At 39.2% G+C, this 144179-nt stretch overlaps 6 protein-coding genes and 2 long non-coding RNA genes across 13 annotated transcripts in view; all 8 read right to left on the reverse strand.

Moving 5' to 3' along the window:
• LOC311300506 overlaps positions 1-1496 on the reverse strand; it is a 5984-nt gene extending 4488 nt beyond the window's left edge. Inside the window, exon 1 of one of the 2 annotated variants that reach the window (XR_014629337.1) lies at positions 1462-1496. This is a non-coding gene — a long non-coding RNA (uncharacterized lncRNA). The other variant, XR_014629338.1, reaches the window with a different exon arrangement.
• A 12115-nt stretch (positions 1497-13611) lies between these two features.
• On the reverse strand, positions 13612-16406 carry LOC311300688 (GTPase IMAP family member 2-like). The gene is made up of 5 exons (XM_084425131.1): positions 16306-16406; positions 15720-15756; positions 15398-15465; positions 14140-14802; positions 13612-14060 (listed from the first exon to the last, which is right to left on the reverse strand). Exons 3-5 carry the CDS (start codon positions 15414-15416, stop codon positions 13747-13749), a joined length of 996 nt encoding a protein of 331 aa, XP_084281257.1. The 5' UTR covers positions 15417-15465; positions 15720-15756; positions 16306-16406; the 3' UTR covers positions 13612-13746.
• A 7458-nt stretch (positions 16407-23864) lies between these two features.
• LOC311301324 (complement factor D-like) lies at positions 23865-41338 on the reverse strand. 5 transcript variants are annotated; one of them, XR_014629431.1, is made up of 7 exons: positions 32157-38202; positions 30515-30609; positions 26725-26784; positions 26504-26608; positions 26271-26348; positions 25683-26191; positions 23865-25575 (listed from the first exon to the last, which is right to left on the reverse strand). XR_014629431.1 is itself a non-coding variant. In XM_084426330.1 (5 exons), exons 1-4 carry the CDS (start codon positions 41259-41261, stop codon positions 30531-30533), a joined length of 321 nt encoding a protein of 106 aa, XP_084282456.1. In that variant the 5' UTR covers positions 41262-41338; the 3' UTR covers positions 26725-26784; positions 30515-30530. The 5 variants fall into 5 exon arrangements, 3 of the variants coding, with proteins under 3 accessions (XP_084282456.1, XP_084282457.1, XP_084282458.1); XR_014629432.1 differs by having other exon boundaries at positions 23867-26191; XM_084426330.1 differs by lacking the exons at positions 23865-25575; positions 25683-26191; positions 26271-26348; positions 26504-26608; positions 32157-38202 and adding exons at positions 31976-32008; positions 40947-41091; positions 41198-41338.
• A 2148-nt stretch (positions 41339-43486) lies between these two features.
• Positions 43487-45873, reverse strand: LOC311300834 (GTPase IMAP family member 2-like). The gene is made up of 4 exons (XM_084425443.1): positions 45806-45873; positions 45295-45355; positions 44535-45188; positions 43487-44453 (listed from the first exon to the last, which is right to left on the reverse strand). The coding sequence occupies exons 2-4, from the start codon at positions 45314-45316 to the stop codon at positions 44158-44160; spliced, it is 972 nt and encodes a 323-aa protein (XP_084281569.1). The 5' UTR covers positions 45317-45355; positions 45806-45873; the 3' UTR covers positions 43487-44157.
• A 1838-nt stretch (positions 45874-47711) lies between these two features.
• LOC311301241 lies at positions 47712-49453 on the reverse strand. Its single transcript, XR_014629422.1, has 4 exons — positions 49354-49453; positions 49002-49061; positions 48827-48916; positions 47712-48747 (listed from the first exon to the last, which is right to left on the reverse strand). It is a non-coding gene; the product is annotated as an uncharacterized lncRNA (long non-coding RNA).
• A 3436-nt stretch (positions 49454-52889) lies between these two features.
• On the reverse strand, positions 52890-61792 carry ntan1 (N-terminal asparagine amidase). The gene is made up of 10 exons (XM_084425136.1): positions 61596-61792; positions 60932-61034; positions 60757-60822; positions 60561-60669; positions 60346-60419; positions 60226-60279; positions 56540-56593; positions 55789-55886; positions 53761-53874; positions 52890-53053 (listed from the first exon to the last, which is right to left on the reverse strand). The coding sequence occupies exons 1-10, from the start codon at positions 61674-61676 to the stop codon at positions 52892-52894; spliced, it is 915 nt and encodes a 304-aa protein (XP_084281262.1). The 5' UTR covers positions 61677-61792; the 3' UTR covers positions 52890-52891.
• A 2734-nt stretch (positions 61793-64526) lies between these two features.
• txnrd3 (thioredoxin reductase 3) lies at positions 64527-82064 on the reverse strand. The gene is made up of 16 exons (XM_084425555.1): positions 81759-82064; positions 80424-80484; positions 78189-78298; positions 76062-76169; positions 75033-75105; positions 74805-74924; positions 74121-74263; positions 73565-73680; positions 71462-71687; positions 71222-71314; positions 69776-69852; positions 68627-68783; positions 68012-68119; positions 67838-67933; positions 66728-66862; positions 64527-65650 (listed from the first exon to the last, which is right to left on the reverse strand). The coding sequence occupies exons 1-16, from the start codon at positions 81873-81875 to the stop codon at positions 65588-65590; spliced, it is 1803 nt and encodes a 600-aa protein (XP_084281681.1). The 5' UTR covers positions 81876-82064; the 3' UTR covers positions 64527-65587.
• Positions 82065-112609: 30545 nt separating this feature from the next.
• LOC311301149 (NACHT, LRR and PYD domains-containing protein 3) overlaps positions 112610-144179 on the reverse strand; it is a 37217-nt gene continuing 5647 nt past the window's right edge. The window contains exons 5-14 of the mRNA XM_084426057.1: positions 142546-144179; positions 142026-142199; positions 141035-141199; positions 126525-126698; positions 122849-123022; positions 121754-121918; positions 118807-118980; positions 118199-118372; positions 117393-117566; positions 112610-113605 (exon numbers count right to left, since the gene is read on the reverse strand). The exon at positions 142546-144179 is cut by the window's right edge and continues 194 nt beyond it. Coding sequence (XP_084282183.1) covers positions 113575-113605; positions 117393-117566; positions 118199-118372; positions 118807-118980; positions 121754-121918; positions 122849-123022; positions 126525-126698; positions 141035-141199; positions 142026-142199; positions 142546-144179 — 3039 coding nt within the window. The 3' untranslated portion in view covers positions 112610-113574. The remainder of the gene's footprint in view (positions 113606-117392; positions 117567-118198; positions 118373-118806; positions 118981-121753; positions 121919-122848; positions 123023-126524; positions 126699-141034; positions 141200-142025; positions 142200-142545) is intronic.

The following is a 144179-nucleotide window of genomic DNA, read 5'->3' on the forward strand; positions in this document are numbered from 1 at the left end:
TATCATTTTTGAATTGTTTGTCATAAATAAACATCTCAGGAAATGTTATGGGGTTTCAAATCTAAATATGACTTGCTGTTATGAAAAAAGACATCAATTTCATACATGTACAGTGTAGAGACACCAGGACTTAAATCATGTTTATCAGGCATTTTGGGAGACACGAGTGAATAGGGAAAGAAATTATACATCAATATTCCTATTAGATATTATGAAAATTCTTCCAATTACTACTCTCATTATTAGGCTTCTCTTTTCATTATGTTGCCCCAAATACACATTAATATGCAACTTAGATATAAAATGTATTTATAGATACATTGTATAAATGGGAAAACCCACTTATGACCATTTGACACACACATATTGCATAAAGAAAAATGGTATATCAAATCATTTGGTTATATCTTTTACAAAATAGTTGAGAATTATCTTTATACAAAGTTTGGTAAATAAAATCCTGAAACCTAAAAATTGATTGGTGATTTAAAAACAAACATTGGTTTTACCTGTTATGAAATCATTTTTTCCAATACCATAATTCTTTATATTTGAAAGCTGATAACCGATATATTGGCTGATAAATCTAAATCCAAATTTTTTATCGAATTTTTGAGAGTCTGCTTACAATTTTATGTATCCTATATGACAGACTTGCGCTGCACATGTTGCACTGGACTGTATTTTCCTTTTTTAAGTGATTCCATCATATTTCAAGCAATTCAAAATCATCATGGCGAACAGTGCGCATCTGAAGACTTTACAAAAAACTTATGCTCTAAAGTACAATGTAATAAAACGAAATTTTTTTAATTTAACAAAACTTTTTTTTTCTGAGTCTCAAGAGGATATCTGATGTAGGGTTTTTCGTTTGTGTTTTATATAGCCCAATGAACATTAGGAGGTGCTGTAAACATGTGTTTCTTTGACTGGTTTTCACTGAAGAGAAACACTCCGAAACTAATGTAAGTAACGTCAACTCTAGAAACTGTGGATCAGCGCCTCGAGACGGGAAATCTTCAGATCGGTTCAGTCCAAACTGGTGAACTATAGTTCGACCAGTTCACTAAAAAGAATCGGTTAAAAAGAACAATTCGTTCACGAACTGGATAACCCTGTATTAAAAACGAAAGTATAGGCTAAACCAGTGATGTTCGTCAAAGGCGTTTTTAACTTTTTTTCCCCCGTGAAATTAGAGTTCCGTGTCTTTATTAAAATCAACATATTAATAATTTAACTCTGAATCACCCACAATTAATTGGAATTTTATTTTTTTATACTTGCCAGTCCGACCAGCAGATTATCAGCCTCGATTCCCTATGCAGGAAAACCCCCGTTACATTCGACTCCAAACTCGCATCAAGAGAATAACGTTCATTGTACATTCACAATAAAGCAGTTATTTATGTGCTTTGAACAATTTTAACAGATATTTCATAGACTGCTACGAGCATGACTTACCCACAGGCGCACTTTTCTTCAACTCTGAATGTGGGGAGATCCCCTATTGGGAGGTCCCTAATCTCTATTCCACTCGCTAAATACCATGACTCGCCCCATAGATGGCGCTGTCCCCATTTACACAATAATTTAACATATTGACACATTAGCCTAAAGTTGGCCATAAAATGTCGCATGCTTGGTCTGGAAAAATCCAGATGCTTTCTCAGATCTCAGAAATACGGTTACAAATAAATACAGACTGATTTTTTTTTTTTGCTTTCTGTGTCTGGTTAATTGACTAATTTGTATTTTTATTGAACTTCAACAAACAAAGTCAACGTACAGTCACAATATATGCAAATAGAAAAAACATACTGCCAAGAACCAAAAACAAAGGTTGTGTTTTACTCTACTTACATTTATGTAAATGGAATTTGGCAAAAATGTAATTTATAATATAGTATTCTTTCCAGTTAATTGACTAAATACTCAAAGACTTCTCCTCTTGGTGACGTCATACTTCATATAAACTATTTTAAACATCACTTTGCTCATTGATTTATAAGTATTATGCAGGATAAGACTATTAATAATGAAGTGAAGGCAAACAGGTTGAAACTGATGAAAAATGTAAAAGGTTACATACATTTCAGTGCTTTCAAAACTACAGGTTTTCAGCACTTTTGTTTTTACTTTACCTTTATCCAAAAGGTTTATGTATAATTGGAAGTCATTTATAAAATGTAAGAAATCTGGTTCATTAAGAGCCCAAATTGTTGATGGTTAATTTTCCTAATAAAATAATTGCATAAAAAAAGTGATGCACACATTTCTATCATATGCCCTAAATTTCAATGTTAACATAGAGATCTATACTTCCAAAATAATCTTAAATACAATGCAATTACAATTATTTATTTTCACAGTCAACAAAATTCACATGTTTGTAATATTCATCTTAAATATATGGAATTTAATAAATATCCTCTTGGGATGATATCAGAGTCCTGATCTTCCACCTCCTCTTGATCTCCACGGGACACGTTATGACAAACGGTGACCGCGGACTTGTCCAGTGCAGTGCAAGGCTTCAGGAGAGCGCTGGATGCCACCCAAACGATTCAGAGAACAGGGGATGAAGAGGAATGATAGTTGAGTCAAGCCGGACCAGGAAGGAACAGGGTCAGAACCACTTCACAGATGCAGATCCAACAGGACAGAAAGTGGATCAGCTCAGAAAGACGCTGGAGAGTTTCATGCAGGCACAGCGAACCAGAGTCTCATCAGGAAAACGAAGGCGGAGCAATGAAGAAGGGGATCAAGAGATGGCATCATGTGGTTAAGCAAGGAGTTGTTCCACTACAGTGGATTGGCTGGCATGGCCCAAAGATTTGACCTCTTCAAGAGGATGACGACATCAAGCACTATTTGACAACCTTTGCGTGGATTGCTCAAGCCTGTAGAAGGCCAGCTGAGGACTGAGCGTTGCATCTACAGTATAGTGCCAATGCTGACAGGCAAGGCAAGAGCAGCTTATCTGGCCATGACACTTGATTATGCCAGAATGAAGGAAGCCATCTTGGTGAAGTCTGAGATTAATGCGGAGACCTACAGGTGGCGCTTTAGGGCAAAAGCCCTACGACAAGAGGAGACTCCCAAAGAGCTGCAGGCAAGACTGAAAGACCTTTATGATAAATGGATAACACCCAGTGGACCAACGGTGATTAACCCCCGAAATCAGAACCTGGATTTATGAGCACAACCCCTCCTCTTCGAGACGAGCACAGTCAGGGCGGCGCCTACAAATGCCTCATTCATTCATTTATTTCCCATATTCATATAGTGAGCCAAGCATACGCTACACTTACCTCATCAGCCATCATAACGACATCGACAGAACCGGTCAAAAGTTTGGAAACATTACAGGTTTTTTAAAAATGTTTTTAAAATAAGTATATTCTGCTCATCAAGGCTGCATTTATTTGATCAAAAATACAGTAAAAACAGTATTATTGTGAAATATTATTTATTAATATTTATTACCATTTAAAATATCTGTTTTCTATGTGAATATATAGTAAAATCTAATTTATTGCTGAATTTTCAGCATCATTACTCCAGTCTTCAGTGTCACATGATCCTTCAGAAATCAGTCTAATATGATGATTTGATGATCAAGAAACATTCATGATTATCATCAGTGTTGAAAACAGTTGTGCTGCTGCTTCAGGTTTTTGTAGAAATTGTTTTTTGTTGTTGTTTCAGGATTCTTTGATTAAAAGAAAAGAACAGCATTTATTTAATGTGCCTTTTCTGAATATGATATTATTCACATAATATTAACATTATTTAGTTTAGAAAGTAATTTATAAAATGAGAGCCCACTTCTTTTTATGTATTTTTTCACCAATAAAGTCATCTTCATTTATATAGCGCTTTTAATAAAGTAGATTGTTAAAACCAAATAATTGCATAATTTATTATTCTTTATTTTCCAAAAAGTGATTTTGAAAATAAAAAAGCACACCAAATACACACATTTCTACCATAGACCCCAGTATTATATATATCTATATCCTTCCAAAATAATCTTAAATACAATGAGGAATCAAACGCTAAATAATCTTTTCCAATCTGCAAAATACAAGTATATATGAAATAGCTTAAATATTTCCAAAACCTGCTTAACTGGATCAATCACATATAGTATTTGTAGGACATTTCTTTAATATTGTTTTTGATACATTTGATTGGCAATGTATTTATCTCTCTGTTCTCACTAGCTGTTTTTTTGCCCTTATTTCTGTTTTTCAGTTCAAATCTACTGTACAATATGTCCAGTGTCAAACTCTTACTCACAGATTTCAAGAAGATACACATAATGCCTAGTTAGTTTTAAAAGTAATGCATTACTTTACTAGTTACTTGGAAAAAGTAGTCTGATTACGTAACTCGCCTTACTTGTAATGTGTTATCCCTGCACATTCTCAAATATAAAAAACATAAAAAATACTATTCATAGCCTGTTTGCACTTTTATATCTCTACCAGCTTTTACCAGATCAACTGTCAAACTTGCGTATTCAGTTGCTCATGATGTACGATGTATGAAGCGATGACATTTGTACACTGCAAATAAAACTTAAGTTCTGTTCCAGCCTTAAAGGTGCATTGCGCAACTTTTCATGTTAAAAATACCCGTTTTCTAACCCATACATGCTTAAACAATTGCCTGATGGGCTGACTGAGCCCTTCTCTGATCACTGCGATTGCCTCTATAATCCTGTACAGTAAAATAAATAAGAGGGATTCGGGTCGGAATCTGAGACTGGGCGTGACGTCATGCGCGTTCACGGCACGCTCATATGTCTGGCAGGTTTGTGTATGCGCCGACGCCGCCATTCTCCGTAGAAAATGGATTCTAAGAGACCGGCTTGTAGTTCATTTCAAACACCAACGCAAACTCCACGTAAGATAAAAAAAAAAAAAGAACTTTTGTCTAGTGCAACCAAAAGGTCCAAATTGGAGTCAGACAGGCGTCGGGGTAAGACGAGAGTAAACATAGGGAAGGCTTTCAACAAATGGAGAGATCTCCGGTCTGCTCTAGGGCTCAAACGGGATCCTCAGTTGGCTTTTTTCTTGATAAAAAGGTAAGATATATCCCATTCTCTAATGTCTGATACGGCCAATAATGACAATAAAAAAATGACGATCCATAAAATGTGTAATGCTTTAGCGTAAGCTAGATAAATGTACAATCGGAATAGGTTTTACTAACTTACCATTGTCAGTGATCAGGTTCAGAATGATTGTGATATAAAATGCTGATATATAAGTTAGATACTTAGACACAAATTTTGAGCAAATTACTGCTTAATTACGATGTATTGCTATTGGAATATGCTACTTAGCTGATCAATAAAACAGGCTAAACCCCCGCAAATCTTCGGCGGATTAGCCTGTTTGGCTTTTATGGTAACGTCATAGTGCCACTTGATTGTTTATTACCTTGAGACATTTGGGTGTACTTTGTTGACCGACTGTGTATGGTATGGTATCATGATTACAATTTTGAGCTTTTACAAAGTTATAACTTATATTGTTCATGAACGTGTTTCCATAATAATAGTCATAAGTGGATACAGTAAACACATAACACAGTTCAACATGGAGATAGATGGGAATAAAAAACGAAGTTTTCTACTACCCCCATTTTTTCCCTCACACATAAGTGTGTTATTTACTCAATTGCCTTTCCTTTCACATATTTTAAATTACTTGCAGATTTAAAACTTTATTACCTCTGAAGACATTATGATTGTAAACAAAAGATTTGTGCGGCTGATGCTCCTTGGGTTATGACCAGCTCGTGCTCGTGCAAGCGTGCGTGTGCGTGTGGTCCGTGAGCGTGCACACCTCTGGTTGCAGTTTCGCTTGCCGCCAGAGGGGGCGTAGTTCTGCGAAAACTCAGACTCTCGCGCAATGCACCTTTAAATTTTCAACTTGGCTATATAAGTCATTTCACGTTTAATTATATTAAACTGACAAAAAAGTGGCTAATTGAATCTTGTAACTTAAAAGTTGAAATTGTTATTTTTGAGTTAAAGTAATGTAAAAGCATACGTTGCCATGACTTTTTCATAAATCAGTTTTGCAAGTATAAACCCTACAATAACACCGCAGATTATTCCCTCCACATTTGGAGCTCCAACAACTGCTGGTTGTCCTTTCGGTGTCTTCTCTACTTTGATTTCATTTCTCACTGTAAAAGAAAATGCACTAATAATTCAGTGCTTTAGTACTTGTGAGAGCAGCTGTAGGTTTTGTGGAAATATTAATCTGCAAACTGCCATGTCTCATCTCCAAGAGCTCGAGTTCACAAAGTTGTTCTTGACTTTTAGCAACCAGTTGCTGATCTTGTGGAATGAAGATTCTCATCTAATTAATATTATTCCATAATGGTGTCTAATCAAATAAATTACACAGAAGATTTGTATTGAAAATACATTTATATGAAAAAATTAGAAGGGAAGGTGAATTTCATAACAACTGCTCAGATAAATATAACATTGCAAATTATGTTTTCATTAGTTTTTTGTTTCTTAGCTCTGGGTCCACCGAGAAAAACAAAACAAATACTGCAGTCATTATAAGTTTTTCATGAGTTTACATTTTTTGAGTCTAAAACACCTGGCTTACATTATGAAACAAATAATATTTAGTATCAACAGACATAAAAGAGAAAGAAAACACATTTGAAGATCAAGTCCTGTTTTCTCATTTAAGCTTCAAGTGAACCTGCACTGAACAACAGCTTATTCAACAGCAGAATACACTTAAACTGTTTTAAAAATTATCAAACAATAAGCAAAATTATAATATTCTATCAGCCTACCTTGCCTTGGTAGTTGGTTGTTCTTCTTTAACCTTACTTACGTATAAAAAATACTTTCATTTATACAGTTTATGGTGTTATTTAGGAACTTTGAACAGTACTTTACCCAGGTAAATTAATGTTTAATAATTGGCCATAAAGGCTCATGTGAGCGCTGGTGTTATCTGGTGAGATCTGGTAGTTGGTCACGTTTAAAAAAAAATCCAGATACTTTCTCAAATCTCAGCTATTCAGTTGCAAATACATAATTTAAAAAAAGAAGAAAAAAACAACCTTTAATACATAAAGATTGCAAAATTTGTGATCTGGATACTTGACATTAAATAGACATTGTCACAATTTATAAGGAATGAGGATCCAAAAGCAGAAGTTCACAGGCTTTAACAGTCTTTAATGAAAAATAAGGGAAACAAGGCAGTCTGTCGTTGAAGCACACAGAGCTGGAGTAAAACAAACAGTCAAAAACTTCTGTCTCGAGGAAGACTCTTATCTGGTCACTCGAAGAGCTGGAGAACACAGGCTAGTCGGTATCTCAGCCAGGGAACGCAGAGAAACTTTATGCAGTGGAGGCAGGGCTCTGAGAACACTTTGATGCAGGCTGTACTGAACAGACAAGACACAGACACAGACGCACCGGACAGACAGGACAAGGTGAGTTCTTCCAAATATCTTGCAGACAAGAAGAGTTACAGCTCAAACGCATGACAGGGAACAATAATCCGACAAGTGACTGCTTGAACCAACACTAGATAAAGGGAGAGCATTAGGGAGAAAGTGAAAACAGCGCTGATTGCGATGACTAACAGGTGCGGGTAGAGAGAGAGAGAGAGTGAGTGGTTTAGAAGAACATATGGAGAGATGCGCGTGTGAGTGTGTGAGTGTGTGAGAGAAAGGATAGAGAAAGGGAGAAGGTAACCTGACTCATGACAGTACCCCCTCACTCAAGGAGCGCCACCAGGCGCTCCCGAGGAAGGGGCCTGGCGAGACCGGTAGAAGTCAATCAACGAGCGATCCAGAACGTCCCGGGTCGGAATCCACCGCCTCTCCTCAGGACCGTACCCCTCCCAGTCCACCAAAAACTGGTGGCCACGCCCCCGAGGAGCTTACGGACTCTGTAAATAGAGGTCTCCTCATCAATAGGAGGAGGAGGAGGGGAGGGACGGGTGGGCGCACGAATTTTACATTTACATTTACATTTATTCATTTAGCTGACGCTTTTATCGAAAGCGACTTACAATTGCTATTTATGTCAGAGGTCACACGCCTCTGGAGCAACTAGGGGTTAAGTGTCTTGCTCAGGGACACATTGGTGTCTCACAGTGGATTCGAACCCGGGTCTCTCACACCAAAGGCATGTGTCTTATCCATTGCGCCACACCACCCCACAATTACGGATTTAATGCAGGATGACAGGCTGCAACAAAACGACGAACGTCGCGTTCTCGAGTGGGCCACCAAAATCTCTGACGGATAGTCGCTAGTGTTCCTCTTACCCCGGGATGTGCAACTAATTTGGAAGAATGACCCCAACGAAGAACCGTCGAACGAGCGGTAACGGGAACGAATAATGTTCCTTCAGGTGAACGGGGAGGTCTAATGGTGTGCATGAGTGCTCGTTTAACAGCTTGCTCCACTCCCCAGACAGCGGCCCCGACCACACAGTGCTGAGGTAAGACTCTCTCATCGGTCGAGGCACCTTCTGAGGAGTCGAACTGCAGAGAAAGAGTGTCGGGCTTGAGGTTCTTGGAACCGGGTCTAAACGAAATAGAGAAATCAAAGCGATCAAAAAACAAGGTCCAGCGGGCCTGACGGGCGTTAAGACGTGTCGCAGAGCGGATGTACTCTAAATTGCGATGATCCGTCCAGACAATAAATGGTACACTGGCTCCTTCAAGCCAGTGTCGCCACTCACCAAGTGCTAGACGGATCGCCAAAAGTTCTCGGTTACCAACATCATAATTGCGTTCTGCGGGCGAAAGGCGATGAGAGTAGAACGCGCACGGATGGACCTTGTCGTCCTGGGAAGAGCGTTGCGACAAGATAACTCCTATCCCAATCTCGGAGGCATCGACCTCAACAATGAACTGACACGCAGGATCAGGAGTAATCAGTATGGGCGCGGAGGTAAAGAGTCTCTTAAGACGGTCAGAAGCACCCTGCGCAGCCTCTGTCCAAGCGAATCTGATCTTGGACGAGGTGAGGGTAGTCAGAGGAGCGGCAACTTGGCTAAAGTTTCGGCGCCAATAAAAATTAGCAAATCCTAAAAACAGCTGAAGCGCGACTCTGGAATCTGGAACCGGCCAATCAAGAACAGCTCGAACCTTGTCGGGGTCCATGCTGATCCCCTCCGCTGAAACTACCGAACCGAGAAACGTAACCGACTGAGCGTGAAAGACGCATTTCTCAGCTTTAACGAATAGACCATTTTCTAGCAATCGCTGCAGGACACAGCGAACGTGCTGAATATGTACCTGGAGGGATGGTGAGAAAATGAAAATGTCATCTAAGTAAACGAACACAAAAACGTTTAGCATGTCTCTTAAGACATCATTAACTAAGGCTTGAAAAACCGCGGGAGCGTTGACCAGGCCGAAAGGTAAAACCCGGTATTCAAAGAGGCCGACGGGGGTGTTGAACGCGGTCTTCCACTCGTCTCCTTCCTTGATGCGCACTAAATGGTAGGCGTTGCGCAAGTCTAACTTAGTAAATATCTTTGCGCCCTGTAGGATCTCGAAGGCCAATGACATTAGAGGCAAAGGGTAACGGTTCTTGACCGTTATGTCGTTCAGCCCACGATAGTCGATACAGGGACGCAAAGAGCCATCTTTCTTCTTAACAAAGAAAAACCCTGCGCCAGCAGGAGACGAGGATGGAACAATAATGCCCGCGTCGAGAGACTCAGTAAGATACTTCTCTAGAGCCACACGCTTGGGCACCGAAAGGGAGTATAATCTGCCGCGAGGAGGTATAGAGTCAGGGAGAAGTTCAATACTACAGTCGTAGGGCCGGTGAGGCGGTAGAGAAACGGCCCGAGAACGGATGAAAACCGCCCGCAGATCATGGTACTCCTCCGGGATTCCAGACAAATCATCAGGTTCCTCCTGATACGCAGAAACAGAAGACACGGTAGAGAGAGCAGACACAAGACAATTAACATGACAAGATAAATTCCATGTATGAATAGACCCCTTGACCCAGTCAATTTGAGGATTATGTTGAATAAGACAGGGATGCCCTAAAACAATAGGGGTACCGGGAGACTGAAAAAGAAAAAAAGAAATAGTCTCTTGGTGATTGCCGGAGACCGTGAGACTCACCAGGCTGGTGACGCGGCAAACTGAAGAGAGTTCTCTGCCGTCCAGGGCAAAAACGGTGGTAGCCTTAGTTAAGTTGACCAAAGGAATCTTGTGTTCACAGGCCCAACTCTCGTCGATAAAATTGCCCTCAGCACCAGAGTTGATGAGAGCAGGACCAGTTGCTGAGGAGCCCGCCCAGCGAAGAAAAGCAGAGATCGTGGTGCGAGATCTGGGTGGGGAGGAAATGACGGATGCGCTCACCAGTACTCCTCCGTCTACTGGCGAGCTCTGGCTTTTAACATGCAGGAAGAAACAAAGTGGCCAGCCGCACAGCAGTATAGACAAAGACGATTTAGAATCCGCCGTTGTCGTTCCTCTGAAGAGATGTGCACAGTTCCAACCTGCATGGGCTCAGCCTCAGACTGGTTGCGAACGGGAGATGCAGCAGTTGAGAGGGTATCAAATGGCTTGGGGTAGGAAGAACGAACACATCGTCTCTGCTCGAAACACTTATCCAAGCGAATGGCCAGTTCGATGAGTTGATCCAACTGAGTCGGTGACCCCTGCGCGTAAATCTCCTCCTTAAGGTCTAAGTTCAGCCCCTCCAGAAAGCGAGCGATAAGTGCAGGCTCGTTCCACTCACTTGAAGTCGCCAAGGTCCGGAACTCTATTGCGAAATCGGCCACAGACCTTCAGCCCTGACGCAGAACTGCAAGAAGCCGTGAAGCCTCGCAGCCGAAGACTGATCTGTCAAAGACCTTAATCATTTCGTCCTTGAAGAGCCCGAAAGAGCGACAGCATTCAGATCGAGCCTCCCAAACCGAAGTCCCCCACTCGCGTACACGTTCCGAGAGAAGTGACAGAACATAAGCAATGCGAGCCCGATCCTCCGCATACGTCTGGGGCTGAAGAGAAAAGACAACCTCACATTGGATGAGAAAAGCTCTGCACTCAGCGGGCTCACCAGCGTAACAGGATGGATTGTTGATTCGTGGCTCTGGGGGCAGTTGTCGTGCGGGAGACCTTGATGGATCCTGGTGAAGGTGAAGTAGTGGGGCAGATAAATCTGTAACCTGATCAGCCAGGCTCCGAACAGCTTGATGGGCAGCTGCCAGCTCCTCCTCATGCCTGCCAAGCATCGCTCCCTGGATCTCAACCGCCGATCGGACAGGCATCTCCTCTGCTGGATCCATAATTTGGTCAGATTATTCTGTCACAATTTATAAGGAATGAGGATCCAAAAGCAGAAGTTCACAGGCTTTAACAGTCTTTAATGAAAAATAAGGGAAACAAGGCAGTCTGTCGTTGAAGCACACAGAGCTGGAGTAAAACAAACAGTCAAAAACTTCTGTCTCGAGGAAGACTCTTATCTGGTCACTCGAAGAGCTGGAGAACACAGGCTAGTCGGTATCTCAGCCAGGGAACGCAAAGAAACTTTATGCAGTGGAGGCAGGGCTCTGAGAACACTTTGATGCAGGCTGTACTGAACAGACAAGGCAGGTTGACACAGACGCACCGGACAGACAGGACAAGGTGAGTTCTTCCAAATATCTTGCAGACAAGAAGAGTTACAGTTCAAACGCATGACAGGGAACAATAAAGGGAATGGGAAAAGTCATTAATTGGAAGTCATTTATAAATGTAAGAATAAATAGCCCATCTTTTTCTATGTATACGTTTCCTAATAAAATAAATTATTGCATAATGTACTGTTCCTTACTTTCCAAAAAGTGATTTTGAAAATAAAAAAGCACATCAAATACACACATTTCTGTCACACACCCCAGTTTTCTGTTAATATAGGTATCTATACTTCCAAAATAATCTTAAATACCTTGATGAAATGCAACACTTTACAATAAGGTTTTATTAGTTGACATAAACTTATAATGAACTGTACAGCATTTATTCATCTTTGTTAATGTTAATTTCAACATTTACTAATACATGATTAAAATTAAAGGTTGCATTTGTTAACATTAGTTAATGCACTGTGAAGTAACATGAACACACAATGAACAGCTGTATTTTTATTCACTAGCATTAACAAAGATTAATAAATACTGTAACAAATGTATTGCTCATTGTTAGTTCATGTTAGGTAAAACATTAATGTCATTAACTAATGTTAACCAATGAAACCTTATTGTAAAGTGTTACGAATGATACAAATGCTAAATTATATATTTTTTCAGTCAACAAAATTGTCAAAAGATGATGTCACTTCCTGGAGAATGACTGGAAGATATGGAAACCTTTATTATAAAACAAAGTTTTAATTTAATTTCAATTTTGGTGATTCCGTCTGTATATGTTCAGCCTGATCTCATGAAAACGCGTCTCTATAGCACACATTGTGTTTAACGTGCAATTACGCGAAAATTTGTTTATACGTGCATATGATAGGCACGTTATTGCGTGTAATAATACACAGACGCACCCCACAACCTTTAAAGGCCTTTTCAACCTTAATCCTACCCAAACGTAGGCTATAACACGCACGTACCCCACACCACTACTAAACCTACCCATGTGCACCTAAAAACTCATTTTCATGTTTAAATTGCACGATAAACACAATGCGTGCTATAGAGGCGCTGGAGACGCATTTAATGTTGGTATGTTTGAGTTAACAGAGGGCAAAGCTAATACATAAAAAAAAAAAAAAAACTATTAAAGGGCTAATTAAACTATTCTCACTATTAAAGGGCTAATTCACCCAAAAATTAAAATTCTGTCAGTAGCCTAATTACTCACCCTCATCATGTTGTTCCAACCCCGTAAGACTTTCGTTCATCTTCAGAACACAAATTAAGATATTTTTGAGGAAATTCTTACTTCTTCATAGGCTTCTATGTGATCGATATCTGCCATCCCAGAAAAGTTAGTAAAGACATCGTTAAAATAGTCCAAGTGACTACAGTGGCTCAACCTTAAGTTTATCAAGCAACGAGAATACTTTTTGTGCAAAAAACCAAAACAAAAAAAAACCACTTTTATAATCCACTATTCATTTTCTTCTGTGTTTCTCTGACTGAGTTCAAGAGAGCGTGAGAGCGAGAACTGAGAAGTCTAGTTTAGACTTAATAACCTATACATAAAATCCTAAACAACAAAAATATTTTAATCCAAATAACTTTTATTTACATGGTATTTACATCGTGCTTACAGTTACATGAGAAACACATAAACATGCTGATCAAAAAACAATTGCTCAAGGAAATCCATCAACAACGGCACAGAATCTAGCAAACACCTGCTTTTTAGCTTCTTCAGATGCACATCTTTACTATAAAGCTGTCTAAATGTGTTGATGAATACTGGTATTTAGTAGGCTAATGCAAGAACATTAAATGATAAATCCCAAGAAATTATAAATCCTACTTTACCTGTATTCACCCTACTGACCTAGTAATGCAGTGTTTCATTCAGGAGTGTAAATTAGTGTAGTAAATGTCTTTATGTATGTGTGTATATATATATATATATATATATATATATATATATATATATATACTATTATACACTCCTTATTCAGATGCTTATAATGTAGGGATGAATTCATGTTGATTGGGACATTTCCCAGTTATCTCAAAGCCAAAATGTGTCCCAATCAACCTGATTTCACCCTACTATCTGTTGGTTTCTTTAAAGAGCGTGAATAAATGTGAGTGTAAATGCACTTGGTGATACTCGCAAGTAAAATCCCTACAACGACACCAGAGACTAATCCAGCGACAGATCCAAAAACTCCATATTCAGCTCCAGCAACTGCACCAATAAGAGCTCCAAATACACCCATCAATATCAGTACAAAAATCATTGCAACCTGTTTGAATTCCGTGTACATTTTCGGTATGTCTTCCAAAGGTTTGTCAGCCTCTGTGGTTTCATTCTTCTCCACAGAATCTCCTTTGTCTTTATTCACTGTAAAAGAAAATAACACTAATAGATAAAGGGCTTCAGTGACTGAGAGCAGATGTAGGTTTTGTGGAGTAATACTCACAGTCAGGAGGATTTATTTGCAAACTTCCACGTCTGTGTCTGAGCTCACTCTCATCAGAAGTCTTGTGTTGAATCAGTTTGACTATGAAGAAATCACTACGGTTCTCCTCCACCAGGTCGTCTATCTTCTTTAAAAGTTCCTGGATCTGAGCGGGAGATTCCCAAGCGCGCTTCTGAAGAACATAGGATCGTCCTCCACACTTGTCCAGGATCTTCTCTGCGCTGCGAATGTGTTCTTTGATTTGTGGATCTTCCACTCCTTCATCACAAGCAAACAGCAGGATCGTGTGTTTCCAGACGTGCTCTGACAGCAACTCCATGTGAGTCTGTGCTGCTGTAATCTCATGTGGAGAAGGTTCTTCAGAGAGAGTTTTCACCGGTATGACCAGAAGAAGAGCGTGAGGTCCTGGAGGACAGAGAGACACGCTTCTCTCAACTTCTTCTTTTATGTTCTCTGGCGTTTGTTGTTTTGAGGATCTGTCCCATCCTGGAGCTTCAACAACAGTGATCCTCCGTCCAGCTTGATCTCGCTGATGTAACAAACACTGACCAACTTTCACTCTTGTCAGATTCTCACAGCTCAGGACTGTTTTTACCACTTTATTCTTATCATCTTCATTTCCTAGGATCACAAGTCTGAGCTCTGACTGTACAGAGGAATAACCTATGGAATAAAGTCAAAAGACAAATTGTTATTCCTAATAGTTTTTTTTTAAGTCCCCCTGTGGTGAAAATCCAGCTTTTAATGTTGTTTATGTGTCTATGTGGTGTTTTTAATATGCTTTAAGACAAACCATGTGTAAATTCATAAGTCAAAAATCAGAAAAAAGATCCGCACACGAATATAAGCCAAAAAGCTCACATGATTTTATAGTCCAGAGGCCACAAATAAGGTGAAAAAATGCAGAAAAGTGCGCAAAACGTTTTTGGGTTCAACCCTTCATCAGGCACCTTGCAAACTACCTTGTAACCAATCAGATGAACGTGTGATCGTCAACGAGTGGATCTCTGAGCTGAGTGAGTGAGTGGAGGCGGGGCTCATTTGCAAATTCATAGAACCGTGTATAATAAATGAGGCAAGGGTGTAGAGTTACATTCAAGATATTTTAAGGTATGAAGAATTTTTTTTCCAGGAAAAAACTTTTAAATATGCAATTTTTGTGATCAAAGATGAGAAGAATGATCAAATTATTGACTACAGGGGGACATAAAAATATTTCTTTGATGGAAAAACACTTAGAGAGAGAGGATTCACTCACCCTGAAATGATGCTGCCATGATCACAGTTTAGGAGCTCAAAGATGATTTTGCAACATGCTCTTCTGCGCTGTAAAAATGATTGTTGGTAAAACTTGAAAAAGTAACTCAAAAGTAAGTAAGCATTACATTTTTGAGTTAATTGAAACTAAAAAATAACAACAAGAAAGAAATTAGTCAAACTCAAAATATTATGCTATCTGAACAACATAGTGAATTTAAGTTGATTTGAGAAAAGAAAAAAAGGTTGAGATATTATTTTTTTGCAGTGAAAAGTATTAAAAATAGGCAGTTGGTTGTACTGAATTTTCATTTAATACTCACTATTTTGTCCAGCAGCTTTAAAACCATCGAACAAGGCCTATAATCACAGACAGATCACAGGCATAAATGTCCAAGTATGGGGAACATTCTTGTGCAGAATAATTCAAATTTGCATAGTATGAAGTGAAGGTATATTTTTGATTGTTTATTAGCACTGGGTTCACCTAAATTACATTGCTGTCATTATTACCATTTTAAAAAGCTTTTTAGCACTTAACACTTAGCATTGCTCTATTACATTGCCAAATCCCTTTCACACATGAAATATATGAACAATATTTTCTCGAAAAATATTTTTCAAACATATATTGTAAGGGGATTTCCAATATAAAGACAAAGACAGAAAGCACATAGCGATACGTTTTTAAACACACAAAAACAAGTTCAACCATTTTAAAGTAGGCCTAGCCTATTGTATCTGCCATCTCCGGTGTCAGAATCAAGTGAACCTACGCTGAACAAAAGCTTATGCAACAACAGTATACAATTAAAAGCTTCATTTTTAATTAGTAAAAGCAATCACAGTAAACATGAAATCAAAAATATATCAAAATAATGCTTAAAATATTATGAGCTATAAACCTACCTTGCAGTGCTAGTTGTTTTTTCTTCATTACTTCCGCATGTAAAACAGGTTAGGCTACTCGATCAGTTTCACTTTCAGTATTTATGAGGGCATCCAGTCACAGACTTGCACTGTATGTCACTTTGAAGCATCTGTCAAATGCACAGATCAGGGGTGTTTCCTTCGAGCAGGCAGTGTCTCAGTGCGAAAATAATCGATGTTACAAAAATAAAACAGGGCAAATATTACAAAATGTGACATTAAAAAGTGTGAAAGTCACTCGTTTTTCTAAAGTAACACATTCCAACAGCGACACCAAGTGAAGTTACACTGTTACAGCCTCCTCTCAACTCTCAATTTGGGTTTCTCTCATTTCTAAAAAAATGTTTCTCTCATTTCTTATTTGTGCATCCTCGCTTCCTTTCCTCGCGTCGAAGGCTGCAACTTTGCAGTGGCGGCTGCTGGTGCTAAAAAAACAAACTGAATTATTAATGCAGGACGGAATGTAGGCTAATTGTTAAATTTTACAGTGATAACTGCTTAGCTAAAAATGGAAAATTAAGTATTTAAAGCATGCAATAAGGTAGGGTTAGGCAATAGCCAATTGCCAAAGAAATCAGAATTTTTATAATCTCAGTATTTAATTTTTTTAATTTTAATTAAAAAAAAAAAATTATCTGTAGGCCTATTTAATACATTTTTTTATTTCATATCCTGACCAACATCGTCCTACAAACAATGTTCATATTGAAGGCTATGAAAACAAACATAGTGAATACCTTGCAGTCTATCTAAGCAGTCTATCCAAAAAAGGGGTCAAATCGCATTACATTCTAACACTGCAACATTACAAACCAAAAACAAAATAATGCTTTTTAAAGAAGTAGTTAAATTTACTAATCTGTCTGACAGCAGGGCTGCGTTCAGCCCCGACAAAACGTTGCACAACATTTTTTAAACAGAAACGGTGATGCGTTGAACACACTGTTCTTCTGATGACGCAAGAGTTGCAACTATGGCAGCTGAGAAGGCCATTCTTTGTTTAGAATTTTCGGATCCTTGTGAAGTCGGTATAAATATGTGTTTAATACTACAAAATATGCCCGATGTCACAGTTACTGCACTTGCCGCCCAGAACAAAAGAGAACATCCCAATCGAGTGAAGGGATTGCTGAAACTGAAATGGAAGCACACTTCTTACCTAATTCAGACTAAAACACATCTATTTAGCCTCACATACTGACTTTATTTGTAGTTCATACTGTTTTAATACCCTGTATTTTCTTTCTCATTTTTAGAAAAAGCACTTAATTACCATTGTTTATTTCTATACCAAATGTCATACACTTGCAATGAAGCTAAAAATATAAACAACTACATCATTATGTTGATGTTGACTATATTTTTACAATAAAACTTTAGACAAACATGTCTTCTAATATCCTCAGGTGTTGCGTATACCGAGCTGCATCAAACACATTTGTAAATTACTTTCCTTGAACCCATTGTGCGAGTTCACTTTAATACCACGTGCTTTATATACATGTTCCTGCTGATTGGACTGCAGTTCTGACACACCCACCAAACAAGAGAAAACAGCTGTGTCCCAAAGTTGAAGGATGCATTCTTCGAAGGACGCAGACTTCAAGGATGCAGCCTATGCATCCTCTGAAGGACGCACCATGTAGCCTTCCTAGGATTTCCTAATTGTGCAACCAGGTGTTCCCGATCACCGCTCCTGGCGCCAAGCAACGGTGCGAGAGGACAGCTGCTATCCTGATCATTCATTTTGATAACTGAGTAAACAGCTATGGAGCCAGAATTGGCTATTGTCATTTTTATGTTTAATATTTTACTGGAGGTCATGGTGTGCCCCGGCCCTGCCGGATCATGTATTTTCGGTAAAACCCAATTTAATATAAAAAGTCCAGTATTTCTCGCGCTCGTCATCTGCAGCTGTCACGGTTGCCAGGCGACAAGAACAATCCTTCCTAGGCTAGACCGGTCCGAGCGCTTCAGATGCGCCCTTTGATATGGGACGCTGCTGTAGTTAGCAACAATTTGTTAATATTGTGACAATAAGCCTACATTTTGTTACTTTAATTTTCGGAACTGCATATTTCGTTAAGTATTCACTTACAAATGTGAAGTAGGCTAACCTGAAGTACTTTTTTCCCTCACATCACAATATGATTACATTACACTACACAAAAGTATATAATGTAACAACCAGATATTACTGTATATTGAAAATATACAGAAGTAAAATGCAACATAGCCTACGCAGTAATGCAGTAGTAGCCTAATATAAATGCAGTAGTTATTGAATCAGCCCTGCAAACCTGTTGGTAGACAACTTAGTGGATAGTGGAAATATGCACTTTAACACTCTGGAGACCATCCCAGATGATGTCCCACCAGCAGGAGGCCTTACCAGGGGCAGCCCATCCCGGTCCAACAGCTCAGCTCAATAGAGTCTACATCATTTTTTTCTTATTTTATGTATTGTAAAATTAAATGTTTATGTTGATTTTGATATGTTTAACGTATTTTGTAAATAGTTGGAAAAAGTACTTTAATGTAGCCTAAAGAACAAATGATTTTCATTTACCAATTTTATTTGAAAAAATAAAAAGGTATAGAATTTGTTTCATGCAGAAAGTATTACTGTCATTACAAAAATAAACAATGTCCAGAACAATTCATTCTCAACTCAACTCAACTCAACTTTATTTATAAAGCACTTTCAACACCACAAGTGGAACCAAAGTGCTGTACAGAAGATATAAAAAGAGAACATAAAAACAATGCAAACAAATGACACACAACTTACAAAGCATTATCAAATGCTAAAGAAAACAAATTCAGTAGTGTTCTCTTTTATTTACACAATTAAAGTTGCATAAAAATAAATCTACATAATTTTTCTTTTAAAAAATAAAAGTGAATAAAGTTAAACAAGAATATGTAGAAAATATATATATTTTTCAATCATTCTCTCAAGAAGAGAAAACAGCCTGTCCATCCTCTTCCTTCTTTACTGTGCTCTCCTCGCCTCTGCCTCCCTCTGTAGTTGCATTTCTTCTCTGATCAAGTCCAAAAACTCGTCCTGTCTCGCCGCCTTTGTGCTGCTGCTGCCCCTGGCTCCTCCTCACCGTGGGCACCCACTACTGAACTCGGCCCTGGTGTGTCCTCAGGGATTGAGGCGATGAGGACAGGGGGGTTGGTGCAATGCCTCTGTCCTAACATCTCATCCATGAGGACAAACCAGGGCCAAGTTGCAGCAGTGGGTTTCCCACTCACACCCTCTCCTGTCCCAGGACACTTGCAATCCTAAAGGCAGAGCAAATGAACCATGGCTTGTTAATAACAACAACAGGACAATACATTTCAGCAAATATGTGTGTATTACTTTTCTTTATATATATATATATATATATATAGACCCATTTTTTCCTGAATTGTTCTTCTGGTACTTAACACAGAGGAGCAATCTTAAGTGCATTGTTAACACTGCAAAATATGACACATCAAGACATGCATACAAAATACTTAAGAAATCATATTTCTGTATACTAAAATTTGGTTAAAACCACATAGCTTGCATGACAGCACTACAAAAACACATAAAAGTGAAACCCCATTGCCTTATCTACTGCTTTTCTTATTGTTTTGGGCTTTATTGGGTGAGTGATATTTATTATAATACACAAGTGCAAATATTACAAATAGGTCGTTAAACTAATAACGTTATTACCACAAGTTTTGCCTAAAACTACCTGATAAATGAAGCCACGCAATGGTGACGAAGGAGTTAAGAAGAAGTTTATAAGAAATTTTAACTCTGGTTTCGCTAGCTATTTGAGTAAATGAAAACATAATACTTACATTTAAATGTGAATTTGCTCTCCACCACCGATCTCTAGTCTCGGCCGCCTTTAAAAATAAATAAATAAATGCTGTTGTCAACGGCGCGCAATGACTTATGGGGTAGAATAGGCCGCTAAGTGTCCATTTATGTATCCTTCTTTTCACGGGGAAACGAAGGGTGCATTTGGCGTCGCTTTTGAATCAGGGAAGCCTTCGTCGCGGCGCGATGACGCAACCGGCCTTCGAATACGGCCTTCGAAGGATGGAGAATTGAATTGGGACAGCCTTCATCGAGCCGCGGTGACGCAATCGGCCTTCAAATGCGACCTTCCAAGGATGCAGCCTTTGAATTGGGACGTCCTTCGTCGCGCCGCGGTGACGCAATCGGCCTTCAAATACGGCCATCCGGCCTTCAAATACGGCCTTCGAAGGACGCAGCCTTCACTTTGGGACACAGCTAACGGATCTCAAACCCCGTTGCACACCGGTGCACGCCGTTTCCAGGAAACATGACGTTCAACCCAGAAACCGTAGCAAAACGTAGCGCACCGTTTTGAACTTGAACATGCCCCAGGTCTCTCAGGTGCACGCCCCCCCCGCTCACGGTTCGGCCCCTCTATCTCCGCTGCCCACTTTTCTGAGAAGGGTCTGGCTGCAGACCTGACCAGACACCAGCGCTTCCTCTGCAAGTGACGTCACTTGCAATCGACGCATAGTGTGGTTTGTGTCGGATTGAGAACAGCTCTCAATGTCGTTCAAAAATCGTTTCTGTAAGTAGCTTATATACATATAAATAAATATATATCGTTGCTGTCTGGCGGAAACCTCGTATGTCCAAAGTTTGTCAATTTCATATTTTTTCACAAATCGATGCTATTGGTCAGTCCCCACGTGGTTCTGTTATTTTCACAAATTATTAACCAATCTAAAGTGTTGAAAATAGCTAGAGAGCAAATCTCTTAACTCCATTGGATACTTCAACTGTCTGAGAATCCTCATAACTCCACCTCTTCTTCACTCCGCAGCATTTTGTCTCCTCAGGATTGAAAGTCGCAGCGATTAAGAAATCCTCGTCGAGAAACACGTAAAGCAAGCCTTAAAGCAGCACTCAGTAGCTTCGGGATTTCTACGCTGTATTCTCGCTTTTTGCTCGCAGGTTTCTCTCTAGAGCTCCCCCACAGCTTCGGAATAGATATTTGACAACACTGTTGTAAAAACTCGTTGGCTATTCTCAGACACCAGAGGCTAGTAGATCAACGACATCAAAGCAGATGGGACATTCTTTAAAACGTCTTCTTCCTTCGGGTTTGGACAGCCTGAGGGAGCGCAATAATGACAGCATTTTAGCAGATTTCTTTTGGCCGTAAAGCAGTTGTTTACATCGCGAGACCTGATATCACGCTATACTTCCTGACGCGGCGGCCGGCGGCCCACCGGCTCAAAGTTGCAAGTGCGTATTTTCCGCTCACGGGCACCAGGGGGGTGCGAAACGACCACCATTCAACCCGAAATAAGTAATATAACCATTCCAATGACTCCGAAGCTGTTCAGTTAAGGTAAAAAAGTTACTTAGTTCACCTTTAATGGTTGTTCATGAGGAAAAATCCTCCAGCTCCTGCACATTCTTTGCTTTTCCAGCATCTTCTGCATATTTGACTCCTTACTAGCAGTGACTATGATTGTGAGATCCATCTTGTCACACTGAAGACAACTGATGGACTCATACACAACTATTACAAACCCTGCAAACATTTAGTGATGCTCAAGAAGGAAGCAACCATTAGGAGCCAGGGGGTGTACATTTTTGAACTGGATCATTGGTGTAAATTGCTCTTATTTTATTTAAAAATTAATTAATTAATTTAGTCCTGCCATTTAGAGGCTAAATAAGATATTAGCATGTAAAACAAAATAAGATAATCAAAATAAATAAAAATGAAAAAATCGTCATCTTGCTCAAAAGTTTACTCCTGGCTCTTAATGCATCGTGTTATATTCTTGAGCATTACCTTGCAGAATCTGAAAGATGTACGATAGGTAAACGTATGACTGTAACTATACATTGGAATCATTTTGTAAGGTTTAACATATTAATTTAAGAGCTCAGTGTTGAGACCTTTCACTGGAATTTGATTGACATGCGATCTGACCAATCATAATGCAGACACCTGCCGACAAACAAACCAAACCAGATAGTAGATTAAAGTCATTGGACTTGAACTTGAAAAATGGTGTGTATTGAATTCTTTTTGCAGTTCTGATGTTCATTCATGTTTAATTCGTGCTATAACTAGAAGATATTATCAGTTCATGTGCTGCTTGAGTTGAGGCCTATATTAAAGCACCACAAAACGGTGTGTATTGGTTTAATTTCATAAAAATTACAAAATTTTAAAGCTGAGACTTTATTTCATACCAGAAGTAGCCTTGTCTTGTCTGTTGGCGCATTGTCAGTGTCCTCTTTGCTCCGCAATATATATTTCACTGTGTGAGAACATGTGGAGTGAGAGCGGAATGGCTTGTCGGACGTAGCGACAGTAAGAGGGGCGGGTCTCTGTGAAAGGTCAATTTAAAACCATTTAAATCTTTGTGGACTCGGCCGGACTCGACTCGGATGTTAAGGACTCGGACTCAAGTGCGACTCGGCCCTCTTTGGACTCGGACTTGGACTCGGACTCGATTGTTAAGGACTTGGACTCAACTCGGACTCGACAATGATGGAATCGGACCCAACACTAACTGTAATACACACTGACTGAGACACACACTGAGCTTCAGTGAGAGCGGCGGATCTGCGCTTGCTCATCTTCACCTGCAACATTCAACACATCTCAGTTAATAATGCGCAGATGTTTACACATATCTGACTGCAAGTATTATAAATACATGCAAAAAACAGTATGTTTTAACTAAAAACATTATAGAAGACAAACATACAGTTACAGATCAAATCAGATAACACAGGCTTTTTATATTTATTAAAACCTTTTTCCCAACATCAAGGATCTAGAAATGTATATGAATGTATAGAGGAATTTTATTTTTAGTCCCTATAACTGGTCACCATTGACAACATGAAGTGCAACAGTAAATACGAGTAAAGATGATAGAGTGTGCAAAAGACAAAGGTGTGCAGTCACTAATTTTGTTAGCGCATATTACTTTAGAAATAACACGGAATATAATTTTTTACTGTCAAAATTCACCGAGTCAGACTGCAGTGCAGTCTATATAAAATAAAACAAAGAAAGGCTATTAACATATCAAAACACTCCTGAAACTTTATTTCATCCTTCTGTATTTTTATATGTGCAGTCATGACTTATGAGATTTAGAAACATCATTTAAAAGAGTTTAAGATGCAGTTTAGTCTGTCATAAGGCAGGAGGCTGCTGCAACTGCTCACATATAGTAAAAACCAGTTAATTATGTGTAAACTGTTACAGTAAAAGTTTAACTCACCCACGAATGTCCAGAGATTTCGCGCCACTAGCAGTTTCTGCCTCGCGTGTTTCCGGGACACAGCGCTTGTATTTCCGGTGGCCACTAGAGGCGCTGTGCGGCCCAAAACTGAACCTCACTACAAAGCACTTTAACCTATTCATAGTACAATATTTAAATAGTTTACATTTAATAAATGCATAAAGGACGAATGCACAAACAAAAGGGAATCAACAGAAGAGAATGTAATAATGACAGTGAATCTAATGGATTTAGTTCCATGCATGAACTCTTTAGATTGTAGCAATTAGATCCAGAAATTACATTGTTTATGACACGTGTCTGATGAATGATTTACCATCAAACTGCAATAAAATACCATTAGCCTAAATGTCAATATATTTCCCAAAACCTTATCTGTATCTGCTAGTTTATACTTGGTATCCTATAGGCTACATGAAATCCTAAACAAGCAAAAATGATTTTAGTCCTGTAAACAGGCCTAATGTATTTACATTTATTTACAGTATTTTGCATCATAACACATGAGAAACATATTTAAACAAACATGTTATTTAAAAAACACATGAAATGAGTAATATACTTCACAGACAATTTGAAAACAACATACAAGGAAAACGTAAATTAAAAGTTCATTAAAAAATACATGTTTATAGGCCTACACAAAGCCAGTGTTGGAGAAAGTTACTTTTAAGAGTAACCCAACATACTGATATAATACTTCAGTGTAACTTCATCTCGTCTGGGCTGGGCTTCCTTGCTTGAAAAAGTAACTCAGATATTTTGTTTTGTATTTAAAAGTAATGCATTACTTTACTAGTCGTAACGCATTACCCTGAACACTGCACAATGCACATTCTCAAATAGAGTTTCACTTAAAAACTAGAGCTGTCAATCGATAAAAAATAACAACTAATTAAATCACACATTTTTCTGGAATTAAATTGCAATTAAAAACAGTTTTTAATTGAACAATTAACATAGAAACAACTTAGTATAGAAAGAAGACAGTATATTTTCAATCTGTTGTAATGGCATCTTTTTATGAATGAAGGTCAGTGTCACTGATACTAACACTGCTGATCATCTCAGTGACAGATATTTCTAAACATTAATGACAGATATTCAGCATTTCAGTATAGCCTACTTTAAAGCTAAAGTTACTTTTCTAACTTTAGTTAGTGTGTAATGTTGCTGTTTGAGCATAAACAACATCTACAAAGTTACAACACTCAAAGTTCAAAGCAAAGGGAGATATTTGCTTTTACAGAAATCGCTTTTTAAGGACTACAACAAACGGCTGGTAGAGACTACACCACATTCCTCCCGGGTTACTGACATCACCACAAACCCTAACCCCTAACCCCGCCTCCAACTAAAGGTGTCAAGTAATGAAGTACAAATATTTTGTTACCTTTCTTAAGTAGACATTTTGGTTATCTATACTTTACTGGAGTAATTATTTTTCAGTGTGTAAACATATACCATTCCGACACCCTAATGGTTTGTACGCGATCCATCGCACCTGCACATATAATGCTTATAGGCAACTAGTCATCATATTTTCTGCTCCATGAAACACGTTCATGCTCAGTAGGACACATATATGGTTCTTTAATGTATTTGCATTGTACTGAAATGCGTTCATTTCCAATGGGCATATATGCGGCTGAAACATAGCCTAGTGCATCCCAAATTTTTCAACATTAACATTTTAATATAACATTATAGTCATTCTGGCACAACATTTGAGGTCGGGAGTTCGGTCTGGACTTGATCTGTTGTGAAGCAACTGTGCTCGAACCAGAGCTGTTCGGACCAATCAAATTGTCAGGGCGGGCTTTATACGATGATGGACAGATGATCAACAGTAACATAATCACCAAAGAGCGCTCAGGTTGAATTTGTTTACAACAAAGATGGCTGGAGAATTGAGATGTGTAGATTCCACCATCGCGTCTGTTATAGAAGATATCGACAGCGCATTGATTTGAAAAGAGGAACAGAGAACCCAGATCAAGGCATTTGTTGATCGGAAAGATGAATGAAGAACATACGTCACTTACTCCGTTGCTCTGATTGGTTGTAGGTCTATCCAATTGAGTGCAGAGGCATTTTCTTTCCTGGTTAGGTTGAAACTGACCCCATAATCACAGCCCAGTGGAGCAGATCAGACTCACACTCTGTCTAGAATCTGAATATGACGACGTCAGGCTATTTTATTGTGTCAACTGATTGAAAAAGAGATTCGTCAGGCTAAAGACTTCCCACCAGCTCTGAACAGTCCAGGTGAAGGTCTGTGAAAGTGATTTTGTGACTCTTTGGGATGGCAACACAAGGCACTGTTCACTTAAAGAACGCAAGTTGCTGGATGGCACGCAGGTCTGAAGTAATGTTGTCATGACTTATAGATTGAACAATTTAGCAAGTATAAACCCTACAACAGCACCGCAGACTAATCCCAGGCAAGATCCTAAAACTCCAGCTTGAGCTCCAGCAACTGAACCAATAAGTGCTCCAACTATCATAAATATCAGTAATAATCTGTGGGGATCGATGCTGTTGTCATTTCTCACTGTAAAAGAAAATAACACCATTAATCAGTGCTTCAGTAATTGTGAGAGCAGCTTTAGGTTTAGTGGAGAAATACTCACTGTTAGGAGGAATTAACCCATAACTTCCACGTCTCCGCCTGACCGTACGTACTTCCCTTGTCACAATCTCCTCTTCATCTTGTGGAATGAAGAAATCACCATGATTCTCATCTTATTAATATTATTCCATTATAGTGTCAAATAATTTTTTTTATAAAAAAACATTCACAGAAAATGTTGCAGTATTGCATGAAGGTGTAGCGCACCCATGATCACAGTGCAAACATACTCACTGTCAGGAGGATTTCTCTGAAAAAATCTTAGAGCACGTCTAAGATGTGATCTTCCTTGTTCCTGTTCCTGTTCATCTTCTTCCTTTTTCTCGATCTGTTTATCATCTTGTGGAATGAAGAAATCACCATTATTCTCATCTTATTTATATTGTTCCATAATGGTGTCTAATCATATTATTTTATTGTATAAATAAATAAATCACACAGACGCATTGACCTACCTTTAGAGGGTGTATTACCCATGATCTCAGTGTGTGAAGCTGTCTTTGCTCTTCATGAAACTGATAATAAGAAAACACACAGTCGGTTCTACAGGTTTCACTGAATACACACAGATATTTTATCTTGGCTTATCATAAAAGACGTAACACTATTTTGTAGCACTTATTATGCTAATTTATAGTATGATTGATTAGTTTGTTAGCTCTGGGTTCACCGAGAACAGAAACACTGCAGTCATTTTTTCCACCTTATAAACATTGCTAAGCTACGTAACATGCAGTCAGTTTCTGATGCAGAAAAGTTAGTTCATGCATTCATGACCTCGAGACTAGATTACTGTAATGCTTTATTAGCTGGTTGTCCTGCATCCTCAATAAACAAGCTACAGTTAGTGCAAAATGCAGCCGCTAGAGTTCTTACTAGATCAAGAAAATATGATCATATAACACCAATTCTATCGTCTCTACACTGGTTACCTATAAAGTTCCGTATCAATTACAAAGTATTACTAATGACCTATAAAGCCCTAAATGGTTTAGCTCGCCGCCCGTGAAGAGACGACTCGACGCCCATGAAGAGACGACTCGACGCTGGCGATATGTTTATGCCCTAAATCAATACATGATTAACTAACTGTATTTCTCTATGTACATTTCTGAAATGCACTTTCTGTAAAGCTGCTTTGAAACAATATGTATTGTGAAAAGCGCTATACAAATAAATTTGAATTGAATTGAATTGAATTATAAGTTTACCATGTTAAAGGAACACGCCGACTTTTTGGGACATTAGCTTATTCACCGTATCCCTCAGAGTAAGATAAGTCCATACATACCTTTTTCATCTCTGTGCGTGTTTTAAGTCTGTTTGACACACCCACCGCTAGCCTAGCTTAGCACAAAGACTGGATGTAAATGGCTACAGCTAGCATGCTAATCCCAATAAGTGACAAAATAACGCCAACATTTTCCTATTTACATGTTGTGATTTGTATAGTCACAGTGTGTACAAATAACAAGGTCATATGAGACAGAAATTTTTTAAACATTTAAATACTGGGAACTATTTTCTCAGAAGGCGAAGCACTGCTACTTGGGCGGAGTGATTAGCGCAGCACTCGAGAAGCGCCGTTCCGTCAACAAAACCAACGTGACTAACTAGCTAGTAGCGAACGTGATTCGTGATCATGGCTGACTTTGAGGAATTGTCAGAGGATTTTTATTTGGTATCAAACCAAGATCCAGAAACATATTAGCCTGGGTTTCCCCATGCTGCCTTGAGCGCAGCGCGATTTTATTCACGCTGCTAGGCAGTCTGGATACCATGGATCAGATTTTCCCCTCAGCTAGGGAACCAATCACAGAACGGGGAGGGAGCAGCAAGACGATGACGACATCTATGCGACACACCGAAGCAGTTTGTTTATATCTATGGCTCCAACATGACAGACGTAAAAATATATGCATATTTTTAGGAACACATCTACAAAAATATGCCTGTATTTCAAGTTGATAAAATAATTTAAAATCCACATCAGTTTATTATTTACCACGCCCTCCCAGGATCTATAACGTTACCTAGGCTACTTTCACTTTTAAAAATTCATCATAACTGCGCGCGCGCGATCTGCTTGCAGTCGTCGAGATGGATGCTGAGGAGTTGAAGAAAAGAATAGCTAGTGGAGATTGTAAAGTTGTCGACAATACGTCATCAAAAATCAAGTCCAGTGTGTGGGAGAAATTAGGAGTTATCTGAAGAAAATATTGTGAAAGGCTTTGCTGCAAACATTTTCGTGTTGGATAGCCGCAAATGTGGAACTTCATCCCTGAGGAAGCACGCAGAAACTGTGGTAACAAAGCAGTTCTATCGAACAGTATTTTTCATATTTAACACTGTTAAGTATGTGTGGTGTGCAGGGCGTGTTTGAGCCCAGAATTGTCAGATGTAGGCTAGACGAAATAGCGTGGCAGATATAGTGTTGTAGCCACGTCTGTTATTAGGCTACTCAGTTTTGTGGTAACGTTATCCATGTTCTTCCTGTACCGGCCTTTTGATAGCTTCGGCTGAAGTTGTCCTTGTGTTAATTGTCATGTAATAACTTCTGTATGACCTGGCAATAAACATTTTTGTAAGTGTGTCTATAATGTCATAGTCTAAACTGATTTTATTTCGGGTGCGGGTCGGGTGTCGGTTCTATTTTAAGCGGGTCGGGTGCAGATTTTAATTAGTGCTGCTGTTGGGAAACTGGTCGGGTGCTGTTTTAAGCACTGCGGGTACGGGCGGGTGCGGATTTACAAAATCGGACCCGTGCAGGACTCTGGTGTACACAAAAATCTCTGACCCATCGTCGTCTTCTTCGTTGAATATCTGTCACTCTACATACGTCATCTGGTATAATTGAAACGATTGGCTATGAGCTACGTACAGGCGCATTTGATAGACATTTGTAGCGCCCAATAAACGGCTCTGGGCATTCGTAAACCACGCCTCAAATACGAGAAAATGAACATGTAGTTCCCAGACCACGTCTCAAAGAGAAAGTGGTCTGACGTTAGCCAGGCTAGAAACATATAGTTTTGAGCCAGAATACACAGACGAGGAGTTACAAACTTTGGAAGCTGATAGACAAGATGCCGAACAGACTGAGGTCGAGGGGAGAATCAGAACGGGAGTAGCCTACTATTTCACAAACAAGGTCACTGTTTCTCAAAAATGAAAACTGCCCATACCCCCTCCAATTCATTAGCAAGTTGAACGCTTCAGTCCTGTAAGTTACCTTTAGCGCCGCTTATTTGTTACTGGGGCGATAGAGCGCGTTTGTGACAACACAATACTAACATTACAGGGGATACATGGAGCCCGGGAACAACTGTAATAGTAGTGAGCACCCTATTCATGTAATAGTGTCACGAAGGTTACATTACATCTAACGTTAACGTTAGCTAATGGCACTGTAATAGTAGGCTAGTCATCTAAAAACATAACGGAACACTTTACCGCAGCCGCAGGTGATCCACTTTGTCCTGTCTTTACTATCGATGGGATGGCCGTAACGTTATCCTTCAGCACACGTTTCATGCTCTGTGTGGCAAATTCCATTTTTTCAAAATAGTCGTCCTCAGTGAAATGTTCTTAGCAAACGCGATAGTCCTTGATGATGTCTACAGGTGTGTTTGGATCTATATCCAGAGCAAGTAGCCATTCATCAAGTCAGCTGTTTATTGTCGCAGCTCTTTACAATACAGCGAACACCCATGATTGTAAACTTTGCATTTACTATCTAGTAATTGCTGACTCTATTACTCCAACTCTGAGCGAACTCTCTACTCCTCACCACGGCGCTTCTAGGGTGCTGCGCTAATCACTCCGCCCAAGTAGCAGTGCTTCGCCTTCTGAGAAAATAGTTCCCAGTATTTAAACGTTTAAAAAATGGCTGTCTCATATGACCTTGTTATTTGTACACACTGTGACTATACAAATCACAACATGTAAATAGGAAAATGTTGGCGTTATTTTGTTACTTATTGGGATTAGTATGCTAGCTGTAGCCATTTACATCCAGTCTTTGTGCTAAGCTAGGCTAGCGGTGGGTGTGTCAAACAGACTTAAAACACGCACGGAGATGAAAAAGGTATGTATGGACTTATCTTACTCTGAGGGATACGGTGAATAAGCTAATGTCCCAAAAAGTCGAAGTGTTCCTTTAAGGAAATTTTTCCTTTTCTTCTGTATTAAAACACTTTCATTAATGCCGTTTATGGTGTTTGTGAAGTTTGAACAATACTTTACCCTGGTAAATTAATCCTTATGACTGTCTTGTTGGGGCGGTGTGTTCAAATGTGTGGCTCGTGTAATGCTGCACAATAGATGGAAATAGATCCATCCTACATAAAACACAAGATAACACACAAAGGAATTATGATCAGGCCTCATAATAAAAGTCGTAATAACTCAACATGAAATAGCAGAAATAACCCATGATCAGTGTGCAAACTGAACACAGAAGTCTGTGAATGGGCTTGTGCGGATCAGCTCTAACGTCACCCGAGTCAATCATACAAACCCATGATATTCTCTGATTTAGAAGATATCCTGATCATCATATTACAATTATTATAATTCTCAGTGTTAAACATGCTAGCATATCACACTGAAGTAGGCTTTAAATGAACATTTATTTAAAATAAAAGTTTTTCTTTGACAAAATTACATTTCCTTAAAGCCTAAACACTGGCTTTACTCCCTTCAGACTTAAATGATCACGGTTTCATTACATCATTATTGGAAAACACTCTTATCAGAATCATTTCTGTTAAGCTTGTGTATATTTTTAGTTAAAGCTGTTCATTTATAAAGCAATATCCTCCTGGGACACAGAAATAGACTTTTTTTTTGTGAATTTCTCTGACATCATTCATATCACATCATATAAAGAGCACATTCAGAGATTGCAAATGTTTGGAATTTTCACAGTGAAAACTGCCTGTCCTTTAAAAATAAATGACATTAATTTAGAGATCAAGTTTCACACTCATTATGGAAATCTGATAATATTTTTGTAATTATCATTTTTGAATTGTTTGTCATAAATATGTCAAATTTTTGACATTTCTCAGGAAATGTTATGGGGTTTCAAATCTAAATATGACTTGCTGTTATGAAAAAAGACATCAATTTCATACATGTACAGTGTAGAGACATCAGGACTTAAATCATGTTTATCAGGCATTTGGAGACACGAGTGAATAGGGAAAGAAATTATACATCGATATTCCTATAAAATATTAGATATTATGAAAATTCTTCCAATTACTACTCTCATTATTAGGCTTCTCTTTTCATAATGTTGCCCCAAATACACATTAGCCTAATATGCAACTTAGATATAAAATGTATTTATACATTGTATAAATGGGAAAACCGAAACTAATGTAGGCTAAGTAACGCCAACTCTAGAAACTGTGGATCAGCGCCTCGAGACGGGAAATCTTCAGATCGGTTCAGTCCAAATTGGTGAACTATAGTTCGACCAGTTCACTAAAAAGAATCGGTTAAAAAGAACAATTCGTTCACGAACTGGATAACCCTGTATTAAAAACGAAAGTATAACGTTAGCCTAAACCAGTGATGTTCGTCAAAGGCGTTTTTAACTTTTTTTTCCCCCGTGAAATTAGAGTTCCGTGTCTTTATTAAAATCAACATACTCTGAATCACCCACAATTAATTGGAATTTTATTTTTTAATACTTGCCAGTCCGACCAGCAGATTATCAGCCTCGATTCCCTATGCAGGAAAAAAACCCGTTACATTCGACTCCAAACACGCATCAAGAGATTCATAACGTTCATTGTACATTCACAATAAAGCAGTTATTTATGTGCTTTGAACAATTTTAACAGATATTTCATAGACTGCTACGAGCATGACTTACCCACAGGCGCACTTTTCTTCAACTCTGAATGTGGGGAGATCCCCATAGACAGTAGGCTATATAAACGGAGATCCCCTATTGGGAGATCCCCTATAATCCCTATTCCACTCGCCAGATAGATGGCGCTGTCCCCATTTACAATAATTTAACATGTTGACACCTGGTTGACACATCCTAAAGTTGGCCGTAAAATGTCGCATGCTTGGTCTGGAAAAAATATTATTAATATGAATATATTATAAAAAATATTATTATATTTTTATTGAACTTCAACAAACAAAGTCAATGTACAGTCATAACTACAACATATACAAATAGAAAAAAACATACAGCCAAGAACCAAGAACCAAAAACAAAGGTTGTGTTTTACTCTACTTACATTTATATAAATGGGATTTAGCAAAAATTTAATTTTTAATATAGTATTCTTTCCAGTTAATTGACTAAATACTCAAAGACTTCTCCTCTTGGTGACGTCATACTTCATATAAACTATTTTAAACATCACTTTGCTCATTGATTTATAAGTATTATGCAGGATAGACTATTAATAATGAAGTGAAGGCAAAAAGGTTGAAACTGATGAAAAATTAAAAAAGTTGCATACATTTCAGTGCTTTCAAACCTACAGACTGTAAAAGGGTGCTCTCTAAATGCCATGACTCGCCACATGGCGCTGTCCCCATTTACAATAATTTAACATATTGACACTCAGTTACATTAGCCTAAAGTTGGCCATAAAATGTTGCATGCTTGGTCCGGTTTGGTCACATGTTTGAAAAATCCAGATGCTTTCTCAAATCTCAGCTATAGCCTACGGTTACAAATAAATACAGACTGACCTATAGTCAGTCTGACTATATATCTATATATTTTATATATCTACATTGGGATTTTATTTTATATATCTACATTTTATATATCTACATTACATATAAAAAACATTAAAATTATAATATAGTAGGCTATTCTTTCCGGTTAATTGAATAAATACAGACTTCTCTTGGTGACGTCATTATTGATTTATAATTATTATGTAGGATACAGACTAATAATGAACTAGTTGAGCCAAAAAGGTTGAAACTGATGAAAAATATAAAAAGTTACATTTCAGTGCTTTAAAAACTACAGCTTTTCAGCACTTTTGTTTTTACTTTACCTTTATCCAAAAGGTTTATGTATAATTGGAAGTCATTTATAAAATATAAGAAATCTGGTTCATTAAGAGCCCAAATTGTTCTATATATAGCATATGGTTAATTTTCCTAATAAAATAAATAATTGCATAATTTATTGTTCTTTACTTTGCACACATTGATGCACACATTTCTATCATATACCCTAAATTTCGATTTTAACATAGAGATCTATACTTCCAAAATAATCTTAAATACAATGATAAAAGAGATGCTAAATTATTATTTTTTCACAGTCAACAAAATTCACATGTGTATGTAATATTCAGCTTAAATATATGGAATTTAATAAATATCCTCTTGGGATGATATCTGAGTCCTGATCTTCCACCTCCTCTTGATCTCCACGAGACACGTTATGACACACAGTGACCGCGGTCTTGTCCAGTGCAGTGTAAAGCTTCAGGAGAGCGCTATATGCACCCAAACGATTCAGAGAACAGGGGATGAAGAGGAATGATAGTTGAGTCAAGCCGGACCAGGAAGGAACAGGGTCAGTGGCAACCAGTTGTGCAGACCCAACAGGACAGAAAATGGAACAGCTCAGAAAGACGCTGGAGAGTTTCATGCAGGCACAGCGAACCAGAGTCTCATCAGGAAAAGAAGCACAACATCAAGAACATCAACATTCAACATCAGTTGCAGACGAAGGTGCAGATCGAGCAGTGAGAGAGGCAAACATTGGCAGGTGCGGAAGTGCAAGTCTTCTCCCCTTCGACTTCCTTACACAACAGGCTTTCCCACACGTGTTCTCCACAGAAGGCAGAGCAATGAAGAAGGGGATCAAGAGATGGCATCACCTGTGGTTATGCAAGGAGTCGTTCCACCACAATGGATTGGCAGGCAAGGCCCAAAGATTTGACCTCTTCAAGAAGATGACGACATCGAGCACTATTTGACAACCTTTGCGTGGATCGCTCAAGCCTGTAGAAGGCCAGCTGAGGACTGAGTGTTGCATCTATAGTGCCAATGCTGACAGACAAGACAAGAGCAGCTTATGTGGCCATGCAACTTGATTATGCCAGAATGAAGGAAGCCATCTTGGTGAAGTCTGAGATTAATGCGGAGACCTACAGGCGGCGCTTTAGGGCAAAAGCCCTACGACAAGCGGAGACTCCCAAAGAGCTGCAGGCAAGACTGAAAGACCTTTATGATAAATGGATAACACCCAGTGGACCAACGGTGATTAACCCCCGAAATCAGAACCTGGATCTTTGAGCACAACCCCTCCTCTTTGAGACAAGCAGCTGAGCATCGCTGTTAGACATGCAACTTACTCATGGCGGCGCCTACAACTGGTAAGTCTGGGAGGGGATTCGGTAGTGGTCAACATTATAGCATCTTTAGTTCACTGACTCCCCAATCCAAATCTTACCATAAAAGTTATCAACAGTCAGTGCTTATATGATGTAGATGCGGCTAAGAAGGGCACAAGAAGAGAATGTACATTACAAAGAGTCAGTAAAACGCATCTTTGTTATGTTCCCAGACCGTCTCAAATACTAGGTGAAGCAGGGGCCTGTACCATGATGGTAGTTGATCATCAACTGTCTCTGTCAACTCAGGCTTTGATCCTGAGTTTAGGAGTTTAGGGTGAAACTGCGATTCATTTCTCGCGAGAGAAGCAGCATGATTCACTTCTCTCTTCTGCAGAATATTACGAGATTGAAAAATACTAAGAATTTAAAGGAGTCATAATGTAGAAATTTCACTTTTCCACGAGAATCAATGTATGTTATGATTGCATAATGATTATACACTGGCCGGGAAGCCGATATTTAAAAGTGAAGCGTTTGTTTACCTCAGGGTTTGTAAAATAGGCCACGTGCACGCGCACGAAAAAACGAGATTTTGATTTCTTCCCCCTCTTGACGTCAAGACGGGGGAGGATATACCAAATATGGACACCGCAAACCTATGCCGCGGGAAGCCCGCCCCTCTCCCCCTCTGATTCAGTTTAGTCGACTCGAGAAAGATGGAGAAACCGAGTGTAGCTTACCAGAGGTGTGGACTCGAGTCATGTGACTTGGACTCGAGTCAGACTCGAGTCATGAATTTGATGACTTCAGACTCGACTCGACAAAATGTACAAAGACTTGCAACTCGACTTGGACTTTAACATCAATGACTCGTGACTTCACTTGGACTTGCGCCTTTTGACTCGAGAAGACTTGCTACTTCCCATGAAAACTGGGGGAAAAAATGTCCACATGGCCGCGCCGCTCTCAGTTTATCTGCATCTGTGAAAAAAATGTGCACCACCTCTATGCATGCAGCGAGCGCGCGCGCTGCCTGCACGACATCCAATCACTGTAGTCCCACGTTGTTTTGATTCGACAGCATCTAACGCCCGTTTAACACATACTCCGTTTGCAGTGCGTATGCGCCAGCGGGTGCGTTTTTTTTTCCGTACCGATGTTAACAGGTTAGAGCTTTCACACTGCACGCGGTTGCAGTCCGTCGATCCGTTCCAGGTGCGGTGCGTATACAGCAGTGCCGCGATCGTTTCCGCACCGAGTCTATTTCTGCGGTGCTGTAGCCTACATGTGCTGCACGCGCTGAATTAAAGTGACAGCGCATGTTTCGTGGTCAAAATGAACACAGATTGACCTAAAAATTTAGTAATTTCACCATAAATGCGATTAATTACATAAAATGTAGTAATCTCACCATAAATGTATTTAATTAAATACTATTTTCACTTTAAGACCAGGGTAAAGCAAGGAAAACTACAATTTACCTCAACAAGGCGACATAATGAACAAATCTCGTCTCATTCGTGGAGGTGGAAAAACATGTTCCTTGTGACATGCAAGATGTATTGTATTAATTTAAATATAAAATAAAAGGCATGAGAGTCGGCTGTTTTTTTATATAAGTAGCCTACATGGTTAAATATTTGACCACTTGCTTTAGGAACTTAATATAAGTAGAAGTAATGCATTGAATAATAGGCCTACGTTGTTTAAATTGTGTTTAAACGTGCATACGTCTATTAAAGAGTGTATATGTGTACAAAGAGAATCGCAATGCTGAGACGTAAGACCGGGGTAGCCTAAATCAAGGGAAAATACATATTTCAACAAGGCAACATAACACTCGTCTCATTCGTGGAGGTGGAAAAACAAGTTCTTTGTGACATGCGAGATTTATTGTATAAAGATTTAAATTATGCAAAAGAAAGAGTATGAGTCTGCTGTTTTTGTCAATTTTAAGTTTTAATTTAAAATGTAGGCTATGCGATTTTAATATAAGTAGGCCTACATGGTTAAATATTTTACCACTTGTTTGAGCAACTTAATATATAATTATATAAGAGTAATGCATTAAATAATACGTTGTTTAAATTGTATTTAAACGTGAATACGTCTATTAAAGAGTGTATACGTGTGTACAAAGAGAATCGCAATGCTGACAAAATTTTTTTTTAAATAAAAGATGCTAATAACTTCTGGATTTGAAATACAAATAGTGAGTATGTATTTGTGGTACAGCCGCGGATCACGCACTGCAAACGCAGCATATGTGAAATCACTATTGCGCGTGCTGGTCTTGCACCGCATACGCACTGCAACACGCATTCCAATTATATTATCAGGTTGGTCCAGTTTTTCAGAAGTGATAATTTTGAGGAGTGAGGATTTTATTGATGACATGTTTAAAAAGGTTTAGGCTAAAACGACCCATATCTATTTGAAAGTTAAACTGTTTTGCAATATGAGGTTAATACAATACAGGACTGAAGCTGCATGCTGTGCATTGTTCTAGTGCAATATGCTGTTGAAATACAAGCATTTTTTGTGAAAATTAAATTTTCTGTTTTTTACTGTATTTGATTATAAATCAAAGTATAAAAAGAGGTTTAAATAAATACAAATCTTACAGACGTACATGATTTGTATAAATTTTATTTCTGTGGTAAGAGGACTTGAAATGACTCGAAACTAAAATGGTAGGACTTTGGACTCGACTTGAGACTTGTTGGCTTTGACTTTTGACTCGACTCGGGACTTGCCTCATCTTTGACTCGACTTGACTCGGGACTCGAGGGCAAAGACTTGAGACTTACTTGTGACTTGCATAACAATGACTTTGTCCCACCTCTGTAGCTTACACTTGAGATGCTCTGTGGGTGACTGCCACAAACAACATGCAAATGTGTTTTATCTACCCAAAACGGACGAAACTATCAGGGAACAGTGGAGGAAATTCATTTTTAATGACGCTGTCCCAACAACTCTTTCAAGTGGCGTATCGTTAGGTGTGTGTGCTAAACATTTTACACCGGAATCATTTACAAATTTGGGGCAATATCAGGCGAACTTGGCCTCGAAGCTCCGTTTGGGAAAAGGTGCCATCCCAACCATCAGGGACTTGCCAGAAATTGAAAAGGTAAGACTGTGTTTGTATTGCTCTACTGTGGTTAACAAATAGCAGCTAACTGCTAATGCGGCTATTGTATGTAACGTTACCTTCGAGGTAAACACGGGGAATGGACTCTACGAATGCTAGCCACATCTTTCCACTTTGTTTTACACTAGCAGCTACAGTAGTGACGGTATCAGGAGTCCATGCTCAGTGGCTAAAACTGTTTAAATGCAAGTATAACATCACGTTGCATGTCTAAAGAAGAAACATATTGAATGTCTAAATAACCACAACGTGAAACAAGGCAAAAACACCACATGATAGTAAAAATCTCAAAACCACTGTAAGCTGTTAAAAAAAAAAAACTACATCTCCGTTAATGTAATCTACATTAAATAAAAGGTAAATTTATGTGGGAGAAAATAGCAACACACGTTTTTGCTCGAACTGATGTTAATGTATGTCTCAGTCAAAATGATTGTCTTTACCATTCAGAGACATCTTGATGTAGACGTGCATCCAACAACTCTACATCTTCCCTTTCCAGCTCTGGTTCAGAGTCCGGCTCAAACATGTACGGTTGAATCCCATATGTCGCGGCCGGGTCGGGTTCTGACAACTTGCGCCATGTCAGTTTGTAATGATGCTGAAGTTACCTGCGGTGTCAACCCCCCTCCTTCCTGCAACCAATCAACGCGCCCCTCATTTGCATTATTATAATGACCGTCCACGACAGCCAAAACATCGCATCAGATCTCGCGAGACAATAATGCCTTTAGAAATAAGGGTCTGAGGGGCTCTGTGGTGATTTTTTTTCCACTTTTCTTTTTTAGAAGTGCCTGAAAGACTATAATATTTGGGTACCAAAGTTAAAACAACATTATGACTCCTTTAAACATCTGCACTTTTGCTATTAAAAAAAAACAAAAAAAAAACTGTATAAATGCATAGATATGTACCCTGTAATTTCTAAAAAGCCTATACAGTTTGTATTGGTACACATTTTTTGCAAAAAGGTGCACAGTGTATCTTCTCGCTAAATTGCTCCCAAATGTAAGATTGTTGTATCATAATAGTAGAATAAGTACCCTTTAGTTCTATAATACTTACGGTATAAATATATATATTTTTTAATTCTCCTGGTTGTTACTCCTTTATTCCCCAAATTTTGCATATTGTTCCCTTATACTTACATGGAAGTACTTCATAGCTACACTATAATTACCGAAAGTTACGCTGTAAATTCGTCTTAATTATGTAGTACTTTCCGGGCTGTAATCTAAAGCGTTACCGAAATAAAACACACCCTAAATTTATTTTTTAAGAGCAAATACATTTTTTAATAGAACTTTATTTCTCCGGCATTCCGATTGTGTTAGTCTGCAAGAAGAAAGTCAAGCTAACTCTTTATTGTGATGGTCCCAGACATTCTACTACCTATAAGTAACTTTGCAACTACATGTTAACTTATTCTAACCCTACCAGTTACCTACACTCCAGTGAGAGTTAGTAGACATGTTGGCGCAACATTATTAGAGTCAACAAGTCAAGTCAAGTCAAGTCAAGTATATTTGTATAGCGCTTTTCACAATACAGATTGTATCAAAGCAGCTTCACAGTATTAAATTAAAATAATACAACAAGGTTTGTTTCTAGTGGAATTTATTGATAAAATCAAATTAGATATCCAGAATATCCCCCCAACTGAGCAAGCCAAAGGCAACAGTGGCAAGGAACCGAAAAACTCCATCAAGTGACCTAATAGTGTCCTAAAACTCCATCAGGTGACCCAATGGAGAAAAAAAAACCTTGGGAGAACCCAGGCTCAGTCGGGGGCCAGTTCTCCTCTGGCGTTTATTAACTAGAGGCCGGATTGTAATTTGGACTGTAAGATTAAAAATATTATATGAATGCCTGGCTGAAGAGATGCGACTTTAATCTAGTTTTAAACTGGGAGAGCGAGTCTGAGCAACGAACAGTATCAGGAAGGCTATTCCAGAGTTTTGGAGCTAAATGTGAAAATGCTCTCCCTCCTTTGGTGGTTCTGGATATCCTAGGTATGACCAAAAGCCTTGAATTTAGTGATCTTAAAGAGCGCGATGGATTATAGGGCGATAGAAGATCCGTTAAATAGACTGGAGCTAAGCCGTTTAGGGCTTTATAAGTCAGTAGCAATACCTTGTAATTAATACGGAACTTTATAGGTAACCAATGCAGTGATGATAAAATCGGTGTTATATGATCATATTTTCTTGATCTAGTAAGAACTCTAGCGGCGGCATTTTGGACTAACTGTAGCTTGTTAATTGAGGATGCAGGACAACCGGCTAATAAAGCATTACAGTAATCTAGTCTCGAGGTCATGAATGCATGAACTAACTTTTCTGCATCAGAAACTGATAGCATATTACGTAGCTTAGCAATGTTTCTAAGGTGGAAAAAGGCGGTTTTTGTAACATATGAAATATGATTTTTGAAAGACAGGTTGCAATCGAGTATAACACCCAGGTCTTTTACTGTAGAGGATAAAGTAACAGGACAACAGACCATGCATCAAAATAAAGTAAAACCATTCCCTCCTGTTAAAGCTGGATTTATAATGGTGTCTATTTACTATGTGGGTATTTAATTGGTAAACTCTTAAGTGATTTATTTTAGATTTTTTCTACTGGAAAAAAGATGATTTTTGTGAAATAAAACTTTATATTGTTTTAAGAAGTCACGTCTCTATCTTTCAATCCAAAAATGAATCGGCAGGGTCCTTCATATTATTGTGACCATTTTGTACACATTCATTTGGTATCGATACTTCTTTTTACTGGGTGGAATATTTGTAGTACTCCAGCCAAAGGTTACAGCTGCAATTAATTTCTTATTTCCTTACGTATTAACTCACCCTTAAACCTAACCATATCATGAAACTTGTCCCTAATCCTGTATCCCACCTCAATTGCTGCAAAAGTGTTTTGAAATACAACAGGAATACAATAAGTATATTGTACCTAACATTTTTTTTTTATGTAAGTGTGACCAAATAGATCAATAAAAAAAAAAAAAAATACAAATTTAAAACGCTAAATATAAATAAATAAACATTCTTTAAATAATAATTGTATATTTAGTTTGGACAATTATTTTATTATAAAAATGAGGAAGAAAAGAAAGATTATATTAAGCTTCACATAGACTTGCAAGTTCATTTGTATGCTCAAAGTGGTTGCCTTACATTTCACAATGTGCTGCAGTTAAGACCCACTGGTTCTGAATGAGGATTCCCCCACACACGTGTCTCTGGTTCATCTGAATGGACACCATCCACGGCTGAGGTTTTTTGACATCTTTGCCTCCAATAATGGACCCCTCAGAGCAAGCTGGAATGGAGATTTTAAAGGCATTTACAGATTTAACAAAAACCAACAGATGATTTTGTTTTGTAAACTTTCTAATCAAACTCCGTGACACATAAATAACCATTACCTGCCACTCTGAAAAAGGTGAACGCCAGGAAGTGATACACAATCAGATATCTGCAAACATCCATCTTGCCGACTGTTCTCTCAGCCAGAAGTCAATGTGTTGCCTCAGACATCCAACAATGTCGAGTGTGAGAGCAATGAGGACACAACTGTTCTTCAATGCACGGTTTGGTTACTTTGTGGTCAGAGCAGAATCAACAGATGTGTACATGTGGGAGTGTTTGCATACAATGTGATGCATCTGTTTTTGCACATTTTAACAAGTTGACATTTAGTTCATCTCTGTTTGAAGAATCCAAAACCAACAGAAAAATGCACTTATTGAACAATACCTTATGATCTACTGTCATAACACTTTCTGTAAATGCTGTTATATGAGAGAGCAGAACTAAAAAAAATTAAAGTGCTTTAACGCTAAGAGCGAGTTGTAAAAGCTCATTAAAGAGAGTAAAGCTCTACCGACTGTAAATAAAAATAAGAAAACAGAAACTATTTGAACCCATACCCTATAGTATTTACATTGACAGAAAGGCCTTTACAAAACTCTATGGGACAATCAATGAACAGCAACTGTTTGGATCCATAAAGACTAATTTAGTAAGGTATTGTATTTTACAAACTATAACACAAGCTCGTATTTTCTGCATTAATCAATGCTGTAGATCAAACGTAAGAGTCCAACTATGGCACCATTTCGAGTAAACAGATACAGTATTTCTACATTCCTCCCCTAATAAAATAATTCTGAGAGGGGACATGAGTTCAGACATGAGATTTGAAAGTAAAAGTATGTGAACGTTTTTTCACACCTTTAGAAGCAAAGCAGAAGCTTCAAAGTAAAACACACGGCTGCAGTCTCCTGATGCGCCAACCTTATAGAAGTGTGAATCACAGCTGGAGATTCAAATGAAGACCCAGAGGTTTGTATTTAACCTCATGTCAAGGAGAGAATATAACAGATCTTGGGAGGGAAAATTAAACTGTTTTATAAAATGAGTTAGGCTACTACTTGCAAATGAGAATATTTTAACTTGACATTTACAAATACAGAACTTTTGGAAAAACTGATGTTGTGAAGAACTTCAAGACGACTGAAACAAACAAACTGTGCTGTGGTTAACTATCATTGATGTTCACATCATAAACGCTGCCAAAGAGATAAGTCAGTATGCTCTAAACCACAGAGGCTCGAGTCCTGCCAAACACCTGCGCTTCCTCATCAGATAAAACATGAATGAACCATCAGCAAATCTCAGCGGAGTCATAAAAGGGCACACATGCATTCAGGTTAAAGGCTTGGCGTTTCCAAAGTGAACATCACGATGATGTACGGACTCAATTCCATTTTAATATTTCCGGATACATTTTTTTCCATTACTCTGGACTCAAATGTAAAGGTTAAGTTAAAATGTTAGCAATCAAAAAGCATGTCTTATTTGAAATCATGAAACTTAGAATTTAACAACAATTTATTACAAATAAAATAGGGCCCCAGGGTTCCCGTGGGGTCTTAAAAAGTCTTAAATTCTGAACTTTAAATTTAAGGCCTTAAAACGTCTTAAAGATTTTCATCCGCCGTCTTAAATTTCATTTAGTCAGGTCTTAAAAAAGATTTTACCCTCGTTCATTTCCAGAAACACTGGCCGCAGAAAGTTATTACAAAGTAGCAAAAAAGTATCGAAGTCGCTCGCCAAGAGGCAGTTCACATATCGCGTCTTTTTCGCGCTCAAGTTCATTCAAAGGTAGGTAAGCGCTTAATATTTCAAAAATTCCTTTGGATATGCTTTACTTAAGTCCAGATGATATTAAAAGTGACATGAAATAATTTGTTGATGATAATTTTCCACTCTTGCCTGTTTGAGGGTTAATGCATTCTGGAAAAAAAAAACAAAAAAAAAACAAACAAACATTCTTCTTATGATGTAACGAGTACATCGGGTGTTATAGGAAGTGTTCCCGGTTCCAGCTGACCTAATTTATACAGAATGTAATAATGCCAGTGAATCTAATGAATTTCATCACTCCAGCTCCATGAATGAACTCTCGCTTATACCAGCTCTTTTTATCAGTACATTGATGTGAGTAGGTGTAAACTCCAGACATGGAAAATGGCCTGACACTGTTTATGACACGTCTGATTAATGATTTACCATTAAACTGCAACCAAAAACCATTAGCCTAAATGTCAATATATTTTCCAAAACCTTACAGTATCTGCTTACTGGACCATGGGTCTAGTTTAGACTTAGTAATGTATACATGAAATCCTAAACAAACAAAAATGATTTTTGCCCAAATACATTTTATTTACATAGTATACATCGTGTTTGTACAGTCATCTAAAGCCGCATGATGACATACGAGAAATATAATTAAACATGCTGGTGTGTTTTAAAAAAAAGAAGACCTGAAATGTGTAAGATCTTACAGACAATTAAAAAAATGTATAAGGAAACCATTAAAAATTCATAAAAAATGTAACATTTATAGAGTATGTTCCTGTTTTCACTGTAGTTCTGGACATATAAAGCATATAAAGCTGTCTAAATGTGTTATGCCCACATCAATTATGTCAGAAAGAGGCAAAGTTTAGGATGAATGCTGGTATTTACTAATGCAAGAATTCCCACTTCACCAGTATTCACTCCTTCTGTCCTAGTTTGCTGTGTTTCACTCAAGAGTGTATATTAGTGTAGTAAAAGTCTTTGATCTCTTTATAATCTCGCTAGCTGTTTTTTGCCCTTTTTTCTGTTTTCAGTTCAAATCTACAGTACAACATGTCCATCGTCAACCTTGTACAAATTGTCCCTCACAGTTTTCAAGAATATCTATACATAATGCACATTCTCAAATATATATGTACATAAGAAAATACTTTCCTAGACTGTTTGCACTTTTATATCTGTACTAGCGCGTATCTGTTCAGCTTTCAAACTTTGCAGCACCTTATGATTCAAGTGCTTATGATGTATGATGTGTAGGTTTTTTTGGGTACGAGCGTAAATAAATGTTAGTGTAAATGTACATGGAGATACTTGCAAGTAAAATCCCTACAATGGTACCAGAGACTAATCCAGCGACAGATCCTGAAACTCCATATTCAGCTCCAGCAACTGCACAAATAAGAGCTCCAACTACAGCCATCAATATCACTACAAAAGTTTTGAATTCCATGCAGATTTTCGGTGTGTCTTCCGAAGGTTTGTCAGACTCTGTGGTTTCTTTCTTCTCCCCAGAATCTCCTTTGTCTTTATTCACTGTAAAAGAAAAAATAACACTAATAGATCCAGGACTTCAGAAACTGAGAGTAGCTGCAGGTTTTGTGGAGTAATACTCACAGTTAGGAGGATCTTCAATACTTCCACGTCTCTTTCTGAGCTCACTTTCTCCAGACGCTTCTTGTGTCTTGTGTTTAATCAGTTCAACTATGAAGAAATCACCACGGTTCTTCTCCACCAGGTCGTCTATCTTCTTTATAAGTTCATGGATCTGAGCACTCTTCTGAAGAACATAGGATCGTCCTCCACACTTGTCCAGGATCATCTTTGCGCTGTGAATGTGTTCTTTGATCTGTGGATCTTCCACTCCTTCATCACAAGCAAACAGCAGGATCGTGTGTTTCCAGACGCGCTCTGACAGCAACTCCATGTGAGTCTGTGCTGCTGTAATCTCATGTGTAGACGGTTCTTCAGAGAGAGTTTTCACCGGAATGACCAGAAGAAGAGCATGAGGTCCTGGAGGACAGAGAGACACGCTTCTCTCAACCTCTTCTTTTATGATCTCTGGCGTTTGTTGTTTTGAGGATCTGTCCCATCCTGGAGCTTCAACAACAGTGATCCTCCGTCCAGCTTGATCTCGCTGATGTAACAAACACTGACCAACTTTCACTCCTGTCAGATTCTCACAGTTCAGGACTGATTTTACCACTTTATTCCTATCATCTTCATTTCCTAGGATCACAAGTCTGAGCTCTGACTGTACAGACGACCCTCCTTTAAAGAGCAAGCATTATCAAATTAACAAATTAATATTATTCCATAATGGTGTTTAATCAAATCATTTCCTCATTGGAAAACACACACAGAATGATTGACCTACCCTGAAAAGGTGTATCACTCATGATCTCAGTGTGTGAAGGTGTTTCTGCTCTTCATGGAAACTGATAACAAGAAAACACGCAGTCTGTTGTACAAGTTTCAATTAATTCCCAAAGCCATTTTCTCTCGTTTTAAGACATTAAGCAATGCCTAATCATCTAATCAGAAGATGTAACACTAATTTTTCTTATTTATGCTGATTTGTGGCATGAATTTTTTAGAGAAAATATATGAAAAAATGTGTAGGGAAGGTTAATTTTATAACAATTATTTAGAAAAAGGGTAAATTGCATTATCAAGGGTCCACATGTTTACATTATGAAAAATACTTCTTATATCAACAGACTTAAAAGAGGAAACCTTGAGGAAATTTTGAAGATCAAGTCCTGTTTTCTCGTTTAAGCTTGAACAAAAGCTTATTCATCAGCAGAATACACTTAAACTGTTTTCTAACATGCAAGCACAGAAAACATATCAAACAATAAGCAAAATGTAATATAGTTTCAGCCTACCTCGTATTGCTAGCTGGTGTTTTTTCTGTACCTTTACTTCCGTGTAAGAAATACTTTCATTTATGCCGTATATGGTGTTGTGTATGAACTTTGAACAGTACTGTAAAATGAATATTTAATGTTAGTTGCCCATAAGGCATGCGTGCTCTGGTGGCGTGATCTCGCAGGATCTGGTTGGTCACATGTTTCAAAAATCCAGATACTTTCTCAAATCTTATTCGTTGCAAATAAATACAGACTGAAAAAAACTTTAATACATAGAGATTGCAAAATTTGTGATTTCTGTGTGTCTGGTTACTTGACATTAAATACTTTCTTCTGAGTGACAATCATACTCCATATAAACTATTTTAAACAACATTTTGATCATTGTTTTTATAATCATCATGCATTACATCATACACAACAAAACTATTTATAATGAACTAGTGAAGGCATAAAGGGGATTGAAACTGATGAACATTTTTAATAAGTTAAATTTCAGCACTTTTATTTTTGGTTTGTTCCAAAAGGATTATGTAAAATTTCACATTTATAAATGAGAAGTCATTTTTTAAATTGTTAGAAATCTGATTCATAAAGAGTTGTATAATTTTCCAAATAAAATAAATAAATTCATGATGTATTTTGTTCTTTAATTTCCAAAAAGTGATTTTGAATATGAAAAAGCACATCAAATACACACATTTCTACCATAGACCCCAGTTTTCTGTTAATAGGTATGTATATCCTTCCAAAATAATCTTAAAACCAAATGCAAAATTACTTCTTTTCCAGCCTAAATCTTTCTAATATTTTGTAGGACATTACTGTAATTTTGTTAGTGATACAAACATGTATTTAGCACTGTCAATGTTTTGTCCCAAAAGATAGGCCTATATAAAATTAGAAGACCAAAAAATGTGGTTGCAGGAAAAGAGACGGAAACAAGAGCACTTCTACTTACTGATGTCTGTGCTGCTGATTTCCCTCCAAGATGATGTCACTTCCTGGAGGATGATGTCACTGAACAACTGGCTTTGAAGCCTATAATGGAAAGTGATTTTGAGGACTTATAACCATTATTATTAATCAAAGTTTTTAGTTTTTCTGGTATTCTTCAAAATTAAATTCCAGTCAGAATATTAGCCTATACGCTTTCAAAACTACGTATTTTCAGCCCTTTGTGTTTTTAGTTCCAAAAGCTGTATGTAAAATTGGAAGTCTTTTATAAAATAGAATAAAAAAAGAGAATGTAATGACTGTGAATCTAATGAATTTCATCTCTCCGTATCCATGAATGATCTCACGCTTTTACCAGCTCGTTTTATCAGGTGCAAAATGGTGAAAAATCACATTGTTTATGACATATGAGTCTCTATGAATGATTTACCATTACACTGCAATGAAATACCATTATATGTCAATATATTTACCAGAATGTACAGTATCTGCTTACTGGGCCATGAGTCTAGTCTAGACTAATTAACCTGTCCATACAATCCTTAACATGATTTTAGTCCAAATAAATTTTATTTACATAGTGCATAATGTAATTTAGCCATGACATATGAGAAACATATTTAAACATTTAAAACGTGTTAAAATCCCCTGCAAGATGCAAGATCCTTAAGGACAATTAAACAATTATGAGTGAAGCATATTTATAACGTACGTTCCTGTTTCCACTGTAGTTCTGGACTCCACAATCTCTTCTTCTCACAATTGCTCAGGAAACTTCATCAACAACAGCACAAAATCTAGCAAACACCTGCAGTTTAGCTTCCTCACGTCTTTAATATAAAGCATATAAAGCTGTCTAAATGTGTTATTCCCACAGAAATGATGTAAGAACCAAAAAGGCAAACTTTAGGATGAATGCTGGTATTTATTAATGCAAGAATATAATAATAAATCCCACTTCACCAGTATTCACTCCTTCTGTCTTAGTCTGTGTTTCATTCAGGAGTGTAAATTAGTACAGTCTTTTATCTCTGTTTTCTCTTTTCTTCTGCTTTTCAGGTTTCAGTTTACCAGTGTCAGCCGTGTACAGATCGTCCCTCTCAGTTTTCAATAAAACATACAATGCCAGTGTTGGGGAAAGTTACTTTTAAAAGTAGTGCATTACAATATTGTGTTACTGCCTAAAAAGTAACTAGTTGCGTTACTTTTGTGTTACTTTATCTCATCTGGGCTGGACATGCTTGTTTGAAAAAGTAACTCGCATATGTTGTTGTAAATGTAAAAGTAATGCATTACTTACCTTGAAAAAAGTATTCTGATTATGTAACTCACATTACTTGTATATGAACTTTCTGAAATATATACTTAATAAAATTGAAAAATACTATTCTGGACTGTTTGCGCTTTAATGTCTGTACCAGCTGGTACGTGATCAACTTTGTAGCTTATGGTGTACAATGTTTTGCTTTAGGTTGGATAAAAGCGTGAATACATCTGAATGTAAACACTGTAAAAAATAAACGTTTAGTTGCTGCCTTAAATTTTTAAGTACAATCAACTTGGCTTGTAAAGAAAATATTGTTGGTTTAACTTAAAAGAGTAAATTACCTGGTTGCCTTATAATTTTGAGTTCATTGAAATAAAAAAAAATTGAGTTAATACAATGAAGAAGATTGGTTTAATAAACAGAAACTCAAAATATTATGTCATCTAAACCACACTATTTATCTAAGTTGGTTTGACAAAAGAAAAAAGTTGTGATGACAAATCATGAAAATCTATATTTTTTTACAGTGGCTTATAAGCAAACTTGAAATTGGAAAGTATAATCCCTACAAGAACACCGGAGATCATTCCCTTGCAAGATCCTGAAACTCCAGCTTGAGCTCCAACAACTGAACCAATGAGAGCTGCAATAACCATCAATATCAGCACAAATTTGTGGAGTTCAATGTACACTTTCTGCGTCTTCTCTTCTGAATCTTCTTTGTCATTTCTCACTGTAAAAGAAAATGACACTCATAATCAGTGCTTCAGTGATTGTGAGAGCAGATGTAGGTTTAGTGGAGAAATACTCACCGTTATGAGGATTATTCTGCAGACTTCCACGTCTCCGCCTGAGCTCACTTTCACAAAATGTGTTTCCTTTTTCCTCAATCGGTTCGTTATCTTGTGGAAAGAAATCACTATAATTCTCATCTAACAAATAGGCGTCTAATCAAAGTATTTTATAGTTGAAATAAACTTCTCCTACCTTTAGAAGGTGCAGCGCCCATGATCTCAGTGTGTGAAGCTGTGCTTGCTCTTCATGAAACTGGTAATAAGAAAACTTTACTTAATACACGCGGCCATTTTATCATGTTTTAAACATTAAGCAATGCCTAGTAATCACAGAAGATGTAACACTAATTTTATAACACTTATTACTAATTTGTTTTAAGATTTCCCCCCAAAGGGATTATATAAGAAAATGTGAAGGAAATGTGCAAAAGTGAACCTGCGCTGAACAAAAGCTTATGAATACACTTTTTGGAAAGTTCTTTTAAACATGCAAGCACAGAAAACATACCAAACAATAAGCAAAATGTAATATTTGATCAGCATACCTCGTCTTGGTTCTTCTGGCCTTCCTTTACTTCCGTGTAAAATATGTTCATTTATGAACTTTGAGCAATATTCATCCACATAACTTAATCATTAACAGTTGGCCATAAAGGCGATTGGAATATTTTCTATGTGGTTAATTTTCTTAATAAAATATTAGTATTTTGTAGGACACTTCTCTACCCTAAAGTGTCACCATTATACACTCACCTAAAGGATTATAGGAACACCATACTAATACTGTGTTTGACCCCCTTTCGCCTTCAGAACTGCCTTAATTCTACGTGGCATTGATTCAACAAGGTGCTGAAAGCATTCTTTAGAAATGTTGGCCCATATTGATAGGATAGCATCTTGCAGTTGATGGAGATTTGTGGGATGCACATCCAGGGCACGAAGCTCCCGTTCCACCACATCCCAAAGATGCTCTATTGGGTTGAGATCTGGTGACTGTGGGGGCCATTTTAGTACAGTGAACTCATTGTCATGTTCAAGAAACCAATTTGAAATGATTCGAGCTTTGTGACATGGTGCATTATCCTGCTGGAAGTAGCCATCAGAGGATGGGTACATGGTGGTCATAAAGGGATGGACATGGTCAGAAACAATGCTCAGGTAGGCCGTGGCATTTAAACGATGCCCAATTGGCACTAAGGGGCCTAAAGTGTGCCAAGAAAACATCCCCCACACCATTACACCACCACCACCAGCCTGCACAGTGGTAACAAGGCATGATGGATCCATGTTCTCATTCTGTTTACGCCAAATTCTGACTCTACCATCTGAATGTCTCAACAGAAATCGAGACTTATCAGACCAGGTAACATTTTTCCAGTCTTCAACTGTCCAATTTTGGTGAGCTCGTGCAAATTGTAGCCTCTTTTTCCTATTTGTAGTGGAGATGAGTGGTACCCGGTGGGGTCTTCTGCTGTAGTAGCCCATCCACCTCAAGGTTGTGCGTGTTGTGGCTTCACAAATGCTTTGCTGCATACTTCGGTTGTAACGAGTGGTTATTTCAGTCAAAGTTGCTCTTCTATCAGCTTGAATCAGTCGGCCCATTCTCCTCTGACCTCTAGCATCAACAAGGCATTTTCGCCCACAGGACTGCCGCATACTGGATGTTTTTCCCTTTTCACACCATTCTTTGTAAACCCTAGAAATGGTTGTGCGTGAAAATCCCAGTAACTGAGCAGATTGTGAAATACTCAGACCGGCCCGTCTGGCACCAACAACCATGCCACGCTCAAAATTGCTTAAATCACCTTTCTTTCCCATTCTGACATTCAGTTTGGAGTTCAGGAGATTATCTTGACCAGGACCACACCCCTAAATGCATTGAAGCAACTGCCATGTGATTGGTTGATTAGATAATTGCATTAATGAGAAATTGAACAGGTGTTCCTAATAATCCTTTAGGTGAGTGTACATGTTATTTTCACATGCAGCACTTTATCATATATGAATTATAATTTCTGTTGCCTGTTGATTATTTTCAAATATTTTACATTTTTTGTTTCATTGTTTATATTATAGGCAAAAAGTTAAATAGTCTATCATACGTTTTAAATATGTTGTACTTCAGTATTTCATATCTGGCAAACATTTCATCTGAAATCTGCAATAAACAGATTCCCTCATTTCATTCTGTTTCTTCCTAAAGATGAATATATTTAACATTTCCATTGTTATTATTACATAAAGGACTCAATATATAAAACACAGTGTTTCCTCTGGTAACAGAATTTTAATTCTCTGATTTCTCCTCAAAGGACACAAACATACTGTATTTACAGTTTCTCAAATGAATTCATAAAGAGCAAATGAGACAAAGCTGGATATTAGGAAGAAAACAATGTGACATCATATCAGTTTAAAATAAAGCACACGTCTTATGATTCATATGATGCATGTACACACATGAAATAAAACAGAAATAAAAGAGTTAATAAGCTCTTGTCTCGATGGTAAGGGCCGTCTTTGAAAAACACGCATTAGTAAATCCATCTTCAGATAATCCACTCTGCAGAGAGATGGCCTTCACAGCAGGTCTCAGATCAGTGAAGGAGCTTCTACTGTAACGTTCAAAGGCCTTTGGCTGGGTTTGAGTGGGTCACAGAGGTCAGAGGTCAGACCCCCCCCCCATCCTCAGAGGTCAGACCCCCCCCCCCCGTCCTCAGAGGTCAGACCCCCCCCCCATCCTCAGAGGTCAGACCCCCCCCCCATCTCAGAGGTCAGACTCTCGCCCCCCCCCCCCCTCCTCCTCATCAGAGGTTAGACCCCCCCCCCATCCTCAGAGGTCAGACCCCCCCCCCCGTCCTCAGAGGTCAGACCCCCCCCCCATCCTCAGAGGTCAGACCCCCCCCCCATCTCAGAGGTCAGACTCTCGCCCACCCCCCCTCCTCCTCAGAGGTCAGACTCTCGCCCACCCCCCCTCCTCCTCAGAGGTCAGACTCTCGCCCACCCCCCCCTCCTCCGCAGAGGTCAGACCCCCCCCCCCATCTCAGAGGTCAGACTCTCGCCCTCCCCCCTCCTCAGAGGTCAGACCCCCCCTCCTCCTCATCAGAGGTTAGACTCCCCCCCCCATCTCAGAGGTCAGACTCTCGCCCACCCCCCCTCCTCCGCAGAGGTCAGACTCTCGCCCACCCCCCCCCCTCCTCCGCAGAGGTCAGACCCCCCCCCCATCTCAGAGGTCAGACTCTCGCCCCCCCCCCCCCCTCCTCAGAGGTCAGACCCCCCCCTCCTCCTCATCAGAGGTTAGACTCCCCCCCCCCATCTCAGAGGTCAGACTCTCGCCCACCCCCCCTCCTCCTCAGAGGTCAGACTCTCGCCCACCCCCCCTCCTCCTCAGAGGTCAGAGGTCAGACTCTCGCCCACCCCCCCTCCTCCTCAGAGGTCAGACTCTCGCCCACCCCCCTCCTCCTCAGAGGTCAGACTCTCTCGCCCACCCCCCCTCCTCCTCAGAGGTCAGACTCTCACCCACCCCCCCTCCTCCTCAGAGGTCAGAGGTCAGACTCTCGCCCACCCCCCCTCCTCCTCAGAGGTCAGACTCTCGCCCACCCCCCTCCTCCTCAGAGGTCAGACTCTCTCGCCCACCCCCCCTCCTCCTCAGAGGTCAGACTCTCACCCACCCCCCCTCCTCCTCAGAGGTCAGAGGTCAGACTCTCGCCCACCCCCCCTCCTCCTCAGACTCTCGCCCACCCCCCTCCTCCTCAGAGGTCAGACTCTCTCGCCCACCCCCCCTCCTCCTCAGAGGTCAGACTCTCACCCACCCCCCCTCCTCCTCAGAGGTCAGAGGTCAGACTCTCGCCCACCCCCCCTCCTCCTCAGAGGTCAGAGGTCAGACTCTCGCCCACCCCCCCCTCCTCCTCAGAGGTCAGAGGTCAGACTCTCGCCCACCCCCCCTCCTCCTCAGAGGTCAGACTCTCGCCCCCCCCCCCCTCCTCCTCAGAGGTCAGACTCTCGCCCACCCCCCCTCCTCCTCAGAGGTCAGAGGTCAGACTCTCGCCCACCCCCCCCCCCCCCCTCCTCAGAGGTCAGAGGTCAGACTCTCTCCCACCCCCCCTCCTCAGAGCGCCGGTAGAGCTGAGCCTGTCCGCCGGGGAACAGCTCGTCTGCACTGGGATGATCCAGCAGGAACCGGATGGTGGATTTGATGTGCTGGACGAAGTGAGGAGGTTCAGCGCTCGGAGACGTGGACAAATACTGAAGGACAAACCAGACATTAATGAGCTTTTCATCCAGCAGATCTGATCAATGACTGAACACACTAAACATCATTAATCATCACTATATGATCTGATGTCGCACACAATCTCCTGCACTCCTGTCGTCTGACTGACAGTTTAGACTTTTTAATACAGTAAAAGTCTTTTAGTATAATTATACAAACGTCCTCCTTCAGCTCGAGCTTCTCGTGTCTTTCTGATGTCAAATCTGCACTGACTTTCAAGTAAAGGCAAGAATAACTTTAATATTGTTAGTGATATTTTAAGATGAACACTGACTGGACTGAAGCGACTGAGGTCTAAAATATGATCATCAGGCTTTTGAGGAAGGTTTATTTGTTCATCTCTCAATCGTCATTGTATTGCATTGCATTATATGTTTTAAAACTACAGCTTTGATCATAAAACTAAGCATTTAAAAATCATCTTAAGACATTATTGGCAGATATTAATATTTATGTGATTTTATGTCAGTATCTGCTGCACTGTTATAAAGAGCTCATTGATTTATATTACAAGCATCATAATTTCATCTTACTTTTTGTCCATATAAATATCAGCTTCTGCGCCATATGGCATATGTTTGCTCAGTTTGAGTCTCTGAATAAAACTATACCAGAAAGAAATGCATCAGATATGATCCTCAACAGAAGCACGTATGCAAACTCTGAGGAGTGTTCAGACCTGTAGGATGGTGTCATCATCTTGAGAAAGCCAGAAGCCCAGGTCTTCGTTCGGCGTCCATCGGCACGGGCCGATCCTCACGAGCTCTCGGCTGGAGTCATACACCTCAACCATCTGTGGAGAACAGGTACAGTCAGCTCACTTCTACAGCACAGAGTGTTTCAGAGCAGCTTTACAGAGGTAACAAGAGAATAATGCAACAAAGTTTGTGTCCAGAAGAAAATAGCGTCACAGTCCAGCTTAAGTAATTCAGTGATGGTTCATTTTTGTTGTAAAAAAGTTATTAATTTAGTTCATTTATATATCTAGCCGCTCTGGAGAAAACCGTGATGTCATCGTCCAGCTCAGTTCAGTTCATATAATGGTGTCAATGCAGGAGATCAATAATATTGTTGAATATTATATTAAATGTCCCCAACTAAGCAAGACAAAAGACAAAGGCGAAAAAAGGCGACAGTGGCGAGGAACCAAAACTCCATCAGTGACAGAACGGAGAACCCAGACTCAGTCGCTCAGTTCTCCTCTGGCCAACGAGCGAACAGTGTATGATCATGATCCAGGCAGCGTTACAGGTCAGAGGTCAGACTGGATCAGAACTAGGGCTGCACGATTAATCGCAATTTCCATGTAATCGCACTTAAATCGAGATCGCTTATCGCGATTTTAAAATCGCAAAGGCTGCGATTATTTTTTATGCGCAGTTTGTCATTGATGTACGGCTCTGTAAACGCTGCTCCATCTGAAAGCACTGTGAGTTTGAGTCACTTATAACGTGCATTTGAAAAAAAACAACACGAGTCAAATATCTTTCCAAACACGAGAATCATTTATGAACCTCGTTTTAATAACATGCAACATTTAATAACATGCATTTACTCCAAACTCACTTCATAAGGACAGTTGAGCTCCTCTTTCTGTGAGATGATGAGCTTCTGACACAGAATAAGGCAGTCGTGCATTTATAAGTCATGTTTAATCAAAGCGTTTCAATCTTCTGACTATTCAGCATAGACAGTATATAAACTGGACACAGCGACCCCATTGGATTCAACAGAGGAAAGTGAAGTCAATTAGAAGCACTAACTTCCTGATGGCTGAGCGTACTGCGCAGACTCACACTGAGCTTGACGACGTAGATGTGACGTGAGCAACCCGTCTGTCTTCTAGTAGCTGTGCCAAGCAAAATCTGAATCATTCCCTTCCGAAACTTGCAGAGACGGAGAGTGTGAGTAGGAGCTGTCCATGAGCTGGAGCAGGAGAAACTTTTGCTAAGTATTCTGATTAATTACTTTGTCATTTTGCCTCCACGTCCCCCCGATTGCGCGCGAGCTTCTCCTCCTGTCCATATGGTAATCTCTCTACTGTGCGACAGAGAGTCGCGTTGGTATGACGCAATCGTTAGCCTATTTTTACAAAAACTGCTTCTACGGGGCCATAATGTAAGATACAAGGTAATGGAGCCTTTAATACATTTTCGTGTTTCTTTAGAAATAAATAATGGACAAATGGAGTCTTTAAACGCCTCAGATGTAAAGTTATTCGCTGTCAAAGTGACGCCAAAATGAATAGGAGTCAATGGGATGCTAACAGCAGGTGATGGTCTGATAGCCAATGGCGGCGCCCGGGGAAGCTTCAACATAATATGAAACGCTGCCCCCCTGCTATTCAGCTACAGCGACAGGGATTTCCTGGAATGATACGCCGTTATTGTACTTCTGCGGCGGGGCATATTTATCGTGTTTGCGTGAGAGCGCCCTCTGGTGTTCAAATGGGGCAGTGTTTACTACCGATCAGCCGCACTCCACTGACAAGCTGCGCTTAAAATAATCGCAGCCTTTGCCAAATCGCGTGCGGTTTTATTGCGATTAATCGTGCAGCCCTAATCAGAACATTCTATTATCCAGTTCATCTGGCTGAAGATCCGGATGAGCTGAGACTCCGTCAGTTCGGCTACTCAGATTCTGATTGGTCAATAGTATCATCATGCAGATCTACATTTGAAGGAGATTAGTTGTGTTATCTGTGTACCTCTCCACCGGAGAAGGTGCGCGCGGATCTGAGCTCCTCCGCCGGCCCTCGACACGCAAACGAGGCGGGAAACATGTGACCAGTTTTAACGTTCACACCTGAAACCACACACAACACCGACACGTCCAGCAGGATTCATGCAGTAACACTGATGCGGCGTGCAACCAGAAACACTTAGAAACTGGAGATTACACAACAACAGTGGTTTAAATCAAATAAAAGCTTGATAGTTTAACATTTGAAAATGAAGAAATTATGCCGTTTTAATGTGAAATAATGTTATTATTATATTATTTGTCTTAATATACTCATTTAAATAAATAATAATAAAAAAATTTTTTTTTAAATAAATACTTTATTTTATAGAGAAATATATCATAATATATTTTAGTACTAATAATAATCATTAAATAATAATAATAATAATAATAATAATTATTATTATTATTTTATTGCCAAAATAATGTCCTCACAAATTTTGGCTAAACAAGCACAAATTTGGAGCTTTCAAAAATAAAACAAATTGAAATCACAATATTTATCACAAATTGACGCACTGGTCACACTTTCTGTTTATTGTTGAGTGAAACTGAAAAATGTGCCTTTATTAGTGTTTTTATATTATTGTGCGTCACAAAACTTTCATCACATATAATAATAATAATAAGAATAAACTTTCATCACATTCAGTTGATACTGTAAATGCACAGCTCAGAGAACAGAGGACATCATGAAGAGAAGCTGACATTACCTATCCCACACACCACCGGCCGGTGAACCCCGTCTCTGCTCACGTCATTCATGTCTGAAGAAACATAATTATGATATGCATGTTATCAGTCAGAGTTTCCTGAAGTCACACATCAGCTCTGTGTGAAGAACAGACTCAAAGAACTGAGTAAAACACAATGTGTTAATGTACATTTAAGCTGTAATTCAACAGAGGGACACATTTCATGAATGATGATTATTGAGTCTGTTCCTCTCATAAAGCATCATTCGACCTCCTGATTTAGAATATAACAAATTAATTGTAATGACTGTGGTTTTATGAGGTTTCATCATTTTATTTTTAAAAAATTTTTTATGATCAACAGAAAGAATAACATTACACAGGTTTACATTTTAAGGGTGAACTGTCCCTTTAAAGGGGCTATATGTAAGAATTTTAATGTATTAATCACTTTTGTATTAATGTGTGAACAGCTTGTAACGAAACTTTTAAAAATCGAGCCTGTAGACTTTTATATGAAGGATTCGGGATGTTTTTCCCGGGAAAATCGAAGCATGTGACGGTTACGCTCCCGAGAGCCTCTCTATCGTTCACACATGACATTAATACTTACAGTGTTCAGGATAATGCCGAAAAAGCCATTCTGTACTGTAATGTCAATGTGTCATGCAAGGAAAATTCAGATTGATTTAAACTATAGTCTCTCATAGTCAGATCTATCATACTTTATACTCAAACTATCATAACCGTGTGATATTAATGAGCTCATCTGTCGTCATGATGCCGGTGAATCTCAGATCCACATCTCTATGATCAGATGATTTCTGAACCGCTGTTTTCTCACCGCTGGCAGTTTTGTGTGTTTATTCAGTTATTGAGAGGAAAGCGTGAAGCTCATATTTACAGATTCATCTAAGTGTCGCTCTAGCGGTGGACGGCGTCGGGATGTTCGCTAACGGTTTATCACTGCTAATGTATTTCCAACTTCTTTTTACTTCTAAGCGAAGAATAAGAGCTTCGTCGTGAGAATAAAGCCTGCTCTCACACCCCACACCCGCTCTGACCGTCTCTACACACAACCATCAACACCCCCCTCCCTCCCCCATACTGCTTCTCAGCCTGCACCTCAGATCAGTGAGGAGGATGTATGCAGAGTCTTCAGGAAACAGAAGATAAGGAAAGCCAAAGGCCCAGACGGTGTCTCACCAGCCTGTCTCAAAGCCTGCGCTGTCCAGCTGTCATCCATCTTCACACTGATTTTCAACAGATCACTGGAGCTGTGTGAAGTCCCCTCCTGCTTCAAACACTCCACCATCATCCCGGTACCCAAGAAACCTAAAATCTCTGGACTTAACGATTACAGACCTGTTGCTTTGACATCTGTGGTCATGAAGTCATTTGAGAGACTGGTGCTGGCCTACCTGAAGGACCTCACTGGACCCTTGCTGGACCCCCTGCAGTTTGCTTATCGAGCAAACAGGTCTGTGGATGATGCAGTCAACATGGGACTGCACTACATCCTCCAACATCTGGACAAACCAGGGACTTATGCAAGGATCCTGTTTGTGGACTTCAGCTCCGCTTTCAACACCATCGTCCCGGATACCCTCCTGAATAAACTAACCCAGCTCTCTGTGCCCTCCTCCATCTGTCAGTGGATCATCAGCTTCCTGACAGGCCGGCAGCAGCTAGTGAGGCTGGGAAAAGTCACATCTCGGACCCTTACCATCAGCACTGGTGCCCCCCAAGGGTGCGTTCTCTCCCCACTGCTTTTCTCCCTCTACACAAATGACTGTACCTCCAAAGACTCCTCCGTCAAGCTCCTGAAGTTTGCAGACGACACCACAGTCATTGGCCTCATCCAGGACGGTGACGAGTCTGCTTACAGACAAGAGGTTGAACAGCTGGCTGTCTGGTGCAGTCATAACAACCTGGAGCTGAACACGCTCAAAACTGTGGAGATGATAGTGGACTTTAGGAGAAACCCCCCTGCACTCCCCCCTCTCACCATCATGGACAGCACTGTGACAGCAGTGGAGTCATTCAGGTTCCTGGGCACTACCATCTCTCAGGACCTGAAGTGGGACAATCACATTGACTCCATTGTCAAAAAGGCCCAACAGAGGTTGTACTTCCTTCGTCAACTGAAAAAGTTCAACCTACCACAAGCGCAGATGACTCAGTTTTACTCAGCTGTTATTGAGTCGGTTCTGTGCACTTCTATAACTGTCTGGTTTGGGTCAGCCAGGAAATCAGATATAAGAAGACTACAACGGACTGTTAGGACAGCTGAAAGGATCATTGGTGTACACCTCCCCAACCTTCAGGACTTGTACAATGCCAGAGTGAAGAAACGGGCAGGGAACATCATCACAGACCCCTCCCACCCCGGCCAAAACCTGTTTGCACTTCTGCCGTCAGGCAGACGTTACAGATCTCTGCGCACTAGAACATCTAGGCACAAAAACAGTTTTTTCCCCCATGCTATCTCCAGCTTAAACAGCTAAAACAGCAATTAACACCTGCTGTATAATTCATTCAGTACTTGAGAGAGAAGCAAGAGGTTTTTTTGTGTAAATACATATACAAATTTTATTTATAGAGCTGTACACACAATGCACAAATCTGTACATAACTGTTTCAGATGTATACTATAACTATTATTATTGTTTATTCTATTTATTTATGTTCTCATTTAAATGCCTGTTCTAATGTCATATATGTATGTATGTACCAAGAGCTCCTGTAAAAACCACAAAAAATTCCTTGTGTGTTTGTGCACACTTGGCGAATAAAGCTCATTCTGATTCTGATTCTGATATCAGGGTCTCGAATCCCGTTCAGTCTCGTATTCGTCACATGAGCACGAACAGAGCTGCAGTTCACGATAACGGCCACCGGTGTCACTATAACACAGGTTTCTGAACTCTACACACAGCCCCTTTAAAGGGATACTCCACTTTTTTTTGGAAATAGGCTCATTTTACAGCTCCCCCAGAGTTAAACAGTTGAGTCTTACCGTTTTCGAATCCATTCAGCCGATCTCCGGGTCTGGCGGTACCACTTTTAGCATAGCTTAGCATAGATCATTGAATCGGACAGGACCATTAGCATCTCTCTCAAAAAAATGACCAAAGAGTTTCGATGTTTTTCCTATTTAAAACTTGACTCTTCTGTAGTTACATTGTGTACTAAGACCGACGGAAAATGAAAATTTGCGATTTTCTAGGCTGATATGGCTAGGAACTATACTCTCATTCCGGCGTAATAATCAAGAAACTTTGCTGCCGTACCATGAGTCCAGCAGGCGTAATGATATGACGCAGCGCCTGAAAATAGGCTAACTTCCGTCAACATAACCAACGTGACAACCTGCTTGCACAGGGAGCGTGCCTTGTGCCTTGTAACTACAGAAGAGTCAAGTTTTAAATAGGAAAAATATCAAAACTCTTTGGTCATTTTTTTGAGAGAGATGCTAATGGTCCTGTCCGATTCAATGATCTATGCTAAGCTATGCTAAAAGTGGTACCGCCAGAACCGGAGATCGGCTGAATGGATTCGAAAACGGTAAGACTCAACTGTTTAACTCTGGGGGAGTTGTAAAATGAGCCTATTTCCCCAAAAAAAGTGGAGTATCCCTTTAAGCTGAATTTAGAGAAACTAGAGAATTGGTCAGACAGTGAACAGCACAAGCGACCTCTGACCTGTGATGCAGCACGTCTCCAGGTGAACGTCTTCCTTCTGCTTCTGAAAGGCAGCTGTAAAACAAAACACTCTCATATTCTGATCGTTTCGTCTTCATCACACATTTCTACACAACGTACCCAGAATACTAAGGCTGAGTGAGTGAGAGGTCTTCTTGTCGTCATCGAAACCCCCGACCAGATGCAGCTCCAGTCTGAAAACACAAACACACACACACACACACACACACACACACACACACACACACACACACACACACACACACACACTCCTACAGTCATTATATATGTGAAAGCACCATTTGAGTTGAGTGATGCATGAAGATCCACAGCACCTGCCGTCTTTATCAGGGTTGCTTATAGAAGTGACGGCATTGACTATCAGAGGAACTTCAGTCCATGTGCTGGAGCCATCACAGTGTGCAAGGCAAGTCGCTCCACTGCCTTCACAACAGAAGAGAAGCAGGATCACACACGCGTACATGCAGTGAAACGGCATCAGATATTGATTTGAAGAAGGTTTCGTGTCACCTGTGTGTCGGAGAACGACTAAATGGCATGTTGTGGCGTCATCAGAGCCCAGGATGGAGACCGAATCTGAGGAAAGAGACACAATCCGTTTGATTTGATTGACAGATGTCGTCCGCTCATCACACACACACACACACACACACACACACACACACACACACACACACACACTCACTGTCCGCTGGAGTCGTGGACGCAAACTCTCTCTGCTGGACGTACAGGAGCTGTTTCGGGTCCACAGGCTCCAGGCTTCGGCACACAAACTGCTCCGCACTTTCCTAAGAGAGAAACACACATCGATGTGACGAAACACACACACGTCCTGTACTGTCAGCTCTATATGAAGAGTGTGTGAAAGGTGACAAAAAATAATGTTTTTAACATCAAGATGCATGTAGGAATTCAAGTTTGAATTTTTTTCTTTTTCTTTATTATAATACATTTTTGCAATACACTTCAATAGTCCTGCAGAGTGGAAAATAAATTCATAAAATTATACCAATATTACATGTAGTGTGTATATGAGCTAATTAATAGGTTGCATGCAAAAAAAAACAAAAAAACAAGAGCATTATATATTTATACAGTATATAGGGCTGTAAAATCTAACACACACATATACACACAAATATATATACACACACATTATAAAGTATATTTGATGTTGTATTGATGTTTTATATTATACTTTTAAGGATTTCTACCTTTGTATCTGTATACCCGAGTAGGTTTTAAAATATAAAGTGAAAGAGGGTCTATGTATCACAGTCTGTGCATACATACTGCCGTATTATATTACTTCAAATATTAAATATGCTCTCAGATTACTATGTTTGTACCTTCAGGTGCGGGTATTTGCTGAAGAGCTCTGCGGTTGAGGTCACGCGCTCTATTCGCTTATTCTGAATCAACAGCGGCATCCTGACAGTGATTACATCTGATCATCTGATTATGTTTTTTTTAAATATTTGTGATTAATAACTCAGTCATGTGAGATTCTCTCACCGCTGCACCTCCTCATTCTCTTCCGCATTCTCCAATGACACGTCACAGGTCATGTGACTCTGAATAGTAGAACTGATTTGCTAGAAGGGACATTAACCAACCGGAAGTCAGTTTAACTGTAGAACGAAATTCAGAGGAAAGGCTGATGCGTGTTTGCAATGTGCGATACATGTACAGTCCGACAGGCGGCGCTCAAGTCTATGACTGCAATTAATAAACGGCTCATCAATAAAAAAAACTGGCATTTAATTGAATTCCTTGTAAAACACGTAGACATTTTTCTGGAATGTAGCTTGTATAATAATTTAATTAAACTAATTATTAAATAAATTATAGTTAAAAAAATTAATATCTGTAAATATGTGTAATAGCGCTGTTGACCAGCAGGAGGCTCTAGTGCATCACCTTTATCTGAGTTGATGACGTTCGGCGCCTGGGTTTGCTCAGGCTTTTTCTTTCCTTATTCTTGAGAAATGTGAAAGAAATGTTCCGATGAGTTAATGTGTAATCCATCTCCTGATATGAACACAATGTAGCCTACAGTATCCGTATTAGAATTTTACAGAATAAAAAAATTATTACAAAAAAAATCAACCCCTTTTTAATGCGATTATGGGAAATATATTTATTTTTAGCCTGACTGTTAATAAAAAGTTAAATATTCGAAATGGTTATTAACCACTGATCTATATAATGACATTTCTTTCTGCCATTCTATATAGATCAGTGTTATTAACCTCTAAAAGTAATACCATAGTTACAAAAGCCTAGTTACATTTTTATTTTTTTTATATATACCCAAATTAATTCAAATTCATCTTACATTTTTATTTTTCTCTCTTAGCTTGTTAAATCTATAAGGTTTATAACTATTTCAATCAAGGAATTAAAGTGCCAACTCACTGTGACCGTGTGTGTGTGTGTTGATCACAGTTTATGAGGTTTACCGGGAACATGTTTGCAATGGAATCACTATGTCAAGAATTACTCAGTGTTTAATCACTTTCATTGCACAACAACAGTACAAACAATGACAAATAAACGTCTGAAACCACTTATCTAGAAGCTTCTATTTTGCATTCATAATTTGCACAATTCTCATATTTTTAGCATATTAGAACGTTGTCCTGTGACTAAACCAAGTTTGTTCTCATGCTGACACACCCAGATCAAATGCTTTCCAGATCCTTGTGTCCTGAATTCACACATATACACACACATATATGTGTATACATATAATATGTATATTCATACATTCCTCTATACTCACTACTTACCTAATATAATACAAATGTTTTATTTGAATAACGTTTTATTCATTTACAGCTAATTTATTTATTTACCCATTTATTTGAACCTTACTGATTTATCATCATATTTGTAGAAGGTTCTTCAGGGCAATAAAAAACAAATATGACACGAGGTTGCTTCTCTAGACTTCATAAATAGTTGAGACACAAATACATTTTAAACAAATATAGAATATTAATGCATTTTTAAAGAAAAATATATATGTACACATGTTTTGTGTTTAGTTTTTGCAATTTGTACTTTTATTTTGAAGTGTATTTTCTGTTCCCATCGCGTTTAGTTCCTGTTTCTATAGTAACGCTTGTTTGTTGCCGCAGTGATTGATTACCCTCACCTGTTCCTGGTTAGCTTCTCAGTGTTTGGTGTCCTTTGGTTCGACTCTCCATCGTTTCTGAATGAAACATCCCGCGTTGCAAAATCAGTCCACGGCAGACTGGATTTAATTAACTAGAGCACCATTATATAAAACCAAAGAGAATGAGACACCAACTCTCTCCTTAAATTCACACACAGGTGTGTTTGATCCGTCGGTCTGTGATTATTCACTCACTGAATGGAACGCATGAAAATGAGGTGTTTTATCCTGAGGTTTTCAGTCTCTGGTGGTTTTTGTCTCAGATGAATACACCCGCACTTCACAGGAACAGGTGTGTGTGTGTGTGTGTGTGTCTGAGTGAGTTTTTCATTGCATGTGTGTGAATATTCATGCACTGTCATCAAAAGGACGAGCTGTCTAAACTCACTTTAATACCGAATGAATGAAGCGAACTCTAGAAAGTGGCCGTTGTGTTTGTAGTGCAAGTGGCCTGAACAGATTCTGTGTTTAACGGCTGATTCCTGTTGAAGGAAGTGGAGCTTTAGCCATTTCCTGTTTATAAAGCTTTCCAGCCAATCAGCGGCTTTCACTCAATCCCGATGCATGTTTCTGCAATCCAATCATCTACGTAATTAATTTACAGAGAAAGAAATTTCAATAAATGTTCTTGGACTCTAAAGACACGTGTGAACAAGAAGAAATGCATTAAATCAAGACAATGGCTGTCGTTTTCTTAAATGTAAAACAATTCCTCCTTTTGATGACGTACATTAAATGTTATAAGATAAAACGAGCTTTTAATTTGAGCAAATCCTCTCAAAGCTGCTTTTAGATATTTTTCATTAATGAAATCCCTGCAAACAAACCATTGTAGAAGAAACAATACACACACACACACACGAGCTAATGCAATAACTAACATGAAATACACAAAACATCTATATATTCAATAGGCACATACATTATAAAATAATATAAATTATGTATTTAATTGCTCTCCCTTTCCAGCAGAACACATTAAGGTAGTAGATAAGTGTATAATTATAGTGACTAAACTTTATTCATAACCACACATTTGTTATGGCATCTCAGATCAATGCGCGTGTTAGATAAAAAACTCATAAAAACCAAAAAAATTAGATTGTGCAGTTTTATTAAAGTCCATGAACAGAATTAAACAGATACTGTGGAAATATTGTACATTTGACAGATGACCTTTAACCCTTAAAGAGCAGAAGGGAGTGAATAACAGCAAATAAACAGCGAACGTCAAACAGACATGCATTTATTTGTGAACGAATCCTCCAGAGAAACATGGAATCCAGTGATGTAAAGATTTATACATTTATAAAAATATGAACATACACATTTCATTGATATTTCTAAGTGCTTTAACAGGCATCACAAACTATAAATGAGTTTGGTGCCGCCCGTTAGTTTAAATACTTTGACGAGGAAGCATCTACATGCTGCATTTGGTTTGCGCTTCGATCACGTCTCTCTGTCACTCGACCACTAAATCAGAGAATAATAATAATAATAATAATAATAATAATAATGAGAGCGGAAAGTGAAATCCCGCTTATCCTGATGAGCAACTGGTGACAAACCCACTATTAAATATAGAAAAATAGTCTTCTACAACCAAACGAAAGGAAAGTGCGCAGCCCTCGTGAGTCTGAACGCCACGGCTCAGTCCAGAGAGCGCATGTTAGCATGGATTTAAAGTCCGAGTGCAGAAAACATCAGTCGTAACCCGCCACTGAACGTGGGTTAGGGGTCAAGACATCACAGAGCACCACGTGTGTGTGTGTGTGTGTGAAAAAAGAAATCACAGACGCATTTGGTGCATTTCTGACTCGGACGGTGATTGTGAGCAGAGTAACCCCGCTGTCTAACAGGCTGTCAATCATTATTCCTCTTCCAATCATGGGTCTCTTCAGCAAGTGAAGCCCCGCCTCTGAAGGCTGTCGTGTCTTATGGCTCCGCCCCTTCCAACACATGTGGGAACGATCACATGGTTTGCAAAGGGTGAAAGGGAACGACAGACACAAAAGCCTTCTGTAAGCAGTGAAACATCACGATGTCGGACCTCTAGATTCCCAGAGAGAGACTCGAGTGTGTTTGAGCCGAGAGGAGAGGGGTAAATCACCAGTTTACACTGGTACTGACAGCCTGTTAAACCAGCAGGGTTTAACCTCAGCAGCCCGACTGAGTGATGTCACCGCCGGAGCTTTTGGTGACCTCCATCGTGGTGAAGATCTGAAACACATGAAGGGAAGGACATGTTATGATCGTGTGCTTAGAAAATAAGAACATCAAATGAGTAATAAGCCTCTTATTATTATTAGTTCTCCTCTATATCAGTGTCAGTGTTTCTGAACTCCCTGAGTTTCTTCCGGGAACGAACACGTCACAATATTCCTCATTTAAATAATTCATACGCAGAATAAAGGGGTGGGGCCTGGTTGAGTTAGTTAGTAGTGTGTTAAACTGGTGGTTATGGTAAGAGGCGGGACATAAAAACACTCGAAGCGCTCAACCAATCACAACACACTGATCCAGCCGACCAATCAGAGCACAGTGTGCTTTTCAGAAGGAGGGGCTTCATAGAGACAGGAAGTAAACAGAGCGTTACTGACAGACTGGGAAGAGAGGAGCCGCAACAATGGAGAATATGAGGAAAATAATCAACATTCAAGCAGGAAAACCTGTTCTAGTAGAGCCTGGTAACCCAGAGTTCTCATGAGAGCACAAGCTGAATTTGCTCAGAGAGTTACTCTGGTGTCGAGTAATGATGCTCATTAAATATGCCCCTCTATCTGAGCTGCACCAATCACATCGGGTTATCTGATATAGGCGGGTCAGAGGCGAGATGACGACAGTGCTGTGACGTCGAAGTCATTAGTAAACATTGCAAGATGGCTATGGATGAACACCAGTTGTTTGAAACGGCTTTGGCCGCTACAATGAACGAGTTAGACTTTCTCTAAAAGAGGAACAGAAGACGGCGCTCGAATCGTTCCTTTGCACGAAGGGCGTTTTTGCTGTTTTGCCGACCGGATACGGCAAGAGTCTAATCTACCAGTTAGCTCCGCTGCTAGCTAAGCGATAACTTCTTGTGATTGGTCGTAGTGTCATCCAATTGCGTGCAGTGAGATTTTCAAATGCATGCTTGGTGCCGCCCCTCGAGCTGGCCGAGTTTCATTAGTCGACGCCAGACCATTAATCTTTCAGATTTAGGTCTGGATTTCCAGGCTAGTTCTAGTAGAGCCTGGAAACAAACTGTAGAAGGGCGTAATTGGTTCGCTTTAAGTAGTAGAGTCAAAGGAAACGCACCTCGGCACAGGTGGGGTGAATCCCGATGGTGTGGTCCAGCTGATCTTTGGTAATCCCACACTTCATAGCAGCTCCGAAGCCCTGTGTGACCTCTCCAGCGTTAGGACCCAGATAGTGAAAGCCAATCACACGGTCCTGCGCGCACACACACACACACACACACACACACACACACACACACACACACACACACACACACACACACACACACACACACACACACACACACACACACACACACACACACACACACACAGTGTTGTTAGAGACATGATCCTGCAAGCCCTGATAGAATGCAATCAAATGCTTTTCATTCATAAAACATCTCTTAATAGAAATCTGTCACTGCTTGTTCCAGAACTGAGCAGCTCGTCTCTAACAGAATGCACAAATCTGCGGCTGTAATGCAATGGTTCACTGTCTGTTCACATTGTGCAACCTTTGATTTTAAAATGTATTGGTAAAATATTGAATTTAAGATTTAGAAATTCTGTGGAAGCCAGTTATTTATGGAAGCTTGTTACTTCCAAAAAAATAAAATAAAAAAAATAATAATAATAATTTCAACTTTCATTTCCCAACTCAGCCTTTTTTCCTTGCTATTGTGAGTTTCTCACATTCACAACTATATATATATATATATATATAAACCCAAATAAAAATCTGAATTAAAAATAAAAAGTCTCAGTAAGATAAGTCACAACCTTTTTTTTTGTTGGCAGAAACAAGCTTAGTGTCATTTTAGTATGTTTTAATAATTACAGCATTAATATTTTCAATTAGCTTTTATTTTTATATTTTGAGTTGTCATTTTAAGTTTAGTTTTAGTAATTTAAGCACTTCAACTTGACCTTATTTCAGTTAGTTTCCAAGGCAACATTTGTTTATTTTGTTCAAGTTTTTGATCTAATCTTTGTGTTTTATTTCAGCTTTATTTCTATTTCCTAACAGTGAAGTGCCTCCACCAGTAGTTTGTTAAAGGTAATTTTAAGCTTATTGTAAAGTGTAGAGTTGTATAATCTAGTGTCTGTTCTTGACTTGAAATCATAGTTTGATAAATAAAATAAAAAGTCCACATTCCCAGAGGATGCTGACTGTCCCGTGTCTTACGTTGTCCAGTTTATTGCAGATGATCTTGGCGTAGCACCGGTTGTTGTCTCGGCCGGGAACGGTGAACTCCAGAGGCCAGAACAGACTGTGATAAACCTGCACACACACACGATGTATCATTACAACAATTACCAGCACTCTTCATGTTCCCCGTCTGAGCGAACACACACACACCTCGAGGTTCTCCTGCCCGTACATCTCCACGGCCTTCTCCTCCGCGTGACCACAGCTGCCGTATTCCATAGGAGTGAAGACAGTGGTGGGAACGTTCACATAATCGCACTGTTACACACACACACACACACACAGAGAAGAAAGGGTTATAATCACAGATAATCACTCTTTATTAGTGCTGGGTGATATACCGGTTCATTCCGCATGTTTATTTTTGTTATGAAATAGATTTTTAATATACCGCAATATCAGCGTATGTCGCTTTAACAACGCTGGGAACGCGTCCCGACTCTGTTTGAGAGGGTCAATGTTCACGGTTGCTCTGGTGATGCACAGCTGAGTGTGTGTGTGTGTGTGTGTGTGTGTGTGACTAAGTGTGGGTTTTTTTCTACAATATTCGCTCATGACAGTAAAATAGGGCATTCTAAGTCAATCTACTGCAGGAAATGTGGTTAACACCCAGTCTTGCTTGAAAATGTGCATTGAAACGGGTATAATTTTGAAAACAAACGTGATCTGGATTTTTGGTCATACCGCCCAGCACTCTCTCTATATGAGACTTTAATCCTCCTGGAAAACCTCCAGGAGACGGCAGCGTTTATGACTAGGCCAGACCTTTAAAGATGATCCGGCGTACAGTCGTCGAGCCAGAAGTTTCCCGGCCTGAATGGCCACCGGCGTGAGCTCCCACTTTCCCTCCAGAATATCTCCAATCGCATAGATGTGAGGAATATTAGTCTGCTCCTCATCGTTCACGGGAATCTTCCCGTTCCTGGATGGAGGAACAGAAAAATCACTCAATGTTCATATTGACGCAGTCTTGAGGACTGAAAGCCACTGTAATGGCCTGTGTGTGTATGAACGGCATGTGAAGGAGTCACAATAAAAGTCCATTTCACGCTTGGTTCTGATGTTTGATCTGAATCCGTTTACTTTCTCCTTTGTGGAAATGTTTGACGTCATCATGAGGAGCAGGACTGTATTTTTCAATTATTTATCCTCAAACTGTATCAAAACTTTAGAGTCTTGTATCAATATTTTTATTAAATGTGCTAAAAATCAATAACTAAAAAAGGCTGTTTGTTTAAAAGGATAAATAAATCATCATGAGATATTTGCTCTCCGGACAGAAAAGAAAAATGCTTCGTAATAATATATCAGCCACATTACATCCTCCTTAGTTCCCTTCTGCAATTTAGGAAAAGTCAGAACTGAGAGTTACTGTAACAAATGCACAATGACCTTTAAAGTCCCATACAGTTTATGTTATGTAAAACTGTGCAAAACTGAGTTGTAAATGTGTAAATGCTCAGCGAGTGGCTCACACAGAGGAGTCATGTGTGTGTGGGTCATATGGAATCACATGACTGTGCTTGAGAACGGATCTAAAACCCCTGTGCTGCACTAATCCCTCAAACCACACGCATACACACTTCAGTCTGTGTGTGAATTAATATACATTTCCCATGCTTTTCAACGGAAACACTTTGCTCAACTCATCACGCCCGGCGCCCGTCTACATCCCACAGTGTGTTGCGTGTTCTGTAAACACACTCCGTGTCACTGAGGTCAGACGCTGGACACACTCCCAGGTTCCCAGAGGAAATACTGCTGATTCACCATGACACTTCAGACCCCGCCTCCTACTCACTCTGGCCCCGCCCCTTTAAATGCTACCGTGACAACAAGGACTTTGTAATGGGTTGGGGGAGGGGCTATGAGGACAGATGACCAAAATAAACCATTCAAAAGAAAGAGACATACTTGGCATTGACTTTAACTCCAGCTTTGTCCAGACCGATCTTTCCTGTACAGGCGTCACGACCCACTGCGATCAGTACCTAAGAGACACACACACACACACACACACCAAAATTAGCAACATGAAAGGAATGTGACAGTGGTGACAAATGAATCTGCCCTCAGTTACAAAACAACAACAACACACACACACACACACACGAAATGAATGTGACAATGCTGACAACTCAATCTGCCCTCGTTTACAAAACAACAACAAAATAATTTCATTGATATCTTATGTGATATATAAGAAAAAATATATAAATACAAGTACAACACCACATAAGATATCAATGAAATGTTATGTGGTTACGTGTGAAAACGGTTTTTAATTGCCGAAGCCATAATGAAATAAAAGGCTTTTAATATACATTTACTTTTTAACCCTCGAGTGCCTTGGCTTGATACGTTTTCATGAACAACTAAATAATATTAAAGCAAAGTATTGTTTACACGGAGCAAACTCCACTCACAGGAATTACATTTACCCTGAGCTGCAGTCAGACACTCTTAGACAGCTATACAGCTCACGGAGGGTAACACTGAATTATTGATGCAAGCGCTTCAGGGTTCGTACAGATACTGTAAAATGAAATTCCAGGACTTTTAGCACTACTTTTTTTGTTTTCAAGGACTTTAGAGATCAAATTTATCAAACAATATCTTTATTATCTTTCAAATTCTAAAAAAGGAAAATAGATATATAAAAATGAACTAATAAAACTAAATGGTACAGATAAAGTGCAGCGGATGCAGTGACTGTGGAAACTTTAACCACTGAAAGGATACTACGACAAAGATATCGCTTTCCTTATTCAAACTGATTTATTCCCCCATGAATATATGATTGACCTGAAAGATGAAAGCTGTATCAGATACTTAATGATTAATGAGCAATATCACACTCATAGCCATGAGAAATGCCTCTATATCAGACGGGCTGCAGCTTCATTATGTGTGAAAAGATTGTTTTATCGATAAAATTAAACACTTATTTCACATATATTGTCTTTCAATAATTCAAGCACTTTTAAAGTACCTTTTCATAAATATGGCTGATTTCAAGGGTTTTCCAGGACTTACATTTCAAAAAGTCAAATTGAAGTACATCAAGCATTTTAAGCACCGTGTACGAACCCTGTTAAACAAAAATACTTGCTTTTAAACTACAGTATCTTTCCAGCCTTTCATATTTCCCAATGACTGGTGTCACAGGTGCAGTTCACCACATTTATATGGAAATTATCTACTAACATTTCACAAAGTCACTGGGTTCATTTCAGTGAAGAGAATGTAAAATGTTTGAAACTGGGCCAAAGATAGCAGACAAGATTAAAAACCAGACGCGCTGTAATGATATCTGAAGGAAATTCCAGTTTTTGTCCAATAGAAAGGCAGGACACTCACGGTGTTGTATTCCCCTTCATAGATCTCGTTACTCTCGGTTGATTTGGCCGTCACTTTAAGTCGGCCCGGAGTTCCAGCTTCCAGCTCCTCGATCTGTGGACAAAAGAATCACCGTGATGTTTTATCACCTCGATAACGTGTGTAAAGAGGCCATGATTATGAGTATTACATAATCACGGCTACGATAGATAATGCATCGTTTCAGATTTCAGTAATGTTTAACCGCACACATGTACCAACCTTGGTCGGAACAAACTTCCTGAGGAATTTGACCCCGTGCGTCTCCATGTAATCTCCCGCACGGTCGGCCATGTCCTGGTCGAATCCTCGCAGCAGAATGGAGCGAACCATGACGGTCACGTCCAGTCCCAAACCGGCCAGGAAACCCCCACACTCCAGAGCCACATACGACGCCCCGATGACAAGAGTCTTCCCGGGACAGTAGGGCAACGAAAACAGGTCATCACTGTGAAGAACAAACAACACCGATGACGGCACACGATAGGTGGATCATGCTTTCCTCCAAAGCAGACAAAAGTTCAGATGTACAGTTAAACATCATAAACGCTGCCAAAGAGATAAGTCAGTATGCTCTAAACCACAGAGGCTCGAGTCCTGCCAAACACCTGCGCTTCCTCATCAGATAAAACATGAATGAACCATCAGCAAATCTCAGCGGAGTCATAAAAGGGCACACATGCGTTCAGGTTCAAGGCTTGGCGCTTCCAAAGTGAACATCACGATGATGTACGGACTCAATTCCATTTTAATATTTCCGGATACATTTTTTTCCATTACTCTGGACTCAAATGTAAAGGTTAAGTTAAAATGTTAGCAATCAAAAAGCATGTCTTAATTGAAATCATGAAACTTAGAATTTGACAACAATTTATTACAAATAAAATAGGGCCCTATATAATACAATTCTTTATGGTTTTAATTTTTCTGAATGTATAATTTTTATATATACATACAGGTGCTGGTCATAAAATTAGAATATCATCAAGAATTCAACTTAACAGGTGAAACTAATATATTATAATATATAGACTCATTACATGCAAAGTGAGATATTTCAAGCCTTTATTTGTTATAATTTTGATGATTATGGCTTACAGCTTATGAAACCCACGAAATCAAAATCCCAGAAAATTAGATTACTACATGAAATCACACAGTAATACCATGGTCATTGAACCAGGTTTTGCTTCTTTTGGCAGTGTGGGCAGGTGCAAGTGTTGCTGGAAGCATGAAGCGCTCTGAAAATGTCCTCGTAGACAATATTAAATGAGTTATTGCATTTTTCTTCAATATCGTGCAGCCCTATTAATTTATCTAATCTTTTAAAATGTAATTCAAATGAAAATTAAAACTGCTGAAAACAACACGAGCGTCATGCTTGAGTATGTGTGTTTGATGAAACTGGGCCATTCACAGAATTCATTTTTAAATAGCCTTTTATACACTTTCCATATCACGATGTGATTAAATACACAGTCCTAGTTGATTTATTCATCCAAAACTTGCCAAATTCTGTCACATTCCGAGTTCACAATTCCATTTTCTATGACTATTCCACGATTTTATACACGTCACAGAAATCATAGAGCCCTACATGTCATTTAATAACAGGGCATTATGGAAATGGATAATTTTTTTCACTGTATTGTCTTGATTTTTCTGGATTAATGATTTAATACAAAAATTATCAAAAACTCTGGTAATCAAATGAAGCCATAAAACATTTTTTAATCTTTTAAATTGAAAATGAAACAATTCCTTTTATTTTATGGCAAACAAAACTGAAAACACCACGAGCATCATGCATGCTTGAGTACGTGTAGCTGATGATACCATGCCATTCATTCACACAGATTTCATATTTAAAGTATTTTTTGCGGTTTAATAATTACAGACACTTTCCATATTGCGATTTGATTAAATCTTAGTTTTGATTTATTCATCCAAAACTTGGCAACTTCTTTAACATTCTGCATTACACAATCCATTTTTATGACTATTCCGCGATTTCATCAGTTTTCCGTATCGCAGAAATCCCTTCATGTACGTCGTGCCATTTTTAATAAGCAACATGAACCAACTTGATTATTTTCCATGTTTATGCCACTCATATCAGAGCTACAGAAGGAAATCCTCCTCCTATTTGACACGTCATCCAGTGGAAGCTTTCGTTCCCTTAGTGACTGAGAATGAACCAGCTTTAGATCAATAAATGCTGTAAATAAGTCATGAGGGCTCCAGTAACGACCCCCTGAGGTCCAGCTGCGTTTACCCAGCTCTCCAGAGGAGGTTTACCGCTGTGAACTCAGAGTCTAAGCTCACCTGGTGATGCAATAGTCTTTATCTCCCGGGACGCCCAGGTAACGAGGCCGCTCTCCCGTCGCCAGCACAAACCTAGCCGCGGTGTAGAACGTCTCTTTACCACGCTTGTTTGTGGCCTGTTGGGAAGAGTCAACAAAAATAAGATGAGGGTAGCTTTAGGCATACGGAGAGAGTGATTTGAACTGTATTACGCAACCTTTAGCATCTCTCATAGTACTGGCATTTAAATAAAGCTAAAAGAAAAGTCTTAAACACAGAAACATTAGCGCTCAAAATCGCAAAGGCACATTTTCTCCATGTTCTGCTGCCAAAAGTAGGAATGAATTACACTTCACATTTTTTTAGTCCTCTAAAAGTAAATTAAGTGGAAATGAATCCAGTTCTCTTTGCGTTCACATTGTCTCTGGACCTGTAGTGGAGTCAGCTCTCCTTTTGGCTCATGTTAGCTGTGACCGTTAGCTCAGCCCAGGAAAACGGCTTTGCATTCACAATGCATTTTGTAGTGATTACGGTGAAGCTTCAGTAGAAGCGGCTCGCTGGATCAGAACACGCTAACCTTGATCTTGTGCGGCTCCACAAACTCAGCGTAGGCGTTGACGTAATTGACGTTTTTGTCTCGCAGGGAAACTCTGTAGCCCCAGTTCAACGAACCGATGTAGTTATTCACCGCCGTCCTCATCGTCTCCCAGTTGTGAGTCACTTTAATAAAAAGACAATATTTGATGAGAAAGTGAAACAGAAGACACACACACACACACACAAAAAACTACATTAAGAGAAAAAGTGCACATGCGTGAAAGCAAAAGCTTTACGACACATTGCATGTTGTAATTATCAGTTGTTCTGTGTTTTAGGAAGTTTTCTTGTGTTAAATCACCCATTAATAATCCTTATAATTAAAGATATATCTGAGTAGCCTCATTAGAGCCTTTCAAACCATTTCGAGATACATTCTCAAGGTTGCTGTCACTTAAATCGATTCATAAAATTAACAATCTACTTCCAGAGAAAGAGGAAATAAATGTGCAACTTAAATGTCTTCACAGTAGAAAACACAAAATTGCATCACAGCTTTAACCACTCACTTCTAACACAAAACTAATGCATTGCACATTATCAAACAGGCACTTTAAAATCATTTCTGTGCAATGCATTACATCATGTGGTGTAACTGCTGTCTGTAATCCCGATCACAGAGCCAGTGAATCACGTTCCCAGCCGTGTTAATGTTACGACTGACCTTGATCACCGAACTCCCAGCCAAACTTGCGGGCGTCTCCTATAGCTGTGCCAAGCAATGCCGTCTGATGCATCAGCTTCTTAGGAATACAGCCCACATTCACACACGTGCCGCCCAGACCTGGAGACAGACCTCGCATTATCATCTTCATCATATCATATACCTCTATCATATCATAAGTCGTCATTTTTTATTATATACTTCCATGTTTGATTCTGGTATTCTTACCCCAGGTTGTGCCCTTTGGCGTGGGAACAACATAATCCAGAACCATGACCTTCTTGCCCAAGGCAGCTGCTTCCTGTTTGGACAGGAAGGAGACGTGTTAAAATCAAAATCATGTGTTCCTACAGAGTTTGGCTACATGAAAATTTCCAGGTTAAATTCTGTATCAGGCCTTTACATGCACGTTCAATATATTTACAGTGCAAGGCTGTGATATATCGAGTATTCATGATGATTTTACTGGCAGCATAAATTAAGCAACTTAATTTTTTGTAATTACATTGTTTTGTTCCAATTCTGTGAATCATTTTAAACTCAAATTCAAAACTGAAAACCATGGAAAAAATTAATTTGGTAAATGTATTAAAGATGTACATAAAAATAGGTAAATGTATAAAAAAAAAAAAAGCATATAAATGTATATATAAATTATTTGAATCTAAACAATGCTGTTTATTACTAGGTATTGCATAAAAAAAAAAAAAAAAAAAAAAAATATATATATATATATATATATATATATATATATATATATATATGGGCTGTCCAGCGATTAAAACTTTAATCTAAAATCTAATTACACAATGTGGCGTTTAATTAAGCCAATTAATTGCAAATTGAATTTGGCTGAGAAATTACCCTCAAAAGATAAATGAAAGTTATTCTTGTGTTACACAAAAAAAGAAGCATCAAATATACATTACAAATTTTATTTGATGTAAATTCAACAGAATTTATTACACAAACTTTTAGGCTTCAACAGCCTTGAGGGTGAGAATTTTCATTTTTGGGTGAACTATACCTTTAATACGTTTTTTTAATTATATATATATATATATATATATATATATATATATATATATATATATATATATATATAACAGATCGAATACAGGGTGAATCCATGTAACTTGAGCCTCAGTTTGAAATGACAAATGTCCCGATTGCCCCGACTTAACTGGACACACACATTCAGTATTTAAACAGCATTACAGATGAAGGATCTTCCTGTCTCAGTGTAATTTAACTCACCTTTGAACACGCCAGACCGCCAGAACCCCCGCCGATGACGATGAGATCATAGTCGTACGCCTCGCTCCCTTCACCCAGCAGCTTCTGCAGGACGCCGTCGCTGTGTGCCTGTTCCCACAACAACCAGACACTCATTACAGCATAAAAACATGCTGATAAGAGCCGTCGTGAAGAGGCACTTGTGCATTATTCAGCTCTATCACCAAAGGTCTTTCCCACAGAGCTGCTTTACACTCAACTGAGAAAGGGCTTTTATAGACAGCTGACAGATGCATTAGTGATAGAGACAGGCACTGATGATCAGACATTTCATATGTAGATCACACGAGCAGTCCTCCGATGGGGTAACCAACATATTCAATACATAAATAGATGAGATCACAGTTGATAGTACAAAACTAGAGCTGTGTCGGTCAACTGGAGCGTAGTAGTATAACTGCCATCGTCACAGCCCTATAAAATAAATAAAAAAAGGCTCCAAAATGGCAAGATTCAATGCAAATAAATAGTGCATGTGGACTTATATGGATGCTACTAACTAACAATTAATTTAACGGCCACCAAGATGAAGTTATGCAAGCAGCGAAAGGCCGACTGAAAAATCAAGTTGTGATTTCTAAGGCTGAAATATCAAACACTTCATAACAGCGTAAGCCCTGCAGGTATACACTGAAAGCACTTCGTTTTAATGCTTGTAGTGTTTTTGTTATTCACTATTTTTTTTATTTTTATTTTTTTACTTAAATGACATTTCAATTTATTATTATTCTAAATATTTTAAACAGTACTTCTTATAATATATATTTTTTAAATAAATAAAAATGATGTGTAAAGTCGTAAAACAGAAAATTAAATTAAATAAATTAAATAAACAAATTGCTAAATAAAAAATAAAATAAAAAAAATGGCAAGCTAGATATTGTTGTAATATTGATCAATAATATCGGGAGGTCTATGGAGATTCCCAGCCCTAATAATAACAATGGTTGCATAATTCCAATCAAAATTTGACGAGTGAGAAGTTTCAGAGTGAAATCAACACATTTTACAATGAAACTGAAAGTCCTGAATCAGTGACGACTGCAATTTTGTCAATTAAATGGGGGAAAATAACTTCTAGCAGACATGTGGGATGGACAGAAAGTTTTAATTACTTATACTTATTCTCTTAATCTTCTATTACAGCTAAAATGAAAGGGTGTGTGTGTGTGTGTGTGTGGTGATTCAGCAGGGAACGTTCTCTAACTTGAGTGTCCAGTCAAGCGCCAGTGCACTGCACACTAAACACTGACCGCATGTTCCCTTCCAGAACACTGTGTTGGACCAGAATGCAACGATTTATGCATGAGCAATGGTTAATATGAGGAATTAATCATTATATAAAGTTAGTAAGGATTCATGCCATCAAACCTGTAAAAAGACAAGAGTTTGCTTGAGGAAATGTCATTTTTATGTCTGTAAATGAACAAAAGTAGTTTCTGTGGTGAGTTTCTTTGGTCTGTACAGGCATTCATGAACACCTGTGCACCTGTGCAGTGTTTCAGAGCAAGCTAATCAAACTATGATTGGTCGCTTCGCATGTCAATCAGATGTTCCTTGACTACATCAATAGAATAAATAACGAGCAGACATTATTAAAAGAAACAAAAGTCTGGCCAGCGAGACCGAGTAAGAATCATGTCGAACCAGAGCCGCACGATATATATTGTTTTAGCATCGATATCGCGCTGTTAGATTCAATTTCAATTGTATCTTTCTTCTATTGTGTTGATCTATGCTTGTAAATTGTTTATTATTTTCTATGCAGATTTACTCCCCTACAAAATCACCCCGATTATTCAAGAATGAGTAATTCTTTTCATCTAGAGCTATTCAGATTATTTTATTTAGTGCCATGTCGGCATTCAAAGCTATTTTCATGGCAAAAATTAAATCACAAAAATAGAAATATCATATAAATACACACAAAAAAAACAATCAAACAAAAACAGCAAGTCATATTATACAAGATTTTCTAGAGCCATTCAAATCATCTGGTGAAATTGTTTTTATAAAAACTAAATATTGCAGTGCAAGTTTTCTTCAACATGTCAAACACACGCAGAGATCGGACAGAGGAATCGGTACCTTCATGGTGTTGTCGCAGCCTCCGATGTGTTTCTTGTTGATGAAGACGTTGGGGACGGTTTTCTGCCCGGTCATCTCATGCAGCAAGTCCTGGTAGTTGGTCCCGTCCTCTAAAACACATCAGAGACAGGATCAGTCAGGATCTCAGCGCTCGTGTTTCACATCTACACCACATGGGCGGCCCTCCAAGATGGATAATCGAATCGGGTTCGGATCTGGCACTGCTTCTGAAACTAATGTTTGGCTCCAAAGCAGCTAATCAGGTTTACAGCCTTTCAGCAGAGGATCCATTATCAGTGCGACGCTACGAACATGAGGAGAGCGGCTGTGCATGTACGGCGAGATAAAGGCAAGCGTGAGACATGAATGAGACATGTTGGGGTGCAAATGAGTGAATGAAAACAAGGGAAGATGAGCTCGTAACGCTGCGGTTGGCGTGACTCAGCAGGTCATGGCAAAAACGGCTCTGAACACTTAAACATTAACTTCAGAGGTTCAGCACAATGTTCAGAGAACACATGCATGAGTATCTCAGCACTCCTGGCGATGAGGTAGTAAAACTGCTGTAACCTTAAACGTGGACATTACATAATCGAGCATGCAGAAGACATTAGGGCTGGGTATTGACACAAATTTCACAATTCGATTCGATTTCGATTCACAAGCTTGCAATCCGATTCGATTCAATATGGATTATTTTGGATATCAGGTGCAACACATGGCAAATTTCCTCAAGGAAAACAAATCTCTTCACTAATGCTGTAAACTATGGGAGTCAGTGGTAGCCTATAGGCTTCATTAGCCGACTGTAATACTGAAGGTAAAAATTAACTGATTTGTATACAAACACTTAAATTACACTTTTACTTATTTTTATAATAATAAAGTTATATGAAATATAAACATTTAAATGGTGGCTGTCATAAAAACCTGCCAGATTTATTCAAACATGCATTAAAAATTGAAGAACATTAAAAATGATATTGAATATGTAATATGGTGCATATATATAGCAAAATGCTCCTCTCTAGAGTAAATTTTCTAGCTGACTGACGAGTTTATGGTCACCGGATATGGTTTTTCTGAGGTAAATGTGACGTTACATGACATTGTTTACAAGCTGTTTTACTGACGTCTTTCCACGGTTGAAACACTGATTGAGCGACTCCATGTCACATGATACGGATAAGTTGTACTCTATCTTTTAACACACTTTCAGATGCTCATTCATGTTTATCTCGCGCTGTAACTGGTGTTATTAAGGCGGAAGAGAAGATCATGTGCTTCTCTAGAGCGATCTCACACCACAGCGCCAAACGGTAATTATGTTTTTGAATTCCTTAAGAAAATGGACGTAATTTGAAATCTGAGACTTCGTTGCATATCAATAGTAACAAAACACAAAGATTATTGTGATTTATTGGATGGGATGCGATACAATGTTGCATTCATTCACCAACTGAAAACAGGATGACTAATCGATTCTTGGGATTTAAGAATCGATATCGGTTCGTAAAAATGAGAATCGATTAAAATCGAGAAATTTATCTTTTTTACCCAGCTCTAGAAGACATGCATATATTCAGTAATCTTGCGCATCAGAAAGAACTTCAGGTGAAAATGTCATGCAATTGAATGTTTAGCAAAATAAAGCAAACATTGTTTTAAATACGTAGTGAACAAATATAATGTAATCTCAGATCTGGCATTTATCTCATTAAATTATTCAGACTCATAATCTTCTTTATAATTTGGCCCAATTTGTTGTTGAAGTGGAATAATCCTGATACACAAATAAATAAACACAGAGTATGGCGCAAAAATGCTCATTTCACATTGTGGAATAAACGGTTCTTTTCGTAGTATTTTTTGTTCTTTAATTCCAAAACTTTAGTTTCATGTTTTAAAAAAACAAACATGTTTTGTTTGTTTTTTAAATGCCATGCCAGAGAATTTGATGGCGAAAACCATATTTGATTACCATTTAGAATAGAAAATAAAGATTTTCAAGATTAAATAAAAGATGTTTGACAGACAATGAGCTCTGACATGATGTACATATGTGTAGAAATACATATGGAAATGATCAGAACGATTAGTTCATAGACTGAAGAAGAGAAGAAAAGGCCTGGCACTTCCTCCATGCATTTTCATTTCAGTCCAGGAAGGAAATGTTATGAAAGTAATCTGATAAGTACTGATATGGAGAATGATCCGCAGTGATGGTTCTCTTACCCATCAGGTCCAGCTCTATGGTATTATACTTGACATTCAGCTCTTTGAAGAGATCCTTCACCTGCAATCACAGAAAGCCCAACATGTTAGTTACTCAACAAGACTCGCGTCTCAAACAGGACAACATTTAGCAGCAGAAAAACATCCATTCAATTACATGCGATTGAGTAAATTACAGTACAGTGTAACAGCATTAAATAAAATACATGAAATCTCAGGTCAGCTGTTAAGTACTTATGTTACGTACAGAAATACAAAGGAGTAAAATAATTTAAGTCATGGTAAAAGCGGAGTTATCTATGATTACTTCGTACCCTAATCGTTCCCAACCTGCTGTTTTAATTCTGGTTCCAGAAGAAGTTTATTCTGAACTCAAAGTGTCAGATCAAATCATCAGACGTGATCTACTGAGAAAACCAGACAGTCTTATGACTCTTACAATAATTACTACAGAATCCCAGCAATTTAAAACACTAATTAGTCTCTTCATGAACGTCACAGGATCATATCATTTACATTAATATTTAAGCGATATTGATGGATTACAGCAGAGATTTAGCACTTTAAGAGCTTGGTTTCTTGAAGAATGTTTTATTACAGCTCAGACCTTTAGATGTGTTTTAAAAGTCAAATAGACATAAGTCTATAGATCATAAAACGATGTTATCTATAAACTGTGATTCCTAAAAACATGAACTTGACATTGACAAACTATTGATTTTAGTTTTTAGTACATAAACCAACAAAAATAGTAGTTTATTTAATTTATTTCAGCCATAACATGGAAATATTAAACCAGACGTTAAATATAAATAATTTTAAACAATTCAATTTTACTATATAAATTTGCGAGATATTCAAGCAAATATCTCCATAAACTTTAACTGGTTTAAAACATGTGAAAAGAATAATTTAACAACTTTATTAAAGTTGCCTTCTCAAAGTAAAGACAAAACTGAACACATACAACAAAGTTAAAGAGACAGTTCACTCAAAACGATAATTCTGTCATCATTTACTCGCCCTCAAGTTGTTCCAAACCTGAATTATTGTTTCTTGAAAGAAAGAATGGATCATATGACTCTGTCTTGTTAGTCAGAGGGTCCATCAAGTGTTCGGTTACCACGATTCTTCAAAATATCTTCTTTTGTGGTCATACAGGTTTGGATCAACTCGAGAGCGAGTAAATTATGACAGAATTGTATTTTTGGGTGAACTGTCTCTTTAAGAAATAAGCTTCATAACTATATAGACTCTTAGCTTCTTTTACAAACCTGACATGACATGACAGTTTCGAGGAGATATTAGTCATGTTTATGACGGATCTTCACTCACCTTGACGCAGAAAGGACAGTAGCTCTTACTGAACACCAGCACTTGATGGGAATCGATCAGTTCTTTGATCTTCAGTCGGATCTGCTCGCGACCGCCGTCCTTCTCGATGGGCGGCATGATGATCAATAACCGGTCACGGATCGATATTCCGCGCTCTTCTGCTTCCTGAGTCGATGATTATGATTAAAGTGAAGCTTAATCTCAAAATAAACTCATGATGTGACATTAACTAACATGATAAATAACATTAAAATCACTCGTCAGTAGTGATCACTACAACTTCATCTCGCGCCGCCGCCGAATGACGCTCCACCGCGCGCGCGCCTCTTACATAAGACCCCGCGAGTCTGACCTGCACGCGCCTGAGTGAAAATCAACCCACGTTTTCACTCGCTATGATCCACTTGTTGTCTGGCTGTTATAATTTATAAAGTAAAATAAACGCGGAAACAGTTAGAAAAGACTGATTTCAAGGGAGCGTAAATCTCTCTTTAGACCTCTAACTCTAAATAACTACATCGATCATTTATGGAAACATAATATGCTATTAATTACTATTATTACTATTATGTAATAATGTAAAACAAGCGTGTTATAACAACCAGGCAGTATTTGTAGACGCCTCACAGTGTTTGAGACAGACACGTGCGCCACCTGGTGACTGAAACCGACCAGAGATGTGCAAATAATTTACAATGAATTTGCATAAAATTCACTAGTTAAAACTAAACAAATTTGACTTCAATAGACGCTTTGTTTGACTTTTTTAGTTGTTGTTGTTGCTTTCTTTGACTTTGTACTAGTAGTTGTTGTATTTCTAGTGTATTGTGTCAAGTAACCGCTAGATGGCACAAGTAGGCTACACTACATATTTATTCCATTGCAAATTGTCCTTGAAAATTAGTTTTTTAAATATCAATATTTTTGTATGTACAGTCAAAAGTCAGGATACACCTATTCATGCTTAGTTATTAAAGTAAAAAAATAAAAATAAATGTTATATCAAATACATAAAGAAACCTGAAGTCACAAAAGTAAAATAAAACAATAAAAGTGCAAAAAAATTGACGGGTGGGAACAATATAAGAATATTGTCCAAAAATGTGAAACAAATCACACTTTCCCTCAAGTTTTCCCACAATTTATTTTTTTGCTTTTTACAGTTCACTCAAATATTCAATAATAAGTGCATTTTCAAAAGAGCAAATATTCAATAGTCTCTAAATTATTATTATCGAAGACTTTAAGTTCACTGTCAGATCAGATCAACAGGGTTTTTATCAAACGACGTTCCCTCTTTTGTTCACAGGCAAATAAACTAGAGATTCAAACATAAGACGAACTATTCTCTGGCAAACAGTGATCTCAGTCGTGCTCAATCCTCAGATGTGTTCTGCTTTATTGCGGAAAATATGGATCTATTATACTGTATTAGTTTGAGATACTTTGCAAGTAATAAATATAAGTGGTGTTAGAAAGAGAAATGTCAGTAATTCATTATTAATATATAATTTGCTTTTACTGCATCTGATTTGAAATATTTCTGCAACAGTGAGAACAAAACATGAGCTAAAATGGGTTACTTTCAATTCAATTTCTGCATAAATTTAATAGAATCATACTTTATGATCCAAATGTTTATCTTTTGCTTCTTTACTGACTTGCTACATATCTGGCATTAAATAAAAGTGTGATATGCATGTTGTCGTTGACATAATATACAGAAACCCAGATGAACACGCGCACCTCATCACTCCTTCCCGAAACTGATCTCCTGCTGTCCTTCTAGGAATCTTCCGCCTTAGTTACCATGGTGACAGTCAATCATTCCCATAACAAGAGGAATAGATATGACAGAGTGTCCCTCGTCAGCCGCTCCTCTAATCATACACTCACACGCACGCACACACACACACACACACACACACACACACACACACACACACACACGTACGCACGCACACACAAAATCTTTTACCTTTATTTATATAGCGCTTTAAACAAAATAAAGCATTTGTTCAGCTGAAGTCAGTTCAGTGCTGATTCAATTCGGCTGTAAAGATCATCAATTATTATGTAAATTAGTTCATTTCATCTAAAGCTTCTGTTCTCAACAGCATCAGTAAAGTCAGATCAATAATACTGGTGAATATTACTGTAAAGTCCCCATGAAACTGAAGTGTTTGGGCTGTCAGTATGAATGCCTCACTGTTGACTGTTCTGCTCTACAGTAACTAAACTCGCATTTAGAAGATGAGCATTCAAAACTTACAGTCTTTACTTCCGCCAATATGATCATGATTTTGATGACATCACTCTGCACTTCAGATGTTCTGTCCAATCAAATGCTCTCTAGAATAGAGAATCAGTATTTTTCAGCACTGCATTCGCTCGCTTCACGGAAAACTCAAAGTGTTTTGTGACTTATCAAATTTGTTCTGGCGTTTGTGAGGTCAGAAACTCATGAAAGAAAACGTCTCTCTGATGAAGCCACAGGCAATGGATCCTTTAATACATGATGTCATTTGTGCGCACGTAATCAATCGCTATTCCCTCCTGTGTGTGTGTGTGTGTGTGTGTGTGTGTGCGTTTGATATGTTAATCATAATGCATAATGTTTCTTATACTGTGATATTTTAATAGTAGGGACACTGTGCAGTATTTAGTGAACTAGTGTTCCTCTCTCTGACTGCATTGCTGCTGATTGTGTGTGTGTGTGTGTGTGTGTGTGTGTGTGTGTGTGTGTGAAGCACATTGATTTCATGGGGTCGCGTGTTTTCTCACGGATCACCTCAACTGTGTGGTTTTCAAAAGAAACACATCTTCGATTGGTTAACCTTCACCCTTCCTTCACGGGTCTGTTCATCTCGTCAGACACGATTATAATGGATGACAGAGTTACAGAAGCACACTCTTTAGCACACTTTAAAACGAGCACTTACAGTCTTTTTTTTTTTTTTTTTACAATTGCCAGGACACATTTCTCAATACTTAGGTCACTTTTTCAAAACTCTTCCCTCAGATCTCCTAACCAACTCTCAGATCGACACAGCAGTTCATCTCACATTCAAATGCACTAAAACTATCAAAACACTTCATTCACGTCTCAAATCAACTCTTCCAGAACACTAGCAGAGGTTTCACACAACAAACACACTTTATCACTCATAAAACACAGACCTAAAACACTAACTTCACGATCAATATACAATGTTTTCTTTAGTAAAACTTCTTTAAGAATGACTCTCTAAACTGCTTATAATTCATTCTATGCTCTTCACTTTATGTCACATCATGATCCATCCATGTTTACATTACAGAATTATTCCTAAGTTTCCTCTTTTAAACGTATGTACATTTTTCACCGCTAGGGGTCGCTAACCTCTTTACAATAACAAAGGCGTAGTTTGATGACGCAACATTTGCTAAGAATTATGGATCTTGTCGTCAACGTCAAGCCGACCGATCTAATAATGTTTATGGATGACTGAATACATCTATGCTTTTATCATGACTGTAATATGAAGCAGTTCGGGATTGCTAAGAGACAGCTATCAGCTCCACACGCGACGCGATAAAAGGAATAAGGACATTTCATTCTACCGAACTAACTTACACGCAAGTGCAGAATTACTACTCACAGGTCAGTTTATTAGACAAATTAAACTTGTGAGGTAATGCAGCGCTGTTTCACTTGGTCTAACATTACACTAGCACACTAAACTGCATTTGAATGTGTTGAAATGTATGTGTTAGTTTGTCTGTATGAGACTAGCAGTAAGCTAGATCAACATTAGAATAACATACAGATCATATTCTAACATTTTATCATTGTTGAACTATATAACATGGATTAGTTTTATGTAAATGTGCTCACCTGTTTAATAAAGTACATGCAGGAGCGGTCGAAGTCTCGGACGTGGAGCTCTCTGCATCTCGAAAACACCGCGCTGATATTGATTCTCGTTTTAGTTCTCCTTTTTTATCCAAAGTCTGCTTGCCATGGTCCATAATGTTTGAACGAAACAACAACAGCGTGCAAATAGACATTGCAAACTACAAAGTTGTCCACGTCTGTTGCCTTGGTTACTATCAGAGGGCTCTGGTTGCTATGGCAGTACGAGCGGAAACCAGGGAGAACGAGGATATGACGGCGACAAAACGGAAATAAAGAAACGGGACGTGTCTTCAAATTAAATTACAAATTTCTCCTGGTTTGAAAGTTGTTGGAAACAGTCGGGATAATGTAAGTACACAACTTAAAAAAATATATAACATAGATATAGTGATTTGTGCAATTTCTAAAGCAAAAAAGTTACATATTGTGCCTTTAAATGGATGGTGATGAAACTGAAAGACTTTGACAGTATTTGATTTTTTTTTAGATTCTGAATATATTTCAATATATTACTGTAGAAATATTGCATAATTTCTGTCTTATTTTTGTGTGTTGTGTTAGGTTTTGAACAGAAACAGTTTTGAAAAGAGAATGTAAACGTGCAAATTGTAATGTAAAGGCTACACAAAGTTTAGCTGGTATTTGTGTTTGAGTGAGAAATGACCGTTTTTTCCAGTTGCTAACACACTAAAATGACCTTATTTACACTGACACACACAGAGAGCAAAACCTCTTCTCAAGTCTCCAAAAGTCTAAACACATTTTCTGCTTTACACACATTTTGCAATTCAAAATGGCACTTTTTAAACACACTGAACTTGGTTCTCTGCATAAGAACTGATGCAATAAATGTAATTTCAAAACACTGCCATTCAAAATAATATGTAAATATTTCTGCTGTGCATATGTTGCACTGACTTGTTTGGTGAAAAATAAAATAAGTAAATAGTTTCAACAGCATGTGTGTGTATCTGCAAATATTTCTGTGCATGTGAACAATCTGAAGAATTCTCTACAATTTGAACTATTTTAGTATAATGGCGAAGCATACTGAAGATCAGAGTGCTGGTTATCTGCTAATATGAATGAAGTGCCATTTCGTGCAAAGGTTTGATTTTGATAATGCTAGATGTAGTTTTGGTTGCAGTGCTTCATTTTGCAGGATATATGAGGTATTTTGCAGTTGGGGTGTGTGGTTGTGTGAATTGTGTTAAGTGTGAAGATGAAAAATACATTTTGTGCCAAAGCAATAATAAATGATCCTCAGTTTATCCCACATGATCACTGAGAGAAGAGTTCTGAAAAATACCTAAATATTGAGAAATGTGTCCTAGTGATTGTAAAAAAAAAACCTGTATTACACAAATATATTTGTAATTACACATTTGTAATGATGGAAGTTGAAATTAAATTTAAAATATGGTAACTTTAAAAGTAATATTTAAAAACACACTACATCTATAATCAAGGACAGTATAGTCAGCACTAAGTGCACTTCTTTAAAGCACGACGAAACATTAAAATATAGCCTAATATAAAAAAATGTAGGCTACTTTAAAGTACAACATTTGATTTGACATTATTACAAATTAGTGTATTAAAAGTGTACTTAAGTGTGTTTAGAAACATGTTCTCTCTTTAAGTACTCTAAAAGTGGTCTTTAATTTCATTAATATTATATTCTCTGCACTTTTCACATGTGAAGTACACTACAAGTGCTCATTCTATGCATTGAAGCGCACTTCTTCTTCATAAGGCTATATTTGATTATTTTTCTCTCACTTGGCCTGCAGTGGGAGAGTGACAGTAAACTTGACATTTCTGGTGTTTCATTGCTGTGAATATATGACAGTTTTTTCCTGTATAGAAAGTTTTGTGTGTGAAAGTCTCAGGAGGCAAAGCCCATAAATAAAACATAGCAAACTGCTCTCTCTCTCTCTCTCTCTCTCTCTCTCTCTCTCTGTGTGTGTGTGTTATTTTGATATTTTGACTGTATATTAAGCAGGTGTAGCTCTCTCTCTCTCTCTCTCTCTCTCTCTCTCTCTCTCTCTCTCTCTCTCTCTCTCTCTCTCTCTCTCTCTCTCTCTGTGTGTGTTATTTTGATTTTTTGACTGTATATTAAGCAGGTAGCTCTCTCTCTCTCTTTCTCTCTCTCTTTCTCTCGGTCTCAGTGTGTCATTGTCAATGTCCTTCCCCGGTGAGCGCCTGTCAAATCGAACCAATCAAGAGCCGCGCTCGATCTTAGAACGCATTCTCATTATCACCCCCACTGACCCAGAAATAAACATTCCTTCATATTCATAGTTCGCGCGCGCGCGCTCCCGCCGCTCCTGTGATCTGAGAGTGATTCATTCATGCACATTTAAAACAGAAGGAAAGCAGCGCAGCGTCCTTGAGTTCACTCACAACGAGATTCTAGCAGAAAGTGAATTTCACTGACATCGTTGGCCTATGCGGCACACTTAAAATAAAGCTTCCAAAGGGACGTTTTTGGCTGTAATGCCACAGAAAGGCCATTTTAAAGAACCGTTCAGTAAGAGTGCTTTAAAGGACTATTTTGTGCACTGAAAATGTTCCATAAAGGTTCTAAATGGAACAATATACCAATAAAGAACCTTTATTTTTAAGAGTGGAATATTGGTGGTGTTTGCTATGGCCAGCATCATATAGAGGTATTTGATCAGAAACACACACTCTAGAGAAATGATCATAAATGCTTGCGCAGTCTGATATTGAAGAGGTCAGGTTCACTTATCTGCAGGCCACAGCAACCAAACTGCAGTTCGTATAGTTTTTACGTGAAATTAGAGGCGGGGTGAAATTGATCACAATAGATCAGCATGGGGGACATTTCGGAGAAATATAAGTCAAACAGTGCGGCGGTCTGAAATATATTGGAAAATGTGTGCAGATTTTCTGATCAGAATTTCTGTCCGTCCAATATAATATGTTTCACAGCATCATATATAGCATAATATACTGTTCTGCTCATAATTTACTTGCAACTGCTTCAGCAAGTCTGAATGCATTTCAAACATTTGATATCACTAACCTTGCAAACTTTGGCACATCCAGTGAGAAAATCTTCCTCAAATTTGAATCTGGTGGAGGAAGCAACACGTCACCTAATGTGGCCTTGCGAGACCGTCAATTAAATATTATGTTTACTCCCTTGATACATTATGTACAGAAGCGCTGTCAGTCACCGGTGGAGCGGGTGCAGTGGATGGAGATGGATGGGCATCTGTAAGCTGTCAGGTTGAGTTATTGTGTCTGACAGATTATTATTAGTCTGATACTTTTGTTCTGAATGAGTGAATCTCACAAAACCTGCGAAGAACATGACTGGCTCACATTTCACCTGAAAATATAGAGAAAGAAATGAATATAGACTATATACAATTTCTAAAATATAATTTGGACATGTTAATATGAGATTTGTATTAATATTGTCAGGTATATATTATAATATATGTCAGGTTCTTCTGAGTAGCAAAGGGACTTCAGAGCCCAGAAATCCTTTAGTGATTTTGACAGTAGTGGATATATAGGCTACACTGTAAAAATTCACAAGAAAATACTATTTTGTATTGTCTTTTTACTACAAAGTTTAAGTTTAAAGCCACCATTGAATCAAAACTGACCATTCTTTTTTAATTTTATTTATACAAAAATATTTATCCGTGCACTTCATTATCAGAATAACTTCCCCTCTCTCTTGCATCTCCTCTCTTCTCTGATGACGAGGGCGGGGCAACCTGTCACTCACATGAGATCAGCCAATAGCAAACCACAAGCATCCAATCAATTCCTCACGGACAAACTCAAGCCACGCCCACATTTGTTCTTTTCCCAGAAGTGTTTCACTCGATATTCGTCACAATAGAGAAGAAAAGACTAGCGTAACTTCCATTTCATGCCAACATGTTACTTGCCACTTCTTTATAATTCTTTGTAAAATTTACAAGCAATTTCTGACTGAAAATTGTTTCAAAGTAAATCCAACCCCAATTTTTTCAGTGTATGGAAATGAGCTGCATGAAGATTCTTCAACATTCTTCCCTTTGTGCTGCACAGAATAAATAACAGCATAAGGGTTTGGAATGATTTGAGGGTAAGTAAATAATGACAAGAGTTTTCATTTGGGCTGAACTGTCCCTTTAAGGGCCCGTGTGTCATTCCGGAGTCTAACACTAGGAGGTGCTGTTGAACTCTGAATGAGACATCAGACACACACTCCCTGTGAGACTAATTACACACCAGGCAAATCTTTGTATAATTAAACATTCAGAGGGACAGATGAATCTTGCCAATCTTAATAAAAACTAAAGTGCTTCTTTTTCAACATCAGATGATATTTCATTTTATAAAAGCAATAAGACATGACTCCACAGGTAGTAAATTGTATGTTTGTTCTAAGCATGAATAATTTAATTTAGATTTTAATGTGATATAATGACATGAACTGAAGTTAATACTGACATTTGTCGTCACAGGAAAGAACATGATATGACCTCTTTATTCATTCTTTGTGAGGAAATATTCTGTTGGTTTTGCTTCTTGCTGCTGTTGTTTATAGTGGTCAGTAATTTACTCTCTGTGAAAGTTTTTGAAAGATTTTGGCTCAATTCGCTGTAATTTATTCTGCATGTTCCATGTGACAGAAGACAACTTTGTTTTTAATTCTTTTCCAATTTCAAAAATGAGCCGTGTTTTTATGAATCAATTCCTATTTATCCACTTAAAGCAAAACCCTTTTGTCCAAAACACAAAGTATCGCTTTATAGTGTTTGCATAAAGCAGAAAATGAAATTATCTTTTAAAGGAAGAGAGACAAATGCAATGAAGCTATGATAAGTCAGTAGTTATTTTGTCTCAGAGCAAGAAAAGCAGAACAATAAAGCAAACAGTCCTTTATATTGTGTGATAAAGGGACATTGAAAGAGGAAATGTGCTTTGTAAAAGTTTCTCAACTAATTAAACAGTCTCAATAAATTCAAGAGAAAAGCTTCTGTGCAAAACTTCCAGAATGAGTGACAGACTGAACTGGATATCAGTCTTTTGCCGTTAACTTTCGCTTTTCACGGAGTGCTATGAGTTCATTTTACACATCATTCCCGTCGACTGCATGTATGAAACTCTGTCTTTTCACTGCGTGATTTCAATTAGCACCTGTGATTTCATAGTTTAAAAAAAGCACATTACATCATCAACATTACACCTGTGGATCAGAGATCTCTCTGTTGACTTCTAAAAGCATCTTAAATCAACTGCATGAATAGACTTTCATATGTTCAGATTGATATTATTAGAAAAAAGCTTCTATATAGAACCTTATAGGGGTTCCAATTTTTAATTTTTAATACAATTTTATGAATTTAATAGCTTGTAAATATACTTTATCACAAAAAAACCCCACTGAAATAACCCATCAAACATGAAAGTATTATGCAATCATTTAAAGGTGCAGTGTGTAATTTGTAGCAGCATCTAGTGGTGAGGTTGCGAATTGCAACCAACAGAAGTTACGTGGCCGACAGGAAGTGATGTCGTCGTCTGAGACAGCAGAGAGTAGCCAGTTAAACAATGAGGTTTCTTTACAAAGATAAAGTAAGAAATTAGGTTTACTTGAATTATTCAGTAAAACGATATGTTATTGCGAATATAATTGTTACTCGGTTCTCATCCTGCTGGGTCTGTCTGCTGCCTTTGACACAGTTAACCACCAGATCCTCCTGTCAATCCTAAAGATGAAGGGCATCTTGGGACCCGCACTCCAATGGTTCAAGTCTTACCTCTCAGGTAGGTCCTTTAGGGTATCGTGGAGGGGTATGTTGTCTAAGACCAAACATTTAGCTACTGGAGTGCCTCAGGGCTCAGTGCTGGGACCGCTTCTCTTCTCCATCTACATGACATCACTAGGATCTGTGATTCAGAAACATGGCTTTTCCTATCACTGCTACGCTGATGACACACAACTCTACCTCTCATTCCAGCCTGACGATCCGACGGGAGCTGATTGTATCTCAGCCTGCCTGACAGACATTTATGGCTGGATGAAGGACCACCACCTTCAACTAAACCTTGCGAAGACAGAGCTACTCGTGGTCCCGGCCAACCCAACACTTCATCACAACTTCACTATTCAGCTAGGCTCATCATCCATAACTCCATCAAGGTCAGCCAGGAACCTTGGAGAGGTAATTGATGATCAATTAAACTTCACTGACCACATTGCTAGAATCATGTAGATTTACCTTGTAAAACATTAGGAGGATCAGGCCCTTCCTATCAGAGCTACACAACTGGTCTTCCAGCTCGCTCTGTCAAACCTCTGACACTGATCCAGATGCCGCAGCTAGAGTGGTCTTTAACCAGCTGAAGAGAGCACACGTCACTCCTCTCCTCACTAAACTGCACTGGTTGCCAGTTGCCGCTCGCATCAAACTCAAGTCACTGACGTTTGCCTACAGAACAGCCACTGGCTCTGCTCCCCTTTACCTAAACTCATTACAGACTCATGTGCCATCCTGAAACTTGTGTTCTGCAAGCAAACGCCGTCTTGTGCTGCATCATCTCAAAGAGGCTCAAAATCTCTTTCTCGGAGCTTCACCTGGACTGTTCCTGCTGGAGGAATGATCTAACTCAACCAGAGCGCTGAGTCCAGAGCCACTTTAAAGAAACGGCTGAAGACGCTTCTTTTTCGACAGCACTTGATCCATTAATACTAACACTTTCTCTTCTATTCTATTATTTAAAAATTAACATGATTAGATTAAACTGAGAAGGGTCATAGCACTTGCATATTGTTGTCATACTGTTAGTTTCACTGCTTCTCTTGTTCTCATTTGTAAGTCGCTTTGGATAAAAGTGTCTGCTAAATGAATAAATGTAAATGTAAATGTATTTGTGTCAGTGTTTTATTCGCTGACTTTAGCTAGCTTCTTATCATGAAGAACAACATAGTGACAAAACGCGTTTGTCCGTTCAGGGCTCCTGTAGAAATATGTCGATGTAAGGAGACCCGCGGTGTGTGTAGAGAGAAATTACTCATTCTAAGGTAATAAAAACATAACGTTTATTATGTAAGGTCTTTATACACCACTGAGAACATAGTTAGTATATGACATTGCATTTCTCCTAAATACTACACAATGCACCTTTAAGATATTTCTCTTATATAGAACCTTTCTGGCATAAAAGAGTTCTTTAAAATTGAGTCAAGTTTGAAGAAGCATGATTTTTAATGTCAGTTTTCTCAATATACTATTTAGTATAAAAATGTTTCTTGAGCATCAAATCAGTGTATTAGAATGATTTCTAAAGGCTCCATTTTTGTCATCAATCTATTGCATTTAAGAATTACAGCAGTTTTAAGCATGTTAAACTCAATACACAGTGACAAATCTCTTTTGTGAATATCAGAGACATTAAACCAGAATATTTAGCTGTTATTATGAAGATATTTTGACTGGTAGTCAGTCCGGCCCAAGATCTGCTTGGTTACAAACATTCTTCAAAATATCTTCCTTTGTGTTCAGCAGAACAAAGAAGTGTATAAAGATTTGGAAAAACTATAATGTAAATGATGAGTAAATGATGACAGAATTGAATTTTTTGGGTGAACTATCCATTTAAACCAGATTGTTTAGCAAGTTATTAGATAAGCATGTTGACGAGACAGAGAAAACTGATAGTAGAAGAAGACGGATTACACTACTAATGTCTCCAGCGCCTCTTGTGGCAAATAATGCACAAATAATTATTATGCTGAATTATGAATTGCACTCGGACATTTTAAAATGCAATAAGTGCTAGAAATCAAACTTTTGAGGATATAACAATCTGCATTCATGTATTTGCATATGTTTTGGGCCTTAGAGTTACCAAGACCAGGAACACAAGAAGGTATAGATGAAATTAATGTATATTTTTGGACATGATATCTTGTTAGAAACGCATCATGCCTCTCACATCCAGAACTGAACAATCAAAGTGCTGGATTCAGTGCTTCAGATCAAATGCCTTTGATCATTATGAAATCCAAATCTATATGCACTTTCATAACAAGATTATGTACACGTATGAACACGCCTCAGTGTCACACATGTAGATAAAACACGCATTCACCTCCAGATTACATTAGCTGGATTCTCCTCCTTCACTGCATGTGTGTCTGAACACGCTTGAGCACGCCAGCACTGAATGTGTGTGTTTAATTATTCTAATCCGGTTCTCCATGTGCTCCCCGCTGATTTCATTGCATATATTTAATTCTGTAAAACACAAATATAGAGGATCTCAGCCGAGTGCACACAAAACGCTCGTCTTAATCAGCAAACCTCCAAGAGAGAGGAACACAGATGAATCTTTTCATAGCATTACTGTAGGCGGACTTGAAAAAGCAACATGCATGATGATCATTGCTGGTGTTAAACTGATATGGCATTGCTCACTCTGTCTGCAGCTCTGTTGATCTATTCATCCATCCAACCGCGTGTGTGTGTGTGTGTGTGTGTGTTTGAGGTTTTACAGGGCTTTTAAAGCTTGTTAGCCATGACCTGGCTTTAATTGGTTTAACCTCACGGCTGCTGCAGATGCAAACATTAAGGGAACATTACAGTTTATCATTCTGCAAACATTATAAGTGCATTCGTTTTGAATGTTCAAGTAGCAACATTTAAAAAACATCTAAAATATTTGAGGGGAAAAAAAATCCATGAAGAATGTATAAACCATTTTGAAAATATTAGTAAAAACCAGATAACTGAATGAATGTTGTCTTAAAATTACTGGAAGAACGTTAGTTCATAACTTTGAGAGAATCTTGTCAGAACGCTCACTGTTAGCTGTGAAAATATGGTTAAGGCACACACACACACACACACGCATGCATGCACACACACACACACACACACACACACACACACACACACACACACACACACACACACACACACACACACCTCTTTTTTTTCACCTCCATAAACTAACCCTAACAGTAAAAGAAAACTTTCAGCATTTGAACAGTTTCAAAAAACTTGACTTCTTATTTACAAATGAGGACTTCCCCAGAAAGGGGTTGTGTGAGGTTTTGTCAGGTTTGTGTGATGGTGATTGACCATCATGAGGACTTTAAACTAGCCTGGAAATCCAGACCTAAATCTAAAAGATTAATGGTCTGGCGTTGACTAATGAAACTCGGCCAGCTCGAGGGGCGGCACCAAGCATGCATTTGAAAATCTCACTGCACGCAATTGGATAACACTACGACCAATCACAAGAAGTTATCGCTTAGCTACTAGTGGAGCTAACTGGTAGATTAGACTCTTGCCGTATCCGGTCGGCAAAACAGCAAAAACGCCCTTCTTACAAAGGAACGATTCGAGCGCCGTCTTCTGTTCCTCTTTTAGAGAAAGTCTAACTCGTTCATTGTAGCGGCCAAAGCCGTTTCAAACAACTGGTGTTCATCCATAGCCATCTCGCAATGTTTACTAATGACTTCGACATCACAGCGCTGTCGTCATCTCGCCTCTGACCCGCCTATATCAGATAACCCGATGTGATTGGTGCAGCTCCGATCGAGGGGCATATTTAATGAGCATCATTACTCGACACCAGAGTAACTCGCTGAGCAAATTCAACTTGTGCTCTCGCGAGAACTCTGGATTACCAGGTTAACTTTAAACATCAGATTGAACAAAAACATCACTATAAGCACACTAACAATTTTGAAATGGAGATATGAAATATATGTTCAAATTTCGGCACATTTGCCTACAGAAAAAGCTATTAGAGAATAAAGGGAGACGAGAAGAAAGAAAAAGATCACGTTTGCTCTGAGAAGCTCCTCTGGACCAACACTAATCTCACTCCAACACACTCTGTTTGATGTTCAATTAGCTCGTTCAGTGTATTATCATCACCTGCCTACACACTCACTGCAGACTGAATGAGTCTGAAGTAAAGATGAAGCGGGGTTATTCTATACGCCGTCGTCTGTATTGTGTGGCGACTGTATAATTGTTGTATTATATTAGTTGGCTGATAACCTGTCCTGCTCTTGGCAGCGTGCTGATATGATTCTTATACAGAAGTAGCTGCATATGTGAACACTGTCTGTCAGCGGGTGAAAAGCTCTAATCAGGAACGTGTGAGAAACTGTAAAATGTCACCCTCAAGAGCACTCAGAGTTTTTCCCTTCTTTCTTGCTCCTGCGTTTACATCTGTATTTTATCCATAATACACATTACAGTAGCATGTGTGAATACTGTATCTTAAAATATGAGGAAAAGATGTGCCTATTCCTGATCTAATGATCTGTGTTGAACACTAATGTAGTGCAAGTGGTATTTATAATATAAAACAGTAGAAGTGTGTACTTGTCGTCAAGTAGTGTATTCAGGTAACAAAATAGGCTAGGTGAGAATGTTTCACTAACGTTCCAGTTATGAAAACACCATGAATGTTCAAAATGTCCTTTAAAAAAAAGGTTATAAGAATATTAAGTTCCATTTTAACATTTTTCAAATGGTAATGTTACTTCTGAATGTTCTAAACAAGTAGTGACATTTAAAAAATGTTAGACGAATGTCCAAATAAACCATTTGTTCCATGAACAATGTATAATTTTTGTTCTAACATTTTGAACAATCTGTTCATATTTAAGTGTCTTATTTGGAATGAGAAACTCATTTTATTTAGTTGAAAGAAACAACATTCTTTGAGTTTTTTTAATAGAAAAAAGTGACTCTTGGCTGGAGTTCTTCATCAGGAACAGGTCATTCTGTTGGAGAGCTAAAGCTGTAACAGGAGCTTATATTCCTCCATGTGAAGCGGCACATTCTCTCTGAGCCGCAGAGAACCAGAGAGAGCATTAATAAGACCCAGTGGGAGCATTACTGAAAACATGTGCTTGTTTCTGAGAAAGAGCTCAGAACCACTGGACCCGAGTCAGAACCGCCCGGACCAGAACACAGGACTGAATCCGAGGTGAACCAGTCTTCAGAATAATAACATACAACTCACTGAATACTGCACGAAATTTTGACGAAAATAGAAAATAGTATATGAAACAATACACATCTTACAATGATAATTCAAAAATACGTATTATACATTATTGTCACATGACCTCATCATGTTGCACATTAAATTCAATCATGCATTTGTGGAGACGTTTATCCAACACTGCATTTAAAACTACACATTTGACCAGTTCATCAGTTCACTGCCTGGGAATGAGCTTGGTGTTGATAGCACTATGCTCTACTGTTTGAGATTATATTAAAAATAAATTCATTTAAAAATAAAAAGACCTTCTGTCGATCAAATGATCAAAATCAACCCAAAATGAGATTGATAATCAATAGTATCTGAAGAAAGCTATTCAATAACTTTGCCATTCACTCCTCTTTTGATTTGAAACATATCAAAACTTATCTAATAATGACACATTAGATAAATAAAGCATGCAATAATGCATTTGAGCCTTTAATATCTGCATAACCATAATTTAAACTCTATCTACTGATTATTGTCCAATTGATGTGTTTATTTGAAGGCTATTGAATGTGTCTGTAAGGAAAAATATAGTACAAATGGAAGAATAATCCAGAACAATCCAGAATTGAAGGAACCTGTTTAAAAATTAAAAGAGGCACAAGAAGGAAAGGGGGAAGGGCAGGAGAGCAGCATTCAAAGCGGTGAAGTGTGTGACAAAAGTTTTGGAGTGTAGCGGGACACGCGATTCCTCTTCGCTTCAGAGCTGCTGCATATTTGATGCTTTACTCAAGCTCATTCTCAGCCCGTTCAGAGTCACGCCTGTTATTTCCACACCAGACTTAGCAAATCCTCAAAGAGATCTGACTCCATTGAGGATTCACTGGGTGACAGTCTGCAGTCGCGTTTCCACACAGACTGAGAGAAAAACAGTGAATGCTGGAGGTGTTGGTGTTTCTCTCCTTTCCACAGACTGGGGAAGAAAAAGAAAGAGCATTTTTTTTTCTATTTTTAGTGGCATCGTCACATCATATCTGCTGTTGTTTACGTGGAGTTTGCAGTAGTTTCTCTCTGACAGACTTGAGAGGGAATGAGTAATGATCATCTATAATGGATATTGCCCTATGCAAAAGATGAGCATGGCATCAAACTACACAATTCATTGTAAAACCTGAAATAAATGTGTGCAACGTCGACTCTTTGAGCTGAACTCTCTTGCTCTGCACTAAAAACATAAATGCACGCATATCAGGGCTTTTTATCATTTTGAGCTGTTCAATAGTATTTATTATGTATATCTCAAAATGTGTAAAGATATTGTGAATTAAAAAAAAATTATGTTTAATACAAGAAGTAAAATGTAGTAAAAATCTAGTTTAAAACAATAATTTTAAATAGTTTTGCTCACAGTTTTACTAAAAAAACAAGAAAGAATATTTCTTTTTTTTAATTTTTATATATAAATATAATTTCAAATTTGAACTGATACACTGAAATGAACTGAGCTTATATGTCATTCTCCAACTCATGAGAAAGATTGTGAAACTAACGACACAGAAACTTTCAAATTTCAATAGATTCAATAGATTCATCACAATATTCATGGCAATCATTACATGAATATTCAATATGCTACCAGTCCTGATTAACACACACATGGTCTCTACATATCTCAATATTTCTCACTGAGTAACTCCTGACAGTAAATTCATGCACAATATAAGAGTTACACAGTAAAACACAGAACTGCCCATAAATAAGTCACCAAAACATGATCAAATGTCACTCAATTTCACACCATACAGAACAGGACGATACACACACGCCGACATCTGGAGAATTTCATAATCTTCACCCACATTTATCTGACTAAAACTTTCCTTCAGGGCCCTTTACAATTGACAAAGCTTAGATCAAACCATGATGCATGTTGATGACAGCAAATGCATGTTAGAATTTGTGTGGGGTGTTCAAACTCGGTCCTGGAGGATTCACCTGTCTAGTTTGCCCAGTAAGACCTTGATTATCTGGTTCAGGTGTGTTTAATTTGGATTGGAGCTGAACTTTGCGGGAAAGTGGCCCTCCAGGAGCAGGATTGGACACCCCACTTTCAATATACCACCAGAACTATTCCAGTAACTTGTTAAAAGCACCAAAATAAGCAGGATATCTGCTGGCTGAAATATCTCAGAGGAGAATGGGTTTCCTTCTGAGCGATCGAGAGCTCAGTGTTTCATGTGTGTATGAAGACACGCGTCAGAGAGGCAGGTGTAGGTCTGTTCTGTCAGATAAAGAGCGCTGGAGATATCATGAATGTATGGTCGGTCTCGTCTGATGATCCGGTCAGATTGATAACAGCCTAACACTCTCACAACAGCTGTCAATCAAATGAAAGCGTCTCCACAGGCGAACTGATGGCTACTGAGATTAGGACGCCAGTCGCTTTTATCAAGGTGCTTCTGTCAATAATGTTTTACACACTGAATCAGAACTAATCACACATCAGAATCAGTGATCTGTTGGGGGAATTAATTACATTTCATATAATAATGTGACACACTGCCCAGCCCCACAAAAAGTTGCTGTTTGGGTTTAAATAGGCAAATGCTTAAGAGCCAATGATTCAATCATTATTGCTGTGATTATTATGATGTTTCTAGCATGTTATATGTTTGGCAATTGATGCACATCTTGATGGAAATAACATTACAACACTTATTTCCATCACAAGGTGCATCATTTTTTGGTCAAGATCTTGTATTGTCAATGCAAGAGTCCATAACTGTCATGATGGTTTGTGATTTGTGTCTTAACATAAATTAATCTTCAACCATAAACTCATCTTTAGAAATATTTCCTGGAGAATAAAAGTGTTTAAATACTCCCCCAGACTTGCATACATTTTAAACTTTGGTTTTATAAACTGCACAACCCTCAATGTGCTGCAGTTGTGTGGTTCACAATGAGGACAAAATCACTGAGCAAAACTGAACAAAGGTTACAAGATATTAAGCCCAATAAGAAATTGATTATTGTGGGATATGGTAAATGGCCTTCCTTTGTTCCGTTCTACCATTTTCTGAGGATTTTATGTTATTGCGAGTTCATTTGTCTCTGTGTGTCCCACATGTGGGATTCCATTACTGAAACAAAAGCCACAGAAATACGGTTTCCCTTTCATTCCAGCGTCATGGAGTTTGAATGTGGCTCAAACAACCTGCTGCGTTCTCTGAAGATTAGCACCATTAGCACATCATACCACTGAGAATCAGGTTGTGTCCGTCTCAATGGGGTCTGGGCTTTATTAAAATTCATTTCCTTTTGTTGTCACAGCTCCTTTCAGAACCATATTTCTATGTTCTATTCAGTCAGATGCACAACAAAGGGAAACTGAATTAGAACCTTCCTTTGCCATGGAGCCCAAGGGCTGCGTTCAGATTTCCATTCGCACTCTCTCTGTAATGGATGTGTTGATAATTAAAACCTTGAGAAACATACAGAATCTCTACAGAACTATAATAACCTGACATTTGGTTACAAAACGTTTTTGAAAGTAGATCTGGGCAATCATTTCAAGCAATTTTACATTCAAAGTTTTAGAAATAATGCATCTACCCTTTACAATAAGGTCCCATTGGTTAACATTATGTAATGCATTGACTTACAATGAGCAATAGGTTGCAGAATTTATTTTTCTTTGTTAATATGAATTAACTGTTTGTTGTTAGTCCATGTTAGCTCAGGTCCATTAAATAATATTACCAGATACTACTACAACTTTTGATTTGAATAATGTGTTGGTAAATGCTGAAATTAACATGAACTGAGTTTACTAGTTAACTAATGTTAACAAATTGAACCATGCAGAGTGTTACCAACTAATTTACAAGAATTAAGATTTTCACATGGAACAGGAACAATCAACGCTACTGAAACGCACCCCAGGCAGCAATAATCAATTAAAATATTCATCGCAGGACTGACTGCAGCACGAAAATTATTTCATACAAATTAGCCTTTACTAATTAAGCAGCTTTATTTATAAAAATGTGCACGAGTGTGTGTGGTTTGAGCACTGTCGCACCTTAACACACACACACACACACACACACACACACACACACACACACACACACCTCTTGTGTCGCTGATGAAGTTGGTGCTGATTTGTTTTTAAATTAGTCATGACAGACACAAGTGTGTTTGGCCTTGAATTATTCAGTAGATTAACATATATTCTAGACTGTAATGTTTAGCAATCCATTTTCATTTGCAATAGAGTTTTTTTCAGAACAACAGGTCTGGATTTATAATGGAAGCCTTGAGGCAAACAACATATTACACACACTTACAACAATATACATACTGCATGAGACTACAAAACAGACACAACAGCCTTTTATTTATAAGACACACACACACACACACGCACACACACATACACACAGTTAATAGATTTTCAAATGGGTTCAAGCGGAGTGCAAAACATTTTCTTCACCAAATTAAAATTGGTCTGTTATAGCCAATAATACATATATATTTTTAAAAATGTGTTTCTCCATGTTGTTTAGTCCACATGTGAGAACCTGGCCAGACAACAACTAATTGATGCATTCAAAGGTTCTTAAGGCATATTCTTGTATCAGCCACAAGTGAGAGATGACCATAGCCTGAACATGGAGCTGGTGAAAATGAATTAAGAGCTTTATTTCATAAGGGAGACAGAACACAGGACTCTGTAGTCAGAGTAATTCAATCAGTGAAGCTCAGTCGGCAGTCCTTATCAACTCCTGCATTTCTACAGACCATGAGAAACTGGATTTGAGAAGTGACTGAGAGGAGCAGGAGAGCTGGGAGGAAGAGGATTTCAGTCTTCCCGAGGATGAGTTTAAGCTGAATCTGGAGTTTCTGAGGTCACTGATTCAACTCAGACGTTCCCTTTGTGAGGTTTACAGGAGTGATATACAGGCTGAATCCATTGCAAGCAGACTGGACAGTGCTTGGTAAAAGTCAATCCCACCATGCAATTCAGTGTGATCTTGTAAATAACGGTTCACAACCTCTGAACAAATGATCTTAAAATCATAGTTCTGATTTACAGTGTATGTGCTGCTGTGCTTGGCCCAGTAATTTTTTATTTTTTTTTACCCCGAGTTTTTTTTTTTCCAACAAACAATAGAAGAAAAAAATAAGAAAAAAAACCAACAGGAGAGAAAAAAGGGGGAAAATACATGCTGCCGATTACTCCATGTAATCTACAGGTTATTCAAAAATACAGAAATTAATACCTAAAAAAAAATCTACATTTAAATGCCTTAAAGGAATTCTATTGTATAGCAGGTATTTCTACATTTTAAATACATAAAAAATTATATAATCTACTTTTATTAAAAAATATATTATTGTATTACATTCAATGAAATACGATATACAATATGTCTATGGCCCTGTAATTTCAGCTTGACGCTATATTGTTTGTATTTATTATATTGGATGATGAACCACATGCAGTACATTATAAATCTATACAGAGTTCTTCACTTAAAACAAAATAGTTACATGTGAACAAAGACTGCACTGTTTTAAAGCCACTCAATGCTAAATTCATTTCATCAAACAAGATGCTATACTTAAAGACTGATGAACTGCATGGAAAATATACACTACAATTCAAAAGATTATTTAAAAACAAGAATACTTTTCTTAAGCACACATTAAAATGATAAAAATTGACAAAGATTCCTATTTCAAATAAATGCTGTTCTTTTGAACTTTCTATTCATCAAAGAATCATGTTTTTTTTTAATCAGTTTCCACAAAAATATGAAGCAGCACAACTAAATATTAACAGCGAGTCTAATAAATAAATACAGTATTATCAAGCATTACAGTGAATCTAAACGTATTTATAAAGCTGTTTGTTCTTGAGAGAAAAGCAGAACGGTAACATCACATGCAGATACTTTATAACTATACACTTCCCAATATATCTCTGTTCAGGTCATTAAACACAGTCTGTGTGGATACAAATGTGTGATTGTCAAAATGAAATATATCCAGCCAAAAACAAGAACTATTAGCTTTTATTCTAACAGAATATTGTATCATCAAATGATCTCTTAATTAAAAATACTACCATCTCTGTTTGTTTGTTTGTTTGTTTGTTTGTTTAATTTGAAAATGTAAAAAAAAAAAAAAATTAAATAAAAAAAAATACTACCATCTGAACCCTTTCTTGCCTAATGGTCCAGTTCAGATACTTTATTAGTCCACTGGAAATAGGAGAGCATAACCCACTGATATTAATGCTACAGAATAGATATTTTCAAGACTGGATTATTAGATTTCTGTCAAGATATTTTTTAGATGACAAATGTCACATTTGTTTATCTAATTTATATATTTTCCCATCACTTTCATTTGTAATAATTTCAGAATCTTACAGACTTCAGATTGTGTTTACCTGAATCTGAACAAAATATTATCTCAACATCTATGAATAACTACTACTAATAATTATTATTTATTTAAAAAAAATAAAGAAGTCATTGTTTTGCCAAATATGTACATAAATTAGCATTGTAGTGCTTAAATTAATATTTACATTTACATTTACATTTAGTCATTTAGCAGAGATTAAAGAGATTTAGACATTCTGATTAAACTCAAATCGTGATAGTACCCCGCCCTTCCGGAAGGCGCATCCTCGCGCCATAATACATCGAAGGGGTGGGAGGGTGGGCGACCTGGAGGCTGACGAGTGGCGGCTTTAGGCGATGTGACCAGGCTCGGTCACTATGGCTGGGGACGTATAGTCCCCCCCCCCAATTTTTTTTCCTGGTGACAGCTATAGATTTCTCATTTTATAAACTACATGTTCTGTGGAAAAACAGCTGTGTTTATGTAAGTTTGGGTTTTAGGTTAAGTAAATAAAATGCTGCATCAGCGTCACCTTGAACTGTGCTGTTTTCATTCGACATTGCTTTCTATACAATATCCTTTTTTTTTCTCTCTCTTAGAGAGTGACTCATATACATACACATACAAAATTCACACATTAAAGAATTTACTAAACATTAAACTAATAGTAATAAATTAACACAAACCTCAGTATCTCCAGCTGACAGTTTCTCTTCAGGCTCTTCAGTCCACCAGAGATCAGCTTCATTCCTGAATCCTGCAGCTCATTGCCACTCATGTCCAGCTCTATCAGACGGGAGTTTGATGATTGTTGAACTGATGCCAAAATTTCACAGCACTGACCAGTGAGTTCATAGCGTTTCAACCGAACAAAATAATAAAAAAAAAAACAGAATAATTACACATCCATATATTATTCACTGACAAAAATGGGATATAATATAAATTGTATTGTTTTTAAACATAAATGTGTAAATTCTGTTGAAAGTAGGGATGCACCGAAATTAAATTTCTGGGCCGAAACTGAAACCGAAAATTCTGGATGCACTTGGCTGAAAACCGAAAACAACTTTTTAAAAAGAAGTATTAATTTCTCATTTCTTTTTAATAATTTTCTTTTAAATCAACAGTTCCTATACGAGCGATTTATAGATTTATCATGGCAGAATATCCTAATTGAAGATAGTTAACTCCACATCAGCAACATAAATTCATCAACTAACCATTTAGAGACGTCCTGTTGCATTCTACATGCTGTCACTTCTTCTTGAGTCTCTTCATCTTTGTCTGACTCCGTTTTAACATTAAAGGCAGAACAGTTTCTGTCATTTTAGTGTGTCTGCGTGAGGTAATCGGAGCTGCTAAAACACAAGCTCTTGAAACCCCGCCCTCTGCAGCAGCTCATTTGCATTTAAAGGGCCAGGCACAAAACGGTGCAAAACTTTTTGCAAACCCCCAAAAAGTGACAACTTTAACTTGCTATATAAAAATATCTGTGGGGTATTTTGCGCTAAAACTTCACACACACACACACTCTGGGGACATCATAGATATATTTTACATCTTGTGAAAAGGGTGTTTTACCACCTCTTTAAATTCATAGTACTAAATGCAGTTCTGTTCTGTACTGAGATCAATATACATCAAACATGCTAAAATCATTTCTGATCCCACTGTAAGGATGTGTTTAATTAGGGGCCAAGCACCGAAGGTGCGTAGACACCTATTGTATCTGTTCCCGTTCTTATTATTATTCTTCCTTCTTCCGACTGGGTGTCTATGGCAGCCCATAGAACCGATTGCGGGAAAGTTGTAATGGTTTGACATTCTGATAGAGGACAGTCCCATCATTAAATACACCAATTTTGGTGTGTCTAAGTCATTCCCTCTAGCGCCACCACCTGTCCAAAATTCCACTATTATTTTGCTAATAACTTTTGAACCGTAAGGCCAATCAGTGAAATTATTTTTTCCTCTGATTCCTGAGCTCATGCCGTTTCGATTGCACCCTATGACGTCATTTTCCGTCATAAAAATATGGCCGCCATTTTTTATTTTTTGAAAAAGCTACTTTTTCGAACTCGTCCTAGACGGTTTGTCCGATTTTCACGAAAATTGAACCAGATCATCTTCAGGCAGTGCTGACAAAAAGTAATGGAATTCAAATTGATTCGTCAAACCGTTTTCGATAAACGCTCGAAGAAATTTTACGTAGCGCTTGCAAGAACAGTCGTAGGGCTGTATCTCTGCAACGCTTTATCAGATTCAGACCAAACTTGGTACATTTACATTTATTCATTTAGCTGACGCTTTTATCCAAAGCGACTTACAATTGCTATATATGTCAGAGGTCGCACGCCTCTGGAGCAACTAGGGGTTAAGTGTCTTGCTCAGGGACACATTGGTGTCTCACAGTGGATTCAAACCCGGGTCTCTCACACCAAAGGCATGTGTCTTATCCATTGCGCCACCACCATCCCACATGGGTCTCTCACACCAAAGGCATGTGTCTTATCCATTGCGCCACCACCGTACCACATGGTACTTGTCATCACAAGCATGACCTGAGGCTACATGCTGCGTTTCGGCGCAGCGCCCCCCACTGGTCCGGAGATATGAAAAATTGATATTTTTGCTTATAACTTTTGAACAGTTTGTCCAAAAATCATACAATTGGTCTCGTTAGATTCAGGGCAACATGCCAAGTCGACTGATGTCAAATTTTGGCTGTCGGCCATTTTGAATTTTGTGCTAAAATGCTGTATTTTAACAACGCATGAACGGATTGTTACGAAACTTGGCATGGGTCATCAGCACGATGCCCTGAAGGAGCCTGAGAAGTTTCGAAACAGCGCCACCTAGTGGTGAATTTTTTTTCCCAAATGCTTATAACTCTGGGTGTGATCGACTTATTTTCACGAAACTCATCTCATTAGACTCCTGAATCATTGCCGAGTCCTACGATACCAAACATGCTAGGTTTCACCTTACGGTTTGTGTAGCGTTGTGATTTAGCGCTTAAAAAACATTTGGCTATATCTTCGAAACCGCTAGTCCGATCGAGACGAAACCACCGTCAGAAGTTTGGAAACATAGGTCGATAGCCATACACCAATGCCCAAATGCGAAAATATTGATGTTTAGGGGTAGTAAATTCCAATCAAAGTCATGTGTCAGTCATTTTTTACGTGTTTTTTCATATAAATGTCTATAACTCCGAAGCGAATTGAGATATTTTCACCAAAATCGACACATATGTATGGGCTCACTCAGAGGACATGTAAAAAAAAATGGTGGGACTCAGCCTCTTGGTGGCGCTATAATAGAACAAAACATGAAATTCCCATTGACTTCAATACAGTTTTGTGAAATAAAATTCTATACTAAACAAATGCATTAGTGTAATATTACCAAACTCAGAATGTGCCATCAGCACCATCCCCTGAAAGTACTCAAAATATTTCGAGACAGCGCCACCTATTGGTCAAAAGTTATAACAAAATTTAGAAAACTGATAATAACTTTTGAATTAATTGGCTTATTGTAATACAACTGGTCTTAATAGATTCCTTGGGTCAAACCGAGAACATAGATACCAAATTTACCTTATTTGGCCGAACTTCCTGTCCGCCATCTTGATTTTCATTCAAAACCTACTTTTTCGAACTCCTCCTAGAACGTTTGTCCGATTTTCACCAAAATCGAATCGTATCATCTCCAGACCGTGCCGACTAAAAGTTATGGATTTCGTGTCGATTGACGAAACCGTTTTGGTATACCGCAGTAGCAAAGTTGAGGCATGATGCCAAAAGGACTATTCAGGCTTTATCTCTGCAATGCCTTGACATATTGACACCAAACTTTGTATGTCTTATTGTCACTTCACTCTAACCACATCACATTAGTTTTGCGACTGCGCCACCTATTGGTCAAAAGTGATAATCCATTAAATCATATTTTTAATTACTGTTTATATGATTTTTCAGGCATTTCGCCTAAAATCTTCTTTAAATGTCTTTAATTGCTGATTGTTGCAGTTGATCTGACACTTTCAGCAATGTTGGCATGTCTTGTCGTCTTATTCTGCTTGGCCCCGGTAATTGCTGCTTGCAGCTATATTTCACCTTGTTTTCTTTTGTGTTTCTCTGCTAATTCTAATGATTTTTGGACTGTGAAGAGAGAGAAAAGAACGAGACTTTATGTTCATCAAAGTATCCTGAAAACACTTAATTTGGGTTCCATTTTGCCATCACAGGAAAATGAAAGATATTAAATTAGAAAACAGTTACTATAAAGTGTAAAAATATTTTACAATATTTCAACTATTTTTGATAAAATAAATGTATCCTTGGTGAACATAAGATTCTTCTCTAAAAAATACCTGAATAAACATTTCTATAAATCTATGCTGCCTCTCGTTCTCTTTTCTTTTCCTTATTACCTTCAGTGTAGTTGGTCTGTAACTCTTTAGCCAGCCGGTTCTGGTTCATCTTCCTCAGGATGTTCAGTGTGATCTTCACAGCTTCTTCTGGATTTAGTATGCTAATTGACTTTCCTCTGTAATTTAAAATGGTAACACTCATTTTATGTTTCTTGTGTGGAAAACACTCTGTGTGATTGCGTTGTGAAACACGTATGAAATCAGTCCAATTGTGTGACAGGACATCAGGGGCGGGTGACGTCACGAACCATGAAACTATAAAGCATGCACAAACAGTGCAACGCTATTTTGTCTAGTGTAAAATTGTGAAAATATATGGACAACAAAAGGACATGAAATCAAAAGGACAAATGCTAGTGTGCAGAATCCCTTCTTCTTGACTGCCATTTCAGACAGCTTTTACAGTGAAATTATAAATTTTACTATTCTAAATAGATGCTGACATAGTAAAGCTGTATCAGACTGATTTCCTTGAAATAACACAGGAAAAAGTAAGTCCACTAGACTTACTTTTTCCTGTGTTATCTCAAGGAAATCAGTACCAACTATTATGACAAATGTGAGACACTTAAATTATTCTAGAAGCATATGCTAATATAGAACAGTTCAGATTATACTGAAGGTGGGTAATGGTAGATTTGATATCGCTGTATATTAGCAAACATTATATTAAAATCTGAATGGAGAACAGCAAAGATCTCATTATTCATCAGGCTGTTTGAACACCTGCTCCACGAAACATGGCATGGATGGAAATGCATATTAATGCGCATTAGCTATGTAAACTTATGGCAGGTTTCCATCTTTCTGCATCCATATTTAGACTCACTAGAAGACAGGAGTGCATGAGTGTGTTAGCTCTAAAAACACTGTCATTCGTACAGTGCCTACAAACACAGTCACAATATTTCACTGTAAGACACCTAATTATCCAAAAATATCTTAATTCATATACCTCAAACAAGCTTTTATAAGCTCTGGGCCTTGTTTGCCTTGTATTAAAAAAGGTGGACTACATGAGCCCTCTCTCATCTTGCTTATCTCTCTCAATGGGGAAACATTAATTGTATTTAACATAGCTCTCTGTTCTGTCTTATGCTTCATGTCCACTGTGCTGCAAGTTAGAACATTTCTCTTGAACAGATATGAACAGTTCAGACATATGAGCCATCCTGTGGTGTAGGTGTCCTGGTTAAGACAGCTCTGGTAACAGGATTCTCTCATAACCTGGATGCAGTGGTGTAATATAAAGAAGTAATAATACTTTGTTACAGTACTTAAGTATTTTTGGGTGTATCTGTACTTTACTTGAGTTTTTATATTTCTGTCAACTTTCACTTTTACTCCACCACATTTCCTAAATAAAATATATACTTTTACTCCAATACATTTCCCGAAGCATATTCGTTACTTACAACAAAATAAAGTCGGAAGAACACAGACTGCAAGCAAGCAGGTTTGACAAATCAGTTGTCTGGTCCTTTGCACATGCATGTTCAAACAAGTTCTTGCACAACCATGGTTGATTTCATTTTCCATGTTGCATCGTTGCTAGAGCAGCTGAGAAGGGTCTGCTAAAAATTTTAAGCTGGTGACATGAGAAAGCAAACTGTATCGTCATGCAGCCGAGAGAAACATAACAAATTAGAAAATAATTCGATTTCAGTATTTTTTTTATCTTCACTGTAATAAATATTTTTTCATTAGATATAATCAAATGTTTTAAAAATAGAAGCAAATAAAGTGTGTGAGTAAAATAAACATATGTCTAATTTCAATAAACATATGTCTAATTTCAATAAACGTGTAATTTTCTACGAAGTCATTTGATATTTTAAGATATCTATACTTTCACTCAAGGTTGAATTTCAGGTAATTCACCACTGCCTGGATGTCACCATTACCAGATTAACACTGCACTGTATTACCATCTCAAAGCCTCACCCAGCTCTCAATTCACACAACCTTTCGTCCAACAGCTTTCATAACGTTAATAAATCTTTAATACATTACCTGTCACCCATGAATATGATTTCTGAGACCCGTTATATTCTCTACCAGATATAGAGGTGAAGACAACAACTCCCATGATTCTGCGAAACCAAGGCGTCATCAAGCTATGCCTTTGTTTTCAATAAACAACCTCTAGTGGTAAAAAATTAAATAGTGTGCCTTTAAACTTATTTCCATTTATTGCCAAGGCAACATTTCTAATTTTCGCTTAGTTTAAGTTTTTCAATTAATATTTATATTTTATTTCAGCTTTACTTAAATAAAAAAAAAAAAAAACTTAATAGTTTTAATTAATAATAACCAGAACACACACTGTCTTATATATAATAGATTGTCAGATGGGATCAGTATTTAAAGTGGGCTAGTTGCTACACATTTTCTACAAAGTTAAAGTGGGTCATAATCTTGATATATATATATATATATATATATATATATATATATATATATATATATATATATATATATATATATATATATATATATATATATATATATATATATATATATGTATGTATGTATGTATATACATACAGTATATATATAAACCCTTCTTGTTGTTTAGTCTACTGGTCTTTCTATTGTCCTGCTGAACCATGGATAGATCCAAATATCTTAAATGTTCCTTCAACTGACAAGAGCATGAGAACTTAAAGAGGTCAGACAGCAGCTTATTGCTGAATGCAAAGATTCTGATATCAGCCACAAGTGAGAGATGACTATAGGCTGAACATGAAGCTGGTGAGAATGAATTAAAGGGGTGGTTGATTATGATTTCACTTTTTTAACTTTGTAATGCTGCTGTTTGAGCATAAACAACATATGCAAAGTTACAATGCTCAAAGTTCAAAGCAAAAGGAGATATTTTCTTTTAAAGAAATTGCTTTTTAAAGTCGGCATGAAATCAAAATTGACCCCATTTACTTTGTTAGCACATATGACTAGTCTTGTGGTGAAAAATTAATCCATGCAAGTTAATACACAGAAAAAAAATTGTTTGCCGTGGTAATCTTTAATCAAAATCTGAAAAGTTACTTCCGGTCTGGAATGGCGTTCCTTTTCTGATGACGTCAGCTTGGATTGAAAACGCTTAACCACTCCACTCAAACCGTTACTCTGCTATGAGCAGAGATGGAGAGGAGGAGCGCTAAAGTAAAACCCTGCCCTCTGTTCAATATTCCCTTTCACTTGGAAATACGTCACAACACTGGAGAAAAGTCATTTGCAACTTCCGGTTCACGGGGACTTTAAGGACTACAACAAATGACTGGTAGGGACTACACGACATTCCTCCCGGGTTAGTGACATCACCAACCCTAGAATGTAAATAAACCCCGCCCCTGAACTCAATTTATAGATTATAAAGTCAGAATATGCTAATCAATGACTAGAAGATAACTACACATAAGTTACATAAATTCATCAACTAACCATTCAGAAATGTCCTGTTGCTTCTACATCTCGTCACTTCTTTTTGAATCTCTCCATCACTGGCTGACTGGTTTGAACATAAAAGGCTAAAAGTTTTTGAAATGTTCAGTGCATGTCTGTGTGAGTGTAAGCTGTTGTAGCTCCGCCCCCTGTGCTGGGAGCAGCAGCTCATTTGCATTTAAAGGAACAAACACAAAACGGTGCGTTTTAGCTCACCCTCAAAAAGTGACAATTTTAACATGCTATATAAAAATATCTGTACAATTTTGAGCTAAAACTTCACATACACATTTTGGGGACATCAAAGACTTATTTTACATCTTGTGAAAAGCGCATTATACCACCCCTTTAAGAGCTTGATTTCTTAAGGGAGACCATGCAATTCAGTGTAATCTTGTAAACTTATTTTTTTATTTATTTTATGTATTTTGTGTAGTTTTGAGTATTTGAATGTATGTGTTAAGTGTTATATGAAGCGACATGACAAACTAAATGCTCCATGGGGATTAATAAAGCTCTAAGCCCCTATCTTGCACCCAGCGCAATTGACTTTGTACACCAACGCATGTATCATTCCTATTTTGCACCCGACACACAGTGGACTTTTCCCTCCACAGACACACATCAGTAAATTAGGGGATGAACTTTCAGTGAAAAGAGGAGGCGTGTTCCGGCGCAAACGTTCCCAGATGCTATTTTGCAGTTTCAGAAAAAACCTAGTCTAAAGTCAGTGGCGCGTTATTCAGATGCTATTTTAAGGGCGCATGCTTGGCCATAATGTAGTGTGTGCACAACGCGCATACAATTTGCTTCTCTCATCTAAACACATGTGCAGCAGTTCCCATTTTTGCAAACCATACATAATTACAAGGAAAAATATTACCACACGAGGGAGATCATTGTGGTGTCCATGAGGATGTGAAACAATACCCATAAATCTATCTTACACATTTACCCAAATTATTCAGGATATTATTATATTATATATTATTATATATAAATATTATTAATTTGGGTGGGTTTCTCCCATCCCCATACGTCACTTCTCTGTCTTTTACGGTCCTGACGAGAACTTCGGTCTCCTCGGCTGTGAACCGCTCCAGGCGTGCGTCTGGCAAATCCGCCGTTATAATAGCAATCCGCCATGGAACAAGCGCGCCTGCTTTTAAAGGGAATGTGAGATGACGCTCTGATTGGTTTATTTCACGTTACGCCCAAACCACACCTATGAATAATGAAGCTACTTCAGACCACCCCATCTTAGATTTGCGTTGGGTGTGGGAGTCATTTATCCCACCGGTATAATAGCAACAGCGCCCGAGATCTGCCCACAAAGTTACTTGCATTTCACGTTTGATACTTGTGTTTCAGATCGTTAAAATAGGGCCCCTAAACTTACTTAGTTATGCTGTCCTGCGACTCTGGATCATGACTGATTTACAGTGTGTCTGGTGCTGTGCTTGTGCCTTTCATTTCTGCTTACACTATATTGTTTTATTTATTATAATGAATGATGTACTTACAGTACAACATAGATCTATTTATAGAGTTCTTCCCTTAACAAAATAGTTACAATATGAATAAAGACTGCATTGTTTCAAAGACCACTTGATGCTGAAAGATCTCAGATTTCATCAAACAGGATGCTATACTTAAAAATGGATGTATTATTACATAGAAAAGTGACAGTAAAGACATTTAAAATTATCCTATTTCAAAGAAATGGTGTTCTTTTACATCAATAATGACATTGAATATAAATGCATTTATAATAAAGTTTTTCATTCTTGAAAGAAAAGCAAAAAAGTAACATATAGACTATATAATCTTGATGAGGAAAAAAAAAACACAACAAATGCAGACACTTAACACTGATTCACTTCCAATTATATTTCTGTTCAGGTCATTAAACGCAGTCTGTGTGGATACGAGTTTGTGATTGTAAAAATGAAATATACCCAGCCCAAAACAGGGACTATTAGCTTTTATTCTAACAGAATATTGTATCCTCAAATTATCTCTTAATTAAACATACTACCATCTGAACCCTTATTTGCCTAATGGTCCAGTTCAGATACTTTATTAGTCCACTGGAAATAAGAGAGCATTGCCCACTGATATTAATGCAACAGAATAGATCATACTAATTACATTAAGACAGTTATTTTCAAAACTGGACTATTAGATTTCTATCATGATCATTTTATATGACAAATATTATGTTTGTTTAGCTAATTTACATATTTTTGAATCACTTTCATTAGTAATAATTTCAGAATCTTACAGACTTTAGATTGTGTTTACCTAAATCTGAATAAAATATCTCACCATCTATGAATAACTACTACAAACAAATAAAAAAAGAAGAAAAAAGACAATAACCAGAGTGGAAAAAAGAAAGAAAATTATAGTTAAATCCAAATTTAGTGTCTTTTTGTTTTCTTCCTGCTGATTGTTTTATTTCAGCCAACCTGTGATTCCAATCGGCCTACACAGAATCTGACAATCCTCATCAAATCTCTCTGGAAAATGATGATAGAACTGATCCTCTTCAGATGTGTGAACTATGATGTTCTCCTCAGACAGAATGAGACGAGTGTTTGCTGTGTTTTTTATCCAGTGTGAGACCACAGAGGTGTTAACCTAAGAAGAAACAACATTTATCATCACAAAACATGTATGTTATGGTGGTATATTTTCATTTAATCAAATGCATTTATGAATGTAACAAAGTGAGGTTTTGTTAGACTAAAATATAGCCAAGTAAACCCACCCATACAAACATAAACATCCTATATTTTGCTCATATTTGTCTCACACAAACACATTTACCTACCTGACTAAATAATGAAAAGCAAAGACATGTATGGTTCATATTTAAAGCTAATTAAGCAATATTGTAACGAATGGACGTAATAAAAATGCTCTAGACATCATAAAACCTTCCCTCCCGTTCTGTTCAATCTAAGTCACCAGCCCAAAGAGTCACAAAACCAGTTCTGCCAGAAAGACTCGGGAGAATTAATGCTGTAGCATAGACATTTATTAATGAGCTCAGCAAGCAATCAAATTCTTTGGCGGAGGCCCCGTTCATGACTCGAATTCCAGGGGTATTGAATCAGCGACTGCTGACTGAAGATGAAGGCAGGGGCGCCGCTCACCCCCCGAGGCGATGAAGGGGGCCATCTGGTGGTGGTGGGGTGGATGGAAGGGAGGGCGTCTTGAAGACTTCAGGTTGGAGAGGAGAGCCCATTTAGTGATGTTGGGGATGGTGATGGTGGACACCTGGGTGGTCGTGATGGGGGGGATGGAGGAGAAGATCCGTCTTAGTGGTGGTGGGGAGGAAGGTGGTGGCTGGAGCAACAGCATCTGCGGACTCAGATATGAGTAAGTGCTGCCCTTTTATGCTACAGCAAGAAAATGAATGGGTAGTTGAAGAGGCAATTAGTGACGTAAATGATTGAGTCTCCCTGGCAGAACTTGCGCTAGCTTTATTTCTCTTTAAACACCGTTATCACCTCGGCTCTCCTGAACGACCTTAGAAGAGACGGTGTCTGGAACCCTGAAAGACAAGCACAGGAGACCATCGACTTCTTGGTCACCTCCCTGACTAAGGCCCTTCTCTCCCGATCGCTCAGTTTGGCCGGGCGGCAAGCTCTAGGAAGAGTCCTGGTGGTTCCAAACTTCTTCTATTTACGGATGATGGAGGCCACTGTGCTCATTGGGACCTTCAATGCTACAGAAATTATTCTGTACCCTTCCCCTGATCTGTGCCTTGATACAATCCTATCTCGGAGGTCTACAGACAACTCCTTGGACTTCATGGCTTGGTTTGTGCTCTGACATGCACTGTCAACTGTGGGACCTTATATAGACAGGTGTGTGCCTTTCCAAATCATGTCCAATCAACTGAATTTATCACAGGTGGACTCCAATCAAGTTGTAGAAACATCTCAAGGATTATCAATGGAAACAGACTGTGAATACCTACTTATGTACATGTGATTTTTTCATTTTTTTTTTTTTAATAAATTTGCAAAGATGTCAAACAAACTTCTTTCCCATTGTCATTATGGGGTATTGTTTGTAGAATTTTGAGAAAAATAATGAATTTAATCCAGTTTGGAATAAGGCTGTAAACACAAAAAAATGTGGCAAAAGTGAAGCGCTGTGAATACTTTCCGGATGCACTGTATCCGCGATTTATTGTCTCTGTGTTTTGCTGCTCACAAATACAAAGTCACTAAACATCTTGATCTAGCTATATGCTATTACCCTGTTAGTACTTTATACAGTAGGAGAAGGTTATTCTTTCTTGGCCAGGAAGATAATTTATTTCTGAAAATTTATAACTGATTATGCTGTCTGTTTGTTGGATGAACTGATTAAATAATTGTACTATTAAATCACAGTACAATTAAAAGTGGCTTTAAAACCTGTACAGTAGATCACGTGTAGCTACCCAGAGAGTAAATATGACAAACCATCAGTCCAAGCACAAGCAGCATGGCTATATCTGAACTTCTTACCAAACCAAACAGTACAATTATTCAATCAAAGAAACAATCTACTGATTTTTCAGCCAACTAAAACCTGACTAATCCTTTTGATAATTAGTAGATAGTTCAGCCAAATGTTAAAAATATTCGCCTAAATATAATCACTCAGTTTCACTGAGAAGAAAATATATTTTATATTTCACAAAAAAAAAAAAAAAAGTCATACAGGTTTGGAATGACGTGAAGATGAGTAAATGTGACCCGATCTGGCGAAATGAGTCGGAAGTCGCAACATTCCATTTTAAGATATGGGCCGTTTATGTGGAAAAACAATGAAATAATATTTTTTATTTTATTTATTTTTTTGTGCTAAATTTCAAAGAACAGACATTCAAAAATAATCTCCTAAAGTTTCGTCGTCCAGATAATTGAGTAAAGGTATTTAAATGACTATTAAAGTTTACAAAGTTTTACTAAATTCGCTGGAAATGAATATTGCTTTTCTCAACCTCTGAGCATTTCCCGGGTATCCCCTGATACGTCTCTGCTCTCCAAATATGGTGTTACACGTTGTATAGAACCAATCAAAAAGCTTAGAAATGTACACAAACGCTGATCATTTGTCAATGGGAAGCCCCATTTCGACTGACCGGCACGCGATTGGTCCAGCCATCCTCCTGTCAGACTCGCGGCGCTCTGTGTAAACAAGCTAGCAGATCTCCTCAGAAAGATTAAATATTATTAATTTGAGAAATGTCGCTGTCAAAAGAGAGCAAAGTCGCCAAAAGCGTTGAACTCACTTGAGGCTTCTAACCTAAGCTCTGCTGCTGGTCATCAAGAGTGGCTAAGGCTAGTCAGTGATTGTTTTGGATCTGGAGACTTGTCCTCTGATGATTTATCGTGTATGTGAGTGAGTGCAATTATTCTGTGAGTGTATTTATCTGCAAGGAGAATATATTACAATGTGTTTAACCCAATATTTAACTGTTGGTATATCCGTTATGAATATGTTACACTGTTATTGTCAACTAGCCTACACAAAGATATGATTGCATAGGCTAACATTATTTGTTCTCGGTTTCCTTGTCTCTCTGCCTCTCTCACTTTCTCTCTCTCTCTCTCACACACACACACACACACACACACACACACACACACACACAGACACACACACACACACACACACACACAAACACACACACACACACACACACACACACACACACACACACACACACACACACACACACACACACACACACTCTCTCTCTCAAGCAAAACTGTAGCACCTCTGTTCAATCTTTCTGATTTTAGTAAATGTTTGTAAAAGTGCCTTTTAAATTATTTATTCAAATAAAACTTTAAAATAATTTGAGCTTCAGCCTGGCATAATAGCATATATTAATGTCTTTGGTCAAATTAAGCTGTACAATAAATAGTTCATCCCTTTAAATGCAATGGATTTTGAAAGATATCAACAAAAAACGGGCAAAAAACTTTAAAAGCGATTTTCTCAGGTTTTCAATTGGAAAAAGAGGGCAGACGACCATAATTCAAATGTGTATATATTTACAACCATTCAAGGTATGACTTTGACTAGGATATCATTTGAAAGCTTATGGTCTCCTCTTTCCAGTAATACCAAAATATCAGTTTTGAAATTTGGGTCACTGTGACTCATTTTGCTGGATCAGGTCACAAATGATGATAAAGTTTTCATTTTGGCTGAAATATCTCTTTAAGAAGCCTTTTAATTGAAAATGACATGTAACCAAATTATTTAAAAAAAAAAAAAAAAAACATTCTTTTCCTCCATATCTTGCAGCTCTACAGCCTCTTTTGAATGCATTTTACTCCACTTTACACTTGGTAAAGCTGAAATACATCTACAGAAATTCTCAGAACAGAATGAATCTTATTGCTCAACATACTCAAGTTTGTTCAGTGTGCAGTTTGGATCATTCAGTAGATCAGACAGCATCTTGCCTCCTGATTCACCCGTGCGATTGTCACTAAGATCCAGCTCTCTCAGGTGTGAGGGGTTTGAACGTAGAGCTGAAGCCAGAAAACAGCAGCCTTCATCTGTCACCTCACAGTTAGATAATCTACACAGACAAACAGAAACAAAGAAGATATCTTTTACATTAGTCCCCGGTTTCACAGACAAGGCTTAAACCTAATCCCAGACTAAAATGCATGTTTGAGTTGTCTTAACTGAAAGTAAATTGCACTGACTTTTCTTAAAATAGGTCAGTACCATTGATTTGTCTTAAGATGCACACTAGTTCTGTTTTTTTATAAGGCACGTTTAACTACTTAAATATCCTAATTTAACTAAGGCCTAATCCTGGCTTAATCTAATCCCTGTCTGTGAAACCAACTCACAACAAAAGCTTGTTAAATCCTGAATCCTAAGACCTGAATGAGGTAATCAAACATTTAGCTAGGTTTAAACTGCATTTAATGTAAGTTATAGATTAGTAATAAAACATTTTGCTTCCTCAATTTGTCTCTATTTAAATATGTAATTTATGTTTTCTTTTCCTATTTATTTTTTGGTCTTGCCATGCGATATTTAACTCAACTGCAACTGGAGTCATATTAAAAAACAGTCAGTTGATTATATCCTTATTTTCAAAACTCATTAATAAGATAATTAAATTCAATAATGTGTTGGTTTCTGTAATCATACCTTATGTGTATCAAATTAACAAACAAACACATTTGAATCTCAAACCCCAGTATCTCCAGCAGACAGTTTGGGCTTTTCAGTCCATCAGAGAGCCGCTTCACTCCTGAATCCTTCAGCTCATTGATACTCATGTCCAGCTCTATCAGACGGGAGTTTGATGATTGTAGAACTGATGACACAGTTTCACAGAATTGACCAGTGAGTTTACAGCCAAACAATCTGTACAGAATAATTAAAAAACAGAATAATTACACTTCCATATTAACACATACTAATAAAGGTGGAATCTCTCTCATTTAATAAATTATAAGTTCTGCTGAAAGGAGAATATGGTTCTGATCACCAGTTGATCTATACAGCCATCTACCAGATACTGAGGATCATAAGCAAATAGATTTGTAACTCCTGAAGGAAATAGCTGTGTTCTAGTTTTGGTTTTAGGTTCTAAGTAAATAAAATGCTGCATCTGCGGCGCCTTAAACTGCGCTGTTGACACTCGACAAATTGTTTTTGCAAAACGATATTCTTCTTTTCTTTAAGAGAAGATAACTCTTATACATGAATATCAAAATGTATGCATTAAAGAAGCTAATAAAATTAAATATATAGTCAATTTATAATGCTTCAATATACTGATTGAATGAGTCTCAAACCTTAGTTTCTTCAGCTGACAATTTGGGCTCTTCAGTCCAACAGAGAGTAGCTCCACTCCTGAATCCTGCAGGCCATTGTCCCCCATGTCCAGCTCTATCAGACGGGAGTCTGATGATTGTAGAACCAATGCCACGTATTCACAGCACTGGCCAGTGAGTTTACAGTCTGCCAATCTGAACAGAATAATAAAAAACTGAATAATTATATTCTGATAAAAGTGGAATCTCTCTGATTTCATTAATAGAATATAGAGAATATGGTTCTGATCCCCAGTCAATCTATACAGCTATCTAACAAATAGATTTGTATCTCTGAAGGAAATAGTCATGTTTGAGTAAGTTTGGGTTTTAAGTTCTGAGCAAATGATGTAGCCTACTGATTTCTTATCATCATGATTGGCTGATACCAATCCCAATTGTTAAAGCTTTATACAAGTGATATGTTAGATCTCTGTTGGCTGTCACTTTATACCCCTTACACTGTAAAAGCATTTTTATTGATTTCACATGATTTCAAGTGGCATACTTAAAAGTAATGGCTTACTTTTAGTAACTCTACAAAAAAAAGAAGAAGGTATAATCAAGTACATGGTCTCATTTAATAGAAAGAAAACCTTTAACATTTTTATGAAAAATAGATCTTGATCATGTTTGGAGGTGCTTATGTTAACACTGCTGAGAAAACCCCAGAAAAAAGTTATGCAATTTATTGATTTATTTGGTTATTCATGCTTGACATTATGACTATTAGAAAGTATATAAGACAGGTCATAAAATCAACTTTGGTTTAGTTTTGGATTATCTTCCAGCACTGTTTCAGCTGTCCACTTCTATTCTATGGTGCACGGCAAATCATGACCTGTCAATCTGAACTATCGATCCAATACAAGCGCGCTCTAGCTGTAAAACCGATTGTCCGATTGGTCTCAACACATCGTCCCTACCCACCATAATCGAGATCCATTGGATCAGTTTCCATTGGTTGAACTTAAAAATTACTTTGGAAAACACTGCATCAGGATTGTGACACAATCAGATCCATTTAATAATGATCAACAAAAATGGGAGTAGCAAATTGGCCAAAAGGAAATATGAATAATTATTAATAACTTATTATAATTAATGATAAATAGGGGTGAAACGATTCACTTGTTTTTTCAATGCATTGATTACAAATCCTGACTATGCATATGCATCGATCTTGAATTGTGTATTTTAGAATCGTGAATCATTGTTTTCAGTCAATAATCGAATTGAAATGCTAAGAATCAAATTAATCGCGATTTGATAGCGATTCAGTGCTTTAAAATATTTAAACATTAAATTAATACATGCACAAATTAATGGAGACATTGTGCGCTGTCATTCGCGCACTCACAGCTCTCCTTCACAGATATGCGCCACACTCTCCAAGTGAAAAAGCCTAAACCAAAATGCATTTAAGACACTTTTTTTTCATACTAAGTAAACTACAAAGCCATTAACATATTTACTGACATGTCGCATGAGACTTATTGATATAATTCAACTTTATTAATAATTAATTATTCTTTAAGTGCAGGATATTTAAAGTGTACCTAAAGTATACTTGCAATAGTTCCACTTCAGCACAATCAAATATGCTTAAGTATATTATCTTTAGTTGGACCTCAGCACTATTTAACTAAAGTGCATTAAGTACAAAATTAGTTGTTCCAATTTAACAGACTTTATGTATTCCAATTTAGTATACCAAAAGTACAATTGCTGGGTATTTATTTTAAGTACATAAATATGTATATGTATTTGTTGTATACTTAGCATAAAATAAATGTGTTTTAAATACATTCAAGTATATTTCTTTTTCACTGGCGTCTTTACCGCCTTTCACTGGATTGCTCTCATGCTCCGTCCGTAGCTCTCATTGACACATTTTTGAGCAGCCCACGTTTGAGCTCTCCTCAGGACGGCCACTGCTATTCACATGAACAGATGACAGCTCTCTATTGAGACAGCAAAAGTCCCAAGTAAAACCACTCAAGCCATTGATAAAGCTGTCAATTCATTGCATGGTCACTACTGTTGAAATAAAATGCTTTCATAGTGTGGAAAAGTCACCATTATTTTCTATAAGATAAAATACTGAAGTTTTACGGAAATGGGTCATTATGTATAATATGACATTACCTAAGCAGTTTAAGGAAAACCCCACTTTTTCAAGGGCGTGCATTTATTGCATAGATAGAGCAAACACGATGTAAGTGTCTAATATGCATAAGCACAGTTCTAATGAATGATAAATTAAATTTAAATTAATGTCGTTAAAATTAATGTACGAAGGAAACTTCTGAAATAACTACAACACTGAAATAAGAGCGCACGGTTCATCTATCAATCTGATGCACATTAAAGTTGTGTTTGTTACTTTAGCAACAGTCGAGCCCCGTTGCGTTTTCTTTCATAATCATCATAAAAAAAAATTTCTGTATAAAGAGAACAAAGAGGCTTTCTTACTATTCCGTGAAAAAAAAAGTTTGTTTAGGATTATTTGGGAAAGTGTATGATATTCTTGGGTAGTCTTTCCATGGAAGCATTGTATGTTTAATGTACCTGGATCACTTTAATAAGGTTGTGTAGGCATCAACACTATCCTACACAAAAGTTAACATGAACTAACAGTACTTTTAAAGCCTTTTTAAATTTTGTCTTGTGTAAATTTCTTCAAATGCCAATGTGGTGAGCAGGACCAGAATAAACATCTTTCAATGCATAAAGTTATAATTCTGACCCTGCCTTCTGATTGGTCCAGTGTTCCAGTGGTGATCTAGTAACAGCTGTGACGTGAAACAGCAGTTCAACTGCTACTGTGTACATCACTGCACAGTACTTGTTGAAAGCAGCTTTACCTTAGCTCTACTAGCAGACACTTCATGGATTTGACTACTGAATGAATGAATCAATCTCAAACCTCAGTTTCTTCAGCTGACAGTTTGGGCTCATCAGTCCATCAGAGAGCAGCTTCACTCCTGAATCCTGCAGCTCATTGCCACTCATGTCCAGCTCTATCAGATGGGAGTTTGATGATTGTAGAACTGATGCCACACTGATTTCAGTAAGATTACAGTCTGCCAAACTGAACAGCATAATGAAAAACAGGATAATAATTACACATCAATTTTTATTTAAATTACTTCACAGCTCAATCTAAAGTTGAGAACAATAACATGATAAACTTTACAGGCTTTCTTATATTTTACTATATACTAACCAGTCACATTTCACGCTTAAAAAATCTGGCAGTGGATTTCTTATGTTATTTATCATATTCTGTGGTTCTTTTATTTATATATATATTATTTTTTTACCTGACAAACATTAAGCAATCACCATCACACACATTCATGTCATAAGTGCGTGGGAGATAAGACCAAATGAGTCGGGTAAAAAAAAACACACACAAAAAAAAAAGGAAATCCCGCACACTATGAATACTGGCATACAAGTATCAAAATTTTATTAGCAACATTTTGATCTCATGACCTTCATCAGGCAAATACCTTGCCCACCATTACCTGACACACATACAGTAACTGTCCATCATTTCATCTTGGGCTCTTGTTTTTACTTGGTTTCTAAATAAATCATTTGTTAGGCTGGGAGTTGAACACAAGGGGTATGGAATTATGGATTTTTTATGTATTTAAATAGGTTATTCATGTTTTCTAGGTATTTCTATTTATTTTGTGGTCTTGTCATGTGAGGTACAATAATTTTGTTATTGATGCAGTAAAATTATAAAATGTTGCTCAGACAATAAGATTATTTTGTCATAGTCTTTGATTTCAAATATGTAATTTATGTTTTCTTTTTCTATATATTTTTTGGTCTTGCCATGTGATGTTTAACTCAATTGCAAATGGAGTAATATTAAAAAACAGTCAGTTGATTATATCTTTATTTTCAAAACTCATTAATAAGATAATTAAATTAAATAATGTGTTGGTTTCTGTAATCATACCTTATGTGTATCAAATTAACAAACAAACACATTTGAATCTCAAACCCCAGTATCTCCAGCTGACAGTTTGGGCTCTTCAGCCCATCACAGAGCAGTCTCACTCCCGAATCATGCAGTTCATTTATACTCATGTCCAGCTCTATCAGACAGGAGTTTGATGATTGTAGAACTGATGACACAGTTTCGCAGCTTTGACCAGTGAGCATACAGCATACCAATCTGTACAGAATAATCAAAAAACAGAATGATTACACTTCCATATTAACACATACTAATAAAGGTGGAATCTCTCTCATTTAATAAATTATAAGTTCTGCTGAAAGGAGAATATGGTTCTGATCACCAGTTGATCTATACAGCCATCTACCAGATACTGCGGTTCATAAGCAAATAGATTTGTATCTCCTGAAGGAAATAGCTGTGTTCTAGTTTTGGTTTTAGGTTCTGAGTAAATAAAATGCTGCAACTGTGGCGCCTTAAACTGCGCTGTCGACACTCGACAAATTGTTTTTGAAAAACGATATTCTTCTTGATATATATTCTTCTCCCGTGGACCCACCACCTGCAGGAGGGACCGTAAGGGGCCGGTGCTAAGTGGATCGGGTGGCAGTCGAAGGCGGGGGCCTAGACAACCCGATCCATGGACGCGGAATCTAGCTCTAGGGACATGGAACGTCACCTCTCTGGCGGGGAAGGAGCCTGAGGTTGTGCGTGAGGTTCAGAGATTCCGACTAGAGATAGTTGGGATCACCTCTACGCACGGCTTGGGCTCTGGAACCACACTCCTCGAGAGAGGATGGACTCTTCACCACTCTGGAGTTGCCCATGGTGAGAGGCGGCGGGCTGGTGTGGGTTTGCTTATAGCCCCCCAGCTCAGCCGCCATGTGTTGGAGTTCACCCCGGTGAACGAGAGGGTCGCTTCCCTGCGCCTTCGGGTCGGGGATAGGTCTCTCACTGTCGTTTGTGCCTACGGGCCGAACGGCAGTGCAGAGTACCCGGCCTTCTTGGAGTCTCTGGGAGGGGTGCTGGAAAGTGCTCCGACTGGGGACTCCGTCGTTCTACTGGGGGACTTCAACGCCCACGTGGGCAGCGACAGTGACACCTGGAGGGGCGTGATTGGGAGGAACGGCCCCCCTGATCTGAACCCGAGCGGTGTTCTGTTATTGGACTTCTGTGCTAGTTACAGCTTGTCCATAACGAACACCATGTTCAAGCATAAGGGTGTCCATCAGTGCACATGGCACCAGGACACCCTAGGCCGGAGGTCGATGATCGACTTTGTGGTCGTTTCATCCGACCTCCGGCCGTATGTCTTGGACACTCGGGTGAAGAGAGGGGCGGAGCTGTCAACTGATCACCACCTGGTGGTGAGTTGGATCCGATGGCAGGGGAGGAAGCTGGACAGACTCAGCAGACCCAAACGTACTGTGAGGGTCTGTTGGGAACGTTTGGCCGAATCTCCTGTCAGAGAGATCTTCAACTCCCACCTCCGGGCAGAGCTTCGACCAGATCCCGAGGGAGTCTGGAGATATTGAGTCCGAGTGGACCATGTTCTCCACCTCCATTGTCAACGCGGCCACTTGGAGCTGTGGCCGTAAGGTCTCCGGTGCCTGTCGAGGCGGCAATCCCCGAACCCGGTGGTGGACACCGGAAGTAAGGGATGCCGTCAAGCTGAAGAAGGAGTCCTATCGGGCCTGGCTGGCTTGTGGGACCCCTGAGGCAGCTGATGGGTACCGACGGGCCAAGCGGACTGCAGCCCGGGTGGTTGTGGAGGCAAAAACTCGGGCCTGGGAGGAGTTCGGTGAGGCCATGGAGAAGGACTATCGGTCGGCCTCGAAGAGATTCTGGCAAACCATCCGGCGCCTCAGAAGGGGGAAGCAGTGCCCTACCAACGCTGTTTACAGTGGAGGTGGGCAGCTGTTGACCTCAACTGGGGATATCACCGGACGGTGGAAGGAATACTTCGAGGATCTCCTCAATCCCACCGTCACGTCTTCCATTGAGGAAGCAGAGGCTGAGGGCTCGGAGGCGGACTCGTCCATCACCCAAGCTGAAGTCACTGAGGTAGTCAAGAAACTCCTCGGTGGCAAGGCACCGGGGGTGGATGAGATCCGCCCTGAGTACCTCAAGTCTCTGGATGTTGTGGGGCTGTCTTGGCTGACACGCCTCTGCAGCATCGCGTGGCGGTCGGGGACAGTGCCTTTGGACTGGCAGACCGGGGTGGTGGTCCCTCTTTTCAAGAAGGGGGACCGGAGGGTGTGCTCCAACTATAGGGGGAACACACTTCTCAGCCTCCCTGGGAAAGTCTATGCCAGGGTACTGGAGAGGAGAACTCGGCCGATAGTAGAACCTCGGATTCAGGAGGAACAGTGTGGTTTTCGTCCCGGTCGTGGAACACTGGACCAGCTCTATACCCTCTACAGGGTGCTGGAGGGCTCATGGGAGTTTGCCCAACCAATCCACATGTGCTTTGTGGATTTGGAGAAGGCATTCGACTGTGTCCCTCGCGGCATTTTGTGGAGGGTGCTCTGGGAGTATGGGGTTCGGGGTCCTTTGCTAAGGGCTATCCGGTCCCTGTACGACCGGAGCAGGAGCTTGGTTCGCATTGCCGGCAGTAAGTCAGACTTGTTCCCGGTGCATGTTGGACTCCGGCAGGGCTGCCCTTTGTCGCCGGTTCTGTTCATAATTTTTATGGACAGAATTTATAGGCGCAGCCAGGGGCCGGAGGGGGTCAGGTTTGGGGACCACACGATTTCATCTCTGCTCTTTGCGGATGATGTTGTCGTGCTGGCCTCATTAAACCAGGACCTCCAGCATGCACTGAGACGGTTTGCAGCCGAGTGTGAAGCGGCTGGGATGAGAATCAGCACCTCCAAATCCAAGGCCATGGTTCTCAGTCGGAAAAGGGTGGTTTGCCCGCTTCAGGTTGGTGGAGAGTTCCTGCCTCAAGTGGAGGAGTTCAAGTATCTTGGGGTCTTGTTCACGAGTGAGGGAAGGATGGAACGGGAGATTGACAGGCGGATCGGTGCAGCTTCTGCAATAATGCGGTCTCTGTACCGGTCTGTCGTGGTGAAGAAGGAGCTGAGCCGAAGCTCTCGATTTACCGGTCAATCTACGTTCCTACTCTCACCTATGGTCATGAGCTGTGGGTCATGACCGAAAGGACAAGATCCCGGATACAAGCGGCCGAAATGAGCTTTCTCCGCAGGGTGGCTGGGCGATCCCTTAGAGATAGGGTGAGAAGCTCGGTCACTCGGGAGGAGCTCAGAGTAGAGCCGCTGCTCCTCCACATCGAGAGGGGTCAGTTTGGAAGCCACGAGCCACCTCGCTCGGGCATCTTTTCCAGATGCCTCCTGGACGCCTTCCCGGGAAGGTGTTCCGGGCATGTCCCACCGGGAGGAGACCCCGGGGAAGACCTAGGACACGCTGGAGAGACTATGTCTCCCGGCTGGCCTGGGAACGCCTCGGTGTCCCCCCGGAAGAGCTGGAGGAAGTGTCTAGGGAGAAGGAAGTCTGGGCATCCCTGCTTAGACTGCTGCCCCCGCGACCCGGTCCCGGATAAGCGGTAGAAGATGGATGGATGGATGGATATTCTTCTTTTCTTTTAGAGAAGATAACTCTTATACATGAATATCAAAATGCATGCATTAAAGAAGCTAATAAAATTCAATATATAGTCAATTTATAATGCTTCAATATACTGATTGAATGAGTCTCAAACCTCAGTTTCTTCAGCTGACAATTTGGGCTCTTCAGTCCAACAGAGAGTAGCTCCACTCCTGTATCCTGCAGGCCATTGTCCCCCATGTCCAGCTCTATCAGACAGGAGTTTGATGATTGTAGAACTGATGACACAGTTTCACAGCATTGACCAGTGAGTTTACAGCCAAACAATCTGTACAGAATAATAAAAAAAACTGAGTAATTACACTTCCATTTAATATATTCTGATAAAAGTGGAATCTCTCTGATTTCATAAATAGAATATAGAGAATATGGTTCTGATCCCCAGTCGATCTATACAGCCATAACAAATAGATTTGTACCTCCTGAAGGAAATAGTCATGTTTGAGTAAGTTTGGGTTTTAGGTTCTGAGTAAATGATGTAGCCGATAGCGACTACTGATTTCTTATCATCATGACTGGCTGTTACATAAATAAATAAACATATAAATGAACATAATATTATTGAGATTTTCCAATCCGGTTTTAAAACATTACACAGCACCGAATCAGCACTTTTAAGAGTTTTTAATGACATCTTTTTAGCAACTGACTCGGGTCACTGTGTTGTCCTTGTACTTTTAGATTTGACTGCTGCTTTTGATACAGTGGATCATGAAATCCTGATTACTCGTTTGGAGCAGTGGGTGGGCATCAGTGGCACAGCGTTAGAATGGTTCAGGTCCTACTTGTCCCAGCGAACTTTCTGTGTTGGCCTTGCTGACTCTGTTTCCTCGACTGCTCCCCTGTCACATGGGGTGCCACAGGGCTCAGTGCTTGGCCCTCTCTTATTTTCCCTCAATCTACTCCCACTTGGTTCAATTCTCAGGAAGCATGGTATTTATTTTCATTGCTATGCAGATGACAGTCAGATCAATGTCCCTCTTAGAAAGTCAGACTCCTACTGTGTTAAGCCATTGCTAGAGTGTTTACATGACATTAAGGCCTGGATGTCTCTTAACTTTTTAAATTTTAATGAAAAAAAGACAGAAGTCATGGTCCTTAGTGGTAGTGGCACTTCTGTGACCCCCTGGTTGATCTGGGTTCCATAGCACAGTATCACAAGCAAATCATTACTAATCTGGGGGTAAAGGTGGACCCTGACCTTAAGTTTGACACCCAGATTAAAGCCGTAGTGAAGTCCAGCTTTTTCCAGTTAAGGCAGCTGGCAAAAATTAAACCTGTCCTTCAGAGACAGCACTTTGAGACAGTAACCCACGCCTTTGTGACCACTTGGCTGGATTACTGCAATGCACTTTTTTGGGGGGTTAGTGGGTCCTCCATTGCCCGTCTGCAACTGGTTCAAAATGCTGCTGCTCGTCTTTTAACTGGCACAAGAAAGTATGAGCACATTTCACCTATTTTAGCTTCACTCCACTGGCTACCTGTTCATTTTAGGATTCATTTTAAACTCCTTTTATTTGCTTTTAAAGCCTTGAATGGCCTTGCCCCACCGTAGCTCGCCGAGTTGCTGCACCCCTACATTCCCAGCCGCTCTCTCAGGTCAGCTGACCAGCTGCTCCTGACAGTGCCTAGAACTAGGCTAAAACTCAGAGGAGAACAAGCTTTTGCTGTTGCAGCTCCAAAACTATGGAATGTATTGCCACTACACATCAGACAAGCCTCCTCACTGTTTCATTTTAAATCTCTGCTAAAAACCCATCTTTTTACTCTGGCTTTTAACACCAGGTAATCGTGATTGATGTGATTTAAATATGTTGTGTGGGCAGTGCACTTTATTTATTTATTTGATTTGATTTGACTTTGCTTATTTAATTTTATGTTGTTTTATCTTATTTTATTACTTTTATCTTTTTGTGTTTATCTTATTTTATTACTTTTATCCTACTGTGTCTTTTATTGTTGTGGTGTACAGCACTTTGGAAACCTTGTTTGTTTAAATTGTGCTATATAAATAAAGTGGATTGGATTGGATTGTTACCAATCCCAATTGTTAAAGCTTTATACAAGTGATATGTAAGATCTCTGTTGGCTGTCACTTTATACCCTTTACACTCTAAAAGCACTTTTAATGATTTCACATGATTTCAAGTGGCATACTTAAAAGTAATGGCTTACTTTTAGTAACTCTACCAAAAAAAAAAAAAAAAAAAAAAAAAAAAAACGTACATGGTCTCATTTAATAGAATGAAAACCTTTAAAATTTGTATGAAAATAGATCTTGATCATGTTTGGAGGTGCTTATGTTAACACTGCTGAGAAAACCCCAGAGAAAAGTTATGCAATTTATTGATTTATTTGGTTATGCATGCTTGACATTATGACTATTAGAAAGTATATAAGACAGGTCATAAAATCAAGTTTGGTTTAGTTTTGGATTATCTTCCAGCACTGTTTCAGCTGTCCACTTCTATTCTATGGTGCACGGCAAATTATGACCTGTCCATCTGAACTATCGATCTAATACAAGCGCGCTCAAGCTGTAAAACCGATTGTCCGATTGTTCTCAACACATCGTCCCTACCCACCATAATCGAGATCCAGTTTCCATTGGTTGAACTTAAAAATCACTTTGGAAAACACTGCATCAGGATTGTGACGCAATCAGATCCATTTAATAATGATCAACAAAAATGGGAGTAGCAAATTGGCCCAAAAGGAAATATGAATAATTATTTATAATTAATTATAATTAATGATAAATAGGGGTGAAACGATACACTCGTTTTTTCAATGCATCGATTACAAATCCTGACTATGCATATGCATCGATCTTGAATTGTGTATTTTAGAATTGGGAATCATTGCTTTCGGTCAATAATCGATTTGAAATGCTAAGAATCCAATTAATCGTGATTTGATAGTGATGAAGTGCTTTAAAATATTTAAACATTAAATTAATACATGTACAAATTAATGGAGACATTGTGCGCTGTCATTCGCGCCCTCACAGCTCTCATTCACAGATATGCGCCACACTCCCCAAGTGAAAAAGCCTAAACCAAATTGTATTTAAGATACATTTTTTTTTCAAGTAAACTACAAATCCATTAACATATTTACTGACAAGTCGCTTGAGACTTATTGATATAATTAAACTTTATTAATAATTCATAATTATTTAAGTGCAGGATATTTAAAGTGTACCTAAAGTATATTTGCAATTGTTCCCCTTCAGCACAATCAAATTATGTTTAAGCATATAATCTTTAGTTGGACCTCAGCACTATTTAACTAAAGTGCATTAAGTACAAAATTAGTTGTTCCAATTTAGCAGACTTTAAAGGTACAATATGTAAGATTTTTGCATTAAAATATCCCAAAATCTCAAGGCCAGTGTTACATATTTTGTTAAGTTGATTACTTACAATATCCCAAATGTTTCCAACTATTTTTAAATCGTGAGAAAATTGCGATTTTAACCAAGGAAACGGGGCGTTAGAGCAGGGGTGAGCTGGGAGTCGCCAGTCAATTGCGTTATATCCGCATTACCCTCAGTTTCCGCTCGTACTGCGTGGAGTCCTGGACAAATGCGGAAGTTGTAGTTGTAGCGTCTAAGAAGCTACAGACATTAGCTTGTTTCGTGCAGTCGTTATGGAACACAATTAATCTTTACCGATTGCAGCTGGTTCTGTCGACAAATCATGCTTAATTTTATAATTTCCAAATGTAGCATTCGGTAATAGTTATGTTTATGTAAGGGAAGTATTATTGCTTTAGATTTGTGTTTAGTTTATTGACATTGTTTATCACGTCTGGTGTTTATGGCCATGCAAATACATGTGTTATACATAAAGATTAATCAGTATTTTGGCAAATGATGTGGGTATGTTCGAATGTACTTTTACAACAATTGTTTAGAACACGTAAAACTGCGTAGTGTTATCACAACAATGAATTCGACAAATACAGTAAAATCTATGATAACCAATTTAGTATTAAACCTTAATTTTCTTGCTGTTAATTCATTTTAATGAAATAAAAGTGTGATAAGGTTCAAAAGTCAGGAAGGAAGACAGGGGTCGGTGTGACTGGGACTCGTACTTTATTAAAATAAAACAAAACAAACAAAAGTCGCGCACGACGCGCATTCACCGTGGCAACCGCGACGGCACAATACAGTTCAAAAATGAGAGCTCGGATCCACCGGTTTTCTTTCTCTTCGTCCAATTTTCTCTCCAGTCTCTCGTACGAGTCCCCAGTCCCTCTCTCTCTCTCGTTTCAGCACGGTCTCTCCACGCCAATAATACTGCAATAAGATACAGGTGTTCGTCATTTGCACTTGACCTACTTATGTCCCGCTCGTCTCGTTTCTATTGCTGCGTCCCAATTCGCCTCGCCACAAAAAGCATGTCATTAAACGCAACGTTTATAAAAATATAACTTAACCTGATCCATGAACATGATTTTTCGATTCCCGTCTGACTGATTTACATCCACGGTGGAGTTGAAAACAACAGTTCCCATCATTCCACGCTCCTTCACATCGTCATCAAGCTACGCCGTTGTTGTTGTTTGGAATGTAGCGCCCTCTAGCGGCAGAAAATGTTGCATATTGTACCTTTAAGTATTCCAATTTAGTATACCAAAAGTACAATTGCTGGGTTTTAAGTACATAAATATGTAAATGTATTTGTTGTATACTTAGCATAAAATAAATGTGTTTTAAATACATTTAAGTATATTTCTTTTTCGCGTCTTTACCGCCTTTCACTGGATTGCTCTCACGCTCCGTCCGTAGCTCTCATTGACACCTTTTTGAGCAGCCCACGTTTGAGCTCTCCTCAGGACGACCACTGCTATTCACATGAACAGATGACAGCTCTCTATTGAGACAGCAATAGTCCCAAGTCAAACCACTCAAGCCATTGATAAAGCTGTCAATTCATTGCATGGTCACTACTGTTGAAATAAAATGCTTTCATAGCGTGGAAAAGTCACCATTATTTTCTATAAGATAAAATACTGAAGTTTTACGGAAATGGGCCATGCCATTGACAATATCTAAGCAGTTTAAGGAAAACCCCGCTATTACAAGGGCGTGCATTTATTGCATAGATAGAGCAAACACAATGTAAGTGTCTAATATGCATAAGCACAGTTCCCTTTCGTGGTCACTACGAGTTACGTCAGTGATGACAAATGGTGTTTCGCTTAGAAAGCCTATCACCTTCGAGTATAGAAAACGAGCCAATGGCAATGAAATGCCATGGGTCTGCGGAATTTGCATAGTGTAAGTCCACCCCACGTCGTGGGTATATAAGGAAGTACGCTGGCAACATGCAGATATGTTTTCGCTTCGGAGCCAAGAGTTTTCTTCACTCCTACAAGCCCTTCTGAATCATCTTCACTCTACGAGACGAGCGGCTCTTCAGTGTTGGTGTGACGGCGCGTTCCAGTGAGATCGCATTGCCTGCTGCTGATCTGTGCAGTGATCTGCCGACAGTCTGTGTGTTTCTCCCTGGGCGCTTCAGCACTCTGTTGAGCTTTTTCCTCTCTCTAAAAGAGCTGCAGGCGGCACGTCTTTTTCAAGACGGCTCGCCCGTGTATTTACTGGATGTGGGTGCGTGATTCATCTGCCTAACGGTCACGAGCGCTGTTTCGCGTGTTGGGCTTAATCACGCTCGGCAGCGCTCGTGGATGAGTCATGTTTTCATTGCGGGAACATGACCATCGTAATTTTTATAGATCGAGACTCAATGATCTCCGTGTGAGAGTCCCCTCTACCACACCCCAATCTATCTCTTCCTCGAGAGGGGATACTTTGGCTGCTGGCCAGGGTGATCTGAGGGTTATGGTGTGGCATAATTCCGACGAGCTTTCCTCAGGCCACGCCCCCCTCCACATCGCAAACCGTGGGGCTTCCGTGTGTTCCTGGTTCCTCTCAGGGACCCAGTGTTTTCATTCGGGGCTCCAGCAGATGGTGTCATGTCACTCACAGCATCACAAGGCGGGCTTGATTCCTCTGGAAATGAGGATTCAACTCCGTTGGCTCCCTCGGGATTGTCAGCGTTAGTCGAGTCAGATCCAGAGCTGATGGCCATGCTTTCCCGGGCAGCTGAAAGCATCGGTTGGAGTGGCGCTGCCCTTTTTCTCTACCTCACAAACCGGACAGAATACATCTCCCTGGGCCACTCCAAATCAAATCCACACACAGTTACTTGCGGTGTCCCCCAGGGGTCAGTCCTTGGCCCCATCCTCTTCATTCTCTACCTCACACCCCTTGGCCAAATCATTAGCCATCACAAAATCTCATTTCACTGCTATGCCGATGACATACAGCTCTATGTACATGCCACAGCTGAAACCACACCCTCACAGTCATCTTCATCAAAACTCAACACCTGTCTGGAGGAGATAAAGGTATGGATGGAGCACAACTTCCTTCAACTCAATAGCTCCAAAACCGAAGCCATCCTGGTTGGCACTCCTCACCAGATCAAATCATCATCCATAACCAGCATCACCTTTTTTTGACACCAACATTCCCCTCTTATCAACAGTCACTAATCTTGGTGTAAAAATGGACTCCCAACTCACTTTTGAAGCTCATATAAATCACCTATGCAAGAACTCTTTCTACCACCTCCGTAACATCTCCAAACTCCGCCCCATTCTCACCCTCTAGATGCCGAAAAGCTGGTTCATGCCTTTGTCTCCTCTAGACTGGACTACTGCAACGCACTTCTCATTGGGATTCCTAGAAAGAGTCTGCAGAGGCTTCAGTACATCCAAAACTCTGCAGCTAGGATCCTGATGAGAGTGCGGAAACATGAGCACATTACCCCCATTCTTCACTCACTCCACTGGCTTCCCGTCTCCACCAGGATTGAGTACAAGGTTTCCCTCCTTACACATCAATGCATCCATGCAAAAAGCACCCCCCTACCTCAAAGAACTTATCAACCCACAAAACACAACCCGTTCCCTCCGCTCCACTCACTCAAACCTCCTCAACATACCCAGAACCAGACTCAGGGCAATGGGGGATAGGGCCTTTTGTGCTGCTGCCCCACATCTGTGGAATGCCCTTCTTGACTCCTTGAGGGCACCTCAATCCACTGACTGTTTTAAAAAAGGCCTTAAGACGTTCCTTTTTAGCAAAGCTTTTGGTCCCCTTTAGATGTTTTTTTTTCTTCTTTTTTTTCTTTCTTTTTTTTCTTCTTTCTGAACTGCTTATCTTTTTTGTTTTTAACCTGTAGCACTTTGAGATCTCTGATGAAAAGTGCTTTATAAATAAAATGCATTATTATTATTATTATTATTATTATCGTGGCCTGCGGGTGTCCTCCGCCTTCGCTGCACTCGATCACGTGGCGATCATGGGCTGTATGTTCTCTGTCACTATCGTGGCACAGGCATGCAGTGCTGTGTGTCGCCTTCGAGGCAGTGCTGACTCGGGAGTTCTGTCAGACCAGGCCGCCGAGGAAAGCTGGTCCTTCCCTGGCCGACACTGACAGAATGCGGACACTCGACCATGCCCCCACGCAGGGACGCTATGCCTCCCATGTCTGGGCTGGTTGATCCGCCACACACACTACTGACCTCGCTCTACGGGCGACATCGTTACCTGCGTGATCCCTGGGCCAGGTGATGTCCACAGGTGTGGTCCAGGAATGGGCTCAGCCAGGTTGATGTGAGGGGGTCTGAGAATTCAGTCTGCCCATGTCCCAGGCTGGGCTCCTCGGTAGTGTGGTTGAGGACTGTACCCTATAGTCTTCGGCCCCCCAGAAGCAGACTGAGGCCTTCTGCACCAACGGTCATCCGTCCGTGCGGTCTCCTTAGTCTGCTTCCCACTGAGGCCGCCTCCCTGCGGGCCCCTCCCCTTGAGCCTTCACTGGCCCTGAGCAGGAGTGGGTTGCAGGAGAGCGGCACCACCCGTCTCCGCCCCTTAGCCATCTAAATACCTGGCTAGGCAGCACTCTTGAGTTGGGTGGTTTGCTCAGCGGTGTCGTTGAGGACTGCGCCCAACAGTCTTCAACCTCCCCTGAAGTGAACTGAGGACTTCTGCACCAACGGTCATCCGTCCGTGCGGTCTCCTTAGTCTGCTTCCCGCCAAGGCCGCCTCCCTGCGGCTCCTCCCCTCGAGCTTTCACCGGCCCCGAGCAGGAAGAGGATGCAGGAGGGCTGCACTGCCCGTCTCTGCCCCTTAGCTGGCCAAACGGCGGGCTAAGTAGCACTCTCGAGACGGGCAGCTTGGCGTTATGGCTCAGTTCTTCTCAGGAGCTGGTAGCAGGGCTACTCCTTCCCCTGTGGAGGGCCGGGGGAGAATCTCTTGTTTCAAGAACTGATGCCCCTTCCTCCGAGCCCCAAGAGGCTGTGGATGACAGTGCGCACCACTCACGAGCCTCGCCACTCTCGTCCCCCTCTGTTGCCAGACCTCTGCCAGAGCACGCCCCCGTAGGACGCTGGTCCTCCCCTGGCCTACTCTGGCAGGACGCGGCTAATGACCGTGCCCCCGCACCGGGGCCGCTATGCCACCCATGCCTGGGCCGGTCATTCCGCCTCGCTGCACCACCGAGGGTACGTCTGTGGTCCGCATGACCCCGCTGGTACAGTTCTTGGGAGCCTGGCTAGAGCTTCCCAGACTGTCCCACTGGGTCGCGAGGACCATCAGGCTCGGCTACGCGATTCAGTTGGCGCGGTCTCCTCCCCGCTTCAGGGGAGTCCGCTTCACTATGGTCGGTGGCAATGCCTCTGTCATGAGAGCAGAGGTCGCCACCCTACTGGCGAAGGGTGCGATCGAGACGAAATGAAGTCCGGCTTCTACAGCCCCTACTTCATTGTACCGAAGAATCCGGTGGGTTATGACCAATCCTGGACCTGCGCGTCTTGAACCGCTCCCTTCACTGGATGCCGTTCAAGATGCTCACGGCCAAACGCATTTTCGAATGCGTGCGGGCGCAGGATTGGTTTGCAGCGATCGACCTGAAGGACGCCTACTTTCATGTCTCCATTCTTCCTTGACACAGACCGTTCCTACGGTTTGCTTTCGAGTATGCGGTTCTCCCATTCGGGCTAGCCCTGTCTCCTCGCGTCTTCACGAAAGTCGTTGAGGCAGCTCTTGTTCCCCTCAGGGAACACGGGGTTCGCATCCTGAACTATCTCGACGACTGGCTGATCCTAGCTCACTCTCGAGACCAGGTTTGCGAACACAGGGACCTAGTGCTCCGGCACCTAGCTTGTCTGGGCCTTCGGGTCAACTGGGAGAAGTTGACCAAACTCTGCCCCGTGTAGAGGATCTCTTTTCTCGGTATGGAAATCGACTCGGTCGCCATGTGCGCGCAGCTTACGAGCAAGCGCGCGCAGTCACTGCTAACTTTCTAATTGCATCATTCTGGTCTTCGGTTGTTCAGGAAATTGAAAAATCTTTTGGGACTAAAGTGCCACTGGATCCCAAATTGTGTATCCTTGGTGTAAACAATTGTGTGCCGGTAACAAAAACAATGTCCATAATGTTGTATGCTGCTCGCCTTTCTATACTTCAAGTTTGGATTAAAGAACATCCTCCTACTTTAACTCTTTGGTGTGAAAAACTCTTTTCACTGTTACCATACGAAAGACTGTATAATGTACTGGATGGAACTCTGGATACTTTTGTAAATGACTGGTCTCCCTTTAAAGACTATTTTGGATGTGAATGGCAAGCAATAACATGTATTAATATGGATTGAAAACAAGAAGTGTACATTTATTGACCCCCCCCCCCCCCCCCCCCCGACCGAGCAAAGGAAGCTCGCGTCCTTCTCCTCATTATAGACCGGCAGAGCCGACAGAGAAATCACCTGAGCCCTGAATGGTGTGTTGAGGGACTTAGGAACATATCCGTGCTTTGGTTTGAGTATGACCCTCGAGTCATTTGGCCCAAATTCCATGCACGTTGCGCTTACTGAGAGCGCTTGCAAGTCCCCTACGCGCTTTACAGAAGCGAGAGCCAGCCAAGTGTTTGATGTCTATTGACTGTATTAGCTCGAATGGGGGCCCCTTCATGGCTTCCAGAACCGTAGAAAGGTCCCACATGGGAACTGATGGGGGTCTGGGAGGATTTCACCTCTTAGCTCCTCTAAGGAAGCGGATGACCAGATCGTTTCTCCCCAGTGACTGGCCAAGCGTCGGTTTAGTAAACGCTGCTATAGCCGCCACATAAACTTTGAGCATGGAAGGGGTTCTACCCTTATCCAGTAGCTCTTGTAGGAAGGAGAGAACCTCTGTCACTCCACAGTCTGTGGGTGATATGCCACGAGCTGTGCACCAGCTAGAAAACACAGACCATTTCAAGGAATGGAGCCGTCTAGTAGACAGGGTCCTTCGTCAATTCGAGGGCAAGAGTGCGGTTCCACTGAAACTATTTCAGAGGCTCCTGGGGCATATGGCATCCACAGCCGCAGTAACACCGCTCAGATTGCTTCATATGAGACCGCTTTAGCTTTGGCTTCACGATCGAGTCCCGAGGTGGGCATGGCATCACGGCACGCTCCGAGTTCCAGTGACTCCGACCTGCCGTCAGACCTTCACCCCGTGGTCGAGCCTCAGTTTTCTACAGGCCGGAGTGTCCTTAGAATGAATTTCCCGGCATGTTGTTGTATCAACAGATGCCTCCACCACGGGCTGGGGCGCCATGTGCAATGGACATGCTGCCGCGGGCTCCTGGACAGGACCCCAGCGCCTTTGGCATGTCAATTGCCTCGAGTTGTTGGCTGTACGTCTCGCCCTGCACCGCTTCTGTGTGTTGCTCAGGGGTCAGCACGTACTAGTCCGATCAGACAATACCGCGACAGTAGCGTACATCAACCGACAAGGAGGTCTGCGCTCCCGCCGTATGTCCCAACTCGCCCGCCACCTCCTCATATGGAGTCAGAAGCATCTGAGGTCGCTTCGAGCCATTTATATTCTGGGAGACCTGAACCGTGCGGCCGATGAGCTGTCTCGGCTTCGGCCTCTCCCTGGAGAATGGAGACTCCATCCCCAGTCGGTTCAGCTGATTTGGGATAAGTTCGGGAACGCACAGGTAGATCTGTTTGCCTCCCACGACTTGTCCCACTGCAAGCTGTTTTATTCCCTGACCGAGGGCACGCTCGGCACGGATGCACTGGTGCACAGCTGGCCACGGGGCCTCTGCAAGTATGCGTTTACCCCAGTGAGCCTTCTTGCGCAGACCTTGCGCAAGATCGGGGAGGACGAGGAGCAGGTCATTTTGGTTGCCCCGTATTGGCACAACCGCACCTGGTTCCCAGAACTAGTACTCCTCGCGACAGCACCTCCCTGGCCAATCCCTCTGAGGAAGGACCTGCTTTCTCAGTGACGGGGCACCTTATGGGACCCTCATCCTGATCTTTGGAACCTCCACGTGTGGCTCCTGGACGGGTCGAGGCAGGTTTGAGTACCCTACCACCAGCGGTGGTGGCTACCATCACTTCCGCTAGAGCAGGGGTCTCCAACCTTTTTTCATTTGAGAGCTACTTTTTAAAAATGAAAGTGACCGAGAGCTACTCACGTAATGAAATACTTAAATCTCTTAAATAATGTCTTATAACTCTCATATTAGCTACTATACAAACTGTTTTAGACCTAAAAGAGTTTTTGTAGGCCTATATATGTCACCCTTAAAATGTCAGATAAAAAAAAAATATAGAAAATTTTACTTTGCATATTATATTGTAAAAACACATAACTATTGTTGATTTTATAGTGCATCATAACTAGAGATGAAATGGCATGAAAATTTTATTTCATGATTATAGTGACCAAAATGATCACGGTTATCACAGGATCCTGTTTAAAAAGTACTAATACTACACAATAAAATCAATTCACCAAGTTTTATGTCAAAAACCAGCAAATAACAAATAAAATTAGCATCAATATGCACTACTTGTTTACATAAACATTAAAATTATATTAAAAATGATGGCCAGATTTTAAAGGAGTGTCTTGCACTGTTATCTACTAAAATGTACAAGTTCAAATAAAGTTTTGACACAATTTTTTTTTATAAAAAGATAAACCTTGCATATTTCAGCCTTTAAATATTTTTTATACGAAGAATGAGTCAAAAAAGATACATTATTGACATTTACAATGCACATTAGCTTATCTTTTATTATTAATAGTAAAATTCGGTCCGATTTTCCCGTGGCGTCTGTCGTTGCTATGCAACCATGCACTGCGCTCTCCACAACGACAAAGAAGATTTAATAGTTAATGGATTTCCACCACCGAAAAACGCTTGCTGTAGCTCTGCTACAAGATGTATTTACGGAGAAGAAAAAAACACACGTAGTGTTTGGGTGCACCCCCATCCTTCATGTTGACTGGCTGCGCCTGGAAAAAAATTAGCGCTTCACTTCAATTATTTGAAATAACGAACTTGAGCGCGCAAAAGACGCAATATGTGAACGGCCCTTGGCGAGCTACCTCCAATCAGGCCATGAGCTACTGGTAGCTCGCGAGCGACATGTTGGAGACCCCTGCGCTACAGCAACGTCCACGAGACATGCCTATGCGTTGAAGTGGAACCTCTTCGTCAACTGGTGTTCTTCCCAATGTGAAGACCCCACGAAATGCCTGATCAGTGTCGTGCTTTCCTTCCTGCAAGCAGGGTTGGAATGAAGGCTGTCTCCCTCCACCCTGAAAGTGTATGTTGCCGCCATTGCCGCACATCATGATACGCTTGAAGGTAAGTCTCTGGGAAGGCACGACCTGATCATCGGGTTCCTGAGAGGAGCGAGGAGACTGAATCTTCCTTGCCCTCCTCTCGTTCCCTCTTGGGACCTCTCAGTGGTACTAACTGGCCTGCAGAGTGCTCCCTTTGAGCCTCTGCAATCAGTGGAGCTTAAGTTCCTGTCAATTAAGACAGCGCTCCTGGTTGCATAGGCCTCCATCCAGAGGGTAGGGGACCTGCAGGCATTTTCGGTTGACGAAGCGTGCCTGGAATTCGGGCCGGCTAACTTTCACGTGATCCTGAGACCCCGGCCTGGATATGTGCCCAAGGTTCCCACCACACCCTTTCGAGACCAGGTGGTGAACCTGCAAGCGCTGCCATTGGAGGAGGTAGACCCAGTCTTGGCACTGCTCTGTCCAGTACGCGTCCTCTGTGCTTAAGTAGACAGAACACAGTGTTTCAGGACCTCAGACCAGCTCTTTGTCTGTTATGGTGGGAAGCTGAAGAGAAAGGCTCTCTCCAAGCAAAGGTTGTCTCACTGGATAGTGGACGCCATTGCTTTGGCATACCATCAGCAAGGTCGACCGTGCCCCCTTGGTGTGAAGGCCCACTCCACTCGGAGTGTGGCCTCCTCTTGGGCTCTAGCACATGGCGCCTAGCTAACAGACATCTGCAGAGCTGCAGGCTGGGTGACACCTAACACATTCGCGAGATTCTACAATCTCTGAGTGAAGCCAGTTTCTTCTCATGTACTCGCTTCAACCAGCCGGTACTAGATTCTGCTCAGGTGTCTTCGCTTGCTCGCCATTCCTCTCCACGGACGGGATACGTGTGATATTCTCCTCAGGTGAGCCTCCCGCAGGCCCTGAGTTCCTCCAGCACTGTCGACGTCAACGCCAGAGTTATGCCACCGGCAGCTTTCGCGCTTGGCTAGGTGCCTCCATGTGCACGGTTCCCCCTCCGGGGCGACCACCACATGTGTATTTCCACTGTAAGCCTCTCTGAGCATGTGTCTTTCCCTCGGCAAGCCACCTTGCCCCCTGGGGCTAAAATATTCCACCTGCGGCTGGACACCCCAGTGATACTCCCCCCTCCGGACTGGGCATGATTAAATTTAAATGAATGTCGTTAAACTGAATGTACGAAGGAAACTTCTGAAATAACTACAACATTAACAACACTGAAATAAGAGCGCACGGTTCATCTATAAATCTGATGCACATTAAAGTTGTCTTTGTTACTTTAGCAACAGTCGAGCCCCGTTGCGTTTTCTTTCAGAATCATCATAAAAAAAATGTTCTGTATAAAGAGAACAAAAAGGGCTTTCTTACTATTTCGTGAAAAAAAAGTTAGTTTAAGATTATTTGGGAAAGTGCATGATATTCTTGGGTAGTCTCTCCATGGAAGCATTGTATGTTGAATTTACCTGGATCACTTTAATAAGGTTGTGTAGGCATTAACACTATCCTACACAAAAGTTAACATGAACTAACAGTACTTTTAAAGCCTTTTTAAATTTGTTGTGTGTAAATTTCTTCAAATGCCAATGTGGTGAGCAGGACGAGCCGGTGGTGTAATTACTGATGAGCGACACCTGCACATTGTTTTTTTTTTCTTTGAACAAAGAATCAGTCAATCATAATCCAGAAATGGAACAATCTGTTTTATAATAAACATTTTTCAATGCATAAACTTATAATTCTGACCCTGCCTTTTGATTGGTCTAGTGTTCCAGTGGTGATCTAGTAACAGCTGTGATGTGAAACAGCAGTTCAACTGCTACAGTGTACATCACTGCACAGTACTTGTTGAAAGCAGCTTTACCTTAACTCTACTAGCAGAAGCTTCATGGATTTGACTACTGAATGAATGAATCAATCTCAAACCTCAGTTTCTTCAGCTGACAGTTTGGGCCCATCAGTCCATCAGAGAGCAGCTTCACTCCTGAATCCTGCAGCTCATTGCCACTCATGTCCAGCTCTATCAGATGGGAGTTTGATGATTGTAGAACTGATGCCACACTGATTTCAGTAATTTTACAGTCTGCCAAACTGAACAGCAAAGTGAAAAACAGGATAATTACACATCAATTTTTATTTAAACTACTTCACAGCTCAATCTAAAGTTGAGAACAATAACATGATAGACCTTACAGGCTCTCTTATCACAACCTAACCAGTCACATTTTACGCTTTAAAGACAGTTAACAGAAGAAAATCTGGCAGTGTTAACTCATGTTATTTATCATATTCTGTGGTTCTTTTATTTATCATATAATATTTTTTTTACCTGACAAACATTAAGCAATCACCATCACACACCTGCAGGTGATAGGTGCGTGGGAGAAAAGACCAAATGAGTCAGGTAAAAAAAACACACACACAAAACAAGGAAATCCGGCACACTATGAATACTTGCATACGATTATCAAAATTTCATTAGCAACATTTTGGTCTCATGACCTTCATCAGGCAAATACCTTGCCTACCATTACCTGACACACATACAGTAACTGTCCATCATTTCATCTTGGGCTCTTGTTTTTACTTGGTTTCTAAATAAATCATTTGTTAGGCTGGGAGTTGAACACAAGAAGTATGGAATGATTGAATTTTAATGTATTTAAATAGGTTATTCATGTTTTCTATGTATTTCTATTTATTTGTGGTCTTGTCATGTGAGGTGCAATAATTTTGTTATTAATGCAGTAATATTATAAAATGTTGCTCAGACAATCAGATTATTTTTTCCATTGTCTTTAATCTCAAAATTAGTATATAAGATAATTACATTCAATAATTTATTTGATTTGGGTAATCATACCTTGTTTATATGTTGTATCAAATCAACATATAAAAACACATCTGAATCTCAAACCTCAGTATCTTCAGTTGACAGTTTTGGCTCTTCAGTCCATCAGAGAGCAGCTTCAATCCTGAATCCTGCAGGTCATTGCCACTCATGTCCAGCTCTATCAGGGGTGAGTTTGGTATTTGCAGGGCTGAAGCCACAGTTTCACAGCAGGTGTCATCAAGTCCACACGAGGAGAGTCTGTAAAAACAGAATATTTGACCAGTGCATATATTGTTTGTTTAGTCTTGTTGGAATAGTGTTTGTTTGACTGTTAACAAGTTATGTCATGTTCTCTGTGAACAAACAAGCTTTCCAGAAATATTCAATATTAATGTCATGTATGTTAACCAAGTGAAAACATCTTTTACAACTTTTAAAAATGTCTATACATGATTGTTTAGTAAATGCATTGTAGTAAATACAGATTTTACTCTCCAAAAGAAGTAAAAACATGATCATTTACATTGCAACTTCATCACTGCACTTAAAAAAAGTTTCAGAGTAGAGAGCAAATTCATTAAACAGCAGTTAACAAGTTACTTACATGGCTTTTCTGTAGCATCTCACAGCATGCAGGAGGCTCTTGTGGCCTCCTGGTTCAGTCCTGTACATCCTCAGGTTGAGCTCATCAAGCACTTCCTCTGACATCAACAGTACATAAGCCATCAATGAGCACATGGAAGACGAGAGTGTTCTTTCTGGAGATGATCTGAAGTATCTCTGGATTTCTGTATATAATGAATTGTCTTTGAGCTCCAGTAAGCAGTAGTACAGGTTGACTGAAGTTTCAGATGAGATGTCCTGGTTTTGTAATTGTTCTCTAATGTGTTTGGTTGTTTCTGTGACGCTGTCTTTGCTGTCTTCCATTTGTGAGAACAGGCCTCTGAGCATGTTCTGATTTGATTCCAGTGAAATGCCCAGCAGAAACCGTAAAAATAGGTCTAAATGTCCTTTCTGACTTTGAATTGCTTTCTCAACAGCCTTCCTTAGTAAATCTTGCAAGGGGATATTTTTGTGGGTTTTGTCTCTTTTAAAATGAGAAAGAAGCAGATGTTTGCGCCTGACTCTATTTTGAGTTTCTTCAAAAAAACCCTGCAGCCCGTCCATGTTCTTGTTCAGGTAGCAGAGGAACACATGCACTGCAGCGAGGAACTCTTGAACACTCAGATGCACAAAAGAGAAGACCTTCATCTCATGAAGTCCAGCTTCTTGCTGAAAGATCTCAGTGAGCATTCCTGTGGACTCAAAGTCTTCACTCACATCAATACCACATGCTTTTAGATCTTCTTCATAGAACACAATGTTTTCTTTCTTAAGCTGTTCAAATGCTAGCTTGGCTAACTTCAAAATCATTGTTTTATTGGAATCTAAGAGGTTAGTTCGTTCTCTTTCTGTTTTTCTGTCAAACTTCTGGCTCTTCATTTTCATCTGTATCAGCAGGAAGTGGATGTACATTTCAGTGAGTGTCTTGTTGATGTTCTCTGCATCGTTACCAATGTCCAGAAGAACTGTGGCTATGATACAACAGAACATGGGTATGTAACACATGATGTAGAGACTTCGAGATTTCTTAATGTGTGAGATTATTCTGGGGGCCTGAGTCTCATCTTTGATTTTCTTTCTGAAATACTCCTCCTTCTGCTGGTCAGTGAATCCTCGCACTTCTGTGAATAACACATACTCAGGAGGGATCTGATTGGCTGCTGCTGGTCGTGATGTCACCCAGATGTGAGCTGATGGAAGCAGAGACCCATTTACCAGACTTGTAAACAGTTCATCTACAGATGATCGCTTCTCAAAGCTTTCAATTGCACTGTCAAAATCCAAAGGGAGTCGACTCTCATCCAGTCCATCAAAGATAAACGCAAGCTTACAACTATATATCTTACATATCTTTGCTGTTTCCAGGTCCTTTAGTTCAGGATTAAATATCTGTAGAAACTCATGCAAACTGAACTCTCTGTCTTTAATGCAGTTAATCTTTCGGAATGGAAGCAGGAAAACACAGTCTATATCCTGATTGCTTTTTTCTTCTGCCCAGTCCAGAATGAACTTGTGCACTGAGACCGTTTTTCCAATGCCAGCAATGCCTTTGGTCAGAACAATCTTTTTCTTTTCACTTTTTTTCAGACTAAACACCTCATTGCATTTGATTGGCCTGTCCTGTGATTTACGGGG

This window comes from Rutilus rutilus (genome assembly GCF_951802725.1).
Source record: "Rutilus rutilus genome assembly, chromosome: 12".
NCBI classification, from domain to species: domain Eukaryota; kingdom Metazoa; phylum Chordata; class Actinopteri; order Cypriniformes; family Leuciscidae; genus Rutilus; species Rutilus rutilus.

Bases quoted from the DNA above. Each gene is read 5' to 3' on its own strand.
- LOC311300688 (XM_084425131.1), bottom strand. The intron at 14,061-14,139 runs GTGAGTATTACT...TTTCTTTTACAG, and splicing joins GCAAATAAATCCTCCTGACT to TGAATAAAGACAAAGGAGAT.
- LOC311301324 (XM_084426330.1), bottom strand. From the start codon at position 41,261: ATGGATGTTTGCAGATATCTGATTGTGTATCACTTCCTGGCGTTCACC. The intron at 41,092-41,197 runs GTAATGGTTATT...TCTCCATTCCAG, and splicing joins CACCTTTTTCAGAGTGGCAG to CTTGCTCTGAGGGGTCCATT. The intron at 32,009-40,946 runs GTAAGGCAACCA...TTTCCTGCATAG, and splicing joins ACTGCAGCACATTGTGAAAT to GGAATCGAGGCTGATAATCT.
- LOC311300834 (XM_084425443.1), bottom strand. From the start codon at position 45,316: ATGAGTGATACACCTTTTCAGG. The intron at 45,189-45,294 runs GTAGGTCAATCA...TGCTCTTTAAAG, and splicing joins GAGTGATACACCTTTTCAGG to GAGGGTCGTCTGTACAGTCA. The intron at 44,454-44,534 runs GTGAGTATTACT...TTTCTTTTACAG, and splicing joins TATTGAAGATCCTCCTAACT to TGAATAAAGACAAAGGAGAT.
- ntan1 (XM_084425136.1), bottom strand. From the start codon at position 61,676: ATGCCGCTGTTGATTCAGAATAAGCGAATAGAGCGCGTGACCTCAACC. The intron at 61,035-61,595 runs GTACAAACATAG...TTTCTCTCTTAG, and splicing joins GCAAATACCCGCACCTGAAG to GAAAGTGCGGAGCAGTTTGT. The intron at 60,280-60,345 runs GTACGTTGTGTA...TTTGTTTTACAG, and splicing joins ACTCAGCCTTAGTATTCTGG to CTGCCTTTCAGAAGCAGAAG.
- txnrd3 (XM_084425555.1), bottom strand. From the start codon at position 81,875: ATGCCGCCCATCGAGAAGGACGGCGGTCGCGAGCAGATCCGACTGAAG. The intron at 74,925-75,032 runs GTAAGAATACCA...GTCTGTCTCCAG, and splicing joins GCCAAAGGGCACAACCTGGG to GTCTGGGCGGCACGTGTGTG. The intron at 71,315-71,461 runs GTTGGTACATGT...TTTTGTCCACAG, and splicing joins GGAAGTTTGTTCCGACCAAG to ATCGAGGAGCTGGAAGCTGG.